Source organism: Platalea leucorodia, assembly GCF_965183815.1.
Source record: "Platalea leucorodia genome assembly, chromosome: 6".
In the NCBI taxonomy this organism is placed as follows: Eukaryota; Metazoa; Chordata; class Aves; order Pelecaniformes; family Threskiornithidae; genus Platalea; species Platalea leucorodia.
In genome coordinates, this window is record NC_138828.1 from 78,160,707 (window position 1) to 78,289,774 (window position 129,068).

Consider the following 129,068-nt stretch of genomic DNA (forward strand, 5'->3'; position numbering starts at 1 on the left):
CATCAGAGCTGATTACGGGTTCAATAACTCACATAGGAACAAACCCCTGAAGCAGAACCTGACAAAACAGCTGGGCTGGGTTTCATCCCATTGACCTCAGGTCAGCCTTTAGAGTCTGTCCCAGCCAGTGGAGCAAAATAGGCACCTTTGGGAACAATTAATCTGAATTAATTTTTCTTTTTAGAATAAAATTTAACACATCCTAGAAGCAGGTGGACATGACTGTGCACCTCTGGTGCGTCCATAGCCAAACCTCGCATCCATTCCATGGTTGCATCCAGCCCAAGTCTGGAGGAGGAGAGGAGAGTCTCCTGGCCATGCCAGTCCTTTTGATCATCCAGGGCTTCTACAGCTCTTTCCACAAACTCCTCTGAATCAGGGAATTGGAAGAAATAATGTGCTTTTTCTAAGCTTTTTTTCCAACCTCTAAAGACCAATAAGAGCTTGAAATCCAAAATGAGGGATGAAAGCTGCCTTGAAATTCTCATGTGCTCCTGCCTCTGCCTAGCAAGCAAGCAGTACGCCTGACCTTCAGCTGAGGTACACAGGCATTTTGCCAGCCAATAAAATCAAGTTTCACCAATTAACTTTCAGTAGTGGAGGGTCTGGCTAGAAGTACTCAACTTTAATCCCAGATAATGCGTGACAACTTTCAGTGCGCTCATTCAAAATGTTTAATGGGCTTCGGTATTTCCTATAGCTCTGTAATATCTCCCACAAATATATAAATCATCTCCGTGGTACAGAAGAGAGAAAAGGCTCGAAATGCTGACTGTGGCAGAAGTAGGAACATCTCATCATCATCTCCTGGTTTGAGTGGTATGTGTCCAAATATCTCTAGAATTCAAGCTTTGCCTGTTGTTTAGAACTGTCTATGATTTCTATGTTGCTATCTTGATAGCCAGCAAGGGATCCCTTCACGATTTGGAATTTAACTTCTTCTTGCCTTACCTTTTCACATCTGATGAGGGTGTTGCAAGGATTAGTTAATATTGTAAGGTGGTGATTAATGAGCAGATGTTTCAAAACACAAAGTACCACCTGATGCTGAGGATTTTGGGGAGAGTTTGGAGCGTGGCATTCCTAAGGATCTAGTCTGAACTTGACCTCTAGATCATAAAGAGACACACCAATCATACACACCAACATGAAATGGAAATATTCTCTAATGTTCATTTTCGGTAACAGGCTGGTGAGTGGTGAGGCCTTCAGTTGATGCTTCTGGCTACCTATAAATTTCTGCAGGATTTGTAACATTCTGAGGGATGTTCCAAGAAAACAGATTAATTTTCTTTCCCCCGCAGTCTTATTTTACTTTGAATCCTCAGCATTTTCTTTTCCTAAAACAAGGTATCAAAATATCTTGGGTGGAATTATTCAATACATACTGTGAAACACCTTGCCAAAAAACATTCACTTCAAACAGTATTTGTTTGGAGTACCTGAGTTTTCCTTCAGCCTCAGGAATTCTGCTTAGCACAACTCCATAATATTTTAAAATGGAAACAAAACAACATTAAAATTGATCAGCCATATGCACTGCTTTTTTAGACTTCGTACATTGATCTTGGGTAACTGAAAATAGGTTTTTCTGGAGTTTTCTCAAGTTTTTTTTTACGTGTTCATCCTTTTTTCTCTTCTATACAATATTCTTCTTTATTATCACTCTTAGAAGTTTTCAGAAAGATTACCTTCAGGTTGTGAAAAGACTGAAGATAAAGTGTAAGCATGTAGCTCTCCTCAGTAATGCAAGCACTGCCTATTATTAATATTTCTAAAATAACTATCAGTGAGATATTTCACATGTTCAGGATTTTTTCCAAACACTGGTATGGCCATCCCACAGAGGTGATTTAGAGTAGCTTCCACCCTTTATGGTTCTGTAGTCCACGCAATAGGCCAACCCACAAATGCAGAAAAAAGATATATTTCGACAACCAGCTAAAAATATTCTCCCAAAAAAGTTTCTATCCAAGAATGACTATGTCAAAATTGTGACATTCTTTAAGGAAAATGAAAAAGAAACCCAAACTCTTTTGAGAAATTTTTCCCTTTCAAAATGTAAAGACAATACCCTTTCTCACTGTTTGAGCTGCTTTCATTTGAGGACTAAAGAAAATAAATATTTATCCTGCTGAAAAAGCATGGGGGGGGAAAAAGAGTGAACTGATTTTTTGTCTCTACCTTAATGCCCCCACTCTAACAAAAAAATACACAAAATAAAAATGAAATACAAAGTCAAGAAACAGAAATCATCCTCTCCATTTTCATTATGTCACAAGGTATAAGTTAATTTCCCAAATGTGAGAGCATTTCTGATGAAAGCAAGTCCTGGACAAAAATGACTTAGCCTTAAAATGAAATGCCATCCCCGAAAGAAGGTTAGATTTTGCTGAGCTCCAACTTTCTCTTTCAGAGATTTGCCAATCAAGCTACCGCTTTGCTCTGCAAATTGCCATTGAACTCACATCTCAGACTGTAGGAAACGTAAAACTTTACAGTATACACTACAAAATCAGCTTAGGAGCCTGCCTGGGACAGGTGGACAGTTTGACCTTTGGAACAGTTGGGTCTTTTAATTTTCTGTTTCTAAAGCTTAGAATTAAACATTGGTCTCAACGAAATAACCTTGAATGAGGCCTTCAGATAGCACAACCTGTGTCTGTTGTACAGTAATGCTCACAGGCCTGAAAAGGGAACAAGCCTCTATTGTTTTTGATGCTGCCCCTTCCCCCAAGACTTCTGGTCTGACACATACAAAGCCAGGATAAAGGAAAGGGGCTGTTATTATCCTCCTCCACATCTCCATTTTGTGGGCTGAGAACCAGGGCAGAAGGTCCCATGACTTATTCTTGGACGCACACCCAAAGTCTGTGCCAGCAATGGTATTTAACCCAGCTCTTTGTCCTAGGCCAAAGTTTTATCAATAAGACCCATTTTTCCCTCCATAGATTTTTTTCCAAACAAATACACATTTTTAGACTGTCCCTGCTCTTTTGCTATGGCACATCATGCCTGTCAGCCATTCCTTGGCACCTGCCCAACAAATGTCGCCATCACTTTTTAGCAGCTTCGCCCCTCTGAGAACATTGTTATTGTCATGATGCTCCACTGAGATCAAAGGTCCCAACCAAGATGGAGGCTTTGTTGTTTTAAACATCACCTAAAATTACTTTTCTATAAAATAAACCTTTTCATAAAGTCAAAATTCTTCTAACAGAGCTGACACATAATCAGCTTTAGGTACAGCACATTCTTGGCTGTGGATGAGTAACTGCTGTTCACACAAGTCATCATTTCTGGGAACAGGGAGACAATTCCCCATGGCACCAAACCGTAGTTCTTGGAAAACGTGCTATTTGTGATTGGGACAGACAAGTTGCCTTTGCCAGGTTGGAGACAACACTGGTACGGGCACACCCAGCTAGTTCAAAGCACTGCAAAGAGTAGCAGCATCGTTCTCTAGTGGAGACCTGCTTTGGCAGAGCCGGAGATTAAGCTGATGTCTCCCAAACCTGTACTAAATAAAGACAGACATGAGTGATGGGAGTGCTTTCTCAGGCTCCATGATGATTATAACATGTTTTTTATTGCAGGAGAGACTGCTAATTTTAACTTCATCCATACTAATTAACAGTCAAACATACTTTTTCCAGACTCTCCAGCAGTCTAAATGGGAAAGCTCATATTTATTTTCAGGACATTAAAGAATGGGATGTCCATATTAAGTGATTGTTTAGAAACTTCTGCATTCATTTGTGTGTCTTGTCACAGCTAGTCTTGAACCCTGTCCTTCATAATAGCCATGCTGACGTTAATGGAATAGAAACTGGCTTGGGTCCTGCCATAGGGTCTGTGTTGTGATTATATCAGTAAACAAGCCCATCTTTTGTGAGGTTTTTTTATATTTGTTTTTGTTCTACAATTGAATGAAAACCAAACTTTCTAAATTTGTTTCATTCACAGGAAGAAAAAGATGTGACAGGCCATCCTGGACCTCAAAAACCTTTCTAATAGAATCATAGAATCATAGAATCGTAGAATCGTTAAGGTTGGAAAAGACCCTTAAGATCATCGAGTCCAACCTTTAACCGTTAATAAGAAACATAGCTCCAACAAACCAGTTTTTACCAACCTAAAGAAGAGGAAGATGTAAAGAGCACAATGAAAGAAGAGCTGTTTGGAAGACTTCAGACCAGCTGCAGAGCTGAGACCCTTCACAAATAGTGCAGGGGAGGATGGTGCCATCACTGCATCGTCACTCCAGTGGCACTTGTGACCTTTGAGCCAGTGTATTGGGGTATGGAGCAAAGCCCACCTCCATCAGCAGGGGCAGAAGGCATGGAGAAGGCAATTTCACCTGGTGCCACCCATATTTAGCCAGGAGCATGGCCTACTCCAGGGGAAACAGTTGTGGGCACTGTACTAGCAACATCCATAGCAGGAACAGGGTCTAGCTTCAATGCCAAGGACAAAGACCTTCAAGCAGACCTTCCTGTAGACACTCAGACTGACTTTGTCTGAGCTGTCTTGCTACGAGGGCTTTTATTTTTGTTTGTTTCTTTGCACGGTTTTGTACTTCCTAAGAGTTGGGCCAGAAGTGGGAGCGAGGAGACATTACACACTATGCCGACCCCGGAGCTTTTCCAATCACCAGTGAAAGGGAGGGCAGGAAAACTCACAAGAAACCCATTTTTTCAGAATAGAAGTGTTCAAATAAACACTGACTGCTTCAAGGTTTAAGTGCTCCAGTGCAAAATGGGGAAAACAGGAATGGAAAATGCCTCTAAGATCACCCAGGGTCATTGCCTGTCGGGATAGGATTATGCCTCTTCTCTGTTCTGTCCAGTCCTGTCATAAAATTCCTTACCAAGGAACTTGCACGCTCATTTAGGTAGGGCAGCAGAAGTCCTCATCCTGTTGAGGAGGGCAGCTGCTCAAAGCAGGGGGTTTTATGCCTTTGGGGCAGCAATTAGTGCTGACAGTCCAGCCTCAGACTCCCCTCACGGGGTTATTTTCTTCTGGGAAGAAACCCGTGTTTCATTTGTTTTCCCCTGTGCTTCTTCATTTTATACCCAAGTGAAGACAGTGCCCGTTGAACAGAGCTGCCTTTTCTATTACTTCACCATTTCTGTCTCTTTTCTCTTCCTTCTGCATGCTGCTGAGAAACAATCACCGTGTCCTCATGAGGAAAGATTAACACGTCACTTTACTAGCAGTTGCCCTGAATTTCCCTTTCCTAATTTTTTCTCATTGCTCCTCCATGTACCTTCACAGCTCCTGGGGGAAGCTGTAAAGAAAGAAATGTTCTTTTCCTTCCAGAAAGCAGCCCAAATTAGCATTTTCCTTTGTCTATATGACCCATTGTCCAAAATTTAGGTCAGATTCTCAGCTGATACAAAGCTCACAAATTTGTACTCTCTATCATTTCATGGCAGCTGAGAACTGATGTAAAATGGGTCTGAGCAAAAAAAGCCTCTGGTTTTGGACTGTCCTGGCTGCACAGACCAGCCACTTCCATTGCTGCAAGCAGAAACCATCTCTCAGGTAGGATGGGCAAAGAGACTGTCCAATGCAGAAAACTGGGTATTGCATGTATTAATATAATCTCTGGACATCCAAAGTAAAACAAGATGCTATTGTAGCCAGCCTGAAAAGCTCTAGGGTTGAAAGAACAAATAATCAGTCTCTCAGAAATGTTTTTTCTTTTCATAAGAGTCTTTGTGGCCACATTTATCCTTACAAACTATAAGGCCATTGACATCTACCAAAAGCATTTCCTGCCCTTCTGTCTCAAAACACACACATTTCTGCCTGGAGTGGAAACCCTGCAATGAGCATGCGTTGCCCTGCAGCAAGCATACTGAGGGACATATAAGACATATAAGCAATATGGAAGCCAAGAAACACGATGGATAAAACAGGCTGGATTTTCATCGCTGGTGGCCATAACAACACACGATAGAAAGTGTAATAAGTACGGTGTTTCCGAGAGGATGTGAGGTTATGGATCCAGCAATATCGGTAAATGGCATCTGCTCTTCAGTCTGACCACATAATAGCTAAACTGCTGTATTTTCCACACTGCTCAGCTAAACAGCTTAAATTGGACTCTCTTGAAGGCTAAAAGGAATCAATTTCATCCTAAACAATTCCAAGGCCAACCTGACCAAAGCCTTTAATTCATGCCAGTTAAAGTCAAAAACTTTATGGCGCTGGTTATTGTTTAATATTCACTGGTGGAGTGAAGTGCGATGGCCTCATTCCCCTTGACCTCCCACTGCAGAGGTGACCAGCGGCTGATAACTGGGATTACTCAGAAATGAGGAGCTGCCTGGGTCAGTCCTGAATTACCAACTTCATTTTGGTGCAGCTCTGCACTCTTCTTATTATCTGGAAGCTATTAACTCCCTGGTCTGCACTCCCCTTTCAGGGGCCACTCTGCAGAGCATTTTGCTGACCAGTTCCTGGTATGTTCTTTCATCTGATGAAAGAACTTATTTAAACAGAAATTTGAACATTTCTGCTCTGCCAGGCACTGGCTGAAAATATGTTAGTAGATGCTTTGTCATGAGCAAATCCAGACCAGAGTTTCCCTCTAGGTTCCTCGAGTTCCAGTTATGAGGTCCCCAGTTTTCAGCCAGGTAGGTAAAAATCATTCACATTTTACAGAGGGGGAAACTGTGGTGGAGCAAAGAGTGTAAGAAACACACCCAAGATCAACAGTGATATTTTTTTGTGGTGGAGTGAAGAGTCGAGCTCAGATCTCCTGCCACCCAGTGGGGTGCTTTCACCACACCACCCTCCATCCTTTGCAAGCCTGCTAGAGCTGGGTTAATGGACAACACTTCAAACCCAGTGGCACCAGTCATCCCACAGAGAGCAAAACAGTGCCCAGGGTCAGCGGCTGGATTGCTAAAATGCAGAAGCAAGACACATCACACACATCTCCTGCAGAAAGACAGGTATACAGTCAGGGCTGGAGTGTCCCACCACCATCTAAGCCATAAAATGCTAAAATTTGGCTGCAAAGGAAACTACACAGACAGCTCGTGGAAACCACTTGCAAACAGCCCTGTCAACCAGCCCAGGATCTGATAGATCAGACCACCCACTCCAGCGCAGGCATTAGGCACCACGTACCTGGTGATCAGTAGGGGAGGAATTCATTTCACCTAATTTCAGATGCCTACAAGGTAGAGCTGGCCACCCTCATGCTCTTCAATAGATGACTTTTAAGGAGACACTTGTCTGACCTACTTTAGAGGTCTATTTTAAGATAAGCAGAATTATACCCTGGGTATAAGAAAATAGAAAAGGCAGCTGCAGAGTCCAGCTCAGATGGAAATACCTATGCTCCATGCATCTACTTTTGATCACATTTATCTCACCCAACATGACAAATGGGAAAAAACTCAAATGTAAGTAGAATTCTCTCAAAAACCTGCGAAGTGATGCTTAGTCCAGAGTGGCTTTCTTTTATTTTAAATATATGTATATATATATCTTTCATATATATGTAAAGGTAGTGCAATATCACCTGATCACAGTACGCAGCTGATACTTACGATCATGGAGAATGTTTCCATTATGAAAGATGCTAATTAAGTTGAGTGTTTTTGATGAAGTCCTGTTTATCTGCAGAGAAAGTTCATGTTCTCATTTTCCTCTGGACATAGTGGGAATCAAAGAGTAAAGAAGAGACTCTCTTGTTGGTCTCTTTTTCTGGTCAACTCTATACTCAAAACACCCTCTTCGCGGTCAGCTGGGGTTACATGCACAGCTGATTTGTGGCGCTCTGGGCTTTCTGCTACCATCTCCTCTCTCCTTCTCTGGTGTTTCTGGCACATTTTCTTCTACACACACAAAATTCAACCAAAACAATATCCTGACCCCAGGTTTGCCTTCTGCTGCCAGTGAAACACCTCAGGCAGGACAGCTGGGTTTCTGAAGAGCCTCGGTACAACTTCTGTTTTGGGAAACAGCTTCTATTACTTGAACTCAGACCTACCTGTCTGGAGTGGAGGATGGCCATAATAGCCATCAATTCAATGATATTTTGCAGAAGTGGTCAGGCATGGCTAAAACAAGTAGCAGAGCTTGTCCCCTTCAACTCCTGGTCTCCTGAACGGTCCTGGAACAGACCCTACTTTCAATCACTTCCTATTTTGCCAGACTTTAACTGTGTGGGCTGAAATGTTATGCTCCGGATATCTGCTGCAGGCTAAATGTTTCAAGTCAATTTGAGACAAAACGTTTCAGGAGATTTTGTGCACAAGGCAAGGGAAAAAAACATTCTTTTGCCCACGTTAAGCAAGCTGTTCCTTGAACAGCAGGACTGAGGAAATGTGGTTTCACCTCAACATGCAGACTTTGGCTGCTAACATAAGCCCCCTGCAATCCCACTCATTCCCCCCATGCCTTCTGCTCTGCCCCACTGGAGAAGCAACAAAATACACCATGGTTTGTCCTGAGCCATGTGCTTATCGACAGACTGGACATGGCAAAGTTTGACCTCTTCTCCCCATTTTCAGGACACTTACATGCATCTCTACCCTCTACTTAGCCATCAAGTTTCACAGAACTTGCAGGAACTTTATTGTATTGGAGATCTTGCCCCTTCTTTCAAAACTGGTTTACAATTAGCTAAGTGATTAAAAAAAATGAAGATGGATGGGCAGAGGGAATGATCACATAACCCTTCTTTTCACATAACTTAAAATCATTATTAGACCTCTATTAGTGGCATTACCAACTTTGATTACAGCCCTTTTAGTAGCACACCTGTGTATTAATATGTACCTAAATACTGAGGAGAAATGAAAATGAATAAAAGATCTAATCCAAAGCCTCTTGGGCCAAGGGCAATTATTTCATCACCTCTGTGGAGCTTTAGATCAGGCCCAGAAAGAGGAACAAGACTTGGCAGGTACCTTTAATTTGGGATTTATTTTGAAGAAGCAAAACAATTAAAAAAAAAGCCCTAAATTTTCTACAAAGACAGTGTTTTCCACAGTGTTTTTAGGCCCATCCTTGTCTTTTGGGTACAACCATTCTGTGCAATTTTTTAAAACAATCCAGCAAATTATCTCTATTAGCATGATGAGTTGCATTAAAGCGAGCAGTTGTGCACTGGGGCAATGTGGGGAAGGTGCTGAGGTGAATGCATTTAGAGCAGCTGTAAACAAAGATGCTAAAGGACTGTAATAGATTTCATATTTACAGCTTTGCTGGCACCCTCAAGGGCCTGGGAGGATGTTCTTGACAGTGACAGAAGAGATGGTTTCTGGGGAATATTAGTGTATTGCCTTCCAAGTTTAATGGCTTTAAGGAGTCCAGCCCAGGTGTTTGTTGCAGGGGATTAATCTGACACATGAAACAAAAGCAGCCTCTGGGAGTCTGCTCCACACACTCACCTGGTGGCTTGGGGCAGGGCAAAAGAGCCAACAATCTGGTATTTGTTTACGTATGGAAATGATACACTGGACATGACAAATGAGGCTAAGAGAGATGGGTTGAGGGAATGTCAGAGAAGACCTCAGCTTTGCTTCAAGTTGGGGACCCACTTTGGCATTTTTGATGTTTGCAGCAGGGTGGTAGGAGCAAAGCAGGCATAAGACACCCTGACTGTCCACACAAGTGAGGATGAGGTGCAAACCCAACATTAACTTCTGCTTCACTTCATTGTGAATGGAAGGTGGGAAGGCTCACTCTTCTAGTGTTGAGGTTTCCTAGGTTTAGCAGGCCATGTGCTATTAGGAATAAGTGATCTTATTAAGAGCTATTGTCACTTATATCACAGCATTGGACTTATACTGTACTTTACAAATAGTGGAAAGGATGTGCAAAGGTAGAAAGCAGATTAGAGAGAAAGCAAGGATTTTCTTCCTTATGATTCCTCAATGTTTCAGTTTCACCAGATGAAAAGCTCTTCCTATGCTCTTCACTTGAGCATCCATAGGTGATTCAAAAGGAAACTCCTTCCCACTTCATCTCTGAATTTGGCCTACAGTCTTCATGCTTCCTTACAAATTTGTTTTGAGCAGCAGCAGAAAAGAGGATATTGCTACCCAAGGACTTATAATACAACATGACCCTGTGCCAAGGCCAGCAAAACCCTTCTTCTTTAGTCACCTGTCTGCATCTGGTCTTTTCTAGCAGTGCCTGAAAATGAAAAAGTCAATGAGAGTCTATGAACTTGTTATCTAATATATGAACTGCCTGGTAGCTTAGAAAAGTTAGTGGTCACTGCCCAGACCAGGACAGATATTCCCATGTAGACACGAGCTAAATGATATCTTTTGGGCACTCACAGGGGAGGCACCAGTATGAAAAGAATTTTTGACAATTTCTCTGATGTGGTCCTTTGGGTTCAGTTGAAGCAGGTAGATGAAGTGCCATGGAAAAAATGTATATTGACCACTCTGCCTCTTAAGGGATGCCAGGAAGACAACAAATCCCAGCTGGTCATCCAACTCAGTTTATGAGCCACAGAATCACACTATGCAAACCCATTGCTCTGCACACATTATTTTGGGTGGTGAAATACCAGCAAATTAGTTCAGAAACGCTTGGAGAGCAAAGCTGCAGTTTATTATCAATTCTTCTTCCACCAGCCCTTCCTCCATCACAAGAAGGAACACACAGGCAGGCCTTTTCATATGCCCCAAAGTGTCCGAGATGCTCATCAAAATGAACAATTCATCCTCCCGGTGTTGCATGAAGAAGTCCCTGCTCCTTGGCGACTGCATAAACTTCCTGAATACAAGAACATGCATGTAATTACCAGCAGCCCTAAGGTTAGCATAAATCAAAGTGAGAAGTCAGCTGCCAGTGGCACTTCAGATGCAATGCCCACGTCTCAAATGGAGCTGAGCTAAAGCAATAACCCCATCCAAGTCCCTGAATGGGCCATGGCTTGTAATGGGCTGGCACAAAGCTACATTATGCCACAAACTGCACCTGCTTCTAGAGCTGCTGTAGCAGCAGCGAATAGAGATGCCACCTGGCAAGATGGCATTTCCTGAAGCCTGCAATGACTGGGCAAAAAAAAAAATCCCAACAAACAGATGGTGCCTACAGAAATGGGAGCTATATGGAAGCAACAAAGGGCATTACAGCAATGACAAATACACTGCTCTCAGCCCTCTCTAAACTGTCACGCACATCCTTAGTGGGTGGTAAAGACAGGCCTAAATTCAGGTGCCTTCTCTCCCAGGAGAAAGGGATCTTGTTTTTCAAGTTCATTGCTCCTCAAACTGTATGAAAAAGATTAGAATCACAAAGACTCACTGAGCAGTGTCTGTCCCTCAGCATAAAGACAGCAAAAAATAAAACCCAAGGACTGACAGTGCTAGAAACAGGCCATCTGCAAAGGGATGTAAATGTGACTGTGCCCCCAAGTCATGGCTTACGGTCTTGGAAAGCAGAAACACGCTGACTGAAAGCATGCAATTAGTGCCAAGAAGAATATAAAGTATGGGAATACAAGAAGTGGGGAGGTGGTCAAATCTGCAAGACGAAAACAAAAGTTTGTTTATTCCAATGAATTCATTGCAAAACTTGGAAGTAACAAACAATCAGAGGTGCCTCTGCCATAGGTTATTGATTCTGATGGTGTCCGGCTCCAGTTGCAGCCACCAGTTACAGAACAAATGGCCCGAAAGAAGAATTACTTCCTGACCCACAATAGTTATGCCCTGAAACATAAGAGTTTATGTCCTTCCCATAGCTGTTGTTTATCTAGTCTTTAAAGTGTTATGATTATAATGCTGGATAGTCCTGTCATCTGCTGAAATAACTCATCCTTATTTCCATACAGCCAATTGTTTCTTGAGTCACAACCCTTGGGATTTCACAATAGTGTCAAAATGATAATTGCATCTCAAGGATATGAAAGAGTTTTGCAAACAGTGGACAAAATCCTGCCTTCCTTGGCAGGAGATGTCCCAAGTTCATACTGATGGAGCCTCCAAAGTCTCAGTCTCCTTGGAGACTGAAGTTACCTTCCCATGGGGAGAGTGGGAGAAGGAGAGACTTGGCTCTCCAGGTACCCAAGGAGCAACTGGAAAATCTCATGTGTCTAAAATCATCCACAGAAAAGTCAGTATCAACTCATAGGTGGCAAGATACTCTAGAAATTAACCCTGGACCATGATTCTGAAGAAGCAGTCCATTGCTTCTTAACCCCTATTAGTGTCATTGCCCTACAATCCCATGGGGGTTACCTTCCCCACACCGCACACTTCCAGGGTATGGCCTCAGGACCTTTATGCTGAAGAAGCAGAGGCAGACACAGCCCAGCTCTGCTCACCTTTTGATCCAATTTCCTGAACTCTAGTAGATCATTTGGGAATATGGCAAAGGGTTGCCTTCCTTTCTTGTCTTGTGTTCTAGAGAAGGAAAACATCTCAAAAGGAAAAGCTGGAGCAGCCTGACCAGTTCCAAGGGCTGCAGGTCATGTATTTGTGGTGGTATTACCTGTTCAGAGGCGTCAGTCTCCCTATCTCAGGCAGAAGCCCTTTTCCTCCTTGCCATCCCTTTAGTGCGGCAATCAGAGAGGAGCAAGACCCATCTGCCCTTCCCATGTGCCATGACACATCATTTTGCATCCTGGAACATTATGGTTTTGCCCAGTTGGCTTTAAACCCTGTGAAGTGCCAAACTAGGGAAAACAATGCCAAAAGAAGTCTGCAGAACTGTTAGGCTGAATCCTGGTGAGGCAGGCAGTGCGGTGCTCTAGTGATGGCTGCATGCTGTGCAGAGGAGGGACAGTAAATCCCTGAAGTCCAGGACTCTGGTGTCACTTTGTGCTGTGTTGCCCCTTTGTGATCACTCCATTTCCAGCCCATTCTGGCCACTGGGCACTCACTTGGATGTGTCTTGTCTGGTTTCTGGCTCTATACTAGCCACAGACATGTATTTCCCGAAACAAAAAAAAAAAAAGGTGAAACATCTATGCCATCATCTCCACAGGCATTAGCTAACCCCAAAAGCATGAACATAAAGGTGCAAAGACCTGACCTAGATATTTCCTTTCTTGTTTTTCCTAGTGCTCTCCCCTTTTGTGCTATGGTTTGTCCATTTTCCATATGTCCAAACATCACTAGTAAACCTTTCAGCCCTCCCTTTCAGCTTCTGCCTAACCATGAAACCAGTTAAGTGTGCTTCATACTGACCTCACTGGTGTTACCAGTGGTCTCCTTTTGGTTGGATGACCCTGATATCCCATTAAAGAGACTGTAAGCATCAGTGTGATATTTACACATTCTGCTTCCATGTGGCATGCTACAGACTATGCATAATAAATAGAGCTACATGTATCCTCATGTATATATTTTCCTCATCTGGTTTTCTTTTAAAAAGGAACATCCATTTATTGATGTCCTCGCTCCCTCCGCATGCCACACACAAAGTGTTTCCGCTCAGCGTTCACACAGACCAAAGTCAGCAATCATCTACAGCTTGGGCTACAGCTTTGGAGAGACATCTCGCACTCATCTGGTAGAAGACCCAACACTGAAGCATTGCTCTTTCCAGAAGGACACCAAAGTTTTCTGTGTCAACTCAGTATACATCTTCCTGGGGAAGTTTCACACCCTTCCAGAATAACTGCAGCGTGTGTTGAAATCTCTGTGTGATCAGCAGGTGAGCATCTCACCCAGGGTTTAAGCTTCTCTTCAGGAAGGGCTAAGCTTAAAGGACAGTCTTTGTCTTCTTTTTTTCCCTAAAGAGTATTGTGCCCCACTGCTGCTGTGTTATAACTGCAGGAGGCTCAACTAAGGCAGGCCCTGTTGTGAGACCAGGGTGAGCGACCCAGCAGAAGTTAACAAATGACAGTCAAGAAGATTCAGAAGTGGAAAGAGAAGAGAAGAGAAGAGAGAGGAAGAGAAGAGGAAGAGAGAGGAAGAGAAGAGGAAGAGAAGAGAAGAGGAAGAGAAGAGAAGAGAAGAGAAGAGAAGAGAAGAGAAGAGAGAGAAGAGAAGAGAAGAGAAGAGAAGAGAAGAGAAGAGAAGAGAAGAGAAGAGAAGAGAAGAGAAGAGAGAGAAGAGAAGAGAAGAGGAGAGAAGAGGAGAGAAGGAGAGAGGAGAGGAGAGGAGAGGAGAGGAGAGGAGAGGAGAGGAGAGGAGAGGAGAGGAGAGGAGAGGAGAGGAGAGGAGAGGAGAGGAGAGGAGAGGAGAGGAGAGGAGAGGAGAGGAGAGGAGAGGAGAGGAGAGGAGAGGAGAGGAGAGGAGAGGAGAGGAGAGGAGAGGAGAGGAGAGGAGAGGAGAGGAGAGGAGAGGAGAGGAGAGGAGAGTTTCAAACAAGAAGCACTTGAAATTACAAAAATTCAATCCAGTTCATGGAGGGGAAAAAAATAATAAGACGTAAAGACAGAATAGTTGGCACAGGGGCAAATGCAAAATTATCACAGCCCCAAAAATGGATCCAGTCACAATGCCAGATGCAACACAGGAATAGTTCAGATCCAGAACAGAGCTTTCCAGCTCCTATCTATTTCTGGGATAATCAGTACCATGGGGGAAAGGGAAATAGAAACACTATAAAGTTTATCTAAGGGATGGAAACACACCCAGCATTTGACGTGAGAAAAGAAAATGTGCTATCATCTAGCATGTGTACTGCAGGAATGGTCACAGGCCCGGGCTGGGATCAAGGTCTATTGCGCTGAACTGCATGAGTGCACATGGAGAGGCTGAAGTGAAAATAGTCTCTCACCATCTGCTCTGACAGCATCTGAACCAAATATGCAAAGACTGATGGTTTGGGTTTTTTCCCTGAACAACTCAGAAATGAATGAAAAGCCTCCTATGATCCATAAAACAAAATTCAGCAAACATTTTCATGTTTTCCCATCTTTGTTCGAAGCACATCACAGAAGATAAAAGGCTGCAGCCTCAGCTGGTCTAAAACATTATTGAGCTCAGGTGAAATGTTCCAATTTACTACCACTGGAGAATTAGATTTCTAAAACTTGTTGATCTGCTCCAAAGGTGTTGGAAGTTAGGAAAAAGTGTCCTGCTAGAGTTTTGGGCAAAGGCTGCAAGAGAGCAAAGTTTGCACTTCATGTAATCAAAACAACTGAGCCAGAGAGTGAGAGGAGAGACGGGAAGAGGACCAGAGAGAAAACCAGATAGACCAGTATTTCAAGGGTGGCTAGTGAGTCTGGATGTCTCATTTCTAAAGACCTCAGCTTAAAGAAGACCAGATTGTCCCACATGTGAATCAGTAGAGATTCACTGCTGGGATCACCACTGGGATCAGCAACAAGGGAGTGGATAGCAAACCTGAGAATTAACACGCCTCATACCCACTCCTGGCTCTGCTGGCTGGTCTTAACTGCCTCTGCTTTTCACTTCCCAACCCAAGCTGTCTTGACTATACAGCATGACGACCTCTTTGAAGAAGGAATTGCTTCCCATTCTGGATGGGACACCTCCTACCTAAATTTAGACATCAATAACACAGGTGTCACTCCATCTTCCCTTGCAGTTGGTGAAGAGAAAGAAGCTTTCTCAGCAGATCAGTTTTAGGTGGCTATTTCATGATGTCTCACTCTCTATTGAAACTGTATTGTCTGTACTGTTTCTATTGCCTATAACTCCGATGTAGGCACCTACACTGTAAACTTCAACACGTGGCCACCTAAATCCCAGCCTATATGTCTCTGTCTCTGTTTCAAGGAGCCCAGATTCCAGCCAGGACCTCAGTATACAGCAATAGTACAACTAATGTTAGATAGATCTGAATACAGTGAGGCACTGGGCTCACAGCCACCAGTTATTTAGAGACTCAGCTCCTAACCTGCACCATAGCTAGGAAACCACTGGGAATCAGGGACCTAATTGCCTCTGTGGATCAAGATCCAAATTCCTGACTTACTGGAAATGTAACAGCAATGAACTTTACCCACCTTCCAAGGGCTTCAGCGGAGTTGTTGTGGTTTCATATTCCCTCTAACATCCACTGCTGCTGATCTGCTGACCTCAGGGGTCCTGGGATGCAGCCCACATTTGGGGCAGGATGAGAATTGGTTCTATGGCCTTTTTCCCGTTCCCAAGAACCAGCCTATAATCAGAAACTGACAAACCTCAGAAAGTTTGGTGTGCCATCCAAAAAAGTTCACATGAAAATGTTAGGGACAGGAACAGGGATCCAAATCTGCTGAGAGCAAACAGGACCTCTTACCATAGCAGGGCAGAAAGTGCTAGTAACAATAGGCATTTTGTGGTGTTTCACTTTGAGCCCCAACTGGAGCCAAGGAGCGCAGACCATCTGCAGACGTATTTTAGACTGCAATGAACCTTTTTTTTTCTACATACCAGAGTGAAAAAAAGGCTGGGAAAAGGCTCTGGGTTGTCACTTGCATCTATTCAAATATAGCTAGTCAGTCACTAATGACAACCTACATTGAGACATGTCCAAAACACAAACCAACCCTTTGATGGAGGGTTTTAAAAGTCTGAATAATGAGGGTTTGGGGTTTTTTTTCCCTCTCCTCTTCTTTCTTTTCTCCGCAGTTCTTCAGGGTCCCCAAATCAGAAGCAGGAATGCCAAAATACGAGGGGAACTGCCCATCCTGCCAGGTTCCCTCAAAGCCATGAATACTGTAATTCTTCACATCCCACAGTGTGCTTTCAGCGAGGTCTCTGCTCGCTTTAATTCCTCACTGTCCAACGGGGTCTGCGAGCACACGCACCTCCCCAGTGATCAAGACAACCTGTTAGTTTGCCTGTGTGTTAGTTGTCGCAGCCAGGGATGGGCAAACTTCAGAAAGGCAGTAACTAATAAAGCTGGAATTAGACATCAGTTTGCAGGGCACACAGCCCTTCTTGTACAGCTGAGCTGACATGTTTGGGGGGAATTTAAGTCCTTCTTCAGATCTGCCCTGAAGAGGCACCTGTGTGTCCAACTAGTGGTTGATATATTTCTATCTATCTAGATAAAGTAATCTAATAAAAAATCTCCTCTTTACCCTACAAACTTGTCTCTTCTTTTGACAACAAGACTATCAGCTCTCAACCTTTCAGGAACATAGGGACCTTGCTTTTGGACCATTAAGGCACTGCAGGCTGGGGCACTCTGCTGGCTTGTCATCTCTGTTGCCAGGTCTTCAGTCCAGTGAGAAAGACACTGGCATGTGTCTAGAAATATCTGAGGATTTCCTTTTTTTGTTTTTCATAATCTCACTCATACTTTGATGCAGATACAATTCAGAGAAACACAGAGTTGTCACATTTTGTGAGAGAGTCCTGGATGCAAGGCGAGCACCAAGGTGGTGCTCCTGCCAATGGATCCAAAAGTCCAAAATCTTCCCCTCCATGGGCCTCTAGAGAATAAAGATCACTTTCAAATCCCACCTGCGTTTGGAGGTGAAAACCAGAAGCCAGGCAGAGGGGAACTGTGGGGTGGTCTTTGACAGCCGGCTCAGCCAGTGACTGTTTCTGGTAGGATCATCTCAGAATTTCCACCGCTCCGGCTGTTTCCTGTAATTGTGTAAGGGAACACAAACAGAGACAGCAGACACTCTGGCTGGCCTGATAAGACTAAGCAAATTTTTAAATAGCACCATTCCAAGAGAGAAATCCAAATGCCCCAGTTTGTTGTCTTCTCCTTATACCCTCCCCTTGAGTCTGAGGAGGAAAAGCAAAAAATTTTAGTATTTGAAGCCTAAATATTTTTAGTATTTTAAGCCTTTCCACTATGCTAGTTAGGAAATGCTGCAAAACTGCTCCAGATACTCAGAGCTAATTGAGCCACTGAGTGCAGGAGAGTTCATTGAACCAGACTGAGCCAAGCAACAAATTACAGCCTGCATGACCTACTGAAGAGTCCTTTCATCTTTATCATTTTAATTCCACTCTTCCTTTTAATTAAACAGTTTGTTTTTCAGGATAAAGAGGAAATCCCAAATACCATTACTTGGGAATTTCCAAGCAATTATTCTCTTGCACAGTCTATCCCTGGACACTCAAGGATTTAATATGGCTCAGTACTGGCTAATGAACCTTTATAGACCCATTTGTAGAACAAATGTAGATTTGTAGGAAGGTCCTATGGACCTGAAGGAAGGCCTGCATGGACACCAGATCATTTGAAATCAGTAATAAGTGGACTTCAGCAGGATCAGGATTAACCCCACTGTTTTTCTGAGAGCAGGGAGCTTTTCTGCTCCAGCTTTCCATAGCTGTCACAATCTCATGCTGCAAGGATATTGCGTGATCCCAGCAGACAGTTAAAATGGCAGTTGGGTAGCTACAATTAATAGCAATAATACAAATAATTCTCATAGACATCAAATTACTCACAGACTCATAAAAACACATCTCAAGCTGGAAACCAACTTTGCATCAGACAGGTTAAGACTAAGAAATATTGTGTCTCTTTGTGGTAGACATTCATTAATTCTGACAAACATGGAAAATGTGGCATCTCTTTCCATCATGATCTGGGTAATGGTCATAACTTCAGACAAGCAGAACTTTGGTATAAAAAAAACACAGGAGTCTTGACAATTCAATAAGAGGTTTTTCCTTCCACTCTATGCTTCTATGTCTGTTGCTTTTTCTCCCTGCTTATATTTAGCACACTTAAAAGAACTGCAGAATAAGCTTTATTTATATCCATAAAATAAATCCAGAGGGAGTCAAAGGGCTGATGAAGAAAACTGAGCAAGGCTGCAAAGGCAGCAGATCTCCTTGAATGCTCTGAATCTGAATCCAGAATCAACAAGTTTGTTAGGAGCAAGCGATGCATGGGCATGGCATGAATGAACTCCAAACAAAGAGTACAGTGGGACATCTATGTGTTAGGCACAGAGGATAATAAATCATAGCTGTACTTACATCATTATGGCCATCCCAAAGGAATTCAGGATTATAGATTAACATATGGAGATATTTTCACCTTCCTCAAAAAAGAAATTGCCTCAGCCTACATTATGTCAAGAGAGAATAACAGAATCACTGCGACCAGAAGTAGAGAAAAAATTTTTACCCAGCTGTATCTCGGGAAAAACTCAGTACAGAATCATAGAAAAGGGCTGAAAACAATCCCAGGAATCATGTACCACCTTCTGCTGTCCCAAGACAGCAGTCCTGTGGAGAAGGACTTCAGGGTACTGGTGAATGAAAAGCTGGACGTGGGCCAGCAATGTGCTCTCACAGCCCAGAAAGCCAACCGTATCCTGGGCTGCATCAAAAGAAGCATGGCCAGAAGGTCAAGGGAGGGGATTCTGCCCCTCTACTCTGCTCTGGTGAGACCCCCCCTGGAGCCCTGCGTCCAGCTCTGGGGTCTTCAGCACAGGAAGGACATGGAGCTGTTGGAGAGGCTCCAGAGGAGGCCACAGAAATGATCAGAGGGATGGAGCACCTCTGCTCTGAGGAAAGGCTGAAAGAGTGGGGGTTGTTCAGCCTGGAGAAGAGAAGGCTGCGGGGAGGCCTTATTGCGGCCTTTCAATACTTAAAGGCAGCTAATAAGAAAGATGGGGACAGACTTTTTAGCTGGGCCTGCAGCAATAGGACAAGGAGCAATCATTTTAAACTGAAAGAGAGTAGATTTAGACTAGATGTAAGGAAGAAATTTTTTACGATGAGGGTGGTAAAACACTGGAGCAAGTTGCCCAGAGAGGTGGTAGATGCCCCATCCCTGGAAACATTCAAGGCCAGGCTGGATGGGGCTCTGAGCAACCTGATCTAGTTGAAGATGTCCCTGCTCATTGCAGGGGGGGGATGGACTAGATGACCTTTAAAGTCCCTTCCAACTCAAAGCATTCTATGATTCTATGAAGATAAGATCTAAATCCGTTCCCACAGATCCCCATAGCAGATCCCACAGCTAACACTGTCAGTGCTTCACTGCCTTTCCACTATTCCTAATGTCCAAATTGATTTTCTCCTGTATTTTATGTTTATTGCTTCCTATCTTAGCTTCACATGTAGGCAAAGTGTAATTAAGAAACCAAACCTTGAGGTCTTCATAGTCCTGAATTCCGGAGTGTCAGCCAGCCTAGATCTGATTTTTTTTTTTGGTAGCCACAAGTTAAGGTAAACATGGGATCTAAATGTTTCCACTTGCCTTTAAGGGAATGCAGATCTGGGGTCTCAGGCTCATAGCAAGCAGTCAAGCAACCAGGCAACTCTCACCTCTCTTTATTCTGGCATGAACCACTGCGGAAACTTGAATAAATTACACCCTTGGTTTTATATCGCATAAGAGAAGAAGAAATATGGACTGGATCAGAAGTAAAAGACTTCAGAGGAATATTGCTGGCCTAGGGGGCAAAGTCCTGATCAAATATATCCCAGGAACTTAAGGGGGACATTGCTGGCAGGAGGGAGGAAAGGTGGGCAGAAGAGGAGCTGAAGCCTCTTCTGTGAGGCCTGGGACTTTTCCCAACTCAGCCAGAATACCCTTTCTGCAAATATTTCAGGGCATGAGAAAGTGTTGGATGATATCAGTTTAGTCCTCCATAAAAATAGCTGAAGCAAGGGGTAGGGAAGAGAGGGTGCTGCTCCATTCAGCTGTGCCTTTTGCAATTACCTAGCAGAGTCCTGGCCTGACCCTTCTCGGTCCGTAGCAGGATTTGGCTCCGTGCATAGTGACAGCAAGTGACATTTTGATAGCGTTCCTTATTTTATTTTCTTTCAAGGGTATGTTACAGAAATCTACCCTTTTGCTGCTTCACTGGTTTAACTCCCCTATGAACCCTGAATCCCCAAATTATGAAATCGTAGACAATACAAAAGGAAGCTTATGAACCATGAAGCAGTATTTTGGCTTCTCCAGCAGACATGCATTTGGACCAGCAGCTAATCCTCTTAATTTCTCACCACTTCATCTACTGACGCAAACAGAGTGTCTGTCTGATCCTCATAGTAGGATCTCTTGGGCTGTGCACTTCAGAGAGCCTGTAAAAACACAGGGCTTTAATATGCTTAAATCCCCCCCAGCTGAAAAGAGAGCTGGAGAGACATCCCGTGTCACCACGAGAGCCCGTCTATTTTGATTGAGACAAGAGCGGTGACTGTGCTGCATGAGTGCTTGTCAGTGCCTGTATGGGAAGGTTTGGTAGTGATTTCTAACTCACGCAAAAACATTAATCATCTATTTTGGTGATAGATGCCTGGCACAAAAGTCAAGGCTAAGGTTCACTTCACTTGTCTAATCCAAACTTCCCGCCTTCCCCCTTGTATTTTGGCCTATGCCTCATCTCCCAAGCCGGAGATGCTCCTTCAGGAATGCAATAAAACTTGAAACAAGGATGACAGCCCCAGGGCTGTAAGACTGCGCCAGTCAGATGGGGCAGGTTCATTCGGCTTTTGGTTTGAAGTCTGCAGCGCGGAGCAGCAATCGCTGAGCCCAGGCAGAGCGCAAGTCCCAACTCGATTCCAGCGTGTGGCCAAGCTGAGAGAAATGAATCAGGAGGGGAAGGGTTTGGAAAGCAGTAAGTGGAGGCTGGAACCAGCTCTCCACCTCTGTTTACAAATGTTGCCACTTCAGTCAATTTATCGGGTACTAAAGTACCTCTCCGGTGTCTGCTCCTCCCACTCCATCGTCTTGGACCCAAGCTTAAAAATTGCATCATCCAATTTTGCCCTCCCGGCTCCTGCCAGGACTGCTAATGTCAGCAAGATGTCATGCCTTTGCACCAGGGTCTCAGGTACCTCCTCTGGAAGAAGTGACAGGACCCTGGGCAGGCATCACTCACTAATTTATTGATTCTTCTGTTTCGCTCTTCTTTGGATAATTCCACTTGTGAAAGCAGTTTGAATGGTGTACAGATCAGGTTTAGCCCACAGTGTCCCAGTAGGTGCCTGTCTATCACAGTGGCCAATATTCAGTGAGTGATGGGCAATTCAGGGCACTTACTACCCAGCTTTTCTGCCCCAGCTCCCTATACAGAGAAGCTGCTGTGATGCTAAAGCCACATCCTGTAGCTGGACAGTTTAAATATGGCCCTTCATCGACACTGTCTGGAAGATGTGATGCTCCCTTCGGTCTCCGAAATAGGAAAGAAATTTTTGAGCTTCTCTACAGTGGCCTGCGTACCACCCCCCTTCGCATCCAGGGCAGTAAAACAGAGCAATCTGCACCTTTCACCTCAGCCATCTGCTTTTCATTTTCTCCTTTAATCACAAGCAGATTTCGGCTATCAAGTGTGAAAGTTTAGCAGACCCAGAGACCCCTGCAGAGGAGGAGATCCAAACTCAATGCAAAATTCATTTTGTGCCTGCTGATATACCTGATCCCTGACTTGAAAAAGGGGATTTGCTGAATGTTTTACCCACATAGAGAGAAGGAAAGAGGGAAGATTTACACTCGCAGGAAGGTAGTTAAGCAAATACCAGCAGTACTATAGAGAGTATCCCTCTGTTTCAGGAACAAAACCCACCTTCTCTGTGATAAAAAACACAAACCACAAAGAAAAATGTGCATGGTTACTGATTCACCCAGCTCAGCGCTAGCTGACCTCTGCTCGTTTTCCTACGTGTTCTGCATTTGCACAGCGCCTTGCACCATGAAAAAATAATAACTTCACTCCAGCTCTTGCAGGATGGGTACCAATGCCTTAAAGCCCACCAGCAGAAGAAGGTGAGGGAGAAGCAGGGACACAGGCTGACTGCACAGGCAGGGGTGCTCCAGGTGTGGATTCGCATGGAGGTTTCTCATGGGGGATCTGTGAACCCGGGAAGTGTCTCCAGGTGGAGGATGCACGTGCATAGTCAGGGCAGCCTTTAAGATGCAGTGGGTGGCTTCTCAAAGCCAAATCTAACACAGGGAATGATGCAGAGCTTTTCAGCCCTGTAGGAACAGCTCCCTGGGTTGGAAAGTCTCTCCTGGAGTTTTTTCCATCACCCCGTGGACTGCTCAGTCCGTCAGGTTGGAGTAGGGTAAAGGATACATGGTGGGACGGGTCTGCTCTGAATCATGCACCAGAGCACAGCAGGGAAGCTAATGAATCAGGGAGCAAATTCCTCAATGCCCAAGGGAGGAACAGATATGTTAAAATACTTTTTCCCCCTCTCCCCCCCCAAAAAAAGTTTCTTTCACAGTCTTCAGTGTCAGCTTTGCATTCTCCACTCCTATTTATTTCAGTCAGTTTATGTAGCTCCAAACACCGTTCAGCTGGGCATGTCCATACGCAGGGGAGGAAAACAAATTTTCAGGGCGATGCATTTGATCTCAACCCCCTGAAATGCACACCTTGTGCCCGTGAGAGTGGGGGGAGCAGAGGGGCTGTCCTCCTGGGAAAGGCTTGTGCAAGCAAGACTTTGGGGACTCACTGTTCACCTCCCACCCGTCTGGTCCCCTTAGGAAAATCTCGCAGACAGTGATAGCTGCTACTACTTGTTTTCTCTCACTGTGCTTGGCAGCGTCCCACGCATTCACCTTTTGAAGTATGTTCCCAAGGCTATGTTGGCCATATCAGCCATCCTCCACCCCTGGACTCTTTGAATTTGCTGACGGGTTTTTCGTGCTTGGCATACCAATATCTCACAACTTCCATCCAGCTTGAAAGCCACGGCTCTGTTCCTCTTACTCTTGTAATGTGTATGTTGTTCTGATGCTTAAACTATTTACTATTTGTGTGTCTGGCAAGTGCATTGAAGCCTGAATTCTAGCAGTCTCAAGAAAATAATGAAAACAAATATCTCCAATAGTATATCTATGTGATTTCTATTAATCTACAGTCATCTCCTCTGCAATCTCTCCTGTCACTCGTGTCGCTTCTCTGAACTATTAGTTACCATCAATATTATTGCTGTTAGCATTATCTCTCCAGAAGTCAATCAAGATTAGGGTCTTATCATGTTAGACACTGCTTTTTTGAACAAAAGAGCAACTAGTTCTTGGACACTGAACACAAAAACGTGGCAAAAAGTGAAGTGACTTGAAAGGGACTTGGCACAGCCGCTTCTCTCGCTGGATGGACCATGGCAGCAATGAGTTCAAGGTGTATGTGAAAGTGCTGTCAGCAGACACAAGTTTGTCCAGGATCACTCGTTTATAAGATCTGTCCTCCTGGCCCTACCACAGCTGAGCTGGGGACGAAATCTCCCCATGCACATGGGATTTCAGAGAAGTTTAATTATTCTGTGGAAAAGTTTTAATTATTTTGTGCTTAAGCTAGCATTAAGGTATCTTTGTACCATAACATTGACAGAGCATTGCTATTGTGGCTTAGTACCATGTGTTATATTAAAATAATAACACCACACATTGCATTTTAATGGGGATCAAAGGTGAAAAAAGTCTGTTTGGTAAGTCTGTGTCTCAAGTTATTTTGCCATGCACTGAAATAATCCCACATGACTAAACATTTTTTGCTGCCTGACATTTCCTACACTTAACTCCTCCCGAGAACCAAAGGGACTGAAACAGGCAGGTATAAGCTCATGACTGGTGTAGAAGGGAAAGATTATTGTAAGAAGCTGATGCGGCAATGGAGAGGGGGGCATTTATACTGAATTTGCTGCTCTGGCTAATAAAAGTGCTGAGGCACCATGTCAGTTGTTGTCGAACTTACACTGGTCCTTCAGTGACAGTCCTGTGATGTGCACATCCCAAACCAGCACCTCCCCTGCACGCAGTGGCATTCATGAAAACTGTGTTTGCTTGCTCTTCTGCAAAGACAAGACAAATGGCTTGTCTGCAGTGAAACAGCTTTGTCACCTGCTGACGCGATGGTCCTGAGGGGACACTGCTCCGACTGCTCTAGGAAAACAGACTGAAATTTGCTGGAGAGGGAGGATGCTGTGGAGACTTGAATGGCAGGCATCACCATCAACCATCCACCTCTGCAGGCTGCGCTACCGGCAGAGGCTCTGGCTTGCAGCAGGCATTGTCCCTGCAAAAAAGACTCTCTGGCTTGTCTCCTTGGCTCAAACACATCACTTTCCCAGCTTTTCCCCTAAATAACTTGTCTTTGCAATGCTCAGTTCGTCGGCAGCAATAGCCACTTGAGGAGCAGCAGTCCCCTATCAGTCTGCAGAGAAGGGCTCAAAAGCAGCTGTACCTTCTGGAGCCACCCCAGTTCCTTCAGAGGGCCGTACCACTTGCTCAAATTACCGCAGTATTGACCCACGAATCCCAAATTAGATACACAGGAAGCACAGCAATTTTCAAGAGAATCTGTGTCTGTGAGTGGATTCAAAGTCACTTGGGAACGTCACCTCTCTGGACCTGTGCTGGTGTGGGGCCATGGCCCCACCAAACATACAAAGAGCCTTAAGTTCATTTCCCTCTGTGTCTCCCCATGCTCACCACATTGTAAATATTGTGCTTATACCCTGCAGCTATTATGAACCTGGGACTTTGTTCTTATACGTAATATTTTCCTTTCCAAGGACAAACATAATAAGCAGGTTTCTAACCTGGGGGAATAGTCTGTGCTCAAGATAACATCCACTGGTGTTGAGTGCTGACCGTCCTAAATTGCTCCCTCAGCTCTGGGCTGGGAAACACTCACTGATACTGGGGAGTTCTAATGCTGGAAGAGTGGCAAAAGCAGGGGCCCCATGTGGCATCAATCCACCCTGATAGAACAGATATCCCCAAACTTACCCTGTTCAGAAGACCACCTGCAAACTTCAAACACGGCAAACATGCAGAGTTTTGAGTGGGATATCAAGAGATGGAGATGCGATGCCAGAGACCCTCCCCGCCCATGTGGCCGTTCAGTAAAGATGTAATCAGCAGATCAGAGCATCTTATGTACGTAGAGAGGGGCTGGCCAGAAACAGCCAGGGTCCAGCTGCCAGACAGCCAGGCACTGCCAGTTACGACACAGCCAGCGACATGCCCCTGTTATACGCTTTGTTATTTGCTGTAAGGAATAAAGGGGGTAATGATCTTGCTGCTGAGTGCTAGAGAGATTAAGGGTCCTTAGCTGATGGGAAAGGCATATTCTGGAGAAAAAGGTGACATCACAACTCACTAATATTTGTGAACACTGAAACAGAACAAAAATTAAAGTTTGGACCTCAAACTAGGAATCTCAAGAGGCAGACGGACTAAGCCTGCCAAAAATCCCAGTTGCTTTGCAAAGCCCTAGTCTGGTGTTAAACTCTTGCCATACAAGGTAGCAATAAACTTATCAGCCATCGTCACTTGAGCTGGGCATCAGGGAGAAGGAAGAGGCCCACAGATGAACGCTAGGGCTGGCGAGCACCTTGCTGGCCAAAGGAAGCCTTCCCTCAAACCTCATTGAAATGTGAATTATTCCACTGTGCAAGGCTTGAAATCTGAATGTTTCCTGACGTCCCACACTGCTATTAAAAATAAACCAAAAAGGTTTCCAACAAAGCAGCACATTTTATATATGCCAGGAAGAAAATGAATTAAAAATGCATATCTTTGTTTCTTCCTGACAGTATCCCATTGATGCAAAGCAGTGAGCAAAGTAGAGCAACAATCAATGCTCTGCAAAGAGGTGCTCATAACCACGCTAGGAGGAGGTTTTGTTGCCCACCCTTGGACTACGTTCACTAATAATCTGGATTTCCATGCACATCTCCCTCCCCACTGTGGGGAAATCTCAAGGCCTATTTGCGTGCAATGGCTCTTGAAGGAAGTAAGCTCCTTAAACCATCCCTGACACTGTGGAAAAATCAGGAAACTTTAATTAAGAGAGCAAAAACAAAAAAACACCCACAAGGCATTTTGGTATTTACTTTCACTAAGTGCAAAAATGAACTTCACAGGAATTTCATCCCACAAGAATTTCCAATATTTTAGTATTTGTTTCCGTTATGACTTGGGACAAAATGTTGAAATACCAAAGCATTTTCATAGAATGAAGTGTTCTGGGAAGCAGTATTTGTACGTCATTTTGACGTGCTTCAGACTTGAACTTGTACCTGGCTGAGCTGCTGAGAGATCGCCATGCAAGTGCCTCGTGGTCCCTGGCTCCCTAATACACCAACCTCAGAACATCCATGACTTCCCACCCAAAATACATCACCAGGTCCCACAGCACAACACAGAAACACAAGGCAGAAGGCAGTAGTTCATCATGGGATATGTACTCCAGCTAATGACTTGGTCTAAGAGAATGGGCCATCAGATCTTCATCCTGTGTGAGCTGAGCATACATAAATGTTGAACACAGCCGAGCCCAAATGTTTCATTTCAGTATTGTCGGCTTTGTTTATTTTTTAGCATAAAAGATGGACAATTCTCAGCCAGCTGTAACAGTGTATTGGTCTGTCAGCATTCCAGAGACATCCCCACCTCAAACTACATAGCAAAACTGCACCCCTGCTGTCTTCTCCATGACACAGATGGGCGGGAGAGGGGGGCTGTGGTGGCCAACACTGGCAATGCCTGTCCACACCAGCATGTCCTTGACCTGGATCTGTTCTGGGGGCTGGATCTGTCCATCCCTTCCCTCCATCACCATCTTCAAGAGATCAGGCTTCTAGCTTAAGCTTGTTGCTTAAGCTCTCTTACTAAATCTGTCTTCCTTTTGTGATCATTTGTCCCAGTCCTGCCTCACAGTTTTCCAGAGCAGATCAGGCTCAGGGAGCAGAGCAGCGAGTGGGGCCACCAGGAAGAAAGTCACCTTTGGAGGAAAGGGGAAAAACTTCATTCTCAACACAGAGCTCTGACAAAAAATCCCAGTGGTACAAGGGCCCTTGTGCCTTTTTCTGTTGGCCAGTCTCAGCATCAGATTTCACAACACCTGGCAGAAAAGGATGGCAGAACTGATTGTGAGTTTTAATTTTTCAAACATGTCTGGCCTAAGAACTGCTATTGTACATTTTCCACGTCTGATACTTTCTCACATATGTTTTGTGCACTCCAACCATTGCCTTTCTGGGAATTCAGGTGACCTGTGGCTTGTGCAGGAATATCCTTGCCAAACTTCATTCTTCCAGACATTTTTGGTATCAAGAAAAATAAGCCCCACTCCACACACACACACCCTTTTTACCTTTGAAATCTCAATTTCTCCTGGAGCAAGCATGGATCAGGAGCTGGCCAGGACCACACACAGCTCTTCTAATATCCCAGCCTGATGAACAAGAGGGGGATGGAGGAGACAACCAGCACACTGTGCAGAAAGGAAGGAGATGAAATCCAGCCATCAACAGGAAAGGACTGTGAAGCCCTTGCTCAGATCAAAAAACCTATGAAAATGAGTGGAGCTCTTGACAGAATAAGGACAGAGGCCCATGATCTGCATCCTAGAGCCATGCATGAGACATTCCTGCAGGCATGAGCCCCATTTTGGGCAAACTGTGCAGGCTGGCATGCCTATTGCTTCCTCTCAGATCCCTTGCAGGTCTCTCTATGGGCCAAACTCTTATGGGCAGCCAGGGACAAAGGTGGGCTTCTCACTGCCAGCTCAGCCCCAAAGTTGGTCCAAGACCCTTGCAGAGCTCCTGGTGGGGTGGGGGACTGTCCCCGGGGCTTGGCTAGAAATAAATAAGTAAGTAAGTGTTGCATTCCTGTGGGTTTCCTGGCAGGCTGAGCAATCACACCCTTGCTGAGTTAGGATCACAACCATTTGTTTATGGTGGACTTAACTTCTGATGTAACGGAAGGCTTGATTTCCACTGTAACTCATAAGTCAATACGTCACAGGCTGCGAGGATGCATCTAGCCAAGGGCTGGAAACGATGCATTGGACAGTGTTCTTGCAGAAGGGGATTGGTTTGTTCCAAAGGCAGGTCTTCACCCAGCAAAAGGTGTTGCCAGCAAATGCAGCTCCTCCCTGAAGCCCACAGCCCTCCATGCATCTCTTGCAGCAAGCACTTTCTCTACTTACAAACAAGACTTGCTCTTCTCAGTATTTTTGGGGTGTAGGAAGATTTTTGATACACAGTCTCCATGGCCACAAACACACTGTGCATGTTGTGGGCTTAATAAACAAAAAGAATTTGTTATGCTTTCCATCAGATCATTTCCACCAAGATATGACACATTTTCAGGTCCAATTAGTGGAAGCTTTGACTTAAGAAAAGACTGGGAAAGATGTCTGTTGTAGCAAATATCAGCTGATATTAATTGAGAGGGGGCCTTTATCTCCTATAATGATGTGCTAATTCAAACCAGATCAGATTTCCTTGGACACCGTGGTGGCAGGCTCAGATTGTTACAAGAACCAGGACTGTTCGTATGAGCAGACTCACCTGACCAGACCTAAATCCTGGAAATGCTGTAACCTGGCCAGAAAGCACCTGACTTGCTGACAGGGTAGATTCAACTGGTCCCGCTGCTGTGAGGTCTGCCCATTCAGATGTCTGATCCCATGTCAGGCCAGGACTTCACCTCTTTTTCCTTGCTGTAGTGCCAAGAACACTCAGTCCTCCATGCTGCAAAAGGCTGAAGCACGTGGCTTTCTTTCCAGCCAAGCATCAAGGAAATCATGAATTCTCAACCTTTCAGTAACCTTTAAATAATGCACAACTTATCAAAGTTGGGACAGATCTTGTCATTTTGCATCACTGTAAATTCATCCTACAGCTGCCCAGTAGGAACTGATGAGGAGTCACTCCATGTGGGGAGTAATTTGCTGGTGTCAGGGCAATAGAATTGATTACTTCCCACTCCTTCAGGAGCATGAAAATATGTATTTGTGGCATTGGGTTCAGGGTTTTTGGCTCCAAGAAACTCTTGTCTCAGTTTGCTTGAGACACAGGGAGTGAGTGAAGACACCAGAGAGTCAAACGATGTTTCTCAAAGTATGTGATTCCTTGGGACTGTAGGAATCAGGATTTCCAGAACCAAAGTCCCCTCACAAACTCCAAGAAAAACATGTCCAAACACACTTACAGGCAGGGATAACAGCAGCCTGAGCAACCTTGCCTGCTGACTGCTGGCCCCAGCTTTAGGTAGGAGTCCCCTTTGGTACCCAGTCATGCAGAGAAGGGTTGGCTAACAGATCAGGTAAAATCACTCTCGTGATCTGCTCCCTAACTACACTTTGCCAGCATACTTTTTTTTACTCTCTCCCTAATTAATTTGTTATCTACACAGTTGTTTCCTACTTCTGCTCCTAGACCTTACCATCGCCTCTCTTCCAGTGATGCTGAGTGCCTTCTTTGATGTTCCATGCTAAATGAATTCTTTCCCTGGAGTCCTAAATGACACTAGAAAAAATATTTCCTCATGTTGTTTTTTGGGATTGCCACTTTTCAGATGTGCTGGCTCCACCATCATAGGGAGGATCAGTCTGAAACGAGGAACACCTCGTTTGCAGAGGCAGTGCTGGGAAGTAAGAGCAGCATAGATGGAGGAGGAATGGGGAGACCTTGCAGAAACGCTGCCCAATGCTTGAAGGTGGTACCAATACCTCACAGCAGCAACTTCCACAGGTCAATGGCAGCATTTGTGAGAAAACTCTGTTTGCCATGTATTTGTCACCTCTGGGTTCAGATACGTTGGACATGGCCACAGTATTACAGCTAAAGAGAACAGGACATCCTCCAATAACTTTAAAAGCAGAGCCCTTTGGCTCAAATATCTTTTTATCTGTCATGTCTTCCTATATCATCTGCAAAACTGTGAGTCTGTATACAACAGCATCTACCCGCAAACATGTTCGCTCTTTCTGCATCTTCAAAAATGAAAATAAAAAAATAAATCCCCAGCACAGGCACAGAAGCACCAGAACTAATTTTCCGGCAGATGCAAGAGACTGTCAACTAGTGTAGGAAATTAAATGTTTAAGGAAATTATAGAATGAAAATACAAACTCTTGAACGGGAGCCAAAAAACACAAATTCCATCATTTATCAAAAAAACTCCAAAACGAGCCTGAAACGGTGTGAGGACGGCTGAATGAAAGGCTATATTCACACAGCAGCACTGTTTAGCTTACTTTTTGGACCTTTTCCCTTTATTGATGCTGTTGGGAGGCCCTCATTCCAAAACCTGTAATGCTGTCGTCGTGTTCTAGGATGAGTTACTAAAAGCAACCGTTCTTCTGCATATGAAAACATTTGATTATTTGCATGTTTGGTGTCTTTAATGCCTCTTTTGTGCCTCTGTTTTTAGGGAGGGGAGGCAGATGAGGGATCTTGAATTTCAGCAGTATTCTGATATAAACTTCCTCCGAGAGAGGGAAGGCAAAGAAGAAAAAGTCTTTGCAAGCTTGAAATGGAGTTCAGGAGGGCTGGCTTTCTTGATTTACTTGAAGGGACTGATGAAGGTGTTTATTCAGGATTTGTGGAGTCCTGCCAGCCCTTAAATAAACACTCAGCCCTGAAGTTTCAGCATTACTTAGCGTTCCTTGAGCCATGTGACAAAAGATGCCCAATCTGAACCATCCCAAACTGTTGCTGTAGTGGCACAAATACCGGCACTGTGCACAGGACAGATGAAAGGCTCAGAAAGCTGCCCCATAAGCATCTCCACACAGAAAGGGGAGAGGGTCTGCAGTGCTAGGCAAGTGTTTTGGGGCAGAACATCTCCTGGCAAGTCACAGCCGTCAAGTCCAAGCCTCCATGTGGTCATCTTGGCTCTCTCTTGCATGCACTAGAAGGTTACAGGGAAGCCGGAGGCACCTGGCCAGCTGTACACGTTACCAGCATTAGGAAATACTTTAAATACTGTCCAATTGACCTGTGAAACCTGCTGCTACAAGGCATTACCAAGACTCTGGGTGTAAGAAGATCATGGCTTGTTCCCTAGCACATTGGATGATGTTGAAACAGTGTCTGGTGCTTGGGGAAATTCTACCCTTCTGTAAATGCAGGTTAAATCTCAGTTAAGACTGGTGCTGAGCTCTGCTGTGCAATTGCAAAGGGCTAAGAGCTCACAAATGGCCAGCGGCCACAGCTCAGTGGAGAAGTGGTAATTCATTATGCCATGATAATTCAATTGCTTGTGATTTTCCTCCCATAACCAGCAAATCTAGCAGAAATCCAAAAGAGAATTGCTTGCATTTACGGCTAACAAGATTAGCTGGTCATAAGAGCTAATATTAAACAAACAAAAAATAAGAGGTTTGGAAGAAATAAAAATCCTCAGGGTATAAACCAGTGAATGGGGATTAGGAAGAAATTTCTCTGAGGTTCAGTTATTCCTAATCTCTTGCAGCTTGTTACATCTCCTGCCAGAGCCTCTAGCCTTTGCCCAAGAAATACTGGCCTAGACAAAGCACTATCTTGCTTCACCATAGGCAGGCATGGGGCTGCAGAGGACAGCCGAAGGAGAATGCTTTGTCCCCGTGAACCCCACGGTGGTCCTCAATCACTCGATGCCATCTCTCTGCATCCCATTTTTGACTCATCAGAGTTTGGCACCAGAGCTCAGGATTTACCCGCCAAGGTGCTCCCACAGCTCTGAGCCACCCTGGTTTTCTCAGTCCCTCTGACTTGCTCATTTAACACTGCTTTTATTGGAGTTTTTAGTATCGGTAAATAGAGAGCCCAGCTTTGCTTTCCTGGGCCAGCAGCACCATCTGCAGCCTGCTCCGACATGTGCAGTCCGCTTCTGCCTGTGGGAACATATCTCCTCCTTCCATCCGCAGCTGAGAAAAAAAAAGAGATGAAAATAATTAACACGTGTTAGGGTGGAAAAGAGAAGGTGGCAGACTGAAGAGCACCTCCAGGGCCAGAAAAGCTAATATACAGTCATATACAGCTGGTGTATTGGACTAAAAGAAGGGAGGTAGGCTTTGTACAGCTAGAGGCGAAAGGGATGTGACGTGTAGCTAACCATGTTATCTGCTGATACAAGGTAGCACTGCATGTCTTTCGAGGAGAAAGCTCTTGAGCCAGGGGATATATGAGCTTTGCATACTGCTTCCATGATATGAAAGCAGGGAAGCAACTTGGGCAGACTTACAAAAACAGCTGGTGACGGAGCCAGGATCGGAGCCTGTGGCCGCTGCTTACAATGTCCCAGCCAACAGCAGGGTCGTTGCTACTTTTACAAAGGCAAACAAAGAGGGTCGCTGCCTTCAGTGTCCTAAAAACATCCACCCAGCTCAGAACAGGGGCCCATGGCACAGTCTCTCCGTGCACCTTGACGTGCGCTGGCACTGTGCAGTGCTTCCAGGGGCCGCTTACAGGGCAAACTTATAACCTGCAGCAAAACCATAGGAAATCACTCTAATGTGCCGCTGGAAGACGGTGGGAGAAACCCAGGGCATAGCCTCTTGCAGACCTCTGCAATAGAAAGGAATTTGTAAGATAAAGCTCTGAGATAATGCTAGTAAGCAGAGTGTGCCCCATGCTTGCAGAGGAGAGCAAAAGTGAAAAAACGACTTTCCTCTGTCTTCTGGTCTAGGGGAAAATCCTTCTTCATGCTCCATCACTTTAAACTCACCAGGCTGAGCTCTGAAGCACTCAGCTGGATAGGGGAGCCACTACCCTAGAAATGAGCATGGGGTAGTGTGCTGCCTTTCCCCAAATGATTTGGAAACAACATATCTTGAAAAATGGGTTAGCCAAAGCACTGGTGTTTGTACAGGAAAGGACAGCCCTGCATGGCCTCGGTGCTACACACCGCCACTGAGGACATTAGAGCAGCTGCGTACATCTGCATCACGATGTGGATGAGGGGAAGATGTTGTCTACCCGGACTTTAGTAAGGCCTTTGACACAGTCTCCCACAGCATTCTCCTGGAGAAGCTGGCTGCTCATGGCTTGGATGGGTGCACTCTGCGCTGGGTTAAAACCTGGCTGGATGGCCGAGCCCAGAGAGTGGTTGTGAATGGAGTCAAATCCAGTTGGCGGCCGGTCACGAGTGGTGTTCCCCAGGGCTCAGTGTTGAGGCTGGTCCTGTTCAACATCTTCATTGATGATCTGGATGAGGGGATCGAGTGCACCCTCAGTAAGTTTGCAGATGACACCAAGTTGGGTGGAAGTGTCGATCTCCTGGAGGACAGGAAGGCTCTGCAGAGGGACCTGGGCAGGCTGGATCGATGGGCCGGGGCCAACTGTATGAGGTTCAACAAGGCTCAGTGCCGGGTCCTGCACTTGGGTCACGACAACCCCATGCAACGCTACAGGCTGGGGGAGGAGTGGCTGGAGAGCTGCCTGGTGGAAAAGGACCTGAGGGTGTTGGTCGACAGCCACCTGAACATGAGCCAGCAGTGTGCTCAAGTGGCCAAGAAGGCCAATAGCATCCTGGCTTGTATCAGGAACAGTGTGGCCAGCAGGACCAGGGAGGTGATGGTGCCCCTGTACTGGGCACTGGTGAGGCTGCATCTCAAATCCTGTGTTCATTTTTGGGCCCCTCACTACAAGAAGGACATAGAGGTGCTGGAGCGTGTCCAGAGAAGGCCAACGAAGCTGGTGAAGGGTCTGGAGCACAAGTCTTATGAGGAGCAGCTGAGTGAACTGGGGTTGTTTAGCCTGGAGAAGAGGAGGCTGAGGGGAGACCTTATTGCTCTCTACAACTACCTGAAAGGAGGCTGTAGTGAGGTGGGGGCTGGTCTCTTCTCCCAAGTAACAAGCGATAGGATGAGAGGAAACGGCCTCAAGCTGCGCCAGGGGAAGTTTAGGTTGGATATTAGGAAAAACTTCTTCCCTGAAAGGGGAGTCAGGCACTGGCACAGGCTGCCCAGGGAAGTGGTTGAGTCTCCATCCCTGGAGGTATTTAAAGGATGGATAGACATGGTGCTTGAGGACATGGTATAGTGATGGACTTGGCAGTGCTAGGTTAACGGTTGGACTTGATGATCTTAAGGGTCTTTTCCAACCTTAACGATTCTATGATTCTATGATTCTATAAAGGCAGATAACAGGGCAGATCCCAATCTCTATATCACAGCGTAATCCAGACTACCTCCCTTATAGTGGAGGAGCCATTCAGAGTAACTGAGGTCAGGATAGGGCCCTGTATTTGAAAAAGTGCCTTTTTAATAAGAGGCAGAAATACACTTCTGTTCCATTTCTGCTTGGCTGAGCAACGCTGCAGTGATAAGTAATTGGCATTTCAATGCCTGTGTGCAGCAACCGGATTCTTGAGTGAGCACTGACCTATGAAGTGTCTGTAACGACGAACCCTACATTTTGGGGTGTGTGTATATATATACATATAATTTTGTGTGTGCGTGTGAGAGAGAGAGATGTGTGTGTGCTGCTTTGTTACCACTCCTCCCAGTGCAGAGGAGTCAGGGAGGTTACCAGTCTTCCCATTCCAATTTTCCCAGCCCAGGAGGGCTTCACAATGGGGTTTAAACACCTTTAACTTTTTCTTTTCTTTTTAGGCAGCTTAATGAAGGAAGTCTAAAAGAAATGAAACATTGCCTCGCACCCACAGTGTTATACATGGCCCAGAGCCTTGTCTTGCATCTGCTATCACTGAAGACAGAATGAGTGAACCAGTATCAAAGATCTTTCCCTTGTGGAAGCCTGTCTCAGGAGGGGATGATCTACAGCCACAGTTATGAAGGTTAATGCCTCTCACAGGACTCCTTTGAGGGCAAGAGGAGAGGTGAGAAAACAGGTTCTGGATCTTCCCCACCTCCTTCCAAGCTCTGCTCATTTGCTTCTTCAGGCCGAGCTTCCAGCCCTCAAGGTGTCTTGCAGGACACAAGTTGAGTTCCACAAATCATACCAGCACTCCTCACTCAGCCCACTACTTTGTATGAATTATCCCCAGGCTTTGGTTATTTAGTATAGTCTAAGTGTCCAGTCTGCCTTCTCTTGTCAGTCCATCCTCCTGCCAGTAGCTTTTTGCCCCCCTTTATTGGTTATGGTGCCATTCTCCAAAGCGTGAGCATGTACCCTGCTGGAGACCAGGCAAGCCACCTGGATCTCATCTGTCAATGCAGAATTTCGGAGTTTGCATCGACTGGGTATTTCTTGAGCTTGAGATATTTCCAGTTACAGAGAAGCTGAAATAGTCCTTAGGAAATAATTTTAATTAATCACAGAGTTTCCTCTTTTTCTTTTTCTTTCCATTAAACCCTCTGTAGGTCCCAAAAGCACCTCCCTCGGGTCCTCTTCTGCCTTTGGTTGCTTGAGGTGTCAGCCCCAAGGCCAGACGCTGGGCTCACTGGCACAGAAGCAACATCCAAAGCTACTCCCTCCGATTTCTCCAGAATGCCACCAGCAAGAGGCCGCTCCAAATCCCTCCTTCCCCCATCCACACATGGTCTTTTCTTCATGGCTTTCTGTATTCATCCCGGACACTTCATACCTGCATTCATCCTGAAACGTTTGCCTGGAAAATAAGCAGTTTGGCGAGTTTCCACATTATAGCCTATTCTCATTTCTTTCTGGGGCTTTGTTCAGGAGAGAGTGGAAATCTCCAGGGGCTTCTGTCTTGGGTCACAGCTCAAAGCTGAAGATTATTTAATTGTGGCAAAGCCCAGAGCCCTTACAGCATCTTGATTTGGGATATTGCTCTACTCCTAATAGAAAGGCTCAGAGACTAGGACCAGGCATGTACATACTTCCTTCTATACTGAATTTAATTTATGGTGTGTTGTCATATAAAGAGCTGTTAAATGGAGTGCTAATCTTCTTCTTTGAGGGGGAGCTGTAATAACACAGGGGTATGAACAGGCTTGTGCACTTGAATCAGCTAAGTCGCATCTCTCCAGGCCTTCTCCCCTGTAGAGAGTCAGGGTGGGAAGTTATCGCACTGCTGATGGCAGTGTATGAAAACTGGTTAACAGCTGGCTGAATATGAGCCAGCGGTGTGCCCAGGTGGCCAAGAAGGCCAAGAGCATCCTGGCTTGTATCAGAAATAGTGTTGCCAGCAGGACCAGGGAAGCAATCGTCCCCCTGTACTTGGCACTGGTGAGGCTGCACCTCGAATCCTGTGTTCAGTTTTCGGCCCCTCACTACAAGAAGGACATCGAGGCGCTGGAGCATGGCCAGAGAAGGACAATGAAGCTGGCGAAGGGTCTGGAGCACAAGTCTCATGAGGAGCGGCTGAGTGAACTGGGGTTGTTTAGCCTGGAGAAGAGGAGGCTGAGGGGAGACCTTGTTGCTCTCTACAACTACCTGAAAGGAGGCTGTAGTGAGGTGGGGGTCGGTCTCTTCTGCCAAGTAACAGGCGATAGAACAAGAGGAAATGGGCTCAAGTTGTGCCATGGGAAGTTTAGGTTGGATATTAGGAAAAACTTCTTCCCTGAAAGGGCAGTCAGGCACTGGCACAGGCTGCCCAAGGAAGTGGTTGGGTCTCCATCCCTGGAGGTATTTAAAAGCTGTGTAGGTGTGGTGCTTAGGGACATGGTTTAGTGGTGGACCTAGCAGTGCTAGGTTAATGGTTGGACTCGATGATCTTAAAGGTCTTTTCCAACCTAAACAATTCTAAGATTCTAAAATACATATTTTCTGATACATTAGAGATGCATGAACAGGAAAACTTGTTCTTCAGGTTTGTGACGTGCAGGTATATGCAGACTCTGGCTTTGTTTCTTTGGCAGAAACCTTATGGCTGGATGAAACATTCAGCTGGGTCCGGAGAGTCCCCAAGGACCCCAGGACAGTGGTCGTCAGTGACACAGGTGCAGGTACGTGGGGAACAGTCCCATGGGGACATGAGAAGGGAAAGGCTAGAGAGCAAGAGGAGTGCTAGGTTGGCTCTGGATTCCCCACCAGCAGTCTAACCTCCTCCCAGAGCTGTTTGGAGGGAGGTTGCAGAAAATTATGGGAGTCAGCCTTGTCTTGGAGCAAGGGATTGCAAAAACCAGCTTTGAGTTTCCCCCAGCGTTGCTGGGGCTGTGATTCATCCCATCCTAAACAAGGATGCCAAGTAGGATGAGTCCCCCTCTGGAAATGCCTTTCACTCCTTATTGACCAGGCAAGGGGCAAGACAACTAACTCATGTCAAGCACGTACCCCACTTTTAAAAAGCTACGTCCAGCAAGACTAAGCCCCCCCTCTCATCCTCTGTGAGTGTGGAAGGACCCTCTAAGAGAGATGTCAATGGAGGGGGAATGTGTCAAATTCTGGGTGAGGACACCAGCCCACAGAAGTTTTTAGCACCAGAAGGGGTCTTTAGCAGCAAGTCCCACGTCCTGCAGTCCCTACATGGCTGTGGGAATCTTCATACAAGTACATATCACTTGACTCCAGCTGGAGGTTTCTCCATGCTTCAGCTTCAACATGGGCTGAAAAGCATCTGGTTCCTAACACCTCACCAAAGAAAAACTTCAGCTGCTAAAAAAAATTAAGCAGAAGGACCTCACCTCCAACCACGACTTCAAGAGCTCACCCTGCCACAGGGACGGCTGGAGAACAGGCTCCCTCCTGCACTCAGCCCACGGCTTCCCCCAGCCCCAACAGCTCGGGACCCGTTCGCAACACGGACGTACCCCGAGCACTCCACCAGCAAAGCGCGGGCTGAGCTCCCCGAGCAAGTGGCCAGTGATTTAACTGGGCAAGCATGCTGTAAAGTAGCAAATAAGTGGTTCAAAAGTAAATAGTAGGTTTTATATAGTTGTTATATTTATTCTGCTGAAGTGTTTTGATGCCAGATTCAGGGGGAAGGGGGGAGGAGAAGTTCAATTCGCATAATGGGAGCTGGCTCCAGTATAAACTTCCTTTCAAGCTTTGTCAGTCACTGTTATAAAAGGGGGTGGCAAGGTGGGTTAACACGCCAGCTTTTCAGTCTTGCAGATTTATGTTCATTTCACAGCCACTCACTGATTCCAGCTCTCACTAGTTTAACGTGAACTTTGACATGGGGCTCTGCTTCTCGAGCTGCAACCCCTGCATTCAAGTATGCAGGTGAGACGCTCAGCTCGTGATGAACAGCAAAAGCTTCAAGACATCACAGTGGGGCAGAAAGGCTCAGAAAAAATACACAGTAAGAACCCCAAACTGATTATTTCTTTAGACTCTAGGAGTTTTTTGGTGCATCTGGAAATTTCCTGAATCACGATACAGGTTTAAACAAATGGGCAATCTCTGCTGGAACAAAACCTCCACCGGTGTGCCCAGCACTCCCTTTGCGGAGAGGCTGAGAGAGGGACCAAGGCGTGTATGGCAGACTCTGGTTGCATCCTGGTTGCAGCGATGGGAAACACACGCATGAGAGGAGGGCACTTTTTCCATAGGCCGCAGTTTTAAATATTCATGGGTTGGCAGTTTTGGATTCCTCAAAGCCACAGAGCTGACCAGGTGCTGTTTATGATGTTTATCAACATAAACATCCAAAGGTAATGTATAGTACTGCAGGATACTATACCTCTTTAAATGAAAGTCAGTTTAATTTCGATCTGCTTGTGTGTCTGTCCCCTGTGATGGTGATCTCTGTGATGAAAATCAGGGCTTCCCTCTGAGATTTCCACACTGCTATCATTTTACCACAGATACAGTGGAGGGGGCACAGGAATGATGCTGTTTGAACATATATACATCCTATCCACCACTACTGAAAGCAGAAGTAGCAATATACAAAACTATCATCAGTCACACAAACCTTTGCTAGTAAAGCTTTTCTCATGACTACTGGTATTTCTGCAAGAGGAAACACAATAAATAGAAACAGGCTCCCATTTATTACAAAAGCAAAGCTTTTAACCAATGGCACTATGCAGCACACAAAAAAAGTCAGCAGAGCTAAAGATCCTAAAAAATTTACCCAGGCCCAAGTCTACACACCAAAGCACCACGGATTTTAGTTCCATTTAAACCTTTACCAAAGGGGTATAGAAGCAAGTGCCTAAATTATAGCACAGGCCAAAAGAAATATGACAAAAATATGTGAAAGTCAATGGAAACGCATTGGGAGTTGAAAGGCTCGTTGCCCAACATTGGCTGCTCCCTAAGAAATGGTTTCTTCTGTTTTCAAACGTGCTACAGAAGCAGCCAAAGAAAACCTGTGGGTTTTCATAAAGAAAACCAATGAGAGCAAACGTCTCTCCTCTCCTCGGTGCTCTCACATGAGAAGAATTTCACATTCAAAGCCTCGTGATAAATATTTCATGTCAGGTGCTTCCTTCACCCTTTGGCTGGCAGATCTCCAGCCAGGCTGCCCACAGAGACATCAGGCTGGCCAGACATTCGTGCCCCGTCTTGCCTAAACAAGCCCTAGGTGAAGGTTTAAAAGAAGCTGCTGCTTAAGCACAGGAATAATGGGAGTCTGCTGAGCCACAGGCTACTAGCCCGAGTTCCTCTGCTCTCCTGGACAGGTTCAATGGACAAGAGGCATCACGGGCTATCCTGGAGCCGTGCACCCACTGATCGCCTTGCTGGCAGCGCTCACTCAAGATACGTGGACATGGGGTGCTCCCTGCTTTCTCCTGGGTGGGTCCTCTTGTTTTCTGGGCACGCAGACACAGAACGAATCTCCTTGACCAGATCTGCCAGCTGCATTCACAGCACGGTCTTACAGCAGCAGAGACACCTCTGCATCGTCAGAGAAATCCCATTAACTACGACACGTGAAGATCTGTCTCTGTGCTTTTTGGTGGCTTACTAGATGCCATAAATGACACAGAAACACACCTCGACAGAGGTTGGTCCTGTGGGCTGCCTAAGTGTGTTGCCATTGACCTGGCAGGGAAGAGGACCAACTCCACACATCAACATGACAGATCCAAAGTCTGGGAGCAAAACCCAGCGAGCTATGGAGAAGAAAGGAGGAGAAGAGCTGCTCGGTGTGCGCTCCATGGGCATCCCATGCAAGGGCTTGAAAACTGTACCTTCACTGCGGTGCAGACAGACCAAAGTCAGAGGTCACCAGTGTGGCAACAGCTTCCTCTCTGCTGTGACAACATTGTAGATAAGCAAAGGGGGAGACGCATGGAGATGTGACCCTGATGCAACGGGTCTGTGAGGAGGGGTCTTATCCTGAAACAGCCCCCTTCCAGCCCTGAAAGTGGTGGGTTTTGGAGATAGATAACCAGGAAAAATGATCTGGCAGAACTGGGACATTACTGGAAAAGTAAAAAGGTGTCACCAAATGACTGCTGCAGCAGCTTGGGTAGCAAACGGATGGTCAGATCCTGCAAACAGCAGCTGTCTGCCCAGGAATGACAGGAGGAGCCCATGGAAGAGCTCAGACAGAGGAGCAGGAATCCAGTGTATCCATGCCTTGAGTTGTAGCTACAACCAGCACTTTGACAATTAATTCTCCTTATAATGATTTGGCAGCGTTTTTCATGGCTCTGAGTCCTTCGACGGTGTTGCCTACAGTTATGAGCTGACTGCGTCGTTGCAGAGCCCTGGAGACCGACCTGCTCAGCCACAGGGCTGGATCGGAGCTGGCCACCTCACTCTGTGCCATGCCTCCTCTGGGTGATAAACCACCCCAAACCTGAGGAACATGGTGCGACCACACAGAGCTCCCTCCTTTTCTGTCCTGAACATGATGAGACCAAATGCTGCACCATCAGAGTAAAATATTGCTCCTACTACAGAGAATAAGGAGGAAATGAACCCAGGAGCTGTAGCAGGGAGTAGCAACGGTGACAAAATTTCATAGACCTACTTTTTAAGTTAGGTCAAAAAGAGAGGCCAAGGGATGAAGTGTCAAGGAAATGGGTATAAGCAGAGGGAAAAGAAATGAGCTTTCCACCTCCACAGTCTGAAAAGACCACAGAACAGGGTCAGGTCATTTTAGGGAGCCTAAGATATAAAATTAAGGTAAAATCAGAGTGTAGTCTGTCCAGAAACAGAGAGATAAGTACAGCCATTCCCTATTTGCAATAACACAGGTTTATATGAGTGATAAGCTGATGCAGATGAGCTCTGCCCTGAGCAGCATCCTTCCCACTGACCCTCTGTCTCCACACTGCAGTGGGACCCCATGTCCTCACAGCTGGACCCCTGAAGCTGGGGCAAGGCTTAGTCCTAACCCACTGGCACCCCAGGGACAGTCCTTAAGCTCTGCTTATCACAGAGTCACAGCGCAGCTGTGGTGGGAAGGGACCTCTGGAGACCCTCTTGTCCAACCCCCTGTGCAAGCTGGGTCAGCTGGAGCAGGTTGCTCAGGACCTTGCTGGCACCCCAGTTCATCTCACCAGCATAAGATGTCAACGTTTGGGGATGGGATCACTCCCTTGTTGTCAGCAGAGAATTCACCACCCTCAGGGAAGCTCCTGGTGCAAGGACTGATCTACAGCCCCACACGGAGTGGTCCTACTGTGCTCAGGACACATGCAGAAAGGTGAAATACAACCCCACTTAAAATCTGTGTCTTCACTGAAGTTTTTTCTCTCTATCTTTGGGTTTAAAAAGAAAAATCTCCACTATAAAGCATATAAGTTACATCAGCCTGTGTGTCTATGAGGCGTGATGATGGAAGTTGGGCCAGAGATGCTCTGGGGCAGTGTGTTAGCAGGCAAACCACGTGGAAATGAAGCAAACCAGTGCCAGGACTCCTGGGAGTGATGGATTTCTAGAGGAAAAAAAAAAAACATTCAGACCAATGTGAAAGCAAGCACAGTATACATAATGGCCTGGTGATGGGATAAAGTGGAGGAAACAAAAACGCAACCAATGTTACTGTCTCACTGTGATGAAAATCATGTGAATTGAGTGGGACATTGGAGAATGATGTCCAAAGGAATGCAAAGGCTGAGGAGTCATTTGGTGAGCACTGGGACTCCAGCAACTGGAAAAATGAAAAGGAATACAATTGTTTGGAGGCTGTTTGTTTGGTCGGGTTTTTTTCACTTGAAACCAAGGGATGGAGGACAGAGTAGAGACTTCTGCTCCACAGCTGAGAACTTTGGCATCTGCATACAAACTGGGAAGCATAAATGCTTCCTGGCTCAAGAGAGAGCTCTTCACAGGACCCAAGATTTTCAGGAGGAATTACTGAGGGCAGCAGAGCTAAATGTCCAAACAGCAAGGCCAGCAGAAATGTCCAGGGAGAGGATGCAATTGGCAACCGCTCGAGCTGAGCAAGTACATAGCTTCAAGCAAAGGGAGGCTGGGAATCAGGATGGAGAGACGAATGGGGAAATCATCTATCACAGGGCAGTGCAGTGATGTACAAAAGAAAAAAGTACTTAAATTCTGGACAACAGCTCAGGGGGAAAGAGGCTTACTTCGTATCCCCAGCTAGTCCTTCCTTGCCAGAAGACAGGCAAGAAAAAAGCAGTTTTGGTGACTGAGGCTTTGGGGCTCTCCAGTGTAATGGCAGGTGTCCGAGTAGGTCTCAAGGATGGGTGAAATTAGACAGGATTAGAGGATTTTCCCCTCCAGACCTCTCTCCTCCATGTAAAGATGTTTTTACTCCACACAAGGATAAGTCAAGGGAGAGGCAATCCTGAACCATGGCTCTGAAGGTGTGCTGCCTCCCCCATGGAAGGGAGCAGAGTGGGACAGGCTGACCTGGTGTCCCTGGCTCCCTGGGCACTGAGGGAAGAGCCTGCACCCTAAAGGAAGTGTAAATATGAAGCATCTGAAGGCTGACAGCTCTCTGAACATATACTCAGAGATAACTCCCAAAGAGGTGTCACAGAGAGAGTCAGGAACCGGCAAACGATGTCCTAAGCAAGAGACCAGCCTTAAACTACTGCAACAGTGCAGAGCAACCAAGGGCCAGAGTGGGGAAGAGGCGTTAGGACAGCTCAGTGCACAGCCAGCAGTCCCCAGGGCCTCAGGCAAGGATGGGGGACATCCCCGTGAATGGGTCCAATCCATTGCCTTCATGAACGTGGAGCCATGTTAACTCTCCACCACACCAAACATGAGACATGAGCCTGGCTGACACAAACAGCCAAATATCCCAGGTGCTGTTCCTCAAGTACTCCCAGATAACCACCTAAGGAGCTGGTGGTGGTGCCCATCACTCACCAGGCTGCCTCCTCCCCTTCTCGGACATGCCTGCTCCAGGAGACCTCCCAAACTCCCACATTTCACAGCACACAAGGCCAAAATAGCAGGTGACAATTTCCCTAACATCCCACGCTAAATAGCATGACACTGCAGAGGAGCAGTAGCATTACTGTGATCATCCTAAAGCAAGAGTGTGACCATGCCCTTCGCCCGTTTGGTCCTCACAGTACATCAGCTGTGGCATGACAGACTGAGGACCGTGGTCCCCGGCATTGCTCAGCCACTTGCTGGCAAATCCAAGGCAGCCCCATCATTGGATGGCAGGGAACGTTTTAAAGTATATTCAGCTTTGTTATTTGACAGTGGCTTGCTATGCACATTACTGTACAAAGGTTTTTATTTGTTCATGTTGTTGCAATGTTTATTCCCCAAACTCTTTTAATAGTGAGCTTTTGACAAAGTGTTTCCCCAGCAGTGGGAACTACATATACAGCACAAAGCAAACACTTGCAAGATAAACATCCTTCACATCCCGTGCTGGTCCTAACCCCTCGGAGCTCGCCATTACCTCCCTTGGAGCAATTCAGCACAACTTAATCAAAGTTAAAAATGATACTGTGTGATTTTATTTTTTGTACTTGCTCAGCGAGCTTTTATTGGCAGCTGCTGCCAGGATCTGGGACTCTGCCAAATTCCCTGGTTATATTGCTCCAGTGTGTACAAACAAAGAAAGCCTATTTGAAATTTCTTGGACGCAAATAAGGTAAAAACATAACAAAATAAAAAACAACGTGTAATTATTTGTTTCCTTTATGAAGGGCCTCCTTTGGAGTCCTTTGAAATCAGTTCTGGTTTCCACCTACGAAAGTCACCCAAGTGAATTATTTAATATTAATAGACATTCCTGAACCAGAATGTTACAACCAGAGGCACAACATCCAGGGGGAAAAGGCTATCTACCTTTGCCTGTCGTATTACACTTCCTGAGCCAAAATAACAACTTTAGCTCCTTGCCTTTCTCAGTAACATTTGTTGCTTCTAATTGTGACTCAAAAGAATTTTGTATTTAAATTATTTAAACACAATAATATTAACTAAGAATTTTATATTAATTAAAGATTAAGACCCCCGTCAACAATGCCTGCTTTTAGGTGCATGTGTTGATCTCCTGACCTTTGGTGTTTCTGCACCAGGGCTGCCACCTTCTTGTGCCATTTTGCAGGCCATCATTGCTCATGCGTGACACTGAGGGCCTTGTCACCTTGTTAGGGTCACTGCCATTGCACTGGGTCCTTCAATGGTTCAAAAGTCAGAAACACAAGCAGCACTGCGGAACGCACAGTCCGAAATTCATCCCTTTGCGCAGAGCAGCCTCTCGCCCCGTATCCTATATCAGAGAGAGGTGCAGAGAGGACAGGAGAGAGGGAGAAGGAGAAGGGGGCAGAGGGACAGACATAGAGGAGAAACAGAGAAGGCAAAAGGAGAGGAAAATCTCTCCCTGTTTGACAAGGCTCTTTGGCAGTATTTTTGAGCCAAAGTGCCTCCTGTCAACAACACACACAATGTGCTTTTGAAAAAACAGAAGTGTACATGCAGTTCCTTGGCAATTGGAAATAACAGTCAATATACAGACAAATAGGTTTTGGAGCATATGTTTTTTGAACTCCCAAGAAACTGCAGCTTATCTGTTTTTTTTCAGGTCACCTCCAATTTATTATGCAGAGTCAGTCACTTGCTGGTGCACACAGTCCTGAGTCACAATAAGCATAAGAAAAACCCCACCCTCTCTCCCAGCAGAAAAGTCTGACAGCAAAAAAGAGTGAAAAAAAAGCTTCTTGTTTTCTCACCAGTGGCTGCAAAAAAGAGATTAAGGAGGAAATAAAACCCCTGTTTTGCTTCTCCCTCTCACTCAGAAAGTTTTGGTCTGAGAGAGCCTCTTAGAAGTCATTTAAGGAGCTTGAAAACTCCAAGTACAAGTAAAATTTAGGTCATTTGCAAGAATTTCTTGGGCTCGGAAAATGTCTGAATTCCCACCTGTAACAGAAAGCAAGCGATGAGATGCTGCCTTCCTTGCTAGACCACCTTCCCCACCTTTACTCCACCCTGGCTCAGCAAGTCCAGCTGCACCAGGACTTGCGTCTGTTGCCTGTGGACAGCAGACACGGCCAGCCTGCCCGAAACTGCCTCTGCCCGTGGACACACCATGCGCTTTGGGCAGCCGCGGGGACATGGGGACAGGGGCTGGAGACCACAGCACCTCGGACTCTTACTGCTGCCACTGGGCCTCCTCCACTCTTGGAGACAAAGACACCCAGCACCTGTGGCATCTCTGCAAGGGACATGCCCCAGGACACGCATGGCTCCATAGAGCTATCCTGTGGCTCGTAAAGATGCTGTTATCTTATTCTAACAAGGTGGGTTTCTTAACTCCATATATTTCTGTGCAAGGAGGTGTCAGCTCTTCACTGCTTTTGTCAGGATGGGTGTGACTTGGAATGGGATGGAGGGAAAGAATTGGGACTTTGCCCCATGGAGCTCATGGCTCATGTGTCAGACCCTCAGTCAGGTAGACTGTTTGGAGTGAAAAGTCCTGCGTGTGTTCTGCAGACCTTTAACATGGCCCCAACCTGCCAGTCTCTGAAAGTCACAGTCTTTAAAACCTTCCTGCAATTTTTTTTCTGCTCCTGCCATGACCCATCAGCAGCTCTAATCCAGGAGGATTTCTTGTATCGCCTCACTAGTTCTCTTTGTAAAGGAGAGATCATCTCTCCACTGGCCTAAAAAGAAAGCTGAGAGTTGGAAGTTGTCTATTGATCCATCTGCAGAGCTGTGAAGAGGGAGATGAAAAGGAAAGGCAAGGCAATTTGCTGTGACACCAGCCTCCTGCCCTGGAGATGTGCATTTTGTACTGGGGGAAACATCTGGATGGCAGGTTAGTTCTCAGCCAGAGGAAATGCTTGATTCCACTGGAGTGGGACCAGCTTGCTTCAGCCATATATTTTTTAGAATTTTAGAATCATAAGTTATATTAAAAGGTATTGCAGCAGAAGGAAATCACAGCAGAGTGCAGCTTAGTGGCAGGGGTTCATCATGAGTCTGCCATCTCCCCTTAGGCAAAGCACAGCGTGTAGAGGAGGAACAGTGCTGAGGTCACCATCACGAGTAGGTGCCTCATTCCCATTGAAATCCATGAGAATGACATGTCTAAACCCCACTGAGGATCTGGCCTTATAGTACCAGGGTATTTCTAGCTTCCCATGCATGAGAGCCATGCTGAAACGTGCCTTTGATCTATTTATCGCTATTATTGATATGATGCTGGTTTCTGTTGGTGCTAACCCAGTCCTATAAGTTTTGCAACGAGAATAAAGCAAGTTGAGAGCATACAGTTTTACAGTCAAGATGAAAACCTAACTCCTTCCCACACCTTGCTGCAGATGGTGTGGTCTGTCTTGTCTTGATTGTTCCAAGAGAGAAGGAAGAAGCAATCTTGGTTTCACCTTTTCTTATTTGCAGACCTGCACCAGCACACCAAAGCAGGCGTGAACTGGAGAATCCAAACCCACTTGCAGCATGTACTGACCTCTCATGAAGCCCCAACCCTCTGCAAACCACAGGCTGAAAATCGTGCTGGCTCATTCTGCCCCGTGCCCAACAGACAGCATGCTGCCAATGGCCTTCCCTGAGCTCTGGGGTCTATCACCATCATCTGCCATGAGTTCATGGCTCAGACCCCTCTCGGCACGCTTGTATAGACCTGGAGACAGGCTCGCTGCTAACACAGAGACCCACAACCCCACCAGAGCCATACCAGAAGACCTGGAACTCAAATTGGCCCATCCACTTAACTTCTCCTCCAGTCTCTAGGTTACAGCCTTTTCCTTTGTATTTTACTCATTGTTAATCAAACTTAAACCCAAGCTGCCATTCATTTGACTTGCAAGAATCCACAGTGTAAATCCCTTTTATCCATTTCTTTATCATCCTCTGAATTTCACAGCCACAAGTCACAGCAAAATCCAACTGAAAGATACAGTCTGAAGTAATTACTTCATTGGTTGCCAGGAGGATAAAGTTCCCATAAATAATATTCCTTACAATGCTGAGAAACTGAATATCACTGCGAGCAAAGCAAGTAATTAAGCGCACAGCAGTGTAACAGCTGGACAGGCAGTACAGGTAGCCTAATTCCTTGTCTACAGCAATCAAGCTGCTTTGCTCCCTGTCCGTCCACACAAATCAGCTGAAAAACACCTGGCCACCATGCAAAGTGCTTTTCTGTCAGTGGATTGGGACTCTTCTTTAGCTACGGCAGGACTTCTCCAAGCTGGTAAGCCCCAAGGGGCTGTGAGGGGCACTCCACATCCCCAGCGGTGCAGGGCTTTGGTAGCTGAGACCAGGCTGCATGACAGGACCGCTCCTGGTTTTGCAGTGAGACCTCTTGAGATAAAAACTTATCACATTCTGCCCGTGAACTACTCTCTTCTCCACGGCACACGGCTCAAGGCTAGTGGCTTTCAGCACATGAAGATTTCGGGATATCACCTCTAGGGTCAAGAAGCTTGGCCGTCTGTACTCAGAAGACAGTTGGACCCTGACTCTAATTGCAAAGCAAGAAATGCTGCATGCCTATTTCTCACATATGGCTTCGAAGATCTCTCTTTTGAGTGAGTTATGCTCCTTGCGCAAGGGCAAATAGTCAATTCTCTGCAGCCAGTCTCATCCTCCTAGATTCCCTATAGAACAAGGATACCAGGGACCACAACCAGCTCCAGCTCTGCCTAGCACTTGCTGCGACAGGCAGCAGCTTACCCAGTGAGTGCTGGGATAAAAATGAATAGGTGGATATTAAAAATAATCCTTACTGTGCTTCCCAGCAGGCATATGCAGGCATTATCTATACTGCTGCTGATGGCCTAGGAAGCTTTGATCGGAAAGCAAGAAGCGACACTTACAGAGATGTGCATATACACATGAACACACATATACCTATATATATAGGTATACACGTAAACAGAAAAAAGACAAATATGCTGCCGACATTTCCAATTGCAGTTCTTTTCCTGCTCAGGTTAGTATGGGTGCTCAGATTAGACCTAATCCTGGAAGTTAAGATTAGGTATCCCTAACTCCAAAGGGCACCGAGAGCGCTCATTTCCTTCCAGATGGGACTCTCTCCCTTTCAGGAGCCAGCCAAACACAACCGATGTTTACTCTCAAGTATCTGCAGATACTTCCTAACTTTTTATGTGCGGTCTGGATAGATGTAATATTCTCAGTCCCTACAGAAGCAGCCAAGGAGATGTCATTGCACATTCACACCTGGTCCAGCTATTGATCAGTCACCCACATTTCTCAGTCACCTCACCTCACATCACCAGCTGGTGTCACCACCAGTATCCTCCTTTGGCCTCTGTGCTCTGTTATCACCTAAGCCAAAAGCACAAGAGCTTTCCCAGGGCTCCGCAGATGGGCTTCATGGTAAAAGATGAGAGCAGCGCTCGGAGGAATGAATTACAGATCCCCAGCAGACAAACTGACTCCAGGCTCCGCCTTGCATAATTGTCACTGGAAGGACCTCAGGCACCAGAAAGAGGTTAATAGCACTCAGCGCTTGTGTTGAGTCACTCCAAGTATTGAAATGTCACGAGTTTGAGCAATGGATTTGTCAGTGCCTGCTAAATAAACGGCGTGCGATAACACACCAGCTGCTGCAGGCTCTGCGACGGCCAGTCCGGGATGCCTGTGAGATGCTTCTGCCTCGCTCCCAGCACTGACCGCTCAGGGTCCCAACAGCGGCCACCACTTAGAGACTCCTTAAAAGCCCTTATTTTACAGAAAACATTGGGCTGTTTCCATTTTTATTTAGAAGCAGCGTATTTTTCTCATTATAAAGGAGTAATGTTTATTGTGCTGTCTGGTTTAGAGGTACCATGGTGCTATGAACAGAGACAGCTCCTACATCACTTGTCACAGGTAACGCAAGAAGAGCCAGATCAGTTTTAACCAGATTTCTATTTGGAAGGGGGAGTTCTTGTACATCACTTACATTAAAGAGTTAAATCCACAGCAAATCCACCGGCCCTGATATCCTGGATTCCAGTGGGACTAGATCTCGACTGGAGACTTCAGATTTGGGACCCAGATATAAGCTCCTTTGTCTGGAAACAACTGCTGATCAAAACCCTGTTTTGGAAAGGATTTTATTTATTTACAGAAATCTCCATAGAAACTACAGCAGAGATTTTTCAACCAGATGTGATGCTTCATTGTTAATTAGTTCATTTATCAGAACAACGGCTTTTCTATCACTAGATCTGGGCAGATAAAATTTGAAGTGCTAGCTCCAGGCTGCCCATCAGATGGAAAATATTAGTAACACACTTAGCTCTTGGAACTGAAAATCTCCAAGTGTGTTGCATAAAAGTAGCAGACACTGTTAATCTCTAGCCACCACTGTGGAAACAGAGGCACAGAGAAACCACCACCAAACTGGTTTCTCCAAGAGGACGCTGCGACTCAGCACTCAGCTCCCAGCACTCAAGTTCAGCTCCCGTCACCCAGACCATTATACCCTGCAACGGACTAAACTCCACCTTTACTGCAAGTTCCAATACAAAACAGTATTGATTAATATTATGGATTATATCCAATGACTTTCTGCATCTACGATCTGTGCGCCATGGCGGATAGCAGCAATAAAATCAGGGTAGTAGCAGATGATACTGTGACTGGGAAAACAAAGCACCCATCGTGTCTCTGTCTCCCTGGCTTTGCTGAGCGCAGTTTAGCAGCTAGGCTGAGGATCTATTTTTAGACCAGCATTTACCTCTCTTCCAACCCAAACATAGCTCTCCCTTGTAATACCGACGATGCTTTCAAACGCAACAGCGAATCATGGCGCCACGATTATAAATAAAATTATCAGCTGTTGGGCACAGGCTCCTGCACAGCTCCTCAGTGCAAACTGGGGTAACGCTTGTCTCTTGCCTCCCAAACGCAGTCCTGTTGGGTTTGCTAATGGAAAGAAAGGCAGGGGATGTTGTTTTAAATGCCAAAAGACAGACAAGAGGTGGAACTTTCTGCACGACGAAATGTTGCATAACTAACTTCCCCAAAAACGTTCAGTCCCTGGGTCTACCATCCACTGGTGGGTTTTGTTCCTTAATGGTACCTGTTCACTTAAACTGGGAACAAATCCCAGACAAGAAATTAATGTAAAACATTTGTATTCTCTCACCACCGGGGCCTGACCAGCACCTCCTGCCCGCTGGGACACACAGCCCATTCACAGCAACTAATACGTGCTGCTTGGTCCCCGAAGCCAGCATCACCTTTCTGTTGGCTTTGTTCTCTCTGTGGCTGGTGCATTCCCCAGGGTGAGTAACAGAGAACTGGCTTGAAGAACTTGTACGAAAGGAAATGGGTTGATTGAATTTGAGAAGCACAACATTTACTTGTGTTGGAAGGGAGCGATGTAGGCTCTTGATTTGGAAAAAATAAAAATAAAAAAAATAAATGACATGGCACTGCAGGGAAACTTTCTTTGAGGATCAAGTTAAATCAGACAATAGAAAGCAATCTTATTTTTAAGGCATTAAAAGAAATGAAAAAGCAGAAAGTAAAGCAGTTAACTGGGCTCCAGGATGCAATATTGCTCAGCAAGCTTAGAAAACAGAGAATAAAAAGCTTAATGATTCATTAGATAGCTCCATGCTGTCCTGCCACATTTCCTCCATAAGTGTCTGAAGTCGAGGCTGGCATTGTAGGAAAGGGCTAGACACCAGGTTTGGGACTAAGGCAATACAGAAGTGAGCATTGGAAGGGTCTGAAGATCTGCCCCCCAAGTCTTGCGCTGCAAGTCTAAGTGGATTTAAAGACATGCGGGGAGGAAGATTCACCACGTTTGCGTCCCCAGTGCCTCTTTCCTCGAGCCTAACAAGCCATAAATACGTGGGAGCACAGTTGGTGCGCTGCTGCAACCTGGAACACGCATTAGCCCTGTTAAACTGTCACAGCTGCTTCTGGGCCACCGAGACCTATCACACATAGTCAGACAAGCTGGTCCTCGGCTCCATCAGCTCCTGTAGTGCTCTGACAGGTGACACTAGCCAAGGGATTGTCCTCTCCCACACCGAGAGCCAGAAGAGGCTCCGTGGAGATGGATAAAGTTACACCAGAACCCTCTTAAGGACAGCAGGACTTCACCACTGGGGAACTCTCCCAACAGAGAGAAAAACCAGGGTCTGACACAGGTTCTGAGCCTGGAAACTACTAGAGACTTTCAAACAGCAAAGACATCATTGGCAAAAACCTGGCAGCAAGCACTGAAAAGCAAATATCTGATGTAAACTGCAGTTAATTTTACTGGCACTATCATCAAAAATAGGACAAAACTCGCACGGAATTTCCTTCCCCTTCGCTCCTGCAGAGGATTTAGTTTGTCTGCACTAGGCGTACTGGAAAGAAAAAGAAATCTGTAAGAAACTAGATGCTGTGACTGATCCATTTGACAAAATCAAAACCACACACATATGTCAAAACCATAAAAAGATTAGTTGTGTCATGATCTAATGACTTCTGAAAAAACAGAGAGCTCCTCATACAGCCAAAGACAGCATGCTGAAGTTAAATGCTTTCTAAGTTTGTTTTCTAGTGGAAAAATAGTATTAATTTCCCTTTTCTGCTTTAAAATGCTCTGTTGTTTTCTGGTTCAGGTAATAAATCCATCCTTCAAACTGAGGAAAAATATGAGATAGTCCATTATTTCTCTGGTTTTTTTCTGTGCAATTTAAATTTTTATAAGAGGGAGGGAAAAAAAGATGAGTTATACCTGCTTTGGAGGTATAAATTTCAACCTTAGAAGTGAAGCTGTATGTTTAGATGTCCAGCTGAAGTCACAGTTTGATTCAGCCCTTACCTGGTTCCAGTTTCACACCGAGATGACTCTGTTGAAATTCCCTCATGTCAAATGATGGCATTTCTTTAATTACTCTGTGCCGTCAGAGCAGCACAAAAAGACTAGAAAGTTGGTCAGAATCCAACCCACTGACTCTAGGATCAATCTGGAGACATTCCCTGAATCCAGCGGGGTTTAAGCCACAGCTTCTGAACCAAAGTTTTTAACGATGCAAGAGGCTATAGTCTGTGCTTGGACCACGATAAGTGTTCTGCTGAGAATTGGTTTTGGTGGAACAGGAGTGGAAATAGCTGGGAAGAAGGTGACTTTGGACCACGTAGACAAGGCTACACAGTTGTGTTTGCTTTGAAAGCCTAAGAGAAGAAAAAGTCCCATTACACGAGAGATTGACCAACATCAGTGCAGGTACATGGCATAGATTACCTGTGTGGTGGTACGGTCAAAAAGAGTCCGAGGGCAGATGTGTATCGTCAAGACTTACTGGAGAACCCAAGAAACGCCATGAAAAGGTGTTAAAAGCACAGACCTGTGGAAGCCCTTGATATAAACGCACCAGTGCTGTTAGATCATGCAAGCATGTTCAGTACCTTCGATCCACCCCATCAGCTCTGAAATAAAATACATCCTCCCATAGACTTGAACTGGGAACAGATTGTCTGCAGCAAGAACCATCATCCTCTGTTTGTACAGCACCTAGCAATTGTTCATATAAATAATAAATAAAACCAAGCAAGCAGGGGCACCAAACAGTATCAGGTTTCCCTCCTATTACCTGCTTGCAGAGAGGCCAATTCATATCAGATAAGGCTCAGTAAGTAAACGGCAATAAGGTAACAAACCAGCCAGCTTGACTCTTATCTCAGTAAGTGTACACTAACTCCTCCCACTGAAACACACATGTATTTTGCATAGAACAGCTCACACAAGTTCATTGATTTGCATCTGGCCACCTATATTGTATGCTGGAAAGGTGAATTCTTCTGAAGGGGACTGTCCAACATTAGGAGAATAGTAACAAGAACGATTCTTTAAAATAAGGAAGGTAACATTCAAACAATACTTTTCAGCTAGGAAGTACAAAATACCAAATTCTAACAGATGGTGTGAGTGTTAAGTTGGAGGTACATATTGCACCTGCGGAGAAAAATAAGCCATCCCTTCTGAGCAGTTTAAAAATGCAGAGGTCCCCCCTGCCCCCCAACCTTTGGCAAGCAAAATATAGTTATCCAAGCCGAAAGCTACTCAATGCCTTGGTGTTAAGCCCTAGGGACTCACACATTCAAAAACTGCTCACTCATCCTTTTCAGTGCCCAGGGATTTACAGCAATCTCCATTCAAGCATTGCTTTTCTCATACTGACGGTTTTCTTGTAAGTACTGACACAACCAGGAAAACAGGAGAGCCCAGGGCAGATGTCACAGGCGCGGTCACAGATCACAGCAGGAGTGTGGTGTGCTATCTTTCCACATTACACTGACATACAATTTCCATTATCTAATATCAACAGGCAATAACTAGCCACACAAGGTGTGATTCTTGATAACACGGGTGATAATAGACCAAACAAGACTTGTCAGGCACTGACACTACCATTGCACCTGTATCTGGTATGCTGCTCTCTACTGCACTTCTGTATCTACCTCCATCAGCAGACTGGGGACAGCGATGCCTGTAAGGCTGCTGTATTCAAGGAACAGAACAAATAGGTTGAAAGTCTCCCCTCCCTTCTCTCCCAGCAGCTCTCCTCCCTTCATCCAGCAAGCTACCGGACCAGAAATATTCTGCATACACAGTAGAAAGCTAGAGCGCATAGTAGAAAGCCATTTTATCCTGAAGAAATAAAGGAAGGTAAAGAAGATCCCAGTACTCCCTTACGCAGCAGTTGCCTAAAGACACACACAGCAGTATACTACTACTTTGGTAGCAGCACTACTTTGGTAGCACAAAGACTCCAGATAGCATTGTCCCTATTTACGTGCAGTCCGTTGGCATACAGTCACTTAGCAGCTCTTTATCCTTTCCAACAAGAATTTATCAGAACAATTGTCTTATTAGCAGTAAGTGCCACTAGAGAAGAGAGGGACCATCTCCGCCCCTGCAAGGTGCTGAAGCACAGCTCAGTCTACTACAGCCACTATTTTAAAGAGCAGCAGCTACATCTTGTGGAGAGATCTAGCATTGCAGATTTATTCCTAATTATAAAGTTCATAACGCAAGTTCAGCTTTATATTAATGTAGCCAGGCATTCTGCTGAAATGCTCTGCCTTTTTCTACTCCTCTTTTTGTGTAAGATGTACAACGTGAAGCTGCACAGTACACTGATCCACTGCAAGACACCAGTTTCATCCAGTCAGCTGCCTTTCCCCTAGGACCAGTTTGTCTGGCTCATCCCACCACTGAGATGACCCAACACCAGGGGGGAAAGTGCAGGCTTACCTTTTGTGGCTGCATGCTTCACCTTATCTAACCATAGGCTACGTCAGCCTGTAACCTCAATATTCACTGAGAACTTTAATAGAAATAAGTTTCCATAATTAAACACATGGGTAGGACAGTTCACAAATTAGACCAAGTACAAGATTTCCCATCTGTATGGTTAAGTCTATTACAAAGGAACATTCCAAGACACAGCCTTGAGTAATCCCTGCTATCCAAAGTTGAGGCAGGGAGTAAGCTTTGGTTTTGTACACTCTGTCTTATGACTAATTTTTTCTCTGCTACCATCTGGCACTTTCCAAAGCAATAAGTTAAGGAAAACATACAGCAGAGCAACTACTGCAGGAGCTAGGCATTCAATATTGCTGCTACTGACTTCATACTGACACTCTCAGGTTAGCACAGAAATCGGAAAGAAAACATCACATACCATGAACTTGCAGTGTGTTAATTAATTGTAAACCTGCTCTGCGCTGTAGGGCATTCCTGCTACACACAGTTGCCAATAACACTGATCAGTAGCTACTCAACAGTAGACCCCAGATCTCCTAAGCATTTTTCCACCTGCCCTGGCAGACTACCCTTACACGTAAGGGAAGGGCTCCAAGCACAGCACGCCCGGCAGCAATAGCCCTCTGAGAGGAAAATGCAGCTACTAGTCAGGCAAGTGAGGGAGTCACCTCCCAGAAATACTAGAAATAAAAAGCTGTAGCTTGCAATAAGACAATCCTGTTAGTGTCTGTCAGGTAATAACAGCTTATCTGAGATGTCTGCTATTGCCCTAATTAAAGCTGACTTCATCCTAACCTGTGACCTGCAGCCTACATCTCCCAAGGCTTTCCATTACAGGCAAGTGGCAGGGAGCTCTCGACTGCTGACTGGAAAGTCAATAGCACCAGACAGACTAACGACATGGAAAAAAAATCACAGAGATAAGAGTAGCAAGCAATCTGTCCTGCTATTCAGAACTCAGCTTACCTTGTCTGCAAAAACAGAATCCCTCCAGCTCCTCTTTAAAAAAAAAAAAATGAAGTTCCAAATTTTTTTTTTTTTACATCACTAGATTAAAAAAAAATCCCACCTCCATGTGCTGCTTGCAAATAAAGTACAAGACAAAAATAAGACATTTTGCATATTATTCACTGTCCAGATTAGTAACTGGCTTGGTTTACTGCAAACATTTAGTAAGTCCTCTAAAGGTTCACACCAATAAGCAAATGTCTCTTACAAAGAGGGACTATTGGTGGCTGCTGACAGGATATGACATCTAGTCTGCTTAAACTTTCAGTTTTTACTTTATAGCATTTCTGACAGGTCAAGGTTTATTATGATCTTGTAACTCTGGAATGTTTTGACTTAAGCAAGGCAGCAGAAAGTGCAAAATACAGACATGGCCAATGCTGGCCCTCACCAGCAAAGCCAGGTCACGAGTACAGAACCTTGGTGTTCTTACACAGGGAAAAGACCGAGGGCGAGACAATTAAAAGTTTTTCCTTTGAGTGACATGTGAAAGTGTTACGCAAGACATCATTACCTACTGGAAGCTGCAACCCAACTTAAGTATTCATGAACTTGTCAGTTTATTGACATTTCCTACAAAAGCTACAGCAAATAATATGCAAGACAAGTGCAAATCAAGAGTTTTATTTTTTTCCCCACATACATAATTAAAAAAGCAAGTGAACACACAAGACAGGAAGTCAGAGACTAGACATATTTACAAGACAGTTAAGCTATCAAATTTTTTCCATCTTCAAGATCAAGTCATCACAGATTTTTGTTAGTTCATCATTTTCTTTAGTCTGTTGAAGACAGAAAAAAACAGAAGTAAGTTTCAGGTACGCCTAAACTATGTTACATCCATGTAGAATTGCAACACATGGAATTTGTTTGCCAACACATGGAATAGAAAGGCATTTACATGCTAGTGACTCAAGCAAATTTACTCTAAAAGGACTGTCTACTTTGTAGAAAGTCACATGGCAACCTTAAGAGCCTCAGGAAGCAAGCCAGAATCCACTATACTGTCTCTACTTCTTCTACAGACTATCCCATAATATGTGGAGACCCATCAATCTAGGGAAATAAGGCTTTTCAGACTCAAAGTCTTTTTGTTAGGTACACTGAAATTTGAGACTGTAACAGTTTAGATTTTAATCTTCACAAGACAGACAACTCTAGGATGATGCTTTGATACTTTTACTGACATGTGGCAATAATTTCCAGTTTGTATAATTCCTTATATGGTTGAACCATTTTAATAATAGCTCTTAACATAAAATGTTACTGTATTTATAACAGGAACAAAACTAGTTCTGTGTTAAATGGCTTGTCTTATCTCTCGAGTTACAGGCCTACTGTTTCCCCAGTACGCAAATCTTAGCCATAGGCCTAAAGACTAACACAAACATGGGACTTTTCCCTAACAGGAATGTGTCAGCATTACCTATTTTTGAGTCTTCAATGCTGGCAAAGATACAACCATGATGCAGTAAAACTAATAGCATGCATTTCCAGCAGTACGACTTAACCCTCAAAAAGCTTTTTTTCCTTTGAAGGGTTCTAACAAAGGAAACTGATGTGCCTTTACAAAACATTCTACGACTTTATCTATGCAAGATGAAACACTGCAATCAAATACAAGGATTAATGGCCTGAACAATATTGGAAGAGTTCAGACAATACAAGAGTCTGTATTAGCGCTAACAGCTTACAAATAATGTTTATGAACAAGCTGGACCAGACAGTTATTCAAGATTCATTCCCAGATTCTGCTCTGGGACATGTTTTAGATCACCATCTCCTTCAGTAGTTCAGATAACCTCCTGACACAGTAGCCTGGATCGATCACTTCCACAACCCACCTATGGGAACAAACCCTTTGCCCCAGAAAATCTAAACATACAGATGAGTCTTGACATAATAGAATTGTGCCTTAAGTTTCAATGCTCATTTCTCAAAGCCTGCCAGTATGGCAGCCATCAAAACCAGCGCAGTAAGCCTGGCTATCTCTAGCACTGGTACAAGGCAGTTCTTGACCTAGTCTAAGGCAATAGCTTGAAGAGGCTCACTCATGGCATTTTGACTAACCTTTTGTTCAAGGCTCCTCTCTAAAGACTGGATCCTCATTTGCTCTTTGCGGAGACTGGCTTGTAGTGCTGCAATCTCTGATTTAGCTTTGCTTCGCACCTGGGCAATTTCCTCATTTGCTCTGAAATGGAAGCAAGACAGTGTTTACATCCCCTTCAGACAGCACAGCAAAACAGTTCGTAGAATCACAGTAGATTTCTGTGCTTTGAATTGATCTCCAAACTAAAAATGTTTTAAGCCAAGTTTTGGCATTAGTGAACCACATTTTCCAGCAACTGTGAAAACTACATATTTCACTCCCAATACTTGGCTTCTTGACGCGGTACTTACTGATGCAGCTTGTCTTCAGCATGTGCCTTTAGTGCCCCATATCTCTGCTCCTCTTTTTTAATCCTAGCCAGGTATTCTTCAGCACATTTTTTCAGAGCTTCTTCATTCTGTCCCAAGAACAAGCAGCTTATTTAGCTTATGTGTAGTAGATGGAAGAAGAGGCTCTCTGCTTCACAAAGGGGCTATTTGACTACACTGCAGTGGCACTATTTGCTCATCAGAATAACAGGAACAACTGTGAAGTCCCACAGACCCACACAGGGACTAAAGTTCTCCCTTTCAACTCTTAACTTTGCAAGCTAACATTTATTCACCCCATTTCCCTCCCAACATGCTCTGTTTATTTAGTAGCAAACTTTACTGAAGGAGAAAGCTCATTGAATCTAAGGTCACTAATCAGTTTTGTATGTTTTGTTAGGTTTTTTTAAATCAGCTTTGTCTTAGCTTGCAATTGGCCTAAGAATAACTAGAAATTCAATTACTTCAGAGAATCCATGGAAACATCGAGGCTTTGGACCCTGATGTAAATGAATCCAACATTAACAGCAAGAAAGTTACCTTGGTAGGCACAGACACTATGACACCTTATTTTATTAGCTAATGCAGCAAGCTGGAACTGTCTGAGACACATGCTAAGACTCCCTACTAATTCCAGCTCTTGAATTTAGCAACTCTGTTTCAAAGTGATGCTTTAACGCAGTGCTAAGGAAAGGGCTTCTGAATTTAGGGTGGAGATACAGATGGACATAAGATAAGGGAAGTCTGACATATGTTAGTAAAACAGAAACGTAAGTCATAACACAGACATCATAACTGTTTCTCAAACCTAGACTACCATGAACCTTATAACAGGCTACTTCTAAGCCTGAGTAAGTAGGGGACATTAAAGGATAACTGAAGGAAAAAAAAATCTGAAGGCACTTTTCTTAAACAGCAACTGAATCAATTTTTATGCATTGCTTGCAATAAGAAACCATGGCTTATGCTCCTGATTAGCTTCATTCCTCCAGTCTCTGAAGATGCTGCAGAACGAAGGTCTGACTTTACCAAGTTGGGGATTTTTTTTTAAACTAAAGAACACGCAATAAAGTAGTATAATTTTGACTTGTAATAACAAATCCTCTTCAGCATCCATTCAACATGATGCAGGGGAAACAAACTACCCTTGTGCAGCAGTTGCTATGTGAGAATGTCTCTATGATTAACAGAAAAATGATATGCATGCAGCAAGAAACAGCTCATTTTTCTGTTTGAAGAAACTTTGGCTTCTAACAGAGAGATCATTATCATACTTTAAGCTAGCCACTAAATACAACAAACCAGTAATTTTTAAAATCTTTAAATAAACAGCAACTTAGCACCTGGTTTTACAGGTAGTGCCTATACTAGCTAATTAATGGCTGCTCTAGAAATTCATCATTTCCTCTCCACTAAGTCTCATTTATCTTGGAAGGATATTATTTGCAGTATAGCATCTTACTTTACGGTAACCCTCTAGCACTTCTTTCTGTTTTTCAAATCGTTTGAAGAGTTCAGAGAAAGATTTCTCCATAGAGTTCAGATCTGAAATAACTTGTTGCTTCTCTTCCACCATCCTCTGCATTTCTTTCTTTGAAAATTCCTTCTGCTTCTGAGCATCCTCTAAAGAAAGCAGAGTTAACAGGGTTAGACTCGTGATAGTTATTGCATTAGCATAAAACTAGTTCCCTACTATGGGCAGATAACCCCCACATCTTCAATTCTTCCTCTTAAGCAAAAAAGGGTTTCATAATGTAGCCTCTCCTCTGAAAGGACATCATATCTTTGCTTTTAAGGAAGCAGTCATATTCTCTTTATTTGCTACATACTACCTCACACTAACCCTAAGGCCATTAAAGACCAATTACAAGGTGCTTGCCCAAATCATTGCTTCTCCTGCAATGTAGTCAAAATACTACACCCAAGTTTACCATAACAGGAGCCTCAAATGTTGTGACAGAAGCAAGGAATCCAAAAATATTTGTCTTCATTAAATATACACAATGGCTAGAGGATCTAGAGGAGACAGGGATAACAAGCCAAACTAGCATAGCAACCTCTTTCGGGACAAGTTTTTGTTAGCAGACCTGAGTTTTGTTTCCCATAGGCTTAAAGCAGCACACAAAAGCTGACCTAATATTCAGTCTCCTTAAAGAACTAAATTTAAGCAAGGCACAGGTTTGGCTATTCAGCTTTGAACCAGGAGAATGTACCTATACAACAAGAGTTTCATTTAACGCCTTCCTAGCTTTGAAGCCACAAACTTGACTGAAGCAAAGGCCAGGTCTGTCCAGCAAGAATTCCTATTGACCTCTATCACTTAAATGAGGTCAGATTATAAACAGGTAAACACAAGGTGCAGACAACTGGATCTGCCAGTTTTAATAAACCAACAGCTCACACTCCACTGGAGAATAAGAAGTTATATGTGTTCACGCCTGATTCAAGAAGTCATCATTCCCTACCAAGTGATATCATGTCTGTATGAATATGCATAGAAGTGTTACTCTGACTACCTTGTCTGAAACCCTAAACTCACCCTGGAAGCACTTGAAGTATTAACGCCATCAGAAGTGAAAGAGTACTAACTTCAGTTAGTAACCTTAGGCTAAGCATGCCCCACCCCTCCCAAGCCCTTCAAAGTGTAAGTATGGAACTTACCCATCATTTGTGTTATTGTACCTTCAAACTCAGCAACTATTTTTCTAAGAAAAAAAAAAAAAAAACACGAAAACCAATGTTGAACATAAGTTAGAAAAAGCAGCTGGAGTAAATAAGTAGATATAAAAATCAAGACAGATTCATACCCCATTTCCTTGTATTCCATGTGAAGTTTATCATACTTCTTTTTCCATTCCTGTGTCTCCAACTCTTTCTCTTGAACCTTTGAGGGAAAAAGTAAGCCTTTGTTTCTTGCACAGGAAGATTTGATACTCAGTACAGTCTAAAGGGCAGCTTAGGTATACTTATAACTTGATATGGAGAAAAATAAGTTCTAACTGCTTAACAGATTCAAAATTAAATGTTTCATTACAAAGTTGAGCGAAGTAAGATGTAGATTGACGCGTAGATCCCACATACATGTTGAGGGAGGTGATTCTGCCCCTCTACTCTGCTGGTGAGACCCCACCTGGAGCACTGTGTCCAGATCTGGGGTCCTCAGCACAGGAAGGACATGGAGCTGTTGGAGAGGGTCCAGAGGAGGCCACAGAAATGATCAGAGGGATGGAACACCTCTGCTATGAGGAAAGGCTGAAAGAACTGGGGTTGTTCAGCCTGGAGAAGAAAAGGCTGCGGGGAAACCTTATTGCAGCCTTTCAATACTTAAAGAGGGCCTACAAGAAAGATAGGGATAGCCTTTTTAGCAAGGCCTGCTGCGACAAGACAAGGAGTAATGGTTTTAAACCAGAGGAGGGTAGATTTAGACTAAACAAGGAAAAAAATTTTCATGATTAGGGTGGTGAAACACTGATACAGGTTGCCCATAGAGGTGGTAGATGCCCCATCCCTGGAAACATTCAAGGCCAGGCTGGATGGGGCTCTGAGCACCCTGATCTAGTTGACATCCCTGCCAATTGCAGGGGGCTTGGACTAGATGACCTTTAAAAGGTCCCTTCCATCCCAAAGCATTCTATGATACATGATTTCCACTCAATGTTACCAATATCTCTCAAATGGCAAGATCAGAGTCAACTCAGCCAACCTCTTGGCTACCTCTTATTCATCCTATATGTAGGTCATTGTTCCTTGGCCAGTAATGTTCTCTCAAGTGACATATTTGCCTTTTATTTACAAGGCAGACAAAATAAGCCACACAAATCTGCTAATCTTAACACTGGAAAGAGCAAATACCAGAAAACTATTTAGTCAAGATCGAATTGTTATTGGGAGTCATTTGTATTCAACAGTCAATCCTCCCCCTACCATGTTTCCAAATTTAAAGGCACCTCAGTTCTTTTAAGAATAACCATACCTCTTTCACATCAGCTGAAGTAAAGCAGAACTCACAGTAACAGTATTAAGCAATATAAGCACTCTTTGCTAAACGCTTTGTGCAAACTCCATGAACTTGATTTTGTCCTGGGGTTTCTACTAAGAACTGTAACACTGGTAGTTGACTGCAGTGTGGGAGGCCTTCAATGATAAGAGGCCCAAAACACATAAAACGACCTGGAATTTTAAACAAGGGGAAGTGAGAGCACCTGCTGATTTCCCCTCAAAGTTGCATGATAGACTGTAGTACACTGATTTTCGGTTATTTGTTTTAGAGTAAACTCATTTTAAATGTATTGTAATATTTCAGATGACAAGTGGAGCACAAGTGAAAAAGAATGTACCAAAGTATAAACAGACAGAATTACAATAGTTAGGCTACAAACAAATGTTACAAAAGCAAAAATCTGTGAAGATTGAAACCAGTTAGAAACTTGCATTTGCAAACTCAACAGAAATGGTTCAGTAGACCCCAAAAAGCATGCTTTCATGAAGTACTGTATTTGCCCAGAAAGAAAACAGTTTTTTTTCCTCCCACTCTTGAGTTGTTTGACCAAAAAAGTCATCTTAAAATTTAGTCTGTCTTCCTTTCAAGTTAATATAGTAATTCCAAGCATTTTTGTTTAAGTGACACACAGCTGGAGTCATCCAGTCACACCTGTCTTGCTACAACTATGTTTGCATGTTTAAAACAGTTCTTTGAAACAAGAGATTAGAGCACCAATTTTAAGATATTACATGCTTTACCCCCTGTTATTATATAAATTCTTCATTTTAGATCAATGCACTAGGAGCTGTCCCCTGTCAAAGCTACACTTGTTTCCCCATACTAGACAAAATGCTGGGTAAAAGTGTCCTCCTAAATGACAGAAAGCAAAAGTTACTCCTGGAAAAGCTAGTATCTTTGTACTCTAAAGTGAAAGAATAACATAAGCAGCAAATAATCACAGGTCATCTTCATTTGGTGTCCTTAGTGTCATTGCCTGCAGTATAGCTAGTCAGGAATTTTGAATGCTCCATTTTCTTCTGAAGTTAATTTTGAAGTGACACGATTAGCTTTAAGGTTATTTATGTTTAATTACTCCTATTATTTCACATTTGTAAGGTTACATAAGCCAGAAGCCATAATGAATCAAGTACTCAGATTTTTGAAGTGAGTGGATACATAACTCTTCTTGCATCAGTAAGACGACAGGGGCTCAAAAGCAATTTCTATAGTGATATATTTACAGAATATGCTTGAAATCCCACCAAATACTTCTTCCCTCCTCCGCCAATGTTTTTCTCCTCCAGAATAAGCTCTGTGCCTCCCCATCCCACAAAAAAAAAAAATGATCACTGAATCGACAATACAGATTTATCTTGTTTTATGGAAATAATTATATCAGAAGCCACTCCATCCCATTGGCAAGAACAGGTATTTCCTGCCTAGTTTAATAAAGAGTATTCAGATCACTGATATTAAGCCTAACCATTCCATCTGGTAACAGATACTTTAATACTGTCACCAGTTCTAAGGCAGAACCTGACTAATAGTGAAGTTTACCATATTTCCTTAGATAGTAGCTCTGAAGAGTTACGTACCTACAGCTCCTATCAAGCGCACAGCAAGCTTTTCAGAATAAGATGCCTACGTCAAGTACGATGGAAAGAATTACCAAGTACAGAGATTTATACCAGATAACCCAAACAAAAGGGAGTTTCAAGGCTATGCAAAGTTCTGCTTTGGAAGGGTACCATACCTCTCTCTTAACCAGTTCAACAGCTGCATCCATGTCTTTTTGGCTATATTTCAGCACATCTATAATAGCATCCACTGCAGTGTTTGTGGAAGCAGCAAAAGGGAGTGGAGGAGCATCACTAGTCAGGGAGTCTGGAATTAGGGGACCTGTGTCCTGTGAGGAGGAAAAAAAGCAGAGCTTCAACAGACTCCTATTTTCATGCCATTGATTAGCTGTATGCAGATTATTCAATGCTAAGTCAACATATTTTACTTAACATCCAAAATACCTCCATAACTTTGTTACCATAACTTTCTTACTTTGTAGATATCTTTTAGAACTATGTAGTTGTCTTTAAAGTGTAACAGAAGCTACTATCCACCAATTATAGCTATCAGAAACAAAGCAGACAGCATCACGCTCTTCCCCACCAGTAAAAAAAGGCACCATTTCAGGATGAACTGCTGTCTGCAGATCTCTTCATATAAGGCTGTTCAAACTATAAACCTTAGACTGTAGAGCATCAAGTTTAATCAAAGAAGTGCTTTTCATCCCAGCAGTGCAATTAAAATACAAGCTTGTCTTATTTTTGTGGCTTCAGCTGCTTGAAAAAGATTCCTTGATTAAAGCAGTCTCAAAAACAGCTCAAATTCTCCTAGACCATGTGCAGTGCCACCAGTTTCCACAAAAAAGAGACTTTTAATACTTAAGAAAATGAAGTCCATCAAAAAGTTCAACTTTGATATAAGTGAGTATCCAACCTAGTTTTTAAGATAACAGTTTAAATAAGCATTAAGTTTTCTGTGATCCTTAGAATATCTGTGTAAGCCTTAAGTCCAGAACCTAGCCCATCCCTTTCCCAAAATATCAACATGAAACCTGATACCATTCCAGACACCCTTACAGAAGTTGTGAATGTTCCCAGAAGATCTAGTCCTTTTGGTTTTTCTTCATTTTGAAGAACCACTGCAGGCTTTTCAGCTTCCTCAACCAATTTACTTAAATCAGCAACAGGACTAAAAGTGAACAAACACACACCATTATATTCAAGCACCGCCTTTCTTTGTAAAGCTATGTACTACAGCCTCGACTAAGTCGATACCTACCCATGCTGAAGTGGAGCCGTCATAATATTCGTATTTGTTTCAATAGTACCAAAAATTGGTTTTCTCGGACTGTCTCTCAATAGAGGGTCAAACTTCAAATACAGCGACTGTTTCCTCAAGGCAGATTCTTTGAACTGAGGGGAAAGAGGCATAAACTGGCAGATATGCTGCTTCGTAGCATAACACACACATCCCACACATGCACGTAAATAATCCTCTGGAGAGAGGGTGAGCCTATTCTTCAGTGGCCAGAGCATTGTTCTCAGGAGAAAAATTACGTAAGAGAACTCTGTGCCCACACGCTCAAGCCCTTATGTAATATCAAGTGAACTCAATCTGCTCACAGACAGAACCAAAAGGGCAAACATTTATGAACTACTCAAAACCAGCAGAAGACACTGAAAGGGAAAGATAGTATTGTAAGCTGAATGAGCAGCGTATGTCATTCTCTGTCCTTATTGTTGTAGGAGCAAAGACGAATAGCATAATCAAAAAAATTTCAATTCAGTGTATTCACTGTATATCCAGAGCCACTCCTGCTCTGGACCAAAGCAGGAGAAAGAATAACTAAGCTGAACTGATTAAAACATGACATGCCCAATTTAGAGACAGGTTTCCTGAAACTGCCCATAAAACAAAAGAGCTTAGAAAAAAATATTTTCAAAACAATGATCCTGCACTTTCAAAGCATTATGTTCTTGCAGTTTTAGCAACCAAAGAGGCGAAACATCATCCAACTCGGTTTCACCACTATTAAAGAAAAATAGCACCTTTGCAAACTGAAAGCAAAAGACCTCTGATCCTTACCAGAATTGCTTATAACTACATTTCCTTCCACCACCATCCCCCACCCAGCCTTGTTGACACATTCCTTTGGAATAGAACCTATATTTCTGTGGGAAAGTTCAAAGTGAAGTTATTTTCCTGAAAGCATTTAAGGCTTGACAGTTTAATTTTCCTTTCTCCTCCCCTCTGCCAGGGAGGCAAACAAAACATTTCAATATCATACTTACTGATGAAGTCCCAAACTGTTCCAGATAGTCTATTTCAATGCCCATTCCTAGAACTTGAAAAGAAGGAAATGATACAATGAAGATGCAATATTGTCATATTGTCTCACAGTGAAGCACCCACAGACAGAAACAAATAGGTATGTGTATAAAGCAAATCTCTGCTCCATCCCATGAGCTCTAGTTTTTCATTTGCTAAAAATACTGTATTTCTATCTATTAAAAATAATAAAAAAACCCACGCAATGATTTCTAAGCTAAGCGAACTTACAGCTTCCATTTGTCCCCAAATACCTGTAAGCATAAGTAGAATTTAACACACAGTTGAACTTCTGTTGTTCTATGGTTAAAGTGGCAAGCACACTCGGATATTCTACTCTCTTACACAATGCCCCATAGAAGAGCAAGATTAGCAATCTCATTAAAATTAGCACACAGCTCAGATTTGAACAACAAAGTTTTAGCCATTTCTCAATTTACTGATTCCACTCAAGTATTAAGATAAGTGACAGACTGCACTGCAGTCAAATCATTTGCTCATCCTTCCACACAATGATCCTACAAGGAATAACCCTTCCAGGTGGTTAAGTCACAGCTATATAGTAAGCTTTCAAGACAGGCATGCAAGTGAAGAAAGACCATGCACACTACAAAATGAAATCAGTATTCAAGTAGTGCTAAGGCCTGCAGTAATCTGCAAGACTCAAATACAGCTAGTTGCATAGCTCTAGTGCTCTCAATTTAGAAAGTCCTTAATACCAGGAGTGATTTTAAGGGAGCATTTTTCCAGCACAGAAAGCTGCCACTGAAAAATCTAAAAAGATTTTTTCTGTACCAGCCTAAATTTCATCCTTCCAGGCAGCTGAATGCTAATAGCTAGCTTTTTGAATCTAGCTTAATCCAGAGAAAGTTAGAAATATGCTTAGGTACATTTCCCACCCCTGCTAGTCATTGTAGGTTTTACAGTCCTTTCAGAAGAGCAAAGTGAGAGACAAAAACTAGAATCAATGCCAAAACTGAAGTAGAGAAATACATACACAGAGGTTATTGTAATAATATCCTTTCAGTCTGTTCTAAAGAAATGCCCTTACCTTCTGATGATGGTCTGAAGAGCTCTTCAGGTTCAGTGTTAGCTGTCTGCTCATCCGCTGTTATTTCAGTTCTGTGGGAACTAGGTTCAATTTCTTCTGCAGACATTGACCTTTTCCCATTGTCAGCAGAAACCAAATTATCTTGAGAGGGGACATGAGCTGGAGACATTTTAGATGGGCTCATTTGCTTCTCCTGATGAGAAAAACACAAGCCTTTTTACTGTTAAAATAATTATTTAAATGCAATGAAAATCATAATAATGATCAAATTGGTTTGTCATAAACTAGCTGGGCAGCCAGCACAATAAACCAAGGGTTCACAGGCACAGAAACTAAACTACCAACACTGAGTACAGCTCAAATTATAAAGGAGTCAGTTTTTTTAGAGTCCACACCCTTATGTTTGTCCTTATATGTGACTGCTGATCAAAAAAAGATACTAAATTCCAAGGTACCAATTTGGCTGTCTCTGATGTCACCTTCAAAAGACAAGTCTGCACAGTTGATATTCATTCTAGAGCTGCTGAAGCTGCACAAAACCAATAATTCTTAGACAAAATATCAAACATGGGTTTGACAAGGTTAAGTCAAAGAACTCTGTTTCATGGAACAACTTGATAATAACCGACTCTCTTTTCTATACCTTACCATGGTAATCTCTCCTGGAAGTTCAGCTCCTACTTGAACTCCTGGCTTGTCTTCTTGAGTTCTTGGCTTGTCTTCTACCACACTCTGTTTGCTGATTTCCCTAAAGACAAAAGAAAAAAAAAAATCAAAATCCAAGTCACACAGACAGTTCTGAACTCTATATTACCAGATATACTGAAGCACTGAACAAAGTAAGCTTCTTTGAGAGTTTCTACTGCCACAGTACAGGAAGCTTTGAGGAGGGTGGGGATGTAAATTCACTGTCTTGCCTGGTGATAACTTACATGACAGAAAACCCTCCCTCCATCAGAAGCAGTGTTATCTGGGAAGTAGAAAGTCACAGCAGTCTCACTTATTCCTGTTCACTTAACACTGTTCCCTTATTTCCATTTGTTAGGCTCATTTTTTTTAATTAAAGATAGGCTTTTTGTCTAATTAAGAACAGATTTACAAGCAGCCTGCTACTCTTTCCAAACTAATTCAGTGATCATTGGTGTAAAGCACAGAACTTCGTTAGAGAAGTCCAATACTTCAGTTAGTGCTGACAGCACAAACTTAATTTTTCACCTTGCTAAACAGTAGCTGATCACATTACACAGGGAGCATTTGACATTTCTGTCAAATGAACATCTTGTGCCAATCTAGTTCCGATAAGCACCTGGCTATCTATAGTAATGCTGACATTAACAGTTAGACTTTCTAGGAAAGGCAACACAACATCTCCCATTCTCAAATAAAAAATTTTATGTGGTGCCAAAAAAATGCAGGCCTTTTTATTGGAGATAGCATCCAGATACCAAGAACATGCAAGGAAGAAACAGCACCTCAGAGTTCAGCCAGGACACTAAGCAGAGAACAGAACTGACTAGTCCCTTTGCATGCTGCATGATGTGCAACACTGCTGCCTACTCACCTGTTTTTTGAAAGACAGCAGTAGTCACCTGATTCTCCACATCTTACTGTAATCTTGGAGGAGTGGGGAGAGCGACACTTGACCGAGGAACTAATGCTCTTCCCATATAAGCCTGTTGCCTCCCATTCCTCCAGATTTAAGAACACATTTTGCCCAGAGCTAGCCATCTCGGGATGATTTCCTCAATGAGATCCTTGCTATTGCAACATATCATGTTAAAGGTTACAACGTGCAACAGACTCAGCCAACCTCGGAGGGAGGAAGACAAGGAGGTAGGAATCAACTACTCAGAGATACCATCTGACTATCTTTTCCTCGCATGAGTTCAAGGTGCTTCTACATTCAGCTACAGATTTACTTACAGACTTTTGTCTTCTCTTTTCTCCAGAGTTTCACAGGTACTTGGTCTGTTATCCTGCTCCACTGGAAGAGGCTCCCTCCTTGATGACATACTATCCTGCTCCTCTTGCAGGTGAACTTTCTGAGGGCTAGGTTTAGAACACTTGGGTGAGCTGGAAATTTTAGAGCCTCCTCCAAATGGATTAAAGTTTGGGTCATCAAGTTTGTCCCAGTCAAACTTATAAGATGCTTTGGGAACAGGGATTTCGTCTTCCACATTACTTTTATTTTGCATTTCAGTATTCTCTGTTTTCATTTTGGTAATAGGAATTTTTTTGGACGGTGGCTTAATTCCAGGTCTTTTACCTAGTTTCTTAGGAGGTGGCTTTCTAGCAGTGGTATTATCAAAGTCAAATTCCAGTTTTACTGGTCCAGCCTTGGCAACATCAGGCTTCTCTGCAGGTTCCCCTTTGGAGATTGCCAGCTCTTCTGCAGGCTTCGACTCTTCTACAGAGGCTTTTTCTGCTACTGAAACATTCTGAAGCTTTGATTCCCCAGTTTTAACAGACTTAGTTACATCAGAACTACTGGGACCTAAGTTGCCAAGCAACTGCACAGAAGGTGTAGGTGCTTCTGCTAATCCCACTGAATTATCAGTTTGGCTCACATCTGTGGCAGCAGACTTCACATCCTGCAGAGAGTCACTGCCTGCTTGCTTAGAGGACAGCTTGGATTTGTTAGGCTCCAGCTCTCTCAATACAGATTCTTTTCCAACAAGATCAGTCTTCTCTTCACTTGAGCGCTCTGTACTTGCTGTGGTTGAAGCAAAAGAAGCTGTATCATCCAGAAGAGAATCATTACTTTTTTCAGAAGTTTTCTCAGGGCTGCTAGATGCTCTTACAGCAGACTTTTGCAGATTTCCAGGAGAATGCTGCAACTGCACTGAACTTTGAAAGGGATTGATGTCATTTAAGTTATCGAAATCAAGATTGTAGGAACCTCGACTCTTCACTGGCATCTCATCATCTGGGTAAGGAGCCGCACTGACCTTCTCTGGCATTTGTGTATTTATCACTGTATTATTTGCTTCAGCTTCAGTCTTTTGTTGACATGTGCTGCATTTAAAAAAGAAGTCAGATCACACATGCTATAGCTATTTTTTAGACATCATTTGAAATCATCCTTAGAAAGATACTTGCACACATAGCTTTGTATGCTCAGAGTAATCTGATTTTTTCTGACATAAGGCAGCTGACAGCAAAAGAATATAACAGCAAGAATTCAGTTGCCACCTAAAGAGTCAGAAGTTATGAGCTCTGGTGCACGTGAACTATAGGGAGATCAATACTTGAAACTAGTCAGTATTCTTAAGCTACCTGTTCTACACAGCTATGTTACCTTATGCCAGTCATCACTGGAGACTGCTTTACTCATTATAGCATATGGACATTTCCATTTCACTAGACAGTGAAATATATATTGCTTAGGAGGAGATATTAACAGTAAGCAGCTCAAACACAGGCACAACTAGTAGTAGATCTTCATATAGATTCATCTATGAGTCACAACCGACTCACAAGTCTAGGACCAAACTGAGCCATGATTCTCCTGTTCTAGTCATTACTTTGTCTGGTCATTCTGGCAGCTATTTTTCCCCTGAAAGTATGCACCAGCATTTCATCGCTAAGGGCCTACATACCAAAACAGAACCTGGACCTCAGGCACTCTAAACTCTGTACAACAGCAGATCTGAAGAGCAAAGCAGTATCTAAGAAAATACTTCTCCAGAAAAGAGAAAGATAAGATTCTCTAGCAGAAGAAACAGGTTAAAGAACATTTGTGTACTCACTACTGCTGGGTATTCTACAAGTTATTGCTCCCCACTTTATTTCCCCAAACTCTATTCAACTTGGAGGCTTAGCCTCAGACTACAGAGAGTTAAGCCATTACTTCCTGAAACAGGATTTCCTCCCATTGTTTTGTCCCTTCGTAAAGTTATTATTTCTATGTGCCATCCATATCTGCTCTAGAACAGAACATGATTAAAAGCCACTCACTAAAACCACCTCTTTGATAAACCCGAAAGCAAAGGCGGGAGATAAGAGTTGAGGAAGCCCTTCTCACCCAGTTCGAGTGCCTCTTCCCTGCAATAGTTCAGCCCCAGGCTTGTTCAACTCCTCAGGCCCCTCCCATTCTCCTTCAGTGTTTAACCTAATAAATGCCAGTCAAGAGCAAGACACCTGCTTGAAACTTGAATTACTTGAGTCTAGTCAAAAGTGACACCCTTCAGCGACACCCAGTCCTTGAGCTTATTTGCTACAAACAAACCCTTACATTTTACAAGCAGAAAAGACATGTTCACTAAAAGCAACGTCTTGACACATGATTATGCTCTAACTAAAACCAGTTTGGTGCTAGGCCTTCTAACTCACTTGAACCTTATGTGTATTAAATCTTCATTTATTCATGTGAGCAATAAGTTTGAGGCATAAATGCAATTAAGTCATTTAATTATGGTGGCTAGCTCAGAAGTACTTTTCTAAACTAGAATATACATGCAAGTTCACAGCTGAAGCAAATGTATATATTTAAAGAACATTTTTAAGTGTTCCCATCTTTCTCCCTTCTCCCCTTCCCAAAAACAAGAACAGGGGTCAAATGAAAGTGTTGAGTAGTTAAAAACAAGCAAAAGGGTGTATTTCCTTGCAGAAAACACAGCTAAGATCTGGACTTCTTGCTACTGGGAATTATAGATGTCAGGTGTTTATACAAGCTTAAAAAGGGGCTAAAAAAAGTCAGTAACAAAAGTATGCATTGAGGCCTATTAAATAATACTGTATTATTATACCATTATAACAGTATTTCTAGTAGAGTTGCAAAACCCCAAACTGGATCACTGCAGACTTTATGCTCTTTCTAGACAGCTACCATAAGCCACTTTGAGACCCAGGCTGCTAGACTATAAAGGCATGCAAACTTGTATATTCACTTTGTATTGCTACATTTTCTTTAATCTTAATCCTCACTGACACAAAGTGTCAATTCAAGCTAACCCTTCAGAAGATGTATCTTAAAGAAAAAAAAAATCTAAAGAGAGAAAACTGTACTTAACATACAAGAGAAGAAATTTTAAGGCTTCGTTTTAAGGATTAGCTTCAGAATAGTTGTAGTCTCACATGAAAACCTTACAGTAGGAAATAGTTTTGTATTCTCTGCCTAATGTGTCCCTTTTCTCTTCAACTATTTATCCATATCATAAGGCATCTCCACGATGTTACTGAGGAGTTAAAAGTAGAGTTCGGTATTCAATATTACAACCAAGGTAATTGTCATTACTTTTTCAAAGATAGCATTTTCTTAAAAAGAGTACATGCATCAATCAGCATTAATTTTGGTCTTTTTGTGCAGTTTACATCTTGTTATAAAATACAAAATTACATTTTAACTATACAGGTTCATAATGGGGAAAAATGAACTTCCATATGTCCCACATTGCTAATACTACTAGCGGTGAATACGTTACTTACTCAGCATTGATGGGTGCAGATAAAAGATCATCCACCAAGGCTTCACTGCAATCATCAAGTGTGAAAGTAGTCTCAAGTTTGTCTGTCATAGTAGGACTTAAGATTTTTCGAGTCTGAGGATCTCTTAGAGGAGTTTGAAAGGTTACCTTTAAGAAAGGGGCGGGGGGGGAAGGAAAAAGGAAGAACATGAACACAGTATTTTCAAGCTCCAAATAGCACATGCATTCAGTAGCAGAGATCATAGAATGCAAAAGAATATAATCACTACAAAAGCAAAAGTTTACCTTCATAGCTTTTCCCACGCTTTTTGGTGGCAAGTTTTCTTTCTGGGACAGGCGTAGAATGGAAGGTCTCCCTGTAGGTTCCGGTGGTGCAAAGAAAAAGCCACAGTCTTCCGCTGCTAGATCATCATTGATGTTTCCTCCATTTTCTCCATTTTCTGCATTTAAAATCTGCAGACTCATTCTAGAACATCAACACATACAACATCACAGCATGAATGAGAGGGTGTGGTCAGCCAGATGCACTTTCAGATAATCTAAGAAGTTGGAAACCTGGCACTGGCTAGCAAAGATAAACAGCTTCAAAAGAAGTTTTAAAAGTATTGAAACTCTTCATATGAAAAGTTAGATCTCAGAAGACTCTGAAAGCATCTAAATGCAGCACTGCACAGCACCTCTGCTTTTGTTAGGGGTCTAGGAAGTTAGTTGTTGATATTATGCTTTCCACAGTTAACATTATAACCTTACTAATTAAGCTGCCCATCCTTTACAGGGAGCTCTGTCATTTGGAAGTTTCTTCATTCCCAACCCCTTAAAGCCAGTAGTGACAGACAGTCACGTCTCTTGTAACAGGGCATCTAGTAAGCAAAATTACAGCTTCTGCGAGGGGCTGATGACAATCATTTCTCTATTTCATTCACATGGTCTCATTACTACATTGTCTATCAGCAAACAGCAAAACCAAATTTGGTTACTCAGGGTGTGTTTATGATCAGAGTCCTGAATAAAATTTAGCTTTTTCCTGCACTGTCCGAGCACGTGCTGTTTTTGTAAGACACATAGTACTTAAGAATCCTTTGCAGCATAGACATTATTGGTATACAAATCTGAAAAAATTGTAATTAAAAAGGTATTTTTTAAATATTGTTCTTACATTGGACATGCACAAGCTTTAGTAGACCATATAGGCTGATCTAACCTTACTAGTATCTGCAATGGATCACCATTCCAAATAATCTCAAATGCTTGATTTGACAAAACAGCTACTTCTTAGCTTATTTCTCCATCACGCAGTCAAGATTAATCCAGAAAATCAACTGAGGAAGACTCCAAATGATTGTCTTCATCATCATAAAGAGGTAACAAGAACATTCCCACAGAATATTTTAAGTTATGCTTTCAATTTCATTGCCCTTATGTATTCAAATTTCTGTATTTAAGTCCCTGCACACATTTCATACTCTCCACTGAACTCAGCTGCTTTGTCTGCAAGCCCGACAACAGCACTTTTAATCAGCAATGGAATGCAAACAATGGCTACAGAAGCAATAGCAAGCAAAGCACGCCTGTATCAGCTATTTCTTCAGTCCTTCATTCATCATATTCATACTTTAGCCCAAGTAATTTTATACATAAAGTATTTTTACATTAACAACATGTAGAACTTGAAGTGAACATCACTGCTTTCCTTCATTCCAAAATAAAATTGGGACAACAGATCAAGTGGATCTTTACAGACTGTAGTCCTTTTCTGTAATTACTTTAGAAACAAAGCCTAGGACATGAAAAAGTTGGCAACACCTTCTAAAACAAGCTCCATAAACAGGGGAGGTTTGTTTGGAGACTTCCTCAGGTTTGTCATGGAGCTACTTGTGCACCATTGCTAAATCAGATTCAGATCATTAAAATACCCAATAAATTGACACCATATACATACACCACCTTTGCCCAGCACTTTAGATATTAAATCTAAAAAAAAAAAAAGTCAAACTCCTTTCTAGGATTAAATCATTTAAAGTAATTCAACATTTATTTAAAATATTTGCAACCAAGATTTGGTCTAAATTCTATTTCACAGTTTCATTAACTAATAGCTGTGATATAGTGAAAGGGGAAGGGAGGCTTTATTAAAGACATCTTTTTCTTTAAAGCAGTCAGTGTCCAGTCCATGCAAGCAAGTACTGTGAAAAGCAGCAACTTTTCCCGCTGCAGCCAATCAAAGCTCACAAAAATGAAACTGCTCCACATTTTAGAAGAACATTTATCCAGGCACAAACAGCAGTCTGTCATTCTGTATTTGAGAATGAACATAAATTAAATGCCATCAGATAATTAAACCTCAGGTGCCTATCATTTGTAAGTTGAGGGCTTCATGACAACTACCTGTTGTTTAATGATGACTGAGGCACAACATCCAAAACACCAATCTGATCTCAAATGCCTAAAAAAAGCCACTGAACATGCAGGGCAAAGATGGGATTTTTCTACTTATTTTTTCTATCCATTTCTACTTATTTTTTCTATTTATTTTTCTATTTCTAGTTCCTTCTGGACTCCTCCAGCAGGTAAGATGCAGAGCACTTGCTCACAGAGTAACTTAGTATGTGCTGTGAATATTTCCATAGAAACTGACAGAGAGCTGACTGCTATGTGGTGTGGGTTTTTTTTTGTTGTTTTTTGTTTTTTTTTTAGTTTAGTGTTTAGCAAACATCTCAATTCAGAATAAACACTTTTCTGGTTAACTGACTCCTTCATAATCACGACCTTCCCCTGACTACAGAAGTCACCCGACTCTCAACCGTTTGAGGAGGGGGAATTCGCAGCAGTTTGAGCCCGACCCAAGCTTGGGAGGCAGCAGACGGGGAGCCCCGGCCCAGCCGGCCTCGTTAAGCCCCGGAGCAGGCACTCGGGGCCGGGGAACAAAAGGTGGCCTGGGCCTGCAGCGGCTGGGTCAGGGCGGGAGCCGGCGATGGGGGGGGGCTCCGCCGCGCCGGGCCGGCGAGAGGAGGGGCAGCCAGGCCGGGGAAGGCTGCGCAGGCTCTCCGGGAAAGCACCGTCCCTGCCCATCGCTGCGCCCAGCCGTGCTTTCAGTAAAAAAAACAAACAAACAAACAAAAAAACAAAACCAAAAAAACCACCACCTCCCCCGTCCCCCCAATTCAGGGGGGTGCCCCCAACACTCCTGAGTCGCCCCAGGCCACAAGAGCCTCACATCACCCACCTCCAAAGGCAGCGGGGGGGCCTCGGCAGCCGCCGGCCATCTCGGCAGCCAGAGCCCCCTCAGCCCCAGACAGCCCCCAGCTCACAGAAGTGCCCACGTATAGACCCCCCCCCCCCATGCTTAGAGGCGACCCCGACCCCCCTCAGCCCCATATCACCCTCAAAACGCACAGAAGCGCTCCCAAGATCCTCCTGAGCCCCACCTCACCCCCGAATTCATGGGGGAGCCCCTGAGCTCCGCCCCCGACCCCCACCACCCTCAGGCTCCGTTTCATCTCCAAACTCACAGAAGCTCCCCCCAAGTCTCTTAGCCGTAAGCTCACAAAAGTGCCCCTGAGACCCCTCGACAGGAGCTCCCCTCAGCCCCACACCGCCCCCAGCTCACAGAGGGGGTCCCCAGGCCTGTCCCCCCTCAGCCCCACACCGCCCCCAGCTCACAGAGGGGGTCCCGGAGCCTGTCCCCCCCAGCCCCACACCGCCCCCAGCTCACAGAGGGGGCCCCCGGGCCTGTCCCCCCCAGCCCCACACCACCCCCAGCTCACAGAGGGGGCCCCCGGGCCTGTCCCCCCCAGCCCCACACCGCCCCCAGCTCACAGAGGGGGCCCCCGCCCCCCTCAGCCCTCCCACACCCGAACTCAGCGGGGCAGCCTGTAGAAAACTGGAGCCGCCCCCTCCCCAGCACCCCTACCTGCCGGCGGGGCCCGGGTGCGAACCGGCAGGGCACTCAGCTAAGGCGATGCTCGGGACCCGGTAAGCGCAAGCTCCCGCCGCTGCAGCCACCGCCGGGCAGCGCCCCCTCCACCAACGCCGCCACAGGATTTCAAATTTCAACGGCAGCCCCGGCCCGCGAATGAGGAAGCGGCATTCGGAACGCGTCGGCCAATCAGAAAAGCGTCTGCAGGGGGGCGGGGACGACCGCGACCCTTGGCCGGTGAGCCCCGCGGGAGCGCGCTCCCGCGCAAGGCATGTAGGGAAGTGTAGTGCGTAGGGGTTCGTCATGGCGCGGCGCTGACGTGGGCAACGGCAGAACGCCTCAGCCCGGGGGCGGCAGGCAGCGGAGTCCCGCTTCAGACCCAGGCTCGGGGCAGTGCGTAGCGGATTTGGGGGAAAAAAATGCGCGTTCGGTGTTTTTCGGGCAGAAGCGTGTGAAGTGGCTGTGGTGTCCCTGCTGGTCCCAGACCGGGCCCCTCAGGACGCGATTGTTTCGGGGGGGCAGAGACTCGTGCCTGCAAATCCTGAGGTAAATGCTTCCAGCCTTTGGCATGAACTTTGAGAAAAGCAAGTGCTCAATACCCAGAGCCTTTTGCACTGGGAGGAGCGAAGTAAGAGGGCAGGGGCAGAGCGCCCAAGGCCTGTTCGGATTTTTGCGGACCCCAGCGTACCTCCTTGGCATGGTAGCACTCTGGTTTCCCCACAAAGCAAAACCGGGCAAGAATTTGAGATGTAGACTCCAACATTCTTCTTGTAGGTGCCTGCTATGGAGGAATTGGGTCTGGGGCCTACACAGGCTTCGTAAAATAGGTCAGCCTAGGTAAATCTGGAGTGACCCCCAAGTCCTGTGGTGACTATGAAATACTGTTGATACCATTAGGACGCTTTAAAGGAAATGAAAGTTGCTGATAGAGAAATTAATGCAGGATCAGCTCAGAAGCTGGAAACCTTCTGGAAGAAGAAGGTCCATGTTTAAATTTCCATTCAGAGATCCTGTCGTGGTTTAACCCCAGTTGGCAACTGAGCACCATACAGCCGCTCGCTCACCCTCCACCCCGGTGGGATGGGGGAGAGAATTGGGAAAAAAAAAGTCAAACCTGTGGGTTGAGATAAAGACAGTTTAATAGGACAGCAGAGGAATAATAATAATAGAATATACAAAACAAGTGATGCACAATGCAGTTGCTCACCACTCGCTGACCAATGCCCAGCCCATCCCTGAGCTGCCCCCCGGGCCAACTCCCCCAGTTTATATACTGGGCATCACGTGGTATGCAACAGCCCTTGGGCCAGTCTGGGCCAGCCCCCCTGGCTGGGCCCCCTCCCAGCTTCTTGTGCGCCTGGCAGAGCACGGGCAGATGAAAAGTCCTTGACTGCTATAAACACTGCTTAGCAACAACTAAAATATAAGTGTGTTGTCAACATTATTCTCATACTAAATCCAAAATACAGCACTCTACCAGCTACTAGGAAGAAAATTAACTCTATCCCAGCCAAAACCAGGACAGATCCATAATGATAAATACATGGACATGAACTTCCATCATCTTCAGGACTTTCGCACAAGTGTCCCGTGTAGCTGTTAGAGCATTTTCCCTCTCTTCCCCCTCACAACACAAACCCATCAGTCCCCTGTAGCCCCAAGTACATCCACAACATCTCCTTTATTCTGCTTCAACAATCTTTTGAATAAAACCACAGAAAGAAAACTTGCTGCTTCACAACCTTTTATCATTGAACTTCATAGTCCGTTCTGCAAATTAAAAGTCCTTACCGTTGAGTCATTAGACAGCAACAATGAAATGATTTTTAAAACAATAAACTTGCCAACAATGTCTTTTAGAATGAAATAAGATGCTCGTAACCCGATCATAATTTTCCTGATGCGACTGTCTTATTCAAGAGTCACTGAACCACCGTGAATTCCTGGTCTCCGTCAACAACGGCAACGCTCCAGCCATCTGCCAGCCTAAGATTTCACATTCCGGGGGCGGCTTTTCCCGTGGACCGAGGTCCCCATCAGCAGTAGCGTGGAACATCGCGTGCTGCTTTCTCTGACGTGCTTCTCCAATTATACAATTTCCCCTTTCTCTAAACGAGACAAATATGGCAGTTTAGCGGTATTACAGGGTGCAAGGAGGGGGGTTGTTGCGTTCTAAGAGAAACAGCGATTTTTGTGGCTATTAGTTATTATTTGTACTTCAGTAGTAACCAGAGATCCCGGTCAGGCCTCTCCCTTTACTGTGTTTAGGAGTGTACAAAGATACCTTAACATCTGTCTCCCTTTAAGGGCTTTTAAGATTTTACGTCCCGGTCTTGATCATTCTCTGAAGAGAACATTACATAAAATACACCAGGAAAAACACGTTAAGCTTTTTCAGACCCCTGAGTACAGCATGCCGGTTGCCTGCTTCAGAAGGACGCGACCCTCACCCCGCAGAGCTCCGTTAAGTTTAGAACTGGGATTAGTTTCTTTTGCCAGGCCTGTGAAGGACAACCTGAGGCGTTTATAAAGCGGGAGGCCGGGGTTGGCTACCGGGAGATTCGGGTCCCGGCCGGTCCTGGGGGGCCATGGGGCGAGTGAGAGGGCCGGCACCGCCGGCTGGAGCCCGCCCCCGGGGCTGGCGGGGCTCCGTGCCCCGGCCCGCTATTCCCGCGGCCGGCTCCGCCCCGGCGGAACTGCGGCGGGAACTACCGCTCCCAGCGAGCCGCGGGGCGGCGGAGGGTCGGGCCAGGCCGGGCCGGGCCGGGCGGCGGGAGCGGGCCGCGCCCGGCGGGCCGCAGCATGGAGAGCCCGGCGGTGACCTTCACGCTGGCCTACCTGGTGTTCGCCGTTTGCTTCGTTTTCCCGCCCGACGAGGTGCGCTCGGCGGGGCTGACGGTGCAGAGCCTGCTGGCCGCCTGGCTGGGCAGCGAGGACGCGGCCTTCGTGCAGTACCACCTGCGGCGCAGCACCGGCACCATGCTGGCCCACTCCCTCCTGCCCCTGGGTGAGCCCCGGCCGGCGGCGGCGGGGAGGGAGGGCCCGGGGCGGGGGGGGTGTCCCCACGGGAGGCGGCCCCCACGGGAGGCGGCAGCCCTCAGCCCCGGGGGTGCGAGAGGCAAACCTCTTGTGGCGGCTGTCACCCGCCGCCATGGCGGGAGCGAGGGCCTTCCTCAGCGGGGCCCGCTTGTTGGGTGAAGCAGGTTACACCGTGCGTCTTGGAAACAGGGTATTTCAGCATCTCTCGAGCTTCTTTGTGATGTACACCCTAAACTTCATAACTAGTTGGCTGCATCAGAGAACCTGCAGTTACAAAGGAACAGCATTTTATTTAACCAGCGAATGCAAATCAGCTTCCTTTAGCTTATAATTCTGCCAAAAGTAAGTGTCATCTTACAGGTAATTTTATTTAACCTGCAAATTCAAATTAGCTTCACTTCGCTACATAATTCTGGTAAAAAATCAGTGACAGGTAAGAATTTACCTCAGATTGTTTAGGACAAGACTCTTGAATTTGAGTTATCATCCCAAAGTACAGTAGCTCTCCTGGAGGTGAGCTCACTGGCTAGATAACTACGTGTCAGGGTATGTGTTTATGCATCTACTTAATCACTTTCTGAAAGTAAGTCTTTCTCCTTGCAGGTTATTACCTTGGTATGTGCTTTGCTGCACCTGAAAAACATCTTTGTTTTTTCTACCTGGCTTCAAAAGGATGGAAAACTTTCTTCTTCTTCGCTGTTCTCTTTCCAGCGGTCACCAGTGCCCTGGCGTATTACTGGTCACGGAAAGGTTGGAATAATCATCCGTTAGCCCGAACGCTCGCTGTTCATGCTCTCCCGCAGTCGGGTTGGAGGGCAGTAGCTTCTTCCATCAACACAGAATTTAGGAGAATCGACAAATTTGCTACTGGAACGCCAGGAGCAAGGGTTATTGTTACGGACACATGGGTGATTAAAGTGACCACCTACTGTTTACACGTTGCCCAGCAGCGGGACATTCATTTGACAGTGACAGACTCCAGACAGCATGAACTCACCCCAGACTCCAATATGCCTGTGCAGTTCCTCACCATCCGTGTTGCCAGTATTAATCCCTACGTGAAGGCATTTGATATCCGGTAAAACAGCTACCCTGTTATATTATATATATGCGATTTCATAGTGCTAATGGAGTGCTTTTGTGCAGATCTGAAGACTCCTTGGGTCTTGTCCCTTCCTTTTTGCTCCCTGCCTGGTGTTCAGAGATGCTGTATGCGCAGTTCTGCCATGCAGTGCAGTGAAGAAAGGTTGTTTAGAAAGACTCATATACCTACAGTATTGAATGCACAGTGGTTAAACAGAGGGACTGCCCTGTTTGATCCATTCTTAGGAAGAGGATTGTGCTGGATGCAGAAAGAAGTAACTGGAAAAACTTTGGTGAAAGATGGAGAACAGGAATGAAAGGGAGAAGCTTTGGTCTTAGAAATTTTGGGGGAGGACAAATTTGTCTAAAACTGGCTGTTCCCCCATGAGTTTTTTTTCCTTCTTGTGCTCAAAGCTCATAATTTTGTCGCTGCTCAGAAGAGTTCTCGCTGAGCTACTGCAAGCTAACTGCCCTTAAAGCAAGGAAGTAATTTTCGTCCATTTCTGATTTATGTGTTCTTGTAGCAGTAAATCAGAGCACATGCTGTGAACTGTTAGGGCTTGTTTTCCAAGGGTCCATGCTATTTTGTTCAGCAGTCTCTCTGTGTAGCTAGGCAAAAGTACAAGTTTTGCAGAAACCTGTTACACTGCTTAGAATGGTGCTAAAGTCTTTGTTGTTGTGTCATTAGAAGGAGTACACAAAGCCATGCTGGTGCTCCTACAACTATTATGTTTGAAAAGGCATTTGGGTGTGCTTGCTGTAAAGTTGTACGTCAGCAGCATTTATTTATTAGGTAGTTAAAAGCAGTCAGATCACCGGACTTGTAGGTGAGCGGAGGGGTCCTGGCAAGTATGAGGAAGGCGTGGAGGTGATTGTGTTAGATATCCAGGTGAACAGAGCTCAGAACGAGAGGTTAGTTAAGGTAAGTGTGACAATCCTGAGAAAAGAGGAGACTTATAGACCTGTGAGAGTGGTGACCAAATAAGTGTTAAACAACTAATGATTTTCTTCTGTAAGTGCTTCACTGCCAGAGTGATAAAACTGCATCCCCAGCTGAGAAAATCACGGCTGCTTTGGCAATTCCTTTTAGGGAAAAAAAATCCAAACCCCAGAATTTTCTTTTGTGGCTAAACAGCTCTCAGAAAAGCACTGAGAAGACTGTTTGAAAGTTTTTGTAATAGGACGTGACAGAAATAGCAAATCTCTGCTAGAATGCAGTCATACAGGATTTAAGAAAAGTGCCATACGACAAAATTCCCCTATTAAGGATATAGGATCATTGTACATATCCAGAATCAGAACTGGATACAGTGGGATGTTTCTGGAAGAAAAATGCTTTTGTGTAGGCAGGCCACATTTCCCTGCATGTTCAAGGTGACTACTTCTGCTGCATACAAAGGTCTCTATTATTTGCACAGATAGTATCTGTTAACAAACAACATTATCCTATAATAGTTAAAACAATGGAGACCACAGGGAGCTAAAGCTAAGCCAGCGTTGCATTGTACTGGGCTTCGGGAACTCAGCGAGTGGTAGGAAGAACAAGGAATTTCAGGGCGATGTTCCCAGGGCTTCTCCATGAAAGCTGTTTAATGAGTGGAAACACTGAGCTGGGGAGTTCTGAATCTGCAGTTCAGAACTGTTGCATTAAAAAGGGGTAACAACAGTAATGTGTCCCTACAGGATCTGCACGAGGTCTCGTGTGCCCCTTGAGGTCTGCGGGCCTCACTTAGAGACACTTACTTTAGCAGAAGCAACCTAGTGTGAAACACAGCTTCTTACAGCGTTAAATCAAAGTGTAAGTCACATCCAGCAGCTGCTTGTAACCTTTGTGAAATTTAGGTTTTATCTAAAATTGTATCATAAAATCACAGAAACTGATACTGATTCATATTCTTCTGATAACTTGCATGTACTATATCACCATGTGATACGTCACCTGATATAACTAATTTCTGTCCTCGGGAATTTATAAACTAGAATTTAGATATAAGTAAATAGGCATTAAGAAGGTGGACAGAAATTGTGCATGCAGTACTTTACAGTTAATGCATGATTTATGTGCCTGTATTGCTTTTGTTCACGCTGATTACTTCAAAAGCCTTCCTTTATTTTTGTATGATGTTTTAGCTACCCTGTGGCATATCCTATCGCCAATCTGACACAGATACGAAGAACAGCGTGTTCTGTTGTCTAAGTTGTGTCAGAAACAACAACTAAACAGCAAAAGAAAGCAAAAAGCTCACTGTGTATTTATTGTGACGACTATGTACCAACCTAAATAACTCTTCTGTGGATTTACTTCTCTGAGGTTAACCTCTGCAATGTACTATCAAGGTATTTGAATAGATAATTAAGGTAACATTTTCTTCCATCTTTTCTTCTTCAGGTTGAATTCCACAGAGTACGGGGAGCTCCGAGAAAAGCTCCGTGCTCCCATCAGCAATGCAGCTAATGTTGTGATCCATCAAAGCCTTAGTGATTTATTTCTAGAAACCTTTACATCTCTGGTGGAAATTAACCAGACGTATCCTGTTCCAAGCACTCAGGTGAGACTTTTTGTCCACTGTAATAATTACACTTTTCAATATAGGTGAGCCTGTGATTACTGTGTGATTGAGAACTGTTTACTTAGGGCTGTCGCAGGCAAATTATTAAGAGAAGTCGTTGTGGGGTTAACCAAAAGGTTTTATTAAACACTGATTAAACAATGATTGAATGATGATTAAATGGTAATTATTAAATGATGATTATTAAATGGTAGTTGAACAGTAATCAAACAGTAATTAAATGATAATGAAATGATAATTAAACAGCAGCCAAACACTCTACTACTTACTGCACTTCTAATAATTCAGCTAGCTTGTATACAGTATGCTTTAGATCTAATATAAAATGTGGCTTACCTCTCTGGAGATAACAGATGCCGGGTAAGGGATCTCTCGGTCTCGAGGACTAACCTTGAGAGGCGTCCTGCCCAAGGGGAGATCAGTGGCGTGCAGCCCACTGCCATTCAGGAGAGCTCAGGGGGCTACAGATATTTATAGCGTAAAGTGATTTACTCATAGTCCAATCCCCCTTTGGTGAGGCTGTGCAGCCATCGCAGTTTTAGTTTCATCTAGTTCCGGGTCAGGCTGGCACCGTTAGCTCCTGATAAGACGTAGCCTAAATTCCTTAACTTCGTCAGAAAATACGGCCTAGCACAGTTTCTCAAGGTCTGCACAGCAGGGCTGACTCCACTCAGGCCCACTCGTGGGTGATGCCTGAGCCAAAGTGCTGTTCCCTCAGTCAGGGTGGGTGCCTCCGTCACAAGGGCTCACCTTCCATTTCAGTAAACGTGTAATAAATGTAGTTCTGGCTGCTTCTTCTGTTCCTTCTATGAGGAGATGAACTGTATTGTGAACATTACATTTTTGAGACATGAGAAATGTGCAGGGTGGAAGAAAGTCCTCTGTAATCATTTCCATAAAAATTTTGCTTGAAAACATTTGGAAATTAAGAAGTTACATTTCCAGAAAGTTTATGGGGAGCTAGAATCACAGCTGTTGTTACTGTTCTTTTGCTTCATTTATTTTTGCTCCGTTACCATTCAGTTTGCTCCATTACATCTTGCTTTTCTAGACAGCCAGGTTTTGCTGGATCTTCTGCTGAAATTAATTAATGATTCTTAATTGGGGCTTGCTTTAATTGTAAATAACGCTACAGAGTCCTTCCTTCAGTAATATTTGAAGAGACCTGGTCATTATTATACTTGTGCTGCAGTCAGAAGTGTGACTAGAGCACTGTTCAATGTACCAGGGGTAACTAATTAAACTAGTTCTGGTGACCTTGCGGTAAGCCTGTGTCAGATGTTCCAGCCAGTGGAGTACTTGGTATCTTTGGTAGTGTCATTGCAGCTTACACCGTGTCTTCGCTGTATGGTTACGTGAACTTGCTAAAATAAAACTGGATCAGATATGGCTGCACATAATGTGATTGTGCGTTCTGACTGCAGTGCCAGTGTGTAGTGAAAAGAGATGTTCAAAATAAAGAGAAGAAACTATTTATTTGAGAGAGTTGCTTTCTTTCAGGGCTTTTAATTTGTGACACATTGAAGTGTCAGCTGAGCTACCAAATTTTAGTTTGACATCGAGCGATAAATAACATCAGAAACTATGATACAGACATTAAAAATAAAACATGGGATTTTTCCCTATTCCAAAGCTCCATGAATAAGTTGAAAAAGTTAGTTAACCTTTCTATGCTAGAGTTTTTCCTGCCTAAAAACTTAGGTAAGCCCCAATTTCACAAGCTAAAAGCTGATACAGCTTCTGAAAGAAGCAGTCCTGCTTCCCACACTCTCTTCATCCCCATGTTGACACAAGACTTTGGGGGAAATGACTGAGGTGAAAAGAGGCAAAGCAAGATGATCTGCTCCGCAGTCAAGCTGCCAGCGTGGTCGAACAGACACTTGAGCTGACAAGGGAAGAGACACTGGAGGTGGGAACTAGAGACCACAAAGCAGAGCTGCTTTTTTGTTACACCAGTAGCAGTACGAAGAGGATTCAGGTCTCCATGCCTGTTCAGTGTGTTGTCTTCTGAACTTTGTCAAGTTCTTGGAGAGCTTTGGCTGGAAGACACATGGGAAATGCTAATTATTAATTGTAAAACACTTCATAGCAAGATGATCTCCCTATATGCAACTGCAAGTTCCTGTGGCATAATTAATGGTGGGGAAATATCAATTATTCCAATATTATCCAAGAAAAATTAAGTAAATTTCTGATCCTTCAAGATGAGTGCCCATTGTGTTCAGTAGAACCCCGATTTCCTCTGTTATTTATGTCTCTTACTTACAAACATGGAAGGTATGAACAGCCATTTGCTGTAATAAGTGGTAAAACCTGTTTGCTTTGTTTATTTTCCATACTTTATATTGGTATGTTTTTTGAGAAATAGTATGTCCGAATGCTAAAGATGGCTGCTTGCTTACCTTGCTCTGGCCGTTGTGCTCTGGAAACAGGTGGAGCTCTTCAGAGAGAGGAAGAACAAACATTTATTTTCAGTCATTTTTGTTTAATCAGTCTCATGCAGCTGTTCTGGGTTTTCTGTTTAAAGAGATTCATTGTTCTCATTCATTAGAGGGTGTTCTGCTAAAACACTGGAGATTGAAACTATTTGGTATCTTCTGGAGGGGCAGTTCTGCCTTGAGGCTCTGCCCAACTCACGTTCCTGCTATGCTTGTGCGCAGATCATTTTCTAAAAGCCTTCGAAGAGCGATAACAAACCATTCTGTGCAGTTCATAATTGTGACACTTTTCTCCTCCTTTAGGAGCTGGAGCCATGCATAGGGTGTATGCAGACTATCGCTAACATCAAGCTCATCAAGAACTGCCAGGAGCCAAACGAAGGGGAATGCCAGGAATGCTGCTGTCGTCCCATGTGGTGCCTCACCTGCATGGGCAAATGGTTTGCCAGCCGACAGGATCAGCAGCACCCAGAGACCTGGCTGTCGAGCCAAGTGCCTTGTCCAACTTGCCGAGCCAAATTTTGCATTTTAGATGTTTGCATAATACGATGAATAATATTGGGGTATGTTTTAACTTTTTAAATTTGAATGTATTTCATAGTGGGTTTGGTTAAAAGGTCTGTTAGATTTGTTTCTGAGACTTCATGTTCTACGAGGGTGCAAACTCCAAAGCTTTCTTTTACAGTGTTGAAAAGAGATGTAAAGCTTTTCAGTTCCTCTCCACTTTTACCTGTATCTTTGGGTTTTATTCACCAGTTTCTGGATATTTTTTTTTTTACCCCATCTTCTGCTTTCTTATGTCTTGGATGGAATAAGGGTATCCCTCTATATTTGCAGTACTATTCTCTTTTCCAGTTTTAACGTCGGTTAAATTCTTTAAATTTTTAAATTTAACTTGGGGTTTGATTCTTTAGTAAAGGGCTAACTGAGAAAATTACTTTGGTTAGACTTCATTGCTACTTTTGTTCTTCTTTAATCCATTTGTAAAGTTCTTATTAATCTTTGCAAGTGTTCACCAAACAAGTATACCAGTTGTGTTTCTTCTGCTGGTCCCCTCCGCTTCTAAAGGGGATCGGTTTCTGTAGGCTAAGGAATTTAATCCCTGAAGATGTACAACTCCCATAGGGACTTTTTATTCCATTAATCTGCCTCTAGCTTATTTTTTGATGGATGTATTTATTTCAAACAACAGAAGGATTCAGAAACATACCCCATTTACCTACACTGCCAACGCTATGCATCATTAAATCTGTTGGTTTCCAGGAGCTACATTGCTTAGGGTTTCGATGGTCTTTAGGTGATGGACTTCTTTTTATACATTTGAAGGGAGCGCAGCAAACATTTGAACTGTCTAAATACTCTGAAAGAATGCTCAGCTATTTCAAAGCCTGCAAGCTTTTTCCGAGGGGTAACCTTTCCCCTGAACGAGATGCCAGGATCACAAAGGTGTATGTTGCCATGCTAGATGCCCAAAGAGTGACCATCATTAACAAAAGTCTTTCAGGCTTGCAATTCAAAGACTGATCATAAGCAGTAGTCATTGTTTTAATATTCATAGGGTACTAATGCACGCTTCTTGATCTGATCTGCATCAGAATAATTTGTAAATTAAAATCAAAACATTTTCCATACATTTAGGAGAGCCCTACTCCTAGACCTAAATGCAGGGCTTAGTGTTCTAGCTGTCCATCACGCCCTTCAATGAACGATTATTTGGCAGACTGCTTGGTGGAGAGCCTCGAGCTGCTGGAGAATGTGTGAGTTCTTGCGCTGACCTGTGCGCTGCAGGGGCTGAGATGCAGGTATCGGCCTGCTTGGACTGTCCACCTCAGAGGGGCAGTAACCTCAGGCAGACAGGTGGGTCAAATAGCGAGAGAAAGTTATATTTTAATGCTTTGGTCTAGGAGAATAAAAGGCCTAATACCTCCCACCTGTATAATCAGAAGGATCTTATCAATAAATCACTAGCATAGATGACATGCCAGTGGTTAACTGAAAACGCCTTGATGACCATGATAGGGAAAACTGCTGTGAGCAGGAATAGGTGGCAGGATGTTAGAAACGGTACAAGTACTGGAAGCACAACCACGAAAGATTTCCTTCAGGTCTCAGCCTAGCTACGGGTTGTGTGGTGAATGCACCCAACCGCGCTTAGAGACGGCCAGCCAGGAAACGGTTACGAATGTGGCTGTGAGCCGTATTTTGGAGAGAGATAAGGGATGGAGAACAGATTTGACAGCATCATTTGAGAACTGACATAGATGTTATATTGTTGGTGTTGGGTTTTTTGTTGGTGTTTTTTTAATGACATGCACTTATAAAAGTCCAAACTGTTTGGGTTTAAGGACACTAATTGCTTGAGCGTATCTCAGTTGTTACATATACAACATTTACTATGCAATTACCTGTACTACCTATTAATAAGGGTGATTTTTCTGGTTTTCATTACCTGTTGTTTTGGATTGTATAGAGTGAAAATTTGACACTGAGACTGGATTAGTCTCTCTTTCCCAGAGAGATCTTAAGTGGAATGCCCTTCTTCATCTGAACAGGATTAAATTGAGTTCCTGAGTTTCAGGCAGATTTGTTGACAAGTCTGAACATTAATAAAAAATCAAGGAGCTGATCAGTGATGGAATTTAAAACATTTTCCAGTACTTCTGTGGGCAAGTTATTTGGAAGTTTGAAATGGTCTCTGCAGGATTTATTAACCTTTGGAAGATTCTTACAGGGCCAGGTGGTGTCACCTGACATGCACCTCCTCACTACACTGCAGCCTTTACAAATAAGCATTTTGTACCATTTTCTTCTGGAAAGTTTACATAATGTGGCACAGATACCAGGTTTGTTGTCCTTGAAATAGTTGCAGAAGAGAGGGTAGGATTTTGGAGTTGTGGTTTTGCCACTGACAGTCATTCAATTCCTACAGCTCTTTTCCTGTTTGGAATAAAAATATTTACTGTAAAGATGTGTAAAGTTAACATGGTAAAGGCCGTGAGAAACTTAGATGCATGTAGTTGCACATGGTTTTATACAAGAAAAACAGGCCAGTTGCCAATAGTATGTCATGTAATAAGAGCTTTAGTCTCCCAATTGGTTGTGCAGTCAAATTTTTCTTTACAAAAATCTACTTTGAATTGATTGGAAGTTTCCATTTCAGTGGAACTTTGCTTTTATTTATCTTACTTCTTTTGCCAATATAACAGTGTGAGCAAGTAACAGTCATAAATGTATAATACTCTTGCATTTTTTAATGGTAGTGCTCTATCCACAGAAGTGCCTCTTAGAAATCTTAATAATAATTACCAAAATAAAGATATGATTTATGTTAATAATAGTGCCTGGCTTAAATTCCTTAAAACAAGCATTTTTTTCCCAAGTTTAAATTCTCAAAGTAATCTGGCATGCCGCCAAAGTTTGTAAGCTTCTTAAAGGCTGTGTTAGAGAACCAACTTGTTAAAAATCCCTATGACATATCCTTCTTGGAGACAGTAGAAGGAGAAACCGTGACCTCTCCCTGCACAGTCGTGTGATATCTTGTCTTGAATAAATCACTGAACATGAAAATAATAGAGTATAAAAACAGGCATTTGTCTTCGTGATAGCTTCAGATCATCATCCGAAGAACCACATGCACGTATAGGGCTGTTTCTAGAGAAGATCTCTGCAGTAAAAAGAAATACATTGCCTCCCACCCAATCCTGATATGTTTCTTAAACATAAGGGTAGGGTTTAGAATCGGTCTTTTTACAGCACTTTTCTAAGAAAAAAGTGAACCAAGTAATGTGATGGGCTAAAATATTTACTTAAAGAATTTTCTTGAATTATTAGTGATTTAGCATTGCTTTTTCAGCTGTGTGTATGCTTTTCCACATCACTGACTTGTGGGTAGGCAATGTTAATAAACTGAAGTATGTTATATAAATGTAATGTCATTACGATAAGACAATCTATATGCGGGCGTGCAGTGTCGGTATAAATACCCCATATGTATGTATACATGTATAGCCCAAATTTCCATATGTGCTGCCGCTGAACAGGTGTTTCTGAAACATGGGCTGTGGCTATATTATTTATTTCCACAGTTGTGTCATTTCTGTAATTATAGCATTCCAGAAAATATTGGCAAAATATGTTATCTGTTGATTTTTTTAGGTTAACATAGTTTGCTAACCCAAAAAACGCATTTTGTCCAAGCAGGATATATTTTGAATCCATGATATGAATGCAGTTGTTTACCATGAGGCTTGCCATATCTTGAAACCAAAATACCAGGTTATTATGTGATCTCTTTAGTATAACTACTTTTATTGTGTTGAAACTTGGTAGACTGCAGCTACTTACCATTCCAGTCCTGCTAAACCTCAGTAAGGCATAGAACTGACTAAAGTTCCGAGTGCCATTTCTTACAAAATGTTGACTTTGAGATATATAAGGCGTTGAGATATAAATATTCAAGCTCTGACATGCATTACAAGACATTTTCTTCCAAAGATATACTGCAGGGTTTGTTATTTGTGGTGGTTTTTTTTTTTAACCGAGATAGCTTACCTGTTTTAAAATGGACAGTATTATTTGGATAGCCTTTAAGGAAAAGGCTTAATGAATACATGTAGTTAATCTTAAAAATCTCTGAAGAGCTGAATAAAAGTACAGTTGGTTTTATGTAAGACTTCTGGTTTTCATTTTCAAGTTATATTTACCAGTTAAAACTTCATATGGGTGGAAATCACTCTGACTTGTCTGCATACAATGTTTTAGGTGAGAACATGTGCATACGAAGAGGGCTTAAATTCTCCTGAAGGTGCACTTGGTAATTCCTTCTTTGATGAATTTTCCTACTATAACCTGAATGCAGAGGGTTGCGTAAATGAAAGAAGGTGTGTAAAATCTATGTACGTATCTCAGGCAAAAAAACCAAAATACTTGCCATAACTAGCGGGGGGGAAGGAGTGACACTGGATGGCATGAAATCAGTAGGGGCAATGACGAGAAATTTGTCTTTCCAGGGTAGCACTGGCATATAGCAATGATGTGTCCTGTATAAAACCAATTTTTTATTGTGGCATTGCTTAGATATGTTAACAAGCACAGGCAATGGAAGAACGTACTGCCCTCCATTAAGAGTACGAAACGTGGGACGTGTTTCCCTGCAGCGTACGCTGTGGCGCCCGTTGACCCCCGTCGCTGAGCCGACTTCTGTCCCCACATCCAGCAGATGACCAACCTGGCCAAAGCCGAGGCCTCGGCTGACGAGTGAGGTAACGCCCTGACGTCGCAGCTGGGTTTTCGCCAGACGGGCGAGCGGAGCGGCCCGGGGGCCCAGCCGCCCCCCGTTGCGGGTGGGTGCGAGGGAGAGGCCGTGAGAGAAGCGGTGCCCTCGGCGTGAGGGAAGCTGCGCCCTGCCGCCTCACAGCAGCGTGGGCAGCAGGGCACGACGCCCTCCTCCCCCTTCCCCGGTCGGCTTTTCGGCAGGAGCAACCGATCCCCCCTCCAGCCCAGGAACGCCGTGGCCCTTTCCCGCTCCCTGCCCGCTGCACCTGGACGTACCCTGCAGTGAGTCTGTGCGCATGCGCACCCCCCCCCCCCGGGCAGGACTACGGCGCCTGCGCGCTACCACCGCGGCCGCCCCGGGGAGGCAGCGCCGCGCCTGCGCGCTGCCGGGCGCAGCCATGTTCCGCCTCGGCGGCGCCGCTCGCCTCAGCCATGTTCCGCGGGCAGCGGGGCCTGCCGCGCCGCGCCGCCGCCGGCGGTGGGGACCCGGCCGGGCTGCGCAGGTGGGAGCTACCGCGGAGGGCCGGGGCGTGGCGGGGATTGCTCCCTCAGGGCGGCTGCGGAGCTGGCGGGGCTCCGGCGTGTGGGCGGGGCGGGGGTGTGGCGCTGCCTGTCGCGGGGCTTGCAGCCTTCGGCCTCGTCCTCCTCGGTAGCCGCGAGGGGCGGCGGGCAGAGGCAGCTGCTGGCAGCTTGGCGCCGTCCTCCTGCCGCGCCCCGCGGGCGGGCGGCCTGGCCGAGGGAGGCTCCGTGCGGAGTCGCTGTGGTCGCGTCTGGCAGCGGGGAGGGGGTCGGGCGGGGAGCGACGGCTGCGCCCGGCCCGGGCAGAAGCGTGCGGGCTCGGCGAAACGCCCCGGGTCCGGCTAGGAGCCACCGGGGCTCACGCTGGAGTGGGCGGGGAGTGCGGAGCACTGGGGATAAAGACACACTGGGATATGTCGAAAAGGCATAATTTTCAGTTAGCATTTTTCCCTAGATTTTCAAATAGCGTTGTGCCTAAGGCATGCTAGGTGTTGTGCTCCCCCCGCCCTGTTTCTTTTAAGTCTTGCAATTGAGTAATTGTTGCTGAGGGTGGTTAGAGAAGGGCTTTATCCTTTCACTGCTTTTGCGAAAACCGAATGTGCTGCAAGGGTCCTTTTGCCTCGCTCCGTGGTTGGGAGTAAGGCGTTTGCGCTGTGTGTCGGTACCTGTGAGCCCTCCGGGAGCAGGACGCTCCCAGAGCCGGTCAGGGCGGAGGAGGAAGGGAGAGAAAACACAGGTTGTTAATCCAGGATTAAAATAACAAAACCCTTCCTTCCCTCTCACTTGTTGACTTAAGAAGCGCAGAGACCTGGCAGGTGCAGAACAGCAGGCTTACTGTTTACTCGCACAGATGGAACAACAGCGTGTTCACTGCGTGGGGTTGTACAGGGCCGTTCTCCCAGGCAGGTGGTGGCTGACCTGCAGGTGTGCGCCTCGGCCCAGAAGCCAGGCCTGACGTTAGCAGATGCTGTGACGGTGTTTTGTTTACTAACCTAGCATTTAAGATGTCACAGAACCGAAGAGGAAAATGTAGATAACTCTTAAGCAATCTCTGGCTGTCCTTCCAGCATGTTGCAAGCACCCCACTCTAGCTCCTTTGTCCCGTGCTTGCTTGTGAGGACTCTGCAGCAGCGTCTGGTGAAGAATTGCCTGTGTAAAATTATTTCCACATAAATGTTTGACCTACTTCTCCTTCAACCTGCTGCTTTCCTGTGTTGAAGCGATGTTTCTATATTTGCCTCTTCCACGAGTTTAGTGCTGGATAGAATGGTATATAAGTGTCAAATAATGCATTGCTGACAGAGGACAGTCTATGAATGTTGCCACACGTCAGCAGTTCCATAAACACTGGTGACAGTCCTCAGTTGGGTATTTTCCCCCCCCCCCTTTTTGTCTGCAAATAGAAAAAGGATAAACTTCTGGTTATCTAAATGTTAACGGTTTATTTTAAAATTCTAATGTCTTAGTTGCATTAGTCAAAGACCTTTTCTCAGCAAATGCATTGTCTAACACCTTTGTTAAGTTAGTGTTGCCTGAATGAGTAAGTTGACGCAAATCACATATCTGTGCCAAATCAGCATTTTGTAATTATAAATGATGATACTCGGATTGTCCATATTTGTTTTGTATAGGCAATGTTCAGTGACTACCAGTGACTTGATTTCTGATGAAAATTCTTATTTTCTAGTTCTGTGCAACATCCACACTGCTGCCATCAAGAACAGGAATGTAGAAGTTGGAATGATTCAGATTCTTTGGTGTTTGACGAATATCAATGTAGGCATTTAGACCAATGGCTGGAGAGGTAAGGAATAAATGTGAAGTTTTAAATCTTCACTTCGCTGCACTGTTTTCTTTAGGAATCCAACAAAACCTTGGATGTGATGAAATTAAATGTTTTCTAATAATACAGTAGCATAAAGTTAGCAAATGATCTCTGCATTATGCAAGAGTAGACCATTCAGTTTGGCTAATTGAAATACATGCCATAATATTAGCAAGTATTTCATATGAAAGAGAGAAATGGTATATACTGAGGCAGTAGTTTAAGCCCTTTGTTGCTGAACTCTTCAATATTAGTATAAAACTCCCGTTGAAACAATATGCTCTTACTTTTTATGCTTTGCTTATGCATCTTTATGTGTAAGCGTGGGCAAACCATGATGTTTGTCTCTGCACTTGACAGTGCACTCAGTATATTCAGCTGTACTACAGTTTTTAGTAAATACCTTCCCGCCCCCCCCCCCTTTTTGTAGTCCAGTACTGAGGACAATTTGAGACGAGATCAAATTTTATAGGTAGGAAGTTCTAGGAGTATTTTGCTTTGCTTTTGGATATTGTAGACTAAAGAGACTAAAGACCTCAGGTGGAGGAAGTGGTTGAGATTGGTATCTTAATGTCTGACAGGAAGTATGAAAAGTGGTGAGTGCTTGGGTATGTGCAGAAAACGGAGTTAGAAGAGATGAAATATTTTACTGAGGGCAGATGAAAACTTTTTTTATATAATTTATATGTCTCCGAGTATTACGTTATATGAAAGCGATTGTCATTTCTGATGGCGTGTTTAATATTGAATCTTTTATCAGTTAATATGAAGTTAATAAATCATAGAATCACAGAATGCTTTGGGATGGAAGGGACCTTTAAAGGTCATCTAGTCCAACCCCCCTGCAATTGGCAGGGACATCTACAACTGGATCACGTTGCTCAGAGCCCCGTCCAACATGGTCTTGAATGTTTCGAAGGATGGGGCATCTACCACCTCTCTGGGCAACCCCTTCCAGTGTTTCACCACCCTCATTGTAAAACATTTCTTCCTTATATCTAGTCGAAGTCTACCCTCCTTTAGTTTAAAACCATTCCCTCTTGTCCTGTTGCAGCAGACCTTGCTAAAAAGTCTGTCCCCATCTTTCTTGTAGGCGCCCTTTAAGTACTGAAAGGCCGCAATAAGGTGTCCCTGCAGCCTTCTCTTCCCCAGGCCGAACAACCCCAGCTCTTTCAGCCTTTCTTCATAGCAGAGGTGCTCCAGCCCTCTGATCATTTTTGTGGCCTCCTCTGGACCCTCTCCAACAGGTCCATGTCCTTCCTGTGCTGAGGACCCCAGATCTGGACACAGTGCTCCAGGTGGAGTAAATGAAGTTAATAAATGAATCTTTTGAAGAGCTTAGAAAAGACCCTGTATTCAGGAGTGTTTTCTATGTCTTATGATGCTATCATAAAAAATATTAACAGTATGTTACGATTGTGAGTCAACTGGATGTGCTAGTAGCATTTTGTGTTTCTCTTTTGCTGAGTAGATATGTTTCTTCTTAGTGTGGAATCTTTATGTTGTGTTAAAATGACATTGGCAGCATGGATGGTAATCTCATCTGTCGATGTGAAACCGTTTAGGGAAAGTAAGATTATAAGCTAAATCTACTTCTATATTACTTACATTAAATGTTGAGGCATTAACATTGAAAGAAGTCAACAGACTGAAAGGAGAATTCAGCACTTCAGAATATTACAGCATTATAGAGTTTTCATTTATTATATTTTTGAAGTTAATGAGGAACCTGGTGTTTCTTCACTCAGAGAACATCAGTGATCCAACTGATTATTTAAGTAAGAGCTTCCTGACTCCCTTTTTGGCTTTACACAGCAGAGTTTACATTCTTGAAGTGATACTTTGGGATATGATGGTGTCTGACAAAATGTTAGTTCTGCTGATGTGATGGGCATTTTTCTATTTCGTAAGCATCTCCTCTGTCCTTTACAAAGTCCTTAGCTGATGACAGAGAGCAGTGACTAGACTGATGATTTTGACCTCAAGTAATTTCATGAATTGTGCTCTTTCATGGAATGGCAGTATTGAGAAGGTCCTCAAGTAGCATAGAGAAGCATTTGCATTGGCTGATCTGGGAGTATTTCAAGAAATGGTCAGGTCTATGTTCTGACATGAAATTCATTTCATGACTATTTTCTTTCCCTGCAAAGTAAAACTGGTAATCTTACATCACTGCTGAAGGTGACTTGAGCTGAAATGTTTCAGTTTGTTTGACTTTGAACTGAGCAGGGGCCTGCCCATGGTGTTACAGTTGTGAAGCTGTTTTTGTCCATTACTGAAGTTTCTGTTCATTAAATACGTCATGAGGAACAAATGTTCATATTGAGTTCTCATTATTTTCCAGCTCTTCAACACCAGAAGATTCGAGGCCTCTTTCTAGTTGCCCTGACTGGGAAGGTAGAATTGAAGAAGGGAAAACAATGAGGACATCAAATAAAAAAAAGACGAAGTAGGTATTGAATAATAATTAACTACTGTTGCACTGGTTTTAGCAGTAGCCGTCTGATGAGCTCCGGCTGCTTTACATGCAGAAACAGCCAGGCTGTTTCGTATCAAGCCTGAAGGAAGCCTTAAGGAGAGAGTAGCACTGAGAAGTCTTATCTCAAAAGCTTGTTGTATGATCATTTCAGATTCTCTTCTTTTTCAGCTTAAATTGCATATTCATTACAGCTTTCTGTAAGAGCAAATACTGGAATAGTGAAAGGAAAAATGAAAACCAGTCATTGAGACTTGGAGAGAGAAATGGCTATCAGGTCATTCAAGCTAGCCTCCTTTATATTACCCGTCTTCATTTTATTGAGTTTAAGCTTTTTCATGTTTATATTAGGAGGTTGTTACACATATATGCAATAATCGTGTATCATTTGATTTCCTTGTTGTAAACTAGCTATAAGTTTCTAGTAAGGCAGCTCTAGCACTAGTACGCTCAGGTGTGGGTTTACTTTTTAAAAACCTGAGCAATTGCACAAACTTGCAAAACCTGCTCTTTTGTCGTAATGATTCATTTGGTTAGCACAGCTTTCACTTCTGTAAACTGGTGAAGTGAGTTGTGCTTGCTGTCTATCAGAGTAAAAATACCTGCAGCTCTAGAGTGTTTATATAACTTCTAAACCGTTAAGGTTCTTTTCAACTTAATTCTAATTTTTATTTTTAAGTTCTGTTTCAAGTGATTCTGCTAATCCAGCTGAAAGGGAAACAGATGAAGTGGTTCTGAGGAGAAGACAAAAACAGATCAACTTTGGAAAGAATACCCTTGCATATGACAGATATATTAAAGAAGTTCCAAAGTAAGTTGCACTATGTTGCACATTTCCAAACAAACTCTTATTTGTTCCTAATGTGTGTGTAGGTCAGCACACAGCTTTAGTTGTCTTAAAATTATATGAACAGTAAGTGAAGAAAACTTTAATCAACTGATTTTTGTTAGAGACACCAGGTATTTTCTGCATACGAGCAAATTTAGTTAGGGAAAATTTAAAGCTTAAATGTTCCCTTCGTGCATTGCTGTTGCTAGTAGCAAGCATACTTTAAATAAATTCTGTATTAATCATCTCCCTGTGGCACTTCTGGTGACTGTCACTAGGCCACTGTGAAGTTAATTGATACCAGGAAATGACAGCTTTGAATGAAGACTGAATAAAGCCTTGCATTTAAGTATTGGTAAGGGAAACCAGTCTTCGATGATTCATCAGTAACTAACAAACAAAAACCTGGAATTCTTGCTTTCTCTGTCATTCCACTTTGGGCTTCAGAGTCTGTGAATCGTGGCACTTAAATCAAGATTTCTTAGCCAGCCCCCTCTGCTTACTGCAGAGCTATTGAGATTCAGAAGCTAGACTGTACTAATGTGTGGATGCGCACCTGTGTTCTTGTCTTTTTGTTTTGAGGGTTATTTTTTAGAGGTGTTTTTCTCAATATAGTTTGCTACTTATAGTTGCTAGCTTTCTGTGGATTCTACCTGTAAGAGTGTTGTGAAAATTGCCAGCCAAGTGCAGTGGACACTGCAAGCCTGTTGTTGAGCAAAACTTTAAAGATTAGACTAGATGACTAAAAATCAACAACAGGTATCGTAAATGATTGGAGATATCACACAATATCACGATTACATCTTCGGTAACGCTTTTTCCTTCAGCATCTCTGATTGCTTTGTGAATTGTAATTTTTTTTGTCACTTTGTCATCAGTGGTGTGACTGTGGTGGTCTTATGGTGATGCCCGGCACTTGCATAGCTGTGCTGTGATCAGTTAAATCATAGGTGGAGAATAGGAAGGGGTGAGAACAGTGTTCAGAAAAAACATGGGATAAACTTAAAAAATAAAAAAGTGTTCTGGGTGGCGTTAACAGGATAGTTTATAATACTGTTCCTTAGCAGGGATCTGTTTATCTTACAAAAAGTGTTATGGCTAAGTACATTGATCTGTGAAGCGGGTAAGGGAAACCACTGGCAACCAAGGTACTTTGTGTAATTTAAAACGTTGTTGTAATATGCTTTTTTCCACCCCCAGGCTTAAAACTGACTCCAGTATGGTAGGACTATAAACAGGATTATTTTGTACTGAAGATACAGTTTGAGTAAGCTCTCCAGTAACCTGTGGTGGGCAGGATCTGGGTTTGGGATACCATCTGGGAAGTAGCACTTCCAGCCATTGGGTGATCCCAGACAGCATTGTTATAGCGTCTGCCCAGTGTAGATTCCGTGGAAAGGCACATATATCACTGACGTTTTACCCAGAGAGTGTGGGTACTTTGTTTTCTCTACTCCCAAAGGACAAACGCTGTTTAGAATTATAGCAATCCCCATTGTAATAATGCATGGACAGTGTGGAATAAAAGTTCACTGAAGGTACTTGTGGGTTGACCCCTGCCAGTACCCACACAGCTACTTGCTCCCTCCCTCTCCCCGCTGGGTTGGGGAAAGAATAGGAAGAGCAAAAGTGGGAAAACTGATGGATTGAGATAAGGGCGGTTTAGTAGGTGAAGGAAAGAAAGGGGTGGGGGGAAAGCAAGTGATGCAAATGCAATCGCTCTCTACCTCCCACAAGCAGAGTGGTGCCCCGACAGTCTCTGAGCAGTGGCCGCTTTGGAAGACACCTCCCCTTCTTCCTCTGCCCCAGTTTTTATTGCTGAGCATGACATTAAATGGTGTGCAATATCTCTTTGGGTAATTCGAGTCAGCTGTCCCAGCAGTTTCCCCTCTCAACTTCTTGTTCACCCTCAACTTAGTGGCTGCAGGAGGGGGCAGGGCAGAGTGGGGAAAAAGAGAAGGCCTTGAAGGTGTGCAAGCACTGTTCAGCAATAGCCAAAAATTAGTGTTATCAGCACTGTTTTAGCCATAAAATCCAAAGCACAGCACTACAGGGACTGCTATGAAGGAAGTTAACTTCATCCCAGTCAGATTCAGTGCAATACTAAATACAAAGAAACTGCACCTGACTCAGGAAAACTGAGATAGAAGTAACTGGAGGCTAGGATACTGTTGAAGGGGTATGAGTTATGCTGCTTCTGTTCCATATTTGTCCGTAGGCAGTAGGGATCTGCTTTTGGCAGCTGTCAGAGTGCTGGACTGGATGAACCTCTGGTCTGACTCGGCATGTTATTGTTAGTTGTTGCTTGTGTGGTCTGTTTTTGACAATGTTTTAGAATACACCCATTGCAGTTAAGTGTTTAAAAATACGAAATTTTTATTTATTAGGCTACTGATGCTTGTGTGATCTGATGGACTGAGGATTTTTTTTTAAGAATGAAAATCACGTCCTGAAATATAAATGTTACTGTGTATTTACAGGAATCAGCGAATACCAGGAGTTCATCCTAGAACTCCCAACAAATTTAAGAAGTACAGCCGTAGATCCTGGGACCAGCAGATCAGGCTGTGGAAGATCGCACTGCATGCCTGGGATCCGCCCACTGAAGAAACCTGGGATCTGCAGCCAGTGTGTGTATGGGTGAATTAAGTCAGCACCTGTCTCGTTTCACAGGACTCCTCTGTATTTCCCATAGATCATTCCTAACTGGGAGCAAGAGATCAGGTTCAGAAGTGGGAGTCTCTGTGAACGCCTTTGTTTTCCTTTTGAATTCTGTTAGTCTTCAAGATACTCCCATTATTTAGTCTAAATTCATCTCCAGTAAGGCACTTTGGGGAGGAAGGCTTTTGGTCTGTCTACAGTAGTACACTCTCTTCCCCTGTGTGTTTGCACTGGTCAGCACAAAGTAAAATTATTTTTCTAGAAAGGGATGGACATAAGCAGAAATTTAGTGATTACTGTTCCTTGACCTTGATAACCTTTCCACCTTTCCTTTTTCTGATGTCAGTGGAACCACCTCTCTCCTGCAATAACAATACGTTAAGAGGATTTGAGAAGTGTAAGAAGATTAGCGATAGATTTCTGTGCTCTCTGCAGGAGAATGGCAACTGTGTTCGAGGTGGAATATTTTTTATATCTTTTCAGAACCTTGAATTTCTGTAACAAGGCTAGCTCCGCTAACTGACACCACCTAATACTTTACAAGGTTGCGACTAGCAAATCGGAAGAAAAAGAGTGGAAATCTATTAGCTCCATAACTGCATTGTGTAGTTTTAGCTGTGTTGTATTTGACCCATGGTGGAAGTTGCAGTTGTTTGCACCATTTGGATGTCACATGAGATGAACTGTTAATTATTACTGCAGCTTAACTGTCTTCTGCTTGGAGTGGTAAGCTAGATGGGTAGTATTTTAAATCCTTTTTATTTTTTCCTTTTCTGTTTTTAGTAGTACAGAACCCTCAGGCAGTTCCCAGGAATGGTTCTGCAAAGATCAGGATGTTTCTGGCTCCCTTGTATTAGATGAAAAGCAGAAGAGAAACGACTGTAAAGATGAATGCAGTCAGACTGACTACACACCGGAGAGGTACGAGATAAAACTTTTGTGGTTAACTTATTGAAATAATTCAACACACGTTGATGCTGTCATTTTTTTTTTAGGAAATGTTTAGTGAGGGAAGGCAGTTAATGCTCAGATTCGGAGTTTGGCACTTTTGCTGTTGAATGTAATCCATCACTGGTACAGACCACTGAATGTTGAAAAGTTACCAGTGTTACGGAATTGCATGATTAACAGCAGAAAAAGGCAGTGTTTTTTCAGCTTCCCTGTTTATACAGTGGAGCACTGAGGTTTCTTTAACCGCTGTTGGCAAGTGCTGAACCAGGATACGTTTTTCAGAAGCAAGAGTGACCATCCATAATTGTTAGGCCTGTCTGCAGAACAGCAGGGAGGCTAACAGTGAAGCACGTCGTGCGCTTCCCTGTTCACTGAGATACCTTGATGTGGGGGCATGCGTGTGGAGCTGAAAATGGTTCTGCTTCCAGGTTTCTTGTGCGATTGTGACTGGGTTCACTTTCCAAAAATACAGTGGAGTGATTACCAAAATTTGAGCCATTTTCTGTGTGTTCCTCTGTTGTGACTGAAGAATCATACTGCAAAAGAAGTCTTCCTGTGTAGCATGTGCCATTACTTTGCAGAACTCTGATAAGCATTTAAACAGAGATGAAAAATGTTATGTGTGTGAAATCTGTGCCTTATTTCTGTAGTTCCTGTTCTCCCAATTCTTCTCCAGTATGGAAACGCAGAAAAAGAAACAATTCTGACTCCTCTGTGGTTTCAAAGAGCAAAAACCATTATGTGCATATGTACCACACACTGGAAAGGTATGAAATGATTCTTCATATGGAGATGCATTGATAATAATGAACTGACTTCTGGAATATGACTGGTATTTATCCCTCCATTTGTTAATAGCTTTAATTTTATCTAAATATGTGTGCAATTTAATGAGGAAAGGAAATCATGCCAGAGTAGTTGTGTTGTATGATAGCAAATATTTACTGTGGTCCACTGCAAAGGTGAAGAAGCTTCAGTGTCAGAAGACACAACAGGTTATTTTTTGTGTGTAGATTCAGTTTTGGGCCCCTCATTACAAGAAGGACATGGAGGTGCTGGAGTGTGTCCAGAGAAGGGCAGTGAAGTCCGTGAAGGGTCTGAAGCACAAGTCTTATGAGGAGCAGCTGAGGGAGCTGGGGTTGTTTAGTCTGGACAAAAGGAGGCTGAGGGGAGACCTTATTGCTCTCTACAACTGCCTGAAAGGAGGCTGTAGTGAGGTGGGGGTCGGTCTTTTCTCCCAAGTAACAGGCGATAGGATGAGAGGAAATGGCCTCCAGCTGCGCCAGGGGAAGTTTAGGTTGGATATTAGGAAAAAATTCTTCACCGAAAGGGCAGTCGGGCACTGGCACAGGCTGCCCAGGGAAGTGGTTGAGTCTCCATCCCTGGAGGTATTTAAAGGATGGATAGACGTGGTACTTAGGGACATGGTTTAGTGGTGGACTTGGCAGTGGTAGGTTAACGATTGGACTCGGATCTTAAGGTTCTTTTCCAACCTTAATGGTTCTGTGATTTAGGCAACACTAATGTGTTGTTCTTGATTTCTCATGGAACCTGGTTTCTGCTTCAGAGGTTGTAATTCTGAGATTGTTATGTTTCTGTCATAGTTATTTCCATACCTCTTACATGCACTGCATTCTGCTTTTTGGCATACAGAGTGTGTACAAGTTGATGAATGTTACAGTAAAGGAATGGAGCCCAATGTTCAGTCATAAGTCTGTCAGCAAGTACTGAACCTCGCTGCCTGTTTTATTGTTGCCGTGTTACATTTGCTGCAGGTGTCGCAGAGAATACGTGTTCATAAAAGGATGTAAAAGCAGCTTTGTGTATTTTGATTAAGCTTGTCCCTGCTGCATGAAAGATGGTATGGAAGAAAATGCTTGTTGGAACAACAAGGAATTGGTCACCCAGACTGGGTCAGGGTGAAGTTAATGTTCAAAAATGGATAACAGCAGTGTAGAGTTTTTCAGGCTAACACCTTCTTCCTTCTAAGTTGTTCAGGATTTAAACTATTCCTCTAGCAATTGGTTTTAATCATATTTCCTTTTTTCCTTCTTCCTAGCTTTAGGGGTTGGACTAGATGAATCTTTAAAGGTCCCTTCCAACCCAAACCATTCTGTGATTCTGTAGCTGCTGCATAAGCAGTCTTCCTATAAATGAGAAATGATAGGCTATGTAGAGGAGAGCATGGTTTAACTCTGTATGGAGTTTTGTCAGAACCACAAGAAAACTGGAACAATGATTTAAGTTTTTTGGGGTTTAGTAGACTTTTCACAGTAACCTTAGTAAAAATGTTTATACAGGTATGATTTTTTTCTCTCTACTTAGCCCCCTTATCTTCAGAAGAATTAAGAGGAACTGTGATACAAAGGTCCATGGTTTCAGACCTTTTCACTTTCTTTCTAGTCTTACTGAATCAGGACATCAGGAGGCTTTTTCAAAGTGCTCAGAGTGGGAAGCCTTTGGTGAAAATGACGAAGTAATGACAGTACAAGATGGTATAGAAATAATGAGGTAAATACCATAATGATTGTGGTATTCTCTGTTTATTGCTTGTGCTGTGAAGGTGTCCTTGGGTTTTTTATCTTCCTTTTCCTTCACTGTTGAATATAACGTGATTTTTTTTTTTTCTTCCTCCTTGCAACGTGTGGTTGTTCTTTGTGTTCCTTGAGTTTACTTGGCTTTTCCCAGTCTGATTCTCCATCTATTGCTTTCTGCTGCTTCTGCTATTAAGTAATGCTGGAAGATGCTGAGCCCCTTTCACCCTCTTTGTCTTATGGAAAGCGATGGCATTTTACAGAATTGGTCCCCGTGGTTGTTACTAGCCTCTCGCTTGCTAAGCCTAGGAGCGGAAGGCTTCTTCTCTGTCTCCTGAGAGATTAAGTTGTTTTGGAGCTGACAACAATTATAGTTATTTGTTTTTATGCAGTGACCCAGTTCCAGCCAGTTGTTCTTCAGGATGGAACAGTCAGAAAAAGAAAAAAACCAACTTCTTTCTGCCTAACAGCAAAACTTGCAGAGATACAGACTGCAGGCTAGAGAGGTATAAAATGCAGCTTGTTTATCGGGGATTTTTTTTTTGTGTATTAAGTTAGAAGCGTAGTTGCCTTATTGCTGCATTTCAATCGAAGCTTTTATTATAAAAATGGATTTTTTAAATTTTTTTTTTACTATTCTTCTTAAGGATGTGTTGGCCAATATTTATATGTTGCGTGTAAAATTCTGTCCTTGTGTTCTCATGCTATAGTCTGTATTAGAGTAAATAGCAGGTTGTAGCTGTATTTAGTAGAAAAAGGTTACCATAATAAAGGCACTTAGTCTTTGGGGATTTTTTTATTTGTAGGCTTAAACTTTGTAGCAGTCTATTGGAAGGACATCAGTCAGAATACCCTGAAAGGGGATGGGGAAGTGCAAGTGCTGAGGATAGAATAATGAGGAAAAAAATTTGAATATCAAGGTGAGTTCATGCTGACTACTTATTTTACTTACTCTGTTTCAGTAGCCCATATGCAGTATTGTTCTACAGAATCCAACTGTTCAGTTCAAGCAGATCAGTTTCTCTTTTTATTCCTTTATTATATTACTATTTTATCCCATCCTCTTGTATTTAATGCAGCACCTTCATTAAAAGATCTAATACTTCAGACTTAGTAAATTGAAATGTTTACCCATTCAGCCAGAAAACATATGTTTTATCACCCAAATGAAAAGTGCCAGGTTTTTAATTATTTCAGTAGCAGCATTTCTGCCTCTTAGTACTTTTGTGATGAAGACACAACTTTGCATTTGCAGCAGTAGCTTTCAATGAAAAGTTTCTCTTGGACTTTAGATTCCTGTGGTGCGTTAATAGGATGGGTAGTATCTTGAGTCAAACAGCTGTTATTAGCAGATAGTCTTTTATGTAATTTGATTGTCTTTGATCTACATTTAATGCAGGCTCTGAAATATTATGGACAAGGATATAAATGTCTGTTTAACAGTGATCTTGGAATATTTTGCATAATAAAACTCATGAAGAATATGGCACACAATTAGTTTGACAGTACTTAGGTTTTGAATTTTAGCAGTATGAGGAAAAGGCAGGTAGAACCTTTAAAAATTGTGCTAATGGTGTTTTTCTGTTGACTTTATTGATTTTTTTTTTAATTTAAAATCTTTGAGCATGAATAAGACTTAATATGGATTCACTTTTCTAAAGTGCTAATTCAATATTTGAAAATATCTAGTCTCTCTTTGTATATAGAAGTATCGAAGAAGGACAACTTTCTCCTGTGACAGAAAATGATTTGAAGAATAGGGATATAGTCCGAGATCATCCTTGGAAAACTGGTGCAGTCGCACAATATCTGCACTGAAAGAGGAAGAGATTTACAGTCAGCATATGTGCAATCAACATAAGGTGAAGTGTGCAGGTAAAAGAAGCATGCCCCTGTACATCACACTTAAGAGAGCCTTTCTCATTATACTGGCTCAGTACTGGGGCCAGTTCTGTTTAGTATCTTTATCAATGATCTGGATGAGGGGATCGAGTGCAGCACCCTCAGTCAGTTTGCAGATGACACCAAGTTGGGCGGGAGTGTTGATCTGCTGGAGGGCAGGGAGGCCCTGCAGAGGGACCTGGCCAGGCTGGGTCGTTGGGCCAGGGCCAACTGTGTGAGGGTCAACAAGGCTGAGTGCCGGGTCCTGCCCTTGGGTCACAACAACCCCATGCAACGCTACAGGCTGGGGGAGGAGTGCCTGGAGAGCTGCCTGGCTGAAAAGGACCTGGGGGTGTTGGATGACAGCCACCTGAACATGAGCCAGCAGTGTGCTCAGGTGGCCAAGAGGGCCAATGGCATCCTGGCTTGTATGAGAAATAGTGTGGCCAGCAGGACCAGGGAAGTGATTGTCCCCCTGTGCTTGGCACTGGTGAGACCGCACCTTGAATCCTGTGTTCAAATTTGAGCCCCTCACTACGAGAAGGACCTCGAGGTGCTGGAGCGTGGCCAGAGGAGGGCAATGAAGCTGGCGAAGGGTCTGAAGCACAAGTCTTATGAGGAGCGGCTGAGGGAGCTGGGGTTGTTTAGGCTGGAGAAGAGGAGGCTGAGGGGAGACCTTGTTGCTCTCTACAACTACCTGAAAGGAGGTTGTGGTGAGGTGGGGGCTGGTCTCTTCTCCCTAGTAACAGGCGATAGGATGAGAGGAAATGGCCTCAAGTTGCGCCAGGGGAACTTTAGGTTGGATATTAGGAAAAACTTCTTCCCTGAAAGGGCAGTCAGGCACTGGAACAGGCTGCCCAGGGAAGTGGTTGAGTCCCCATCCCTGGAGGTATTTAAAAGAGGTGGAGATGTGGTGCTTGAGGACATGGTTTAGTGCTGGACTTGGCAGTGCTGGGTTAACAGTTGGACTCGTATTTATATATATCGTATTTATATTGTATTTATATATATCATATTTATAAAATGCTGTTATCTACCTTTTTGTTTAGGTTTCTCCAGATCTTTAAGGATAGATTGTTTTCTGCAAGCTCTGCCTAGAGTGTAAAACTCCAGATTTCATTAAGTCTGTGCTACAATGATGATTGATGCTCCTTAAAGCTTTTGTGAGAATGTTTCTGCTTTACCTACGTTGACAGATGCCATATACGTCGTATTGTAAAGGCTGCTCGTGTCGATGGATCCTGTTGTTGCCATTTGGAGATCGTGCTACTTAAGAGTGCGCTAATGTTATGCTGGTGAATTGGTCCAATATCGAGTCAGACTGAAGAATGCCACCCCTTAAACCAAGGAGTTAAACCTTGCTTCCTCTCCTGGACCAGAATTGTACATCCAGTCAGAAGAACTGCTTCAAAATAATGTAGATAATTCCAACCTTTCTCCACTTGTTAAAGACAAACTGTTCTTAGCTTGCGAATAGCGTGATGATCCATTTGGCTTATTTACTGTTCTCTGAGATAAGATGTATTAAGCTAGCGTTTGCCTAAGCCTAGTGAGAGAAGAGAAAGGAAAAGTAGATGGTTTATCAAAATCAGCTCCCTCTCTTTAGGCGGCTGAGTGACTCTTTGAACAGCAACACAGCCTAAATACCTGGATTTTACTTTTATGATGTATGTTGCAGCCTGACCCGAAGAGCCAGTCTACTGCTGGGAGTATAAGAGGATGAGTTCAGTGCCTGGTGTTCCTACAGGAACTGGAGGTGAGCAGCAGTATTTGCAGGTTTGGAGCTGCTCTTGGGCCTGGAGTGTCCAGGCTAAGGGTTGTCACGGTGCTGAGATAAGCTCTCCTTTGTTTTACTCTCTAGCGCTGTGCTCAGAAGGTCAAACTGAGGCCTGAGGCTACAGTGGAGTTTAGACCAGATTCATGTGCCAGTTACAAGATTGGGTTTTTTTATTATTATTACAGTCCTTGTGGCATTTTATGTAGCACATACTACAGGATACAAATTCTGTTAGAGCTGGGAATAGTCTCTTTGCAGTAGCTCAGTTTGACTCTTCGCAAGGCCATTGCGGAGCCGTGGCAGTGCTAGGGACGGCACACAGCAGCCTTGCTGCGGGGCTGGCAGTGTACCCAAGGACCAAAAGCCCGTTGTGCTACTGAAGTGGAAGCAGGCTGCTTCCCCAGAAGCTACTCCCAGTCCCTTCAAAACGTTATTTCCAGGCATGGGGTTGGGTAGCGTCACAGCACAAGGGTGGCTCAGTCACACACCGCAGAGCGTGGAGTGTGTGCGTACAAGGAACACTTCTGTACGGGACTTTTTTAAGAAGTAATATTTAGAACCTTGTTGTTCCAGTGTGCATGCTTCCATGTGATTTATGACGACTGTAAATAAGGGAATGTGTTACATTTTTTGGCATTTTGTCTTTATGCAGAAGAATTAAAGACTTTAACTTTAAAAATCCCCTTTAGTCTGCTCTTGCTGTTGTTATGTTGTCAGAGTTTCGTTATAAAAGGGATATGTGGGTTCAGTAGTCCTTTTTTGTTGTTTGTTTTAAGGTGCTTTTTTATTTTGGGGGGGGGGGGGGGGGTGTGTGTTTAGCCCTTGCTAAAAGGAGGAAGGAGGACTCTTCGGAGAGTAAATCAAACTCTTGTAGGGGGTTTACAGTACAACTTGGGTTGTGTCCAACTCCTCAGTTTGTATTTTGACATCTTGTCACAAACTTGTATTTAGTGCATTATAACCTAGTAGAAGGGAGCAGCTGAAGCCCCAGCACCCATTCTGCCATGAGAAAGGTGTCCTCCTGGAGAGGATGGAGCTGTTAGGTGAGAGTAATAGGCTGTCATGAAATACTTAAGCTCAGCTGTCAGAGCCCTTAAGCTTTTGCCGAGGATGGATGGGCCTGCAGTGGATTTATGGACACAAATCCATAGGACTGGTAATTCAGTAGTCCTTAAAAGATCTTGTACCTTCAACTGAGAAATACTTAGACTAGAAATAGAATAACCAATGTGCCTACGGCTGTTAAATTTTGGGCAGTTTTTTTCCCTAATCCAGGTTCTGTATGCTTGGACAAGCTATGCTGGCACAAGGAAAGGAATAATACTGAGCAGATGAGGTTTGAGGTCTGCTGAAGTTATTTCATGCAGTGCTGCTCCTGGATGTAGAACCATTATAACGTCTTCTAATTAGTACCAGTACCCTCATCAGTCTAAACAGAGCAGTTAAAACTGGAATGCAATCCATCCATTCACTTGTTTATCTAGCCAAGGCTATTTGACATAAGACTTTACAACTGAGGTAAGCAAAGCTGAAGTCTGTCACTCTACTCCCGGTTTGTATTTGGTAGCCTTCCATTAATTTTACCTATTTTAGTTAAATCCAGTTTGCATAAATCTGTGCTCAGTTCGTAATTAAGCCAAAATAAACTTTGAACTTCACCAGCCAGGTTTACATTTCTTCCAAGAAGTGACATGTATCTGCTGTTGGCATGCTTCCACTGGGAGAATCTCCGTACAGCTGGTACATTATCTGTGCTTGTAGAAACAGTCCTTCACTAGCAGTTCTGAAATGCCATTGGTTATGTGTACTTTGTTTTGGTTTTAAAACTGCTCCTTTGAGGTCACAGTGATGAGGAAAGTGTTTTTCTGGGGATTTTCTTTACTGACAAGGACAGAAAGATGCAAGGCAGCTGTAACCCCTAAGCTGTGTTACAGCAGGTAGTTCTGATTGATAAACTGAATTTAATTTGTACGTAGTGCTACACTAAAAGTACCGCGTGGCTTCCAGGCTGGAGCTGCCCTCTGTCTGGCTTGCTTGGATGCATTCAGGTAAACACGCCATTCAAGTCATCTTATCTCAGAGCAAGGCTGGAGGAGATGGAGTTTGTTTGTACGTGTTTTGAACCCATGCTGAACTTCAAGCGTGTCCTTGGTTCAGGAACACAGTTCTGTTTTCCATAGCAGTGTGTGGGAAAGGAGGGGTGCTAGCATAGCAAACTTTCTTGCAGGAGCACGGATGTTTATGCAGATGCCACACAGAAGGTGTGTGAATGTGTACGATTATGGTAAGGCCAGGCAAAGGGAAAGGAACTGCCAAAGTATCCCTTACATTGTACTATTTTCAGATCTTAGCGTTTCACTGAGCACAGAGCCAACTCGACTGTTACCGCCCAGAGGCAGGCATTTTGGAGACATCCTACAACAGAAATTTCTGAGGAGAAAAGTACAGGACCTGTGTACAACCTTTGAGGAAAAACCCAGGAGTTGATGGAAAGTGAACACAGTTCTCCCTTACCTCTTCTCAGAGTACTACAGCTTTCAGCCAGGAGCACTAGGTATGTAGACATTCCACCCAAAAAGCATTATTAAACAGCTAAAACACCATTTCCAAATACATGCTTAACAGGAGTCTTTGAGATACATGCATATAATGAGAATGCAGATGCAATTTGTAGAAGTGAAACATTTTAATTCAGTGCATTCTCAAATGGGAAAAAAGTGTAAAAACATTGAAAAGTCAAGCAAAAGAATGCGAAAAAAAAAAAAATCAATAGAAAGATAGCCAGCTGCTGAGATTTCAAACTGTTTAATTTCTAAAAGCCATTGCAAATTATTGTCTGAAGACTCTTGGTCTGGCTTGGTGCAGTTCCCAAGGCAGGCTGGCAGGGAGCAGTCTTCTTTCCACTTCTGAAGCTGTTAGTTTTGCTGGGAAGTTAGTGTGAGCGTCTGCGTGTATTCATCCATCCATTGTCTGGCACAGCTTTGCCAAAAAAAAAAAAAAAAAAAAGTCATTGAATGGTGTTTGTGCCTTTTTGGAAAAAATAGCATGCATTTCTCCTGCTTTTAACGAGACAGTGTACAGTAAGCTCTGTCAATTCACCATGAAGAGCATCTTCAACACATCTGAGGAATCCTGAGCTTCACTGAGCAGGTGCTTCCTCTTGGCCTTCAAGACCACATATATAATACTGCAGTCATCTCCGGTAGAAGAAAATTCAGCAGTTTTTACTGTGCTGATCTGGGTCCCTTATCTGACTTTACCTTCTTACCCTTGCTTTTATGCCCAGAGTTAAAAGCAGCTGTAGATACTGTGCTGTATGGTTTTGCGCAGCCCTGAAGAATGCCCCTTTTTATATCTGCAAACTGAAAAAGGGGTAAGAAGGGCTGCCCGGTTATTTATCAGACTTCAGCTGGGATGTTCCTGTAGGCCATTCTGTTCAACCATCCAAAAAAGGTTAATCAGGAACCAAGAAGAAACAAATGTGCTCCTGGAAACTACTCAAGATTTGAGTTTAGAGACCTGGAGTTAATGGGAGCATGTGGTGAAGAGGCAGAAAGACTAAGATATGGATTGCATATGGCAGGTGCTGTTCCTCTGATGTCTTAATTACTTCAAATAATATGGATCCAAAGCAACATACTTGTTTCAGCTGCAATTATGCTGTTTGGACAATTTCTTCTTCGTAGCAGATGAAGGTGTGTACTGCCACCCCCCGTGCCTGGTGACTGTGTCCTTTCTACTCAACATGTGGACAGCAAGAGCTCCAATTCTATGTAAATAATGACTGGAAACACAAGTCAAGAGTAGCAGGCGTCTTTCATTTCTGTAAATAATTACATGAGACAGTTGTAGCTTGTGAATCCATGCTTCATTTCCACAGTAGAGATGCAAATTCTCCCTCTCAACATACACTTCAACCTTGCTACGCATGAAGTATCTTCATAAAAAAACCCAACAAAACACCACCTGTCAATATGTACTCAGAAAGCCTCTCCAAAAAACATTGCTGGGCTTTGGTAGTTGCTTTTGTGTTATGCTGCTCAAAATAATAAAAAAACCCCTACTTCTGTTTGTTACTTCTGCCATCCATCAAACACATGCCATTGCTGATCTTGCAAGTGTTACTCAAGTACAGCCTGTCATAGTAATGAATATTAGGTTCACTTCACCCAGGTTCCCTGGAAGACATGTTTATGCTCTTTAATCTGTCAAATACCTGCTCCAGGGCTGCTTTACACCTGCTCAGCTGATGGTGAAATTTTCCCTTACTGCTGTTTGAGTGTCTGGTCTTTGAATGAGCCAAAGAGCAGAGAGTCTCGAGAACTGCAGTGGTTGTTGCAAGCTTACTAAATAAATATGCAGGTTAAAGGGGAAAAAAAAAATCCTCATTGCAGCTTTCGAAGTAGTCTCATATCCCTAAATATCTTTAGAAGTATTTTGGACTAAGGCCACATCTGCACTTGAAACCTTTACTGGTGAAACGTGCAGGATTTTTATATTGTACTCAGAGCTCAGTAACTTACTGATACTGACTCCATGCAATTACCTTGATTGAGCTAGATTAGGTACGAACGTGTAACTGCGTTTCTGTCAAGTAACCACAGCCAAGGTTTGCTGGCTTTCTGCTGCCTGTGAGAGAAAGATGAGGCTGATCCAGTAAAAATGTAGACTGTCATGCAAACCATACATGATCCAGAAGAAAGCTTGCTAAAACTAAGCTTAAAATCCTATTTTTGGTATTCTGATACCATGATTATAATTCTGCTCTGGTTTTTTGAACTTCTATTATCATAGCTATTGTACAGTGCTAATTTTTTTTTTTTTTTAAGAAAAGGCAATGAAGATACTGATAGTGAAAAGAAGTTAACTGTATGCTGCAGGCAGTAACCAAATGCCAGTAATGAAGAGGCCAGCTGGGCCAGTGCAACACATGATTCAGTTTGGGATACACAGGTGAGACGTGGCTAGAAGACACTGCTTTCTTAGAATTAATGCAAAATTGTGCCAGCTTCTATGGCAGGTGGGAGCTACTGTGGCCATAGGTGACAAAAGCTCTTACAAAGCCTGTCATTCTTGAGAACTTACCTTTTGACAGCAGAAAATTTATGACCAGAAAGTATAGGATGAATGAGTATTACCTAAGTGTGCTGGGAAGAAATGGATTCAATGAAGTAGGCTAGGGGTCTTGTTAGAGGAAAAAAGGATGAATATCCTGACTGGGCTTTGCCCTCTCACGTGTTGCTCCTGAGAACTGAAGCAGGAGGAGGCACTTTTTTTGTCATTTTTAAGGTTTCAGTTGAGGCATAATGACGGATTTTTTGTAGTGTACTGAAAACAGACCATCTCCTCTAAAGCTGAATCAGAATATGCAAAGGCTGCATCTGAACAAGCAGAAATATAACACATAATTAAACACTTTCAGGGGTAACTGCATACCTTGGAAACTGAGTTCAAACAAAACAAAAGTTTACTTTGAGAACAGTGTTATTTCCTTTGCTTTATATCTTACTAATGTCAATAAATTTTATTAAATTAAGAATATTATATCTCTTTGATTGTTTTAACCTTAATCTGACAACAGTTGTTATGTTTGCTGGCCTGAGAAGTGAGAAAAATGCCTCTTGAAAAAAGGAAGAAAACTGATTTTGTTCTACAATGGGAGAAACATCCCATTCTCATTGCTACCGTATCACATTTTGAATACCAAACCTGCAGAAATCTGAAGGTTATATTACATTCCAAAAATACTTTAATGCCTTTTTAAATATGAATTCTTGCTTGCTTTTTGGAGATAAAATCACTTTACCTAGAAGTAACTTTATCGTTGTTTTTGTACGTTTACCCCCCGTGCCTTTGTCACCGCGATAGCTACCTCCAGCATCCAAAAAGAAGCACCAAGGCCAGAAGGAGAAAACGCTGCCCGCTTTGCGTGCATCCCTCTCTGAAGTGTCCCACCAGCCGTCAGTCCACGAGGGCTGCAAAGGGCTTTTTATTTAAAGCCGTGCTCGTGTCCGGCTGTAGGAGTTGTCCAGGTTGTTGTTGTACAACGGCTGTTGTACAGTGTCGGTATGCACCAGATCTCGCAGATCAGTAGGATCTCACTGTGGAAACACCATCCGTTTGCAATTAAAACCACCTGAAAACTCCACTTACTGAAGCATAGTAACCTCACGGCATTACCCAACCGTGTTCAATAGCAATATGAGATATTATTTAATGTCATTTCATAAAGTATGAATTTAGGTGGTAACGGTCTGCCGTAGGGCTTGGACTGCCCGTTGGGATACCACGTGCTCCTCGCGGCGCGAAGCGCCGTGCTGATGACTGCAATCCTTCCTCTTTAAATGACGGGAATCTGTATTTTTCCTTTTGTTTTGGCCGTATTTTTGTTGTTTAACACGGGCAGCGCCTCGCTCCCACGCCGCCGGCCCCGGCCCCGCCCCACAGCCAGCGCGCGCCAAAACCGCGCGCGCCGCCGCGCTCGATTCTCCCGCCAACACGCCCCGGGGCGGGGCGGGGCGGGGCCGGCGGGCGCGGGCTGAACCATTACACCCGCCGGGGGGGGGGGGGGGCGGGGGTCGGTGTCCTCAGGGCAGCGGGGGCCGCGGCGGGGAGCGTGTTTGCTTCGCGCCCGCCAACGGGCGGGGGGAGGACGCGGGCTGGCGGCTGCGCTTTGCCCCTTCCCCCGCGTACCTGTCCCCGTGGAGGGGCCGGCGCAGGCGCCCCGCAGGGAGGCGGGGCGGGCGGTGTCAGTCAGCGCCGGCGGGAGATGCGAAGGGGCTGAGCGGGAAGGAAGGCCGCTCTCCCTCACAGCCCGCCGCAGCCTCCCGCTCCGCTCCGCTCCGCTCGCCGCCCCGCTCTCCCCCTGAGGCCACCCCGCGCCATGTCCTTCCGCCAGAGGAGCCCGCACGGCGGCACGAAGAGCAGGTAGCCCTCCCCTTCTGCTCTCCGGCGGCGGAGCGGCGGACGAGCCGCCATCGCTCCCCGCCGCCGCTCCCCGTCCCTCAGGCGGGCCCCGCGCCGGGGCGGGAACCGCGGCCCGCGCGCACCTTGCGCCTGGCCTCCCCGCCCGCCGTTGCGCGGCCGCCGCCCGGGATCCGCCATGTTCGCCCGCCGGGCAACCGGTCGCCCCTCGCTGAGGTGCGGGTCCCCCAGCGAAAGGGAAGCGGGGCTGAAGCTCCGGCGGGGGGCGGGGGTGCGAGTGCCCGCGTCTCCCGTTGCCCCGCTGCCTGCGGGGGCGGGTTGTGCGGCCGTTAACGGCGGAGCTCCCTTACGTGGGAGAGCCTCCCTCTGAGGGACTCGTAAGACCTACGTGTGTCGCTCAGCTTGATTTGTTGAAGGAAAATGAATAACCGACGATGTCTGCATGGGATGATGTTTCAAAGAGGTTAATAAAATGGTTGTCTTGGCTTGTCTGCCGCCAGCCCGCAGCCTCCGCCTCGCTGGTCCCAAGGAAGGAAACGTGGCGCAGACGGAAAGCGGAGAAAGCAGAATGAACCCGATTCCTCCGTTTCTGATGAGAACAAGTACAGGTCTGCTGACAACAGGCTGGACAGGTAGGCAGTGCTTGCAATAGAAACAACTCTCTGCTCTTTTGTTCATCAGGAGCTGTTGAATTGACCGTTGTCCTCAGTTTTTCAAGCCCTGCCTGTTTATAGATCACTCATCGACCATAAATACCTGGTCTTAAAGGAGGGAAAAGAATTAAGTGCGCTGTTCTTATCTTGGAGTCACTTCTTAAGAATAAATGTTTTTCATTGTTACGGCTTGAATTGCATACTTCGTAATTGTCCAACTTCATGCTTGCTTACTGCCATTTATCGTGAAGCAATAACTGCACAAGCCAATTATGTTTGTGGATACAGGCTGTACGTATTGTTGTGGTAAACTTAAAAGTCATCTGTCTTCATATTTCTGAAGGCAGCACGGACCACCTTGAAAAGTTGTGTCTAAGCATGTCAGTGCATGTGTGGTGGGGTCCGCTTCTGGGGTCACTCACTCAGTTCATACTGCTGCTTGCTGCCTTCCTTGCCACTTCCCAACACAGGTAAACTTCAGCTTAGTGAAAGTATCGGGTTTTATATCACTGTCTACATCTGAGCTACTCATGCCACAATCCCTTTAGTCCCTGTTATCAGTGGATGGGAGCTGTGGCCTGCAGCCCAGTTGATTGAATCTAGATTTCTAATCTAGATGGGTTGTGCCCTGTAACTACCCATTTTTCTTTGCTGATAATAAGCAGGGAAGACTTTGGTCAGTGGTTCAAATTACAATATCCAGAGTAAATAGAATGAATTTTGGGAAGCATGTCTGAATAGGAGTACAGAGATGAAACTTACCGATTGCTTCATCAGTTTCAACCTAAATAAGCAATGCTTTTGTGTGTCTTCCAGAATTGAGCTGAACAGGCATACTTTCTGGTTTAGTTTGGATTCAGCTCTGATTGAAGTTGTTCTCTTCCCGCGCTAAAACTACTTTTTGTTTATGCCAATTCGACATTGTCAATATAAAATCTTAAAATGGAAAGAGGATCAGGATGGAGGCTGGGTTATGTAACAGATTAAGTCGGGGGGGGGGGGCTACAGTCTTGTTTTTCTGCACCCCTGGCAGAGTTTGAGCACCATTTGCAGTCCTATCACAGCACCACAGCTTCTCACCACGTGTGAAATGGCATGTGGGGATGAGGGTCTGAAGAAAGATGGCTAAGCTTAGTATGTCTGGCACCAGTGCTGTCACGGAGCAAATTAATCGAGAGAAAAAGCTGTAGATCCTCCCACGTTCTCCCTAATTCTCTGTATACGCAGCACAGGTACAGAATCAACCAAGTATAAAAAGGTATGACACAGTGTTGAGGAAAAATCTCAGATGGTGGGACTAACCAGGTACTGCTGGGATTGCGCTGTTCTCTGCCATGGGAGAGCACTAATTGAATGTGGCCTGCATTTTCTGCAAAGTTAGAAATCGATATAAGCAAATGCTAAAAATCCTTGGAGGCTGGGCAGATATTTGCAGAGGGACCTGTACTGTTTGCTATGGATTTTTAATTTTTCTGAGTTGATAACTGGGTTTTATCTAAAAATAACTTAGTTTGAATTTAACAAAAACTTCAAAGTAGTGCAAGCCGATTGCTGAGCTGGGAGCAGGGAGGGAGTTGGAACTGGTTTTAGCGCAGGTGGATCTAATTCCCTGACTTCAAGGGACTTCTTTGCGCAGAATCCTGGTAAGTCTCCAGAGCATTTCCATATCTACTGAAAAAGCTCTGGTCTGTAGGGTACGGTTTTGAGTTTGTACTTTAGGAAGATCGGTCATCAGGAGGACAGAAACTGGAAAATGTATTCAATAACCTGAATGTAGACAACTGTTGTTGGCTGGGAAGGGATATAAGCTTATTCCTCTACAACAGTCTGAATCTGCTCGTGATGCTAATGGGCTACAATATAGTTGTTAAATACTGGTTTGCCGTCATAGCAAATCTCAGTTTACTAGCTAAAAACTGACTGCTTTTTTTGTGCCTTTGCCTTCTCTACTAGATATATTTTCCCATGGAGAAGCTCTTGGTGCTATCGTGTAATTTTAATTAATTACCTGTACAGTTGAATTCTGTGTTCTAACTTTTGTTTCTTATATAGCTAATGCGTCTGCAATCATGAAAGAATAAGTATTTGTTAACTCATTTTAGTGGAGTGAAAGTAAGTGAGTAAATGAATAAAGTTGGTATTTCACGTACTGTTTTCTGAAGGACACCAGCTTAAAGTTATTGAAAGTGTAGGCTAGGCTACAAGCTACAGTGGTACGTTTCTATAGATATCTACATAAGCTTTTTAAGGGGGAGAACCAAACAAACCCAAAGCACACAACCTCAAGGTGGAACTCTCAACTGATGCTTAATTTTACAATGATGGCATTGTAATAGAACAATACAAGATTTTCACAGCCATTGTGAGTACTGTAAATGAATATATTAAATAGCTATCAAGCTGTGAATGGGGGAGATGCTGGGGGTGGGAAATACAATAAAATAAAATTTTAATATGGAGGCTTTTTTTGCCTTTATTTTTTTTTTTTTTCCCTTCCTTTCTTTCTAGTTTTACAACACCAGAAGGCCCTGGACCCCTTTCCCGGTGCTCAGATTGGGGAACTGCAGTGGAAGAAGATGAAATGAGGACCAGCGTTAACAAAGAAATTGCAAGGTACCCGTGGGTGTTTAAGACGAAGCAGGGAGAGGAGGGGAAATGGCAGTTGTCTTGTAGAATCCATATTGACTTTTATTTTTAACTTCACCATTGTAATAAAATTAGACCAGCCTTAGCTTCCTGTCTGCTGCTTTTAGGTCAGTTTTAGCTTAAGTCCTGCAGGAATGACATAGCATACTCTCCAAACGGTCGATGTGTATCACTAAATATCTCCCTTTTGGAAGAAACCTTTCCTGAATCTCTTAGATTGAATTACTTTGAAGGTCCTTTCACCAATTCCTATTTTTGCATAACGTTGCTATAAAAAGATTTTTAGGGAAAAGACTTAGGAAAAGAAAGTCCTCAGATTTTTTTTTTTAGGGGAAAACTGAAACATTCATTCCATAGTGGAAAGCTGTTAACAGTGTCTGGGTTGACTTCTTCAAGACTGCTGCTTTGCTGAGAAGTAAAATCAACTGTGAGCTGTGACAGTGCAGCCTTACGTGTTCTCTTTGTGTATGTATATTCTTAATACTGATTTGAACTCTTACAGGTACAGAAGAAAACTCCTGATAAATGAATTTTCAAGAGAAAGGAAGTCCTCCTCTGGGAGGTAGGTTAAATTTCTAGCTTAACTGAGGAAAATCCTGTCAATAGGTCTGAATTTTCACATGTATCATGTTGCTTCTGAAAACGCTCCGTTCAAAATAGTTCATCTTAAGTCTGCTCTAACATCGTGGTTCAGTAACATCCCAACCATTCACTTGAAAAGTTTTAGCGTGTTTCTTTGTGATCATCTACATGTGGATTTGTTTTTGAGTATTGCTTGTTACCTAGTAGTCCCAAATCTACAATGTTTTTTTTTCTTTAGTTCTGATTCAAAGGAGTCCACTGTGACTGTAGAACTTGAGACAGATGAAGTGGTTTTGATGAGAAGACAAAAACAGATAAACTATGGAAAAAACACAATTGCATACGATAGATACATTAAAGAAGTTCCTAGGTAAGCTGCTTTTGTTTCTGGAAAACTAAATATTTGATTGTAAGTCATAGCTGTTCTTTATAAGCATATTAACGTACTAAAGTTGGTATCTGAGACATTCAAACAGAAGGCATTTATAAATTAAACTTTCTGAGACTGTTTTTAACAGATAAGTGACACTAACAATCAAATGAGACGTGGATTTTTTTTTTGCTAGCCGGTACATGAGGAATATCCCTTCAAGCTTTCTCATGCTGGAGAAATGGAAGTGAAACTTCTTTTGGTTGTGCTTGTCAACTAGAAGAAATGAAACTGCTTTTTGCAGGCAATTTTCTCATTAGTAAACTAAAAGACAAAATGGACTACAGTTGCTCTTAAGTTTGGAATATGTTACATTCAGAAATTTCATGCTGAAGTTTTCAGATCTATGATTGATAATTTTTTTTTTTTATTTGACTTGAAGACAGAAAAACTAAAAAGTTCATATGAAGCTGACAACTTTTCACTTGTCTGTGGAAAAAAAAACTGAATGCTGGAATTGCACAGTAGTATTTTCTCATAAATAATATAATCACTTAGAATTTGCTGCATTGTAATGAGCCTGTGTAGCAGTCAATCAGTCTTAACATTTAAAACTATGTTATGTCTGCGTGAAAAACACTAATGAATTTTTCATGTCTAATATCTGAATAGATGCCATCGTATACCAGGAGTTCATCCCAGAACTCCAAATAAATTTAAGAAGTACAGCCGTAGGTCATGGGACCAGCAAATTAAACTATGGAAAGTTGCATTGCATTCCTGGGATCCACCTACTGAAGAAGGATGTGATCTGCAAGAAATGTATGTATACAGTATTTGAGATACCTTTATCAAAATTAATATATAAAATTTCATGTTTAAAAAAAAAAAAAAAACACGCCCAGCATAGCCCTTTTTGAGACAAGTCAGTGATTGCTGAATGTTTTCATTAGTTACTTGTCCACACGTAGTGCTATTCAGTTCCTTCTCGGTCAAAATATCTAATAGCTTTCTGGACCTAGTTGGTGGAACTAGAGTTACCCAGTGTCCTTGCAAGGGCATACATATATATCCTTCGCTTCCTTAATGTATGTCCACTGGGTGAAATCGGAGCTCATTCTGCAGTGCTCTGTAAAAGAAAATACCACACCATCGAGGCAAGCTGATTCTTTCAGAGCAGTCTGCAGATTAATCTGTGGTAGACGCAGCGCTGGAGAGTTCTCACTAATTAACAGATCTCATGACTGTTGAGCTTGGACCAATACAATGTACGAGAACCTGCCTCATAGCCTTCTCACTTGCTAGTTCAAGAACAGTGGTATAAATTCTTGTTTCTTGAGCAGAGAGGAGGAAAGAAGTACTTGTAAAATCATCTCAAGGTACTATTAAATTAAAAGCATGGTCACAAGTGTTCACAGTCCAAGCTACGGTGGTATTCTGCTCTAGAAGATGTAGAATAATGCAACTAGTTATTTTCCCCTATAGAAAGCAATAAAGCTGATTAGGGAACATCCAAAATAAAACTGTGGGTCTACAGTATGAAGGAGACACAGATGTAACTAATTCCTCAGGAAACAGTTTTGTGGTAATAAACTGCTGTTCTTTCCTAACAGTGATGCCAGTTTTAAAGCCAATATGGAGCAATGGGATCTAAAAGCAAAGGCTTACTTTTAGCTGCTTTTACTTGTAATTGACGTGAGGGGAGTTGGTATTTCTGCCTGAAGCCTACTGCATGTTGGTGCTGAAATACTAGTCTATCTTCAGATGCTGGGGTCTAGTTCTGTGTACGGTGGATATTAAATCTTATGTTGCAAAATAAATTGATGAAAATCTTGTCTGGAAAAAAAAATTCCCTGCTCTTCCATAACATTTGTTATCATTCGTATTGAGGCATTGTTTGAGTGTTGGGTATTTGTCTTTGAACAAGTTGCAGTGTTCAATCTCAAGACTTTAATTTAGTCCCTGGCCATTTTGGCCATATTGAGCTGACCTACTGTTCTCTCCGGCCCCCCCAGTTTGCTACCACTGTCCCTGTAATCTTTGTAGGTCTCTCTGCTCTTGTTTGGCCATCATTTTCAGAACTGCACCTACAAAGTGCAACTTACTGCTAAAAAAACTGCATTTGTTTTAAGCTGTATGCTTTTTAATTGTTTTACAGTAGTCCTGTTGACCTTGGTGAGATGGAGACGGAATCCGTTGGGAGCAATTCTACTGAATCTCAAACGAGCTGTCAAGATAATGATGTAAGCATATCTGTCATTTGCATAAATATTTGTTAACAATTGGTCCATTACTTGGAATTTGATCCAGAGTAGCCTGAATACATGAGAAATTCCATAATCTACTGTGTTTAGGGACTGTTGATAAAGCTGAGCGATCTTTAAATTCAGACATTTTCCCATCTATGGCCAATATCTGTCTGTAGTCTGAGTTAAGAGAGTTAGAATTTGAGTGACCATCTCAAATGAGAAATCTCACTTCTCGTAGCCTGCAAAAGAAAATTTATCTGTTCAAAGCATGTCAGTTATGAACTGTGATGTACAGTGGAAATCCGGCTTTAGACTGCAATATCTAATGTTAAAGTAGGCTGTAACTTCCTTGGCACACTCAGACTTTTTGAAGTAGGCTCTTTTTATATCCGGAAAGCATTTAGTACAGCTGAGCAGTAACCTTCAGTAAAGACCTAGTAATGTTTTTCTCACTGGATTTGTTTCTCTGGTGAATATTGAATCTGTATAATGTTTTAATAGATCTGTATAATCTGCATATATATATACATATATATATATATACAGATTATACATTATACAGATTATATATATCTGTATATATAATCTGTATAATGTTTTAATAGATCCTTAAACTATTTGCAGGAAATCTTACAATGTGGTTGAACAGGCAGAAGCCTTCAGCCTTCATTTAAATCTCTTCAATCTCTAGACTAGCCTTGGGTTTTTGTATGGCCTGTAAAGTGTAAGCCTCTGTTACAGGGTGGTCTAAACAAATTACAGAAGTTAAATGAATTATTGCATAACAAAACCTGTATTTAACTGCTAATTATTAACTGACTTTGTATTCCAGGATACCTGTTCTGGCACTCCCACCAAAGTTAGACATGTTGACTATCAAGCAGAAGGTGAATTTGACTTGGAAGTGTGTTTGAGTGAACCACTTAAAGATTTCGATACTGTGAGTTAAATAGTCTCGTGCAGACTGTTTTAGCGGAAGTTTCTTTTAAATTTGAGAGGTGAGGTTGATTGTTAAGAGTAAGAAAGCTTAAGCAAAGTTGAAGACTGTTCTCTATGTTGTGGTTGGTCTACCTATTCTCTGGACCAAACATATGTAAAAATACAGTTAAGTTGTGTGACTTCTTTTTAACTTTTAATTTATGTATATCAGATTTTTTTATAAAATGTTTCAATAGAAAAAAATACCCAAAGGCAATGCTATCCTTAAGTAATTATAAATAGTTCAGCAAGATCTTATTGATTTGTTGTTGTTGTTGTTCCTCATTGTGTCCATAATTTCAGTTGTCCACCTGCAGATCAGGAGCAAAGTAGGGAGATATTTTTGAGCCATCTGTATGTTACCTTGCTTTTCCACCTGACTTTACTACAAGGATCTGACTTGAAGTAATACAGGTGGCAGCTGAACCACACTGCTGATCAGTACTAGTAAACTCATCTACTGCAGTTACTTACCGTAAGATTAAACTGCTTTACCTTTTTTAAAAAAAAGCAGATTCTTTTTTATTTGCAAAAATGTTTCTGATTGGAAAATAAATACTCTCAAAAAATTGGAGGTCAGTATGGTAAAGCCCAGGCAATAATGCGTTAAGAAGCAGTAGCCTGAATTTGAAATTTGTAAATAGTCATGAGTCATTTGTTAATACAGTCAAGAAAACAATGTGTAGGTAAAGTGCTTGATTCTTTTTAATTTGCTGATTTTAAATGTAAAACTGTTGTAAATGATAACACTGTACAGATTTTTTGCTGAAGGCAGTTCATGTTTCCATTACCTTTGTACGGGATGTTGCTGGAAAATAAATGGAATTGCATTTATTTATGACTCTTCAACTTCATTTCCTACTAGTGATGTTCTGTGGATAACAAAGTGCAGGAAAATACCGAAAGCTGTGTATCTGAGACTGGTATTGATAGTAGGCTAGGATATGTGTGTTAGCCCCATCCTCTGGCTTTGAGGGAGACCTAACAAACTGTTTATTCGTGTGCAGGCCACCGGGGTGAATTTAAGACTTAGATATAATGGGCAAGCCTGTTGTTGACCTTTTGCAGACTCCTCGGAAGCAGTTTGCTTCAGTAGATGTCCATTGGCTGGGTACCAAGTTCTGTTCTCTAGAAAAGCTGCTAGAAGAGCTAAGTGGACACTTCAGTCTTGTTTACTATACAGGACCTTTTGTTAAAGTCGCCTCACCTGGTTTTATCTCTAAAGTGGAATTTCTGGGTGTTGGTGTTACAGCACTGTCAGGCTCAATGCAGACACACAAACTTTTCAACTCAAGTGAGTACCCTAGCTGTAAGCAACATTACTAGCTATCTAATTTGTTGGGCACTCTTAAAATCTGGTAGCTTGATCTGATGGAGAAACTTCCAAGAGGAAGCAGTGGCATAGGGATAAGGATGGAGCTATGCTCTGGTGTTAAGAAGACAGCCTTCCTAGCATGTATTTGTTCCAGGGAAGGCTGCAAAGTGATAGTCTTGCTTACTACCTGGAGTAAGCCCTCTCTGCCCTCCCCAGATTGCTTTTCTCATGGGACATTTTCTGGCCACGCTGTCCCTGGTTGTTCTTAAGCGTTTTTGTTGTGTAATACCTAACTGTAGCTTGAGCCGCAATTTGCTTTCAAACTTTTTTCCTGTATCTCCTTCAATAAAAGTGGTCTTAAGGTCAAGCCAGTCTTCCATGTCGAACTACAATCATTTGATGCCTTTACTTAAGGCTTCTACATAATGGCTAAAAGGGGTTTAAACTGGGCTTCCCAGGTAGCACAGGAACTGTTCTGAGCGTTTCGGTCTTTAACGTCGGTGACAGGCCTGACAGACAATTGCATGTGAAGCTACTTGGGAACACTATTTCACGTCATGGCTACTTTTTTTAATAGTTAATGCATCCAATTTGAATCAGCCACTTAAAGCTTAATGCAGTTCTGCCTCTGTGCCACTTGACTGTTAGTAAATGATGGTACTAAACTATTTCTCTAAGTGTTTGGTTTTTTTTTTGAGAAAACGTGTGTTACTTCTGAATGTGTTAAAGGTTAGTAATGAGTAAAAAGGAGTAACATGAAGGCGAGAACAAAACCATTCGTGTCTTAAATAAGGTACAAATAGTTCACACAGCTGAACATCATTCTAGAATAAAGTATTAATGTTAAATGATGTGTTTCTACCCAGTGTGAAATGAGCAAGGCAAGATTTCTGTAGAAAAATACATATTGCATACTTGGAAACTAGTACGTTTTTGTCAGCTTGATTCCGTCTCCATAACCTTGAAGTGCAGGTTAGTAGCTGACGCTTAGATCTGTCACAGCTTGCATGTTATCAGGAGACACCAGGTGCTCGGGCTGCTTACACAAGTGCTGTAGTGAGTAGTAGTACTCAAGCTGTCTGGTTTGGTGTGTTACACTGGAAAGGCTACGCAGTGAATGAGGTGATCAGTGAATTGGCTTCTATTTGTGCTATTCTTAACCTCAGGGTATAGCTAAATAAAGTGGCAGAACTTCTCAAGGGTACACCCAGGCTGTTGAAGATATCTTAAATGAACTTAAGTCTTGAAGTACTAACAGATGGATGTAATCTGCTCTCCTGAGTAACACAAGCCATAAAATACCCCCCTAAATAATCCTGGAGTGCATCAGTAACTTTAATCCTTTATGTGGAGAACCAGGATGAGGCAGTATTGGAGTCCCTGTGCTAGAAGAGAAACAATTAGATGAGATTTTTAAGGGGGTGGTGGTGTTAATCTGTGCCTGGTTATCAGAACAGCCAGTAGAATGGTGTTTTTTGAAAGAAGTTTTTCTACACCACCGTAGCTAGCCAAACAGGTTGGATCAGTGGAATATTCAGAAGATTTAGAGGCTTCCAAAGGGTAAGGTTACTTATACCTGGTTTCTTAATAAGAATACTGAACCCAATGAATATCCACCGAGCTGGCTAAAGGAGATGCATACATTTCAGAGCTTATTGTACAATCATTTGTTACTCTACTAGTCTGAAAAGTCCATGTCTCTGAAAATGAATTTTTATTAAGTTTTTTTTTGATAACTTCACAAAAAATATTCATTCCAGAAAGCATCTAGGTATGGTATCTGAGACTATTAATATCGTTCTTAGTGGGAAGATAATACATGAACAAATACTATTAAAAAAAAACAACCCAAAAAACAAACAAACAAACAAAAATCCCCCTCCAAAAAAAAAACCAGCACAACAAAAACCACAATCTTTTTGAGTAATTTGGGTTCTCTGTGACAGTCCTTATGATTTTGTGACTTGGGTTCTTTGGAATCTGTATTGGAGGAGGAAATGTAGGAGTCTTTCTCTGACTGAAAAATCCAGGTATGGGGGAATGTGAGGAAAACATTGTGAAGAAGCATAATACCTATGCGGCGTAGAAAGATCTTAGGCAAACAACTGAGACGAGTATTTTTCTGTTATAGCGGAACATACAACAAATACTCCGACCTTGGCAAATATCTTGAGATGCTTTTAAATGTCTGCAGAGTAACTTCTCAGTGGTTAGTCCATAAACTTAGATATAATTTGAGGCAAAGCTAACTAACCTGCTACTACTCGGCCAAGGTTTTGGGCCCAGGCCTCGGGCTGCGATCGTCTTGCTCTCCGCCCTGCGTGCAGCCTGCCCTCTGAGCGTCGCGCTTGCCGGCGCAGCTGGCTGCCCCGCTGAGGTCAGGGCTGCTTTTCACCGTGCTCTGCTCAGGTCCATCCGTGTCCTGTCCTTTCACCTTGCAGCTATGCTGTGTCACTTCTGCTTCAGAGTGTAAGCTCCCATGTTACCGGTCCTTTTTCTGTGCTAATTTATCCCTTGTTTTCTTTTCCTCTAATGTGCTTTGGCTAGCTTAATTCTGCTGGCTTCGTTAAAAGCAAACCTTAGGTGCTGTTCAGCTCTTCAGGCCCGTGCTGTTGAGCATGTGTGCTCACCCAGGAACGAGGTATGTGTCGGTAAAACATTTCCACCTAGGAACGTAGCTGGTCCATGGTCAGCAGCTGTTTGTGAAACAGGCTCAGGGTTTTGAAGGCATCCACAGTGGCATCTTTAATCCTACAAATTATTCCACTTTGCTTCAACTACTTAGAGAACTTAGTTTTTAGGGATTGCATTCAAAGAGAGCGCTCCTGTTGTCTGAGCTTGGATGTTTTTTCAAAGGTGCTGAACACTGAACTGGACAAAAAACTTTTTTGCAATCAAACAAAGCCCTCTGGTGGTTAAATGTGGGCTAACCTAATCCCTTGAGGTTCATCTCTGGTAACAGACTGATCTTATGGAAAAGTAGCATCCGTATGTCCAGTTGTGCATAGTTGCATACAGTGGAGTTTGCTTCAGATGGAGAATTGGCAAGTACCGCTGTCAAACTTTGGATTTATTAGGTTAAATTCCTTTAAAAATAAAAATGAGCAGGTTGTTACGTAGGCAGCAGAACCTGTCAACCCTGCTTTTTACAGATCTCTGCCTTCTGTTTTATGTTTCTGTTACTCCCTTCGCACCAAGTCTTGTCCTCTTTCAGCATCCTTCGTACCACGCCTGACTAACTGACAGTAGTCTTAGCTGTGGCTAATTTAAAGCTCCATCTGTTTTGACTGGAGAGTTGGTGTACGTGTGCTGAGGGGATGGCAAGGAGAACGTTCCAGAGCTAAGCTGTCCCAACTTTTCCTTCACTTGGGCATTAATTGGGTTTTCCTTCATTACTTAGCTGTTGTCACATAAAGCGTAAAGGAACATATGTACCCTGTTGTTAAACACCTGGAAAGCTAGTTCAAAAATTAGAGGGAGCAGGACAGATGTTTTGAAAAAAAACTCGACAGTACAACGATTTAAGCTTCTTTAAAGAAGCCAAGCTAAGCCATTTTTGTTCCATGAATCCATTTTTAAGTCAAAAATAGCGTTCAACATTTTGTTCATGCATGTATTTACTAAAGTTATCTTTCAGAATTATATCTGCTTCGTCATGTTGCCAATGCAGATAAAACCCCTGGTACAGAGGCAAGGCATACGTACAGCAACTGTGCCTGCTTGCGTGTGGACCTGCCTGGAGGTCTGCCGGGGGATCGAGCATTTCCTTATCAAAACTGGACTGGAAAAAGAGCCCTTTTGAAAGAATTTTGAACTTCCTGGAAGTTCTTACTCTTCTGTGTGTTCTTCTTCTATATGGTTTCTCAAAATGTGAGAAGATTGGTTAATCACTGTTTAAGAATAACTTTTTGAGTGCTTCCTGAGAAATAGGGATAATTTTGGCAAAATATTCTATAAATAATTAAGAGATTGAAGTTACTTTGGGAAGTGTCAAAAATCCGTTTTATTTTCAAAGAAAACAGCGTAGTTAGGATGTAGTGCATACGCTAAATTGGTTAGGAGAGAAAGCGGTATTGCCGAGCAGAATTTATTCTATACATGTGGTATCTAATTTTGTGGCATCTGGGTGGTACCTAAATACAAAACACGCCAGGAATCAAGATCTAGCATCTGTCACTTCTGGCCCCCGCTGTATTTTTGGATTACCGGTGCTATTCATTCTTGGAGCTTGCCGCTTACATCCCTTGGATTGCGTTTAAGCACAAGAGCAAACTAATTTATCCAAAAAGTGCTGATTCGTGCGCTTGAGAAATAACTTAGTTTTACGAGGAAAGTTGGAACTTACTTTGTGGTTAAACTGGGGTTCAGCTGCCTGTGCTGGGAGCTTTCTATCTATTCAAGTTCCTATTGAGAAAGTTCCTGGGAGGTACTGGCATGGCTCTAATTATTAGCAAAAACAAGGTTCCCTTTTGTGTTTCTTTGGAAAGGGGCTGTGCCATTTCTTCTGAAAAATGCTTTGTTTTCGGAAATATGAGCGCAATATAGAGATGAAGATTTGCGCCCGCTCTTTCAATCAGCTTTCATGTGCTAGAATCAAAGTCACTCTGCAGTACTGCAGAGGGCAGTAAAAGTGCATGTTTAATTACATGCACACAAAAGAGATCTCAGAGTTGCTTTACATTTGTTGTAAATGCCAGGAATCTAATTATACTTACTGATTCTGACCTTAGGAGCAACCCATAGTTCCAATAAAATCCCTTCAAGTCTGTCATCTTTCACCGTTCTTTCCATTTCCAGTTTCACTTGATCTTAAGCCCATTATTACAGGGAATGGGAGATAATGGTAACTTAACCGCAGACAGAGAAAAAACGGACTTCAGGGGGGGAAAAGTCCTCTTGACAGATAGTACGAGCCTGCTTGCATCTAAAATCCCTAGTGCTATACAGTGGAAGTATCTGAAAATGCTTATTTAAGTTGCTTGAAGAAGACACTTTTTTTTTCTTTTGCAAGGAATAGAGAAAACTAGGGTTTTTTTCTGAGGGTTTGAGATTTCTCAGGGAAAATTAATTTCAGGATTTTATCCACAGTTAATTATTGGCAGAATATTCCTGAACGTTGAATCCATATTCTTTGACGTTTGTTAGAATGTGTTTCTTTCTTATACCTACTAAATCATCGCTGCGCTGAAAGCACTGCCATATGAATTAAAATTATACATTGTAGTTGGATGTGAAATCAAAGCAGGGAATTAGCAGCAACTGAAAAGAATACATTGGTAAGGTTATCACATAGGGCGCACGGAGGAAAGAATGCTAAAAAAAGTAATTGGAAGAGAGTCTGTCCGATCTAGAGGCTGCTCATAGCCTGAGCAGCTGGACATGGCAGGCAAGGACATGGCAAAGCTAGAATTAATAGATGTATAAGGAATAAAATGACGTTCTGGTGGTCCCCTGTCCTTGAGCTCTTATCTGGAATGAAAAAAAGAAAAGATGTTAAGCCAGCCAGGCTTATCTGGAAGCGGACTCACGCCTCAATGTGCTGCTAGAATTTCTGGAACAATGTACTCCAAAGATAAGACTAGTACGAAAATATACAGTACTGACTAACGGTGCTCTGAAGGTGCTAAATGCGTTTGATACTAAGTCTAGCAAAGTGTCAATTTACCAAAATAATCAATTACAATTTTTCTCTGACATTTGACCATAAAACTCCTTCCCCTCGTTCTCACTGGGCAAACCTGACCTGGCAGGAGCAACCTTTATGCTAGACCAAGTATGGCACGAAGCGTAAAGCGCAGAGGTGAGGCTTCACCTCACTCTTAATCTGTTTGTAACGGCATTCTGACCACCCTGCAGAATGCGCCTAAAGAAGCGTTCTGACTTGGAGAGTTTCTCCTCCCAATAGTAAATATAGATATATTAATCATTGGGTTGAAAATATTTTATATCTAATGTTTTAAAAATCTACTTGTATGTTGGCATAAATGCTCGAAGTATTAGTGGATACCATTATTTCTCTGAATAAAAATCGCGCCGTAGATTTAGCGAGACCTAACGCAGTTTTATTACTGGGAACTAAATAAAGGATGGCTGGGTGGAATTACAGGTTTTGCAAATCGTACTCTGGGCTGGTTGAAGTCGTTCTTCGGAAAGTGTCTAGAAGCAGGCACGGACGGCCGTCTCACGATGTGGAAAAATTGCTATATCAAACGTTTGTTTTTAATGAGAAAAGCGGAGACATCGCTCTGGGGAACTGGGACGCGGATCCTTGCTACGCCTGCTGCGGAGAAGGCGGTTAAACCAAGGGCTCGCCTCCCTGCGGGCTCCTCGCCGCTCTTCAGTGAGGGACCAGGCTCTCCGTGTGGTCAGAAAATATTCCCAAAGAACCTTCCTGTCAAAATTGTTTGTTGGATATTAGGAAAAACTTCTTCACCGAAAGGGTAGTTAGCCACTGGCACAGGCTGCCCAGGGCAGGGGTTGAGTCCCCATCCCTGGAGGTATTTAAAAGCCGGGGAGACGTGGTGCTTGGGGACATGGTTTAGTGTTGGACTTGGCAGTGCTGGGTTAACGGTTGGACTCGATGATCTTAAGGGTCTTTTCCAACCTTAATGATCTATGATGCTATGAAAATGTCACGAAATCTACGTATTTACATCAGTAAATAAACTAATTTTGGATGATGCTAAGATACTCCCTCCAAAAAACTCCTAAGCAAATCTGACGTGAACTTTCAAGCTATAATTTTTAGAGGTGAAGTGGATTTGGGTAGCATGGAGTAAGATACA

The 129,068-nt window shown here is 43.5% G+C and overlaps 4 protein-coding genes across 8 annotated transcripts; 3 read left to right on the top strand and 1 right to left on the bottom strand.

The window, feature by feature from the left end:
• Nucleotides 1–42,081: 42,081 nt before the first annotated feature.
• On the bottom strand, nt 42,082–77,113 carry TACC3 (transforming acidic coiled-coil containing protein 3). 4 transcript variants are annotated; one of them, XM_082315931.1, is made up of 16 exons: nt 76,704–77,113; nt 73,079–73,259; nt 72,795–72,940; nt 69,291–70,382; nt 68,016–68,115; nt 67,368–67,560; nt 66,280–66,332; nt 65,267–65,400; nt 65,047–65,176; nt 64,182–64,334; nt 61,254–61,330; nt 61,108–61,151; nt 59,909–60,069; nt 58,429–58,535; nt 58,099–58,219; nt 42,082–42,264 (listed from the first exon to the last, which is right to left on the bottom strand). In XM_082315931.1, the coding sequence occupies exons 1-16, from the start codon at nt 77,012–77,014 to the stop codon at nt 42,097–42,099; spliced, it is 3,171 nt and encodes a 1,056-aa protein (XP_082172057.1). In that variant the 5' UTR covers nt 77,015–77,113; the 3' UTR covers nt 42,082–42,096. The 4 variants fall into 4 exon arrangements, with proteins under 4 accessions (XP_082172057.1, XP_082172058.1, XP_082172059.1 ...); XM_082315932.1 differs by having other exon boundaries at nt 65,065–65,176; nt 76,704–76,947; XM_082315933.1 differs by lacking the exon at nt 42,082–42,264 and adding an exon at nt 56,639–56,810 and having other exon boundaries at nt 76,704–76,946.
• Nucleotides 77,114–77,881: 768 nt separating this feature from the next.
• On the top strand, nt 77,882–90,512 carry TMEM129 (transmembrane protein 129, E3 ubiquitin ligase). 2 transcript variants are annotated; one of them, XM_082315938.1, is made up of 5 exons: nt 77,882–79,716; nt 80,352–80,826; nt 83,221–83,380; nt 86,143–86,402; nt 87,560–90,512. In XM_082315938.1, the coding sequence occupies exons 1-4, from the start codon at nt 79,512–79,514 to the stop codon at nt 86,389–86,391; spliced, it is 1,089 nt and encodes a 362-aa protein (XP_082172064.1). In that variant the 5' UTR covers nt 77,882–79,511; the 3' UTR covers nt 86,392–86,402; nt 87,560–90,512. The 2 variants fall into 2 exon arrangements, with proteins under 2 accessions (XP_082172064.1, XP_082172063.1); XM_082315937.1 differs by having other exon boundaries at nt 86,143–90,512.
• Nucleotides 90,513–91,115: 603 nt separating this feature from the next.
• Nucleotides 91,116–102,889, top strand: LOC309592489 (uncharacterized protein; the record flags this gene model as incomplete). Its single annotated transcript, XM_082315915.1, has 8 exons — nt 91,116–91,616; nt 93,320–93,436; nt 95,802–95,906; nt 96,613–96,744; nt 99,243–99,392; nt 100,207–100,344; nt 101,025–101,141; nt 102,700–102,889. Exons 1-8 carry the CDS (start codon nt 91,546–91,548, stop codon nt 102,887–102,889), a joined length of 1,020 nt encoding a protein of 339 aa, XP_082172041.1. The 5' UTR covers nt 91,116–91,545.
• A 1,708-nt stretch (nt 102,890–104,597) lies between these two features.
• SLBP (stem-loop histone mRNA binding protein) lies at nt 104,598–121,623 on the top strand. Its single transcript, XM_082315939.1, has 11 exons — nt 104,598–104,783; nt 105,839–108,084; nt 108,911–109,120; nt 111,396–111,519; nt 113,991–114,122; nt 116,652–116,756; nt 117,292–117,351; nt 117,610–117,741; nt 118,414–118,563; nt 119,900–119,984; nt 120,823–121,623. The coding sequence occupies exons 4-11, from the start codon at nt 111,458–111,460 to the stop codon at nt 120,937–120,939; spliced, it is 843 nt and encodes a 280-aa protein (XP_082172065.1). The 5' UTR covers nt 104,598–104,783; nt 105,839–108,084; nt 108,911–109,120; nt 111,396–111,457; the 3' UTR covers nt 120,940–121,623.
• Nucleotides 121,624–129,068: the final 7,445 nt, after the last annotated feature.

Bases quoted from the DNA above. Each gene is read 5' to 3' on its own strand.
- TACC3 (XM_082315931.1), bottom strand. From the start codon at position 77,014: ATGACGAACCCCTACGCACTACACTTCCCTACATGCCTTGCGCGGGAG. The intron at 73,260-76,703 runs GTAGGGGTGCTG...TTGATGTTCTAG, and splicing joins CACCCGGGCCCCGCCGGCAG to AATGAGTCTGCAGATTTTAA. The intron at 58,536-59,908 runs GTAAGATGCTAT...TTCTTGGGACAG, and splicing joins TGCTAGAGGGTTACCGTAAA to AATGAAGAAGCTCTGAAAAA.
- TMEM129 (XM_082315937.1), top strand. From the start codon at position 79,512: ATGGAGAGCCCGGCGGTGACCTTCACGCTGGCCTACCTGGTGTTCGCC. The intron at 80,827-83,220 runs GTAAAACAGCTA...TTTCTTCTTCAG, and splicing joins GTGAAGGCATTTGATATCCG to GTTGAATTCCACAGAGTACG. The intron at 83,381-86,142 runs GTGAGACTTTTT...CTCCTCCTTTAG, and splicing joins ATCCTGTTCCAAGCACTCAG to GAGCTGGAGCCATGCATAGG.
- SLBP (XM_082315939.1), top strand. From the start codon at position 111,458: ATGCCAGTAATGAAGAGGCCAGCTGGGCCAGTGCAACACATGATTCAG. The intron at 116,757-117,291 runs GTACCCGTGGGT...GAACTCTTACAG, and splicing joins GTTAACAAAGAAATTGCAAG to GTACAGAAGAAAACTCCTGA. The intron at 118,564-119,899 runs GTATGTATACAG...ATTGTTTTACAG, and splicing joins GGATGTGATCTGCAAGAAAT to TAGTCCTGTTGACCTTGGTG.